This window comes from Pinus tabuliformis, chromosome 2_2 (assembly GCF_031772625.1).
Source record: "Pinus tabuliformis cultivar Carrire ecotype Pingquan chromosome 2_2, CPIR1, whole genome shotgun sequence".
Lineage (NCBI taxonomy): Eukaryota > Viridiplantae > Streptophyta > Pinopsida > Pinales > Pinaceae > Pinus > Pinus tabuliformis.
Window position 1 is genome coordinate 290,712,941 of NC_142300.1, and position 144,179 is coordinate 290,857,119.

The 144,179-nt window shown below is 37.7% G+C and overlaps 1 protein-coding gene across 7 annotated transcripts; it reads left to right on the plus strand.

Moving 5' to 3' along the window:
* Positions 1–6,205: 6,205 nt before the first annotated feature.
* On the plus strand, positions 6,206–99,733 carry LOC149192465 (protein METABOLIC NETWORK MODULATOR 1-like). 7 transcript variants are annotated; one of them, XM_089404613.1, is made up of 5 exons: positions 6,206–6,359; positions 6,584–7,049; positions 7,164–7,256; positions 7,545–7,597; positions 98,434–99,733. In XM_089404613.1, the coding sequence occupies exon 5, from the start codon at positions 98,498–98,500 to the stop codon at positions 99,107–99,109; it is 612 nt and encodes a 203-aa protein (XP_089260739.1). In that variant the 5' UTR covers positions 6,206–6,359; positions 6,584–7,049; positions 7,164–7,256; positions 7,545–7,597; positions 98,434–98,497; the 3' UTR covers positions 99,110–99,733. The 7 variants fall into 7 exon arrangements, with proteins under 7 accessions (XP_089260739.1, XP_089260738.1, XP_089260741.1 ...); XM_089404612.1 differs by having other exon boundaries at positions 6,208–6,401; XM_089404615.1 differs by lacking the exon at positions 6,206–6,359 and adding an exon at positions 25,097–25,361 and having other exon boundaries at positions 6,442–7,049.
* The last annotated feature ends 44,446 nt before the right edge of the window (positions 99,734–144,179 follow it).

Here is a 144,179-nt window from a genome sequence, read left to right on the forward strand (position 1 = left end):
AAATCAATCTTCACAATTGTTAAAATAGCAGAGAAGCATCCATGCCCATAATTAGTCGTTTCGAACCAACTAATGTGCTTCATTCTCAGGACAAAGATGAAAAAATCAATCTTCACAATCGTTAAAATAACATAGAAGCCTCCATGCAATCTTCACAATCGTTAAAATAACATAGAAGCCTCCATGCCCAGAATTAGCAGTTATGAAATAGTTGTTGTAAACTAACTGTTATTTCATCCTTATTCTATCTGGAATTAATTATTTTACATTCTCTTAGTAAATAAAATTTATTAACAATTTAATTAATAAATCATTAATACTTTTTATATTTAGTTTATAACCATAAAAAATATTTAATAAATAAATATTATAACTTTAATGTATTATTATATTATATTATAATCATTCTCATTTTAATATGTTTTAATATTTAAATAAAAATTTAATAAACTAATTAATTTATATTCTATTAACAAATTTCTTAACAACTTTTCCCAATGGCTAAATGGCTATCTTATAACAGCTAGTTTACAACAGATAATTTTGGGCATGGATGTTTCTCTTTTATTTAAACAATTGGGAATATCGATTTTTTCACCTTTATCCTGCCAATAAACCACTTATTTAAACAATTGAAAATATTGCTTTTTTCACTTTTATTATGAGGATAAACCACATTAATTGGTTCGAAACCTCGATCAAAATCTCAACAATATGATTAATCCAAAAAACAAACAATACTATTATCAATATAGATCACAAAAATCTAAAATCTAACATTAATTAATATTATAATAACATATTTTCAAAAGTATTAAATACACTATAAAAAATCATTAAAATGTTATGAAAATTGATTATAAAATTTTATTTTAATTAATAACATTAATAAATTATAATAAATATTAATTTTGATTATAATAATTTTTTATTGCGTATCAACTTCCTCTTCTCATGTGTTGGGGAGAGTGAACTCTTACCACTTCCTTTTCTCACGTGCTGGGAGAGTGGACAGAGAGGAGTCTTAAGTTGAATTCATCTCGTACAACTTTTTTTCCAATTTGATCTACAAGCGAATCCAATAAATACAAGCATTGATGGCCAAGTATTTGTTACATTCACACGACATTATCTATCTGGGAGGGTTTAACTTCATTCCGCAAGGACAAATAACCAATCAATAATTATAATAAATACAAATATTGATGACCAAACATTTGTTACATTCACACTACATTATCTCATGGGGAGGGTTCAACTTCATTTGCGTGGACAAATAACCAATCAATAATTATATTTTTTTCCCTTCCATTATTTTAATTACTATTTAAAATATTATGTTCAATTATTTTAATTACTATTTAAAATTTAGTTTATGGATTTTTTAAGGTGCTGAATTTATTATGTATTTTAAAATGTATTTTGAACAACAACAAAATCATATTCTTACTTGAAATTGTATCACAAGATTCTGGTGAAAAAAACTATTTCTTTTGTAAGTTAGAGTACACCATTTTTATGTCACCGTAAACATAATTCCAAAACCCATAAATAATATTCTTGGAGTTTAGGATTTAAACATAAAGTTTTTGAGAAATAATTTAAACACGAGTCCTTTGATATAGACTATTTTTTTTAAAGACATCTCCTTTGAGATATTGTTTTTAATTATTTGATTAGTTATTTTTGTTTATATTTAATTTTTTGAATTTAAGAAAAATGAAAATTCATTGTTAATTAGATTTGGTCAAATTCCAAATAACATTGTCTAAACATGATAAGTTTTTGAATTTTGGCCTGAATTTGGTGAGAGTTTTTGTGGTTAAATCTTAATTTTTGTTGTTTAAAATGGATTTTTGATAGTACTTTGAAAAACCCCTAGGGCACTTAGATTGTGGAGAGTTGTTGAGTGTAGATTTAACAATGTCCTACCTTTGAAGTGGTCTCACCACCCATCATAAGAAACAATTTAACCTGAAAAATATGCTAAAAAACCTTCCAAAACCTTTTTTTTTTCAGAGAGAAAATCATCATGGATTATATTAAGGGAATATAAAGATCTGAATACATGATCAAAATACATGAGAGTCGGCAAAGATATAGTCAAAACATAATTACAGCTGTATCAGATAGAATGACTGATGATCACACAACATAAACACAATAACACTTCACGGAAAAGAAGTGAAGCCAGCATCCGAATAGATTTAAAAGTGCTGGGACAGCATGAGCTGTATGAAATCCGCGAACAGAGAGAGCATATGAATCCAAACCATAACACAAATATTATTTAGTAAATGTAAAAAATTAATTTTCCTTTTTTTTCAAAGCCTTTATTTTGTTTTATTTTTTTACAAAAATTTAATTTACTTACAAAAAAATCAAAATCAATTAATTAAAAAAGATTATTTAAATATTTCATTTTTAAATATAAATTTTAATTTAATAAAAATTATAAAAAGATACTCAATTTAAAAATCAACTTCAAACTCCATACATAAAAATTAAAGCACTTGACTAGCCAAATTAAAAGTCCAAAATGTGTAGTAAAATTATAAATCCAAAATCTTGAACATGAAACTTAAAAACTTAATCATTAAATTACGAAAAAATATTTATATTTAAATGATTCTTTAAATACCGTGAATATTTATATTTAAATGATTCTTTAAATACCGTGAAGGAATATTGTTTAAATTTCAATTTTAAAATATTTATATTTAAATATTTTAATTAAAAAAATCAATTATTTAAATTTTTTCTTTTAAAATATAAAAAATACTCAATTGTAAAAATCAACTTTGAAACTCCACACATAAAAATTAAAGCACTTAATGCACTTAACTAGGCGAATTAGAAGTCTAAAATGAGTAGTAAAATTATAAGTCCAGAATCTTGGATATCAAACATAAAAACTTAATCATTAAATTATAAAAAATATTTTTATTTAAATGATCCTTTAAATACCGTTTAAATACCGCGAAGGAATATTTTTTAAGTTTCAATTTTAAAATTTAAAAGTCCAAAATGTGTAGTAAAATTATAAGTCCAAAATCTTGGACAGAAAGTTAAAAACTTAATCATTAAATTATAAAAAATATTTATATTCAAATGATCCTTTAAATACGGTGAAGGAATATTTTTTAAATTTCAATTTTAAAATTTAAATAAAGTGAAGTAATATTTTTAAATTTCAATTTTAAAATTTAAATACTCTGAAGGAATATTTTTTAAATTTAATTTTTAAAATAATTATATTTAAATATTTTGTTTTTTAATTTTGATTTAAATTAAAGAATAAATTAAATTTATAATATAAATATTAATGAAAATTATTCATTAAGACTAATGTGGCCCATCCTACCTTAAAGAGATTAATTATGGTTCTTTAATATTTTATTTTTATGATTAAAAGGAAGAGAAAGAAGATTATTGTAGTTTTGCTGACGTAACAAGTCAAGAAGGTCAATGGTGTGGGTAATGTTTTGGAAATGAGAACATATGAGAGTAAGACCTCAGGGGTCCAAGAGAAAGTGCTTTTCATCTTTAACCCTTATAGAGGTGACAAATTCTTTCATCCTAGGGCGTTTTAGGAATATACCAAGTCTCCCTTTCACTCTGAAGCTCATGAGAATTAGTTCTTATCTTTGCAATGTTCATTTTCTTCTTAGCATTGGTCTTTAGCAAGAGTGGGGTTGATCACCTCCTTATAAGTTCTTTTTCCCCTCTAGCTCCTTATCATTCCACAACTTATCCTTAAATTTGGAGGTAATAATAATTTTAATATTATCCTTATTCTCCAAGATGATTTCCTCATTTATCCCTCATTGGTTGGGTTGGCCAAGACTGGGCATCCTTATTTCATCTTGAGTGGAAGGTAGAGTTAGAAGCAAATTTGGGGAACCTATTGGCTTCCATGTTGGAAAGCTTCTTCTTCTACATCAGATACCTAAACATAGCCATGCTTTCAATGGGGGAAAACTAGCTTCAATCAAGATAATAAGATATTGAGATTTTCCTTTAATCTTGAGATATACTGCAACCCTAAACCTCATAGCCATATAAAATAACAAGGTGGGGAGAGTCTTAAAGAGGATTTTTTGTTTTTCTTTTTGATAATATTGTTGTATCTTAAAAATATAATAAATAGATTATAATATAAAATTTGTTAATAACAAAATATTAGAATCTATCATTTTTTTTAAAATTAAAATTCAAAATAAAATAAATTAAAATTCAAAATTAACTAATTTGACTTTGGTCCTTTAATGTTCATTTTTATAAAACTTTTAATTTTTATTCTTTGACCGTTGGGAATTTATCGTTGCATCTCTCAGATTTATAGTCCTTTGATGTTCATTTTTATAAAACTTTTAATTTTTATTCTTTAACCGTTGGGAATTTACCGTTGCATCTCTCAGATTTATATTTTATTCTTTAATCGTTGGGAATTTATCGTTACATCTTTGAGATTTATATAATATTGGTGAGTTGATCTTGCTCCCCATCGCCGTCCTGATGATGCATCTCGAGATTTATATATTATTGGTTAGTTGATCTTGCTCCTCATCCTGATCTTGATGATGCATCTCTGAGATTTATATATTATTGGTCAGTTGATCTTGCTCCTCATCCTGGTCCTCATCCTGGTCAGTTGATCTTGTTCTCTATGTGATTTCTCCGCAAAATCTGAGCGTTATATATCATGAATCACAGAAACATAAAATCTGAGACTTACAATTGTTGCATCTATGAAATTTATATATTATTGGTCAATTGATCTTGCTCCTCATCCTGGTCTTGATGATGAATCTAGATCTAGATTGGATATGCGTGGACCCTTTGTTCTCTATGTGATTTCTCCGGAAAATCTGAGCATTATATCATGAATCACAGAAACATAAAATCTAAGACTTACAATTGTTTTCAAGCTCATAATAAGTTTTCCAGCCACCAATAATCATTTTCTCAATTCTATAATTCTAGTTAAGCTGATGAATGAGTGTCAATACCTAAATATTTATATGAAGAAACCTGCTCTAAGTAATTGTTATAGTAGATGAAATTATCATGGTTGATATTTTTGGATTTAGTTATTATGACTGTCAATACCTAAATATTTGTATGTAGAAACCTGCTCCAAGTAATTGTTATCGTAGATGAAACTATCATGGTTGATATTTTTGGATTTAGTTATCATGACTTTAGTCTTGTCAGTATTAACAATTGTACTTATCTTTGTACTTATCTTGGAGCAGTAATCATGGCGGATTTTAATCTTATTGATATATTGTCCAAATTTTCATAAAAAGTATATTTTTTTTAATCTAATTGTTAATTTTGTTTAAAATTTAACCCCATTTTGTTAAAATTATGAATTTGAGTTGTAAAATCTTCTTTTTAATGTTTTTTAATATATCTTTCTATTAAAAATTTCTTATAATCATGAATTTGAACTATGAAATTTTCTTCCTAATTTAAATAATTTTTTTAATTCTAAAATCTAAAACAAATTTTTTGAAATCATAAATTTAAATTGTAAAATCTTTTTCAAGGTTATTTTTTTTTTTCAATATATTTTTTAGTAATTTTAGTCCAAATCTCACCTAAATCTATTGAAATCACAAAATTAAATTATAAATATTTTTAATGATTTAAACGACTTATAATTTTTTACCATTATAATTTATTTACATATTAAAAATATATTTTAAATAATTAAAAAATATAAAACATAAATTAATTATACTAATTAATTAAATTTCCCACCATCTCTTCATGAACTTCGAAACCTTATACCATCCAAAACCGTGTATGCATTTGAAAAAAGAGATCCATTGAGATTCCAAATTAACCAGACTTTTGAATCGATCCATTGAGATTCCAAATTAGTTAAAAATCTAAATCGTTAAATCACCAAAATCCAACTAGAAAGGACAGAATTCTACATAAATAAATAAACTGCTCCCTAAATAAAGGCTTAAAATATTTTCTGCTTAAGGTTCACATTCCAAAACCACTTGTCTTCTCCCACGTCGCGAGAATCATAGCAGCCGTCGGATAGCGAAACACATGAAATGTTACCCGTAAAATGGCGGTCAAAACACACACACGTGCATTAACGATAAATATTCCTATGTCGTGATGAAATCCCGGGTAATGAACTATTAAGCCCCGTAATTAAACTTCAAAGCTTCCCCCCGGAACATAATGCTCCGTATATGAGCCTCGCGATTACAAATCAGTAGCTCCAGATATCCTGGAAATGCATGGCTCTGGTTCCTAGAATTACCCCATTCCATGGTGATTTGTGCAAACGAGTGAAGTGAAGATGATCGGAAGGACCAGAAATGACTACGGTAAGATGTTGAAAATACGGGGTTAAACGGCTCCGTTTAAAGGTATTGACTTCGTATTTTGATGTTAATGGCAAATGATTTGCTCAGAATTCTGTATTATGTTTGAGTTCTTAGCATCGACAGCGAAGTTTCGACGGATAGTAGTAGTACTAGCAGTAGGCTGTTAGGTAGTTTTGGTTTTGCCAGAAAAAGGAATCTGAAAAATCTTTTACGGCAAAAAACAGATGATGTGATACGAGCCTCAAATCTTGACCATAGCTTCGTCTGGAGAACAGAAAAAAGAGATCAAAAAGAAATTTCACAGAGCGACAGGCACGGGCTGTGCAGAAAACTGTGCAAAACTCCACAGTATCATCAAAGTTTCTGCAGTACGGTGCCAATTCGCAGGCCTTTTTGCACCTAATTTAACCAGATCGCTTCAAAGTCGCTGTGATCAACTGACATTTTCCGTTTGCCGACGAGCGCGTAGCCGATCGCCGCGGTTTACCGTCATTTTACGATTATTTTTAACGGCGGGCGCCGTTTTCGAATCCTTGGACTTCTCGCGGGACTCTATTTACAGCTCCTTTTTGGTTCGTTTGCCCGGTCTTCGACAACAGGCTCGGTCTTTGGAGGATTTATTTATGTTTTTTTCCAGTGCGTTCTTTAAAGAGTTGTGGAGTGTCGGAATGACTTTGTCTTAGGTTCAAGGTTTGTAAGTTCCTGTTATTTTACCCTTATTTTTCTGTTTCCAGTCGAGATATCTTCATTTTAGCACTGTCACACGTTTTTGACGTGCTTACCTCATTTGATGTTTTCGGGCAGTGAAAAAGGCTCCATAGTCGAGGGATGCGCTGTTGTCAATCTTCTTATATTCCTCTAGAGGGCTTTGCAGCTTCGGCTTCTCAATAATTGCCGGTAAACGTATACTCTCTAAATATTACCTCGATCGTCCGAAAGCTGAAAATCTCTGCTATCTAAGTTGTGTCTTTATGCGTTTTACCAAAGCATTTGAAATCGTTTTTTCACGGACATTCGCCGTTTGACGCTAAAATTTGAGCTCTGTTCATTTTTTTAGCGTTTTTTTCCTGTGTATTCTCTCCGGTTATTTAACTGAAATCGATCCGTTCAAAGTTATTTTTTCCGTCTCTTTTGTTGCGGTTAATATCGTAATTTGACGGGTCGCAGAATTGGATATGGTTGCAGTTTCGAAGTTCCAGGCCGTCCGTTGGATATTTTCACGGAGCTAGGACGCCCAGGTAGCGCTCCCCTTTCTCTGACATTATAATTAAAATGTGTGGTGCATGTGGTAGGTTTGAGATACCGAACGACTTAGAAGCTTCCCCGCCTTTAAAACGGACTTGTCTTTTATGAACTCCGATTTTACCGTCGGACTTTTGCTGCTGTGGGGAAAATATTAGTTCAAAGTAGTATAAAGCAGACTTTAGGGCTTTATGCCAGATATTTGAAGAATGCAGTGCTCTTATACATTGATTTCTTTTGATCTCACTTAACGCTGCAGCAGGTCAAGCAAACGTAGAAATTTAACTTGTTTTCAAAACAGAATCTTATAGGGCAAGGGACGTTTAAGCGTTTGCCATTGCTAGGGATGTATATTCTGTCCGATGTTTTGAAATGTTCCTTATTCATAGTATGATGTTTACTGTAGTTGCACTTTTGATTGCGCCAATGTACTAATTTTGGCGACTGTTTGTACCCTGCTGTAAAGTGTTTCTGATACCTCCGGCCTCCCGTTTGTTATAAATCTTTTGAGGGTTTGTCTATTCCCGCAAAATCTACCATGCATACGAATGATATCGCATAGCTTCAAAAACTCATTGGGGATTAAAACTCTCGTCCTTGAATTCAAGTAATTTATCTTTATGTTTCAGAACATTTTTGTTTATGAATTTGATTTCAATTTACAACATTCAAAAGAAGCTTCTTTTACTGAAATAAAGGATAAGCTTGCAGGATTAAATCTCCATAATCACTCTGCACACTCGGCGAGGTCAGTCTATAGAAAATAATTTTGAGTAGATGGTTACAGCTTATAAACCCCACGAGTTCGGTCAATTAAACATCTTTGAAGGTTTTCGGGGTTATATTTGATCAGCTTTAAATTAATTTGGAATAACGCTATCGTAGCTTATACAATATCGGGTTTTCCTATATGCTGCCCATCATATGCATTCAACAATCTGGTTCAATGCGAGCTGTATGTACATTCTTCTTGTAGAATAGATCAATGATCTTGTAAGTAATCAGTATTTCCTTTTAACTATTTGTTTAGGGTTCAACTCTAATGCTAGTTAGAGAGTTTTCAAAAGAAGATGAGAGAAGCCTAGTCAACAAATCATAATCCTACGATTTTGCTTCATTTTTTAGGAACATGATTATGATGTTACCATGAGAGAGAGATTACGTTATTAAAATAGTCTTCTGTTTCAGGGGCATGCTTATAATGTTAGAGAGGGGGAGAGAGTTTATGTTAACCAAACACAATACTCTTTTTTGTTACCATGCTTTCATTTCGAGGAGCATGCTTATGATGCTGAAGAGAGAATAGGATATCATTTTCTAATGGAACATAACAACTTACATCTCATTGCAACATTTTTGTCTACGAATGATGGGAGAAGAAATATACGTGTGGAAGAGACTATATCCCATATGTCAATTTTTGGTAGTGTTGTAGCACTCATTTGAATTTGACCCTCAAAGGCACTTCAATTGCTTTGGTTGGGTTGGTTCTTAGCAACTTGTCTTTGATGTACATCATCCTTGTCTCACTCTTTGTCGTGTCCTCTACATGATTCTCCTAAAATGTCTCTTCCCAATTGGTGCATTCTGATGCCTATCCTTTCATGATGTGGTTAGATGGTTCACAATGGAGTAATAAGCATTGCTTGGTTGCCACCTCTTCCTTACCACATATTTGGCATGTCTTGCTCTCCCATTCCTCCTTGGGTTCCTTCCATCTTCTTGTCTCATGTCTTAACCATGTGCGCTAGTTCTTATTAAGCATTGCTTGGTTGCCACCTCTTCCTTACCACATATTTGGCATGTCTTGCTCTCCCATTCCTCCTTGGGTTCCTTCCATCTTGTCTCATGTCTTAACCATGTGCACTAGTTCTTATTTGGGCCAATCCTTGTTTTCCTTTCCATGGAATCCTTAATTTAATGTATCCTTGTACTATGATCGTTGATTTCTCCTTCTACATTGAAGTTGTCTATGTAATTACAAAATCGGTGTTAGTTTTAGTTGCTCGAAACTTGTTTTCCATTCTCCTTTCATTGTATGAGCACGTAGTGTGTGAGGAGCACTTTGTTTGCACTGTGGAGGGTGAACACTTCATGGAAGAGAGTCTCAATGGTGGATGTTTTGTCTCATAGCCCAATTTTCATCTATGTTGTCACTTGGACTAGGAAGGTGCACTTGTTGCATAAAAACATGTAGTGTTGCATAAAAATATGTGGGGAAAGTGGGTTGGCACTTTTGGGTGCATACCAATATGTGGTGTTGCATAAAAATATGTGGAGTAGGTGAGTCGGCAATTCATACTTGGCACATGTAGATTGCTACACTTGTGGATCTAGTCTAGGGTTAGGGTTTTTCTTTACTTGTAACTCACGATTTCTCTTACCCTGAAAAAGGGAGGAGCACATTACCTCATTATTGTTAGCAACAAGATAGAGGAGAAAAATATAGAGAGAATGTAACCCCTTGGTATGTGATTCTTCATTTGGGTTGATATAGCTTTGAGAAATGAAGTGAAGCTAGTGTTTGCAAGTGGTTAGCAATGATGGATGTTTTGTCGCATAGCTCATTTTTCATCTATGTTCTCACTTGGACTAGGAAGGTGCACTTATTGGATAAAAACATATAGTGTTGGATAAAAATACGTGGAGTGGGTAAGTTGGCACTTTAGGGTGTATAGCAAAATGTGATGTTGTAAAAAAATATGTGAAGTAGGTGAGTTGGCAGTTATGGGCATGTGCCAACCTACTTGGCACATGTAGAATGCTCCACTTGTGGATCTAGTCTAGGGTTATGGTCTTTCTTTACTTGTAAGTCATGACTTCTCTTACTCTATAATAGGAAGGAGAAGCACATTACTTCATTATTGATAACACCAAGATAGAGGAGAAAAATGTATAGAGAATGTAGCCCCTTGTGTTGATGTAGCTTTTGGAAATGAAGTGAAGCTAGTGTTTGCTAGTGATTAGCATGTGGTACCCTAGCTAGGTCTTTGTTATTAGCAACTACTTTGTATATTAGAGATTGATAATGGATGTGATGTTAGTTGTTTGGAGAATTTTGGAATATCATGTGTTTTAATAGTAGGTTTGATGCTAGTTATTTGGAGAATCTTGCGATATAATGTATTATTCTTGTAAAAATGATTCATGCTTGTGGGATGCTGGCAATAGGGTTACTCGCTTTGTGAGGCACAAGTGTTTAATATTGTACCTTATGGGATGCAAGTGGGAAAATCTCTTGATAGCTTGTGTGTTACAGATGGAAGATCTTGTTGTTGATAAGTGTAGCTTGGGAGGTACTCCCACAACTCTTGGGGTACTGGGTTTGTGAGGAGTTGACCCACGAAAATGGTCTTTTGTAGGCAATGTACCCAAGTGGTGGGCTTTGGGCACAAATTGATGGGCTAAAAACCCAAAGTAAATTAACTGTTTAGTCTAATTGATGTAAGAGGGCACCTTGAATGGAGTTAAGGGCTCCCATTTCAATCAATTAGAAAGATATAAATAGAAGAGACCTAGAAGAGGTCTCACACATCGATTGCACATCATCTAAAGAAGAACAACAAGCCAAGAAGACTGCAGACTTTCAAGGAGGCCGAGCTGAAGTAGATCGAAGGAGGAAAATATTATTTCTTTCTATATTTTGTAGCAGACCGAGTTGTGGAGAGCTGATGTGTTTGTATTTGTATGGTTTTGTGCATAAGGGAGATATGTTAGGGCATCTTTGAAAGGGGTTGGGCTATTCTGTGTTATTGAAGAGGGCCAAGACCCTTTTGGTAAATAGAGAGGCCACAAGGCTTGTGAGGTTACTAGAAGGAGGGCCGAGCTCCCTCAAGGTCATGCGCAAGAGTTTAAGGGTGGAAATGCGTAGTGACCACAGAGATATGAAGTCTGAGGTGGCCGCAGGAGCCTATAATAGGGCTGAGAAGTCTCATAGATTGTGTGTACAGAGAAGCTTATTAGATTGTGTATAGGGTCGAGACTCTTCAAGATTGAGTAGAGACCATTGAAGAGGTATTTAGGTTTGTTTTCTATGTAGATGATGTTGGAAAATCAAGAATCTGTATATTATGTTTGACTTTCCTTACTTGATAATTACTAGTGATGTTAGTTGGCCTTTTATTACTTCTTTACTTGTTGTTCATCAAGAAATTACCAAAACAATGAAGATCACAAAGAGACAAAGTACACCAGATATAGGCTCCATGCCAGGGCAAAACCCCTCCAAGGGGAAAACCCAGAAAGAATACTTCTCTTCTTATAGAATTTGTTCAAAATGAGACTTCCAAGACCCAAGGACCAAAGCCCAGAACCCTCCCAAGCACCAAGTCAGCTCACCAGTAAGATCTCTTAAAGGCAGCTTCAAAACTTCAATCTTCTGCAGCTTCGCTCTAGAATTTTGGTCCTGCAACTTCACTTCAGAATTTTAGCCTCCTGCAACTGGTAGCTACATAGAAAACCTTAGCAGCTTAACATGCGTGGACATAAAGAGATAGTCTCTAAGAAATTTCAACTTCTTCTTTTCTTTGTCCTCCTTCGCTATTGTAGATCGAACTTGAGATGAGATGGTGCTACAAATGAGTCGAGCTCCTTCTATTTATGGCCTTCTTGAGGGGTTGAATAACCCTCCTTTAGGTCGACTTCACCTTGACTGGGCCGACTTGGTCTTGGAGGAATAAATGGCTTTTCTTGTCTCAAAATAAATTTTTTCTATTACAATGAGTCAAAATGGGACTAAAATACCTGGCATAATTTCTTTTTGACCAAGAAAGACCTAGAAGCATGAAGAACATGCTTTTGACCTAAACTAGAGCATGAAACCCATGCTTTAAAGAAATAAAATTTATTTTCTTTCTTTATATACAAAAGATAGGATGTCATGATAACAAAGGTCATTATGAAGACCGAACCTAGTTACAATTTCCAACACTCCTTCTTAACTAGGGAGGTATTCATAATCCCATCATAAAGTACAAGGAATCTCAAACTTGAAGTATTCTCATAAGAAGAGTTGGATTGATAAGCCATCTGTTTAAGCAGCTATATCAAAACCAACATTGTAAATAAGGCCTTAACTTGACAAGCTCAACTTATATGAGAGCATCATGATGGGAGGCTTTATGTGAGTGTTATGGGCAAATTTAGTGTTTCTTCAAACGCCTAACCCTCTAGACCTAGTAGCTAGTCTAGAAACAACAGACAAAGTAATTCATCGCTCTTCCTATAGTTAACAGATAAGAGATAGAAGAACAAAGGTACCAACCTGTAACTTTCGCTTGCTCCCTCTCTCCTTTGACCGATTTCACCGCTCCTCTCCGTACTTAACTTGCTTGGAAACAGAGTTGCGGGGGAGCGCCCCCCTGAACTCGCTTCCGAAGCACGCTCCGGGCGGGAGTGGCTTGGGAGCGCTCTTGATAAAAAAATTTGCACTCCCTGCCATTTTCGGGAGTGATCGCTCCGTCGCTCCCGGAGCGAAATTTTAAGCCCAGGAGCGATCGCTCCCGAGCATTAAAAAATCGCTCCGGGAGCGTTTCAGGCGGCGCCGGGAGCGATCCGGCGGAAAAAAATTCTGCGGACCCGAAAAAAAAATTAAATTTTAATTTTTTTTTTTAAAGCCCAATGGGCCTAAAAAAATTCATTATCACTTCATTGAGTTGAGTTTCTTGGAGAGCAAGAGCAAAGGAGCAAGGAGAAGCGAGGAGCAAACGTCGAGGAGCGAGGAGCAAGCCTGCAAAGAGGTAAGTAACTTAGTAATTTAGTTAGTTTAATTTAGTTAATTTATTTTAAAAATCATGAATTTAAATTAAATTAATTAATCCCAATAAATTAAATTAATTTGCAGATTCAAAACCCTACAAACATCAAACACCATGGACCTGGCTATATTTCTTGGCATTTTCCTCTTCTTGGTCCCTTTTATGGTTATTATGGTGCTGGAGAGTAGGAAACGGCGGGGCCAAACTGAAGAGGGGGATGAAGAAGTTGGAGAAAGTCGAATTGATGAAAACCCCGGTGAGGAGGAGCTAGAGGAGGGTGAACATGACCCTCAAAAAACTAAACAAGACCAAACCCCATTGTGGAAATATGTTAACAGGGCTAAAACAGGGAGAGGGGGTGGAACCACTAAATTTCATTGCCCCCATTGCAACAATGATTACACAGGTTCATACACCCGTGCTAGAAGACACCTCTGCGGGAAAAGGCCATGGGATGGAGACAAACAAATAGGAATCAAAACTTGTCCAGTGGTGTCAACAGCGGATAGAGCCAAATACATAAGGGAAGAGGAGGAAGCCCAATACAAATCAAAAAAATCAAGGGGTTTCTTTGAACCAAGCTCACAATCACAAAGAACTCCTTCAGCATCCTCCCAAGGCAGTGGATATGGAGGCACAAGGTCATCAGGTTTAAGGCGTAGAACCATATCAGATTTCCTTGATGAGGGGTGTAGGAATGATGTGGATTCAAAGGTTTATAGGTTTCTCTATGCATGTGGGATACCATTCAATTTTCTTCGCTCACCTTATTGGCACGAAATGGTTTCTGCCATAAATGATGCCCCTAAAGGATACAAGAGCCTGGGTATGACAAGGCAAGAACCGTTGGCCTTGATCATGAAAAAGAAAAAATATCACATTCTTTGAATAGAATGACAAGTTCTTGGACTGACCATGGGGTGTCCATTGTATCTGATGGATGGACAAATGTAAAAGGTAAGCGATTGATAAGTGTTCTTGCTGTGTTTGTTAGTGGTCCCATCTTTCTAACTGCACATGATTACTTTTGACAAGTTGAGGACCGCCATCAACATTGCAGAAGCATTACTTGAAACAATTGACTGTATTGGGCCATACAATGTCATCCAAGTCATCACTGATAATGCTCCTAATTGTAAGGCAGCGGGAGCAATTATTGAGGATAAATACCCCAACATATTTTGGTCTGCATGTTTGGTTCACACATTGAACCTTCTGATGCATGATGTTGTCAAAAACAAAAATGCACAATACCAATGGATTGGTGATTTGTACAAGAAAGGCAAACAAATGATAAAATTTATTACAAATCATAGCAATACCCATGGCCTTTTCCGCAGTCACTCGAGATTGGAGTTGTTGAAGATTGCGAAGACCAGATTTGGTAGCTATTACCTCACCTTCAGGCGCCTTTTGAAGGTAAGAGAGTCATTGGCTAGCATAGTATCAAGTCCACATTGGCAGGTATTAAAGGAAAGGGCTACAAATGCAGCTGACACGCGAGGTTTTGAACTGGTGGAGGAGGCTGCTCTTGATGGTCAGTTTTGGACAAGTGTGAGGCAAGTATTGGATTTCACCAAGCCCATTTATCACATGATTCGGTTTGCAGATATAGACAAACCAGTGATTGGCGAGGTGTATGAGCAGATGGATACCATGTTGGGGGAAATAAAAGATATTGTTCATAACAGAGATCCTGACTTGTACAATCTGATTCACGATTGTGTGTGTGAACGGTGGAATAGACTTAATCTTCCACTACATTGCTTGGCGTATATCCTTACGCCAAAATACTACTCTACATCTTGGTTGGGCCAACCTGCACCAGGGGGTGGGATTAGGACCAAACACCATTTAGATGCAGATGTAACTAGAGGATATTTGGAAGCATTAGAAAAGTTGGTACTTGACAGGGAGGAATGTGCAACTGTGCGCCTTGAAATAGGCAAATACTTCAGTGGCACTGGTTTGTATGGTAACTTCCATGCAATGGACGACAGAGATAGATTTGATACTCTCACATGGTGGGAAACAAATGGTGGCCAGGGACTTTTGCCAAAATTGGCAAAAAAAGTTCTTTCACAGGTTGTAAATACTTCTTCTGCAAAGAGGTGTTGGAGCACCTACAGCTACATACATAATGTGAAAAGAAACAGACTCAATGAAAACCGAGCAGAAAGCTTGGTTTATGTGCACTACAACTTGAGGTTGTTGAGTCATTACTGTGATCGGGCTTATGAGGATCCCACATATAAAATTTGGGACAATCACCCAGAGGATGACAATTTGGAGGATGGCATTGTACATCTTGAAGAACTGGAAGAGGAATTTGTAAGGGATGAAGATGAAGCAGCTGCAGCAGCCATGCCACCTCCACCTCCACCATCCAATAGCAGTGCTCGAGGTCCGAGTCTTGTTTCTTTGCTGTTGCCACCTCCATCTACACCCTCACGTGGAGGTTCTAGTTTTGGTTGTCGGTCTGTGCGAGAGACTCCTAGAAGACCACCACGACCAGCTTATACTCCTGGAGACTCTCGTGGCAAGGGCCACATGTAGATTTACAGTTTACTTGTCTTTTTTAGTTTCTATTAGACTTTAGTTTTCATAATTGTTGAGTTTTGAGTCCTTGACTCTTGACTCTTGACTCTTTCATATCATAATGATATTTTTTGTAAACAATATATCACTGTGACAATGAAAATTTGAAGTTTGAAGTTGGGCCTTGGCAATTATAACTCATTGGTAATGATTGTGAATTATGAATATGATGCTTCGTGAAAGACTAAAGTTGTTTCATTTCATTTCATTATTCATGTTTCATTTCATAAATTTATAACATTTCATATCATGTTAACAGTTAGAAGTTAGGACTTAGAAATATCTAAGATATTACTTCTTGTAATGGTTAAAGTTTAAACTTAGCTTACAAGTACAACTTTGGTGATCAATGATGATAAATGTTATTGAATTTTCAATTTTGAAAGCTTGAAGTTGAAACTTTAAGATTGAATTTGATGAATCATGATTCACGAGACTCAATATGTTGCAGTTGTAATATGTATTTTACTAACTTGTGGACATAGTTGATGAACTTGATGACGATTATAATTTCTAGATGATTGATGTGATATGGTTCAATGATGTGATACGGTTCAATGATCAATCTATGGTTTTTTTTTGTTTGTTTGTTATGTCTAATTCATCATTCTACATGTTTTTGTTGACATATATGTATCAAAAATTAAAAAATATAAAAATATATATATTTTTAAAAAATCGCTCCCGGATTCGCTCCCAAATCGGGAGCTTCTGAAAATGGTCGCTCCCGCTCCCGTTTTCGCTCCCGCTCCCAAGCAACATTGCTTGGAAAGTACCTGCGCACAAGCTGAGACAGAAACCCATCAAAGCATACAATAATGACGATCTATTAACTAAACATATCATTGAATCAAGAATACGATATACATCATATAAACACATGGATGGAAAAAGCTTAGAATTCTTTATTGATAGAAGGAAAGATTACAACCCATGTAGATGCATGCTTGATTTAGTGTCATCCTTCCAGCTTCAAACCCTTCTCTCCTCATGAAGCAACAATTTGACATCATCACAATACTCTTGCAAATCTCACTCAAACAACATTTCCTTAGCTCAAGAAGTTCCAATGTCCCCAAGCCTTTAATGGAGGAGGTTAAGCCATTAATGGCCCTCATGAATGCTTTGCCATAATTGGGAAGTGGTTCCATGGAGGAAGGGATAATGGATTAAGGTTCATTCATCTCCTTCCTCATCCAAAAGCGAGCCCAATCCATCTGGAAAATTCTAGAAGGATCCATTGGATGAGGAATCCAATGGATTCATTTCAAAAATTCGATGAATCTTGCTTAGCGCAGGCAGAACAAAGGCTAGGTGCGATGCATAACACCTAGAGAGTGCAGTTCTTGCAATGCATTGCAGCTTGATAAAGAGCCATATGCGTTGATTTCTCTAGGGGCATTTTTTGGATGAATGGTGACATGAAACTCTTGGGAGGCAAGCATGATGTAGGTTAACTTCATTAGGGAATGAAAACAACTGAATTAGGGGTTGATGTGCCCAAATTTTCCTGTAACAGTTGCCCCCTAAAGCATGAAGTCGAAAATAACCATGTCGATTGAGATGCTTTACCACTTGGAGAGAAGGTTTCGAAGCGGAAGGTGACCTGCATCAGTTACAATACATAATCATGATACTTTGATTTTTTCTCATAATCTAACTGAGGGAAGGCATACCCATGCTCAACTTTATAAACTTTCATTACATGTACAAATATAGTCGTCTACAGATGTAGACCCATGAATGGATGACCATGAATGTAAGGCCATTGTACAACTGATATAGTACTCTTGAAAAATATATCGCAGCCCGGATGGATGAAACTAGATCCAGGGTCTTCAATCTCATCCAATCTTTCACTCAATGTACAAGTTTAACCATGTGAATAGATGATCTGAGGTCGAACATGGAGAGACATTGTCTGATTACCAGCTAATGATGTAAGCCGTTAACAGACGCGAGAGGAATCACCGATAATGATAATGACCCTCAAGGTACTACAGTACATTCCGCATGGTGTGAATAAATGATTTCATGTTGAACACCATGTGAAGTCTTTCTGTTGAAGGCCATTGACGTCAGAAACCTGCCATTGATGTATGCAAGCCTCAAGGTATTGAAGGGGTGTTTCTAAGTCAACTTCTTGGATGATGTGCCAATTTCGACAAGAAGAAACTCATCGCAGGAGGGCCTTGATGTATCCCACATCAATGACACGAAACGAGGTAAATGATTTTGGAGATGAAACATCGACTGATGACACAAGGTTTAGGAATGGCGGGCATGAAAATGAAGGTTTACTGTATTGTAAAGGATGAAGTTTTGAACTGAATGACTTCTCTTGAACATATCGACGACACTGAAGTGAATTGGTAGCATTGACCCAAAACAAAGTGATGGATGGTATGATAGACCAACGGTGTGATAACCATCAAGTTGAATGACCCAACCCACAGTGACGGTAATGAGGTGAAAGTGTCATGTTCAAGAGCGACCTGCTACCAAAAGTGTTCCCAGTGTTTTCCCATTTTCCCCAGTCATTTTTGACCAGTACCTCTTTATTTTTTATCAAGCTTGAGGAGGATAACATATGCTTGTTGTATAATTCCACCCTTCAGGTGAATCCATCGCTATTTGATGTTTTAACGAGTCTAGCAAAGGTGAAACTCGGTCTTGTCTAGATGGACAAGTTTGTCGCTATTTGATGCTTTTAACGAGTTTAACGACAAAGATAACTCGGTCCTTTTCACATTTAGAGAGTCTGAAAAGGGACTAAAAGGAAACTCCACAAGTTCTTTTTCGTAAATTTGTCTCTCAAGTCCGAAAAAGCATAAAACAATACAAGAGAGAACCTATTGATCATGTTTGATCAACGAGTACCTTTTTCGTAGTTAATCTATCTCAGCCCGAAGAAGGGGTAAAACTATACTAAGTAGATATCGATTCTAATCCATTAACGAGCTAGAAACGACAAGTGCTTGGCAATCTTTTCATATTTAGAGAGTCTAAAAAGAGCTTAAAGAGGACTCCGCTTTGAGGAACGAGTGGTGTCTAGGGTAGCAACTGGTTCTGGTGATGTTGGAACTTCTCAAAACATGTTGATTTATGTGAAGAGTCTGACTAATAAGACCACTCATTACAGTTGTTCCTCAAAAAAGGTAAAACAACCAAGTGAAAGCATATGATCGGCCAAAGGGATGGTGGCGATGGGATGAAAACAACCAAGGCTTATCTAATGAAAACACTGATAGAATGGCAATCACAAGGGTTAAAAATGGAAATGGGTTCATTTTTAGACAAGCTTGAACCATAGGGAACTATGCTTGGATTTAGTTTCATGTTTACACAAGCTCGAAACTAAAAACTATGCTTGGATTCAATTTCATTTTTACACAAGCTTAAAACGAAAAACTTATGCTTGAATTGGTTTACACGCCCCCAGCATGATGAAAAGGAGAGTCTCCGGTAACTAGATGGAAGTCACTGCGGTGAAGCAGGACGATTATCCAACACCTTTTTGGCTTCGTCTAGATAGACAAAGGTGAATGGGGTGATTCCCTTCACATAACCTACAGGGAAACTTAACTTTACCATTAGGCGTTTGAAGAAACACTAAATTTGCCCATAACAAAATGGCGACTCTCTAGACCTAGTAGCTAGTCTAGAAACAACAGACAAAGTAATTCATCGCTTTTCCTATAGTTAACAGATAAGAGAAAGAAGAACAAAGGTGCCAACCTATAACTTCCGCTTGCTCCCTCTCTCCTTTGACCAATTTCGCCACTCCTCTCCGTACTTAACTCGCTTGGAAAGTACCTGCACACAAGCCAAGACAGAAACCCATCAAAGCATACAATAATGACGATCTGTTAACTAAACATATCATTGAATCAAGAATACGATATACATCATATAAACACATGGATGGAAAAAGCTTAGAATTCTTTATTGGTAGAAGGAAAGATTACAACCCATGTAGATGCATGCTCAATTCAGTGTCATCCTTCCAACTTCAAAACCTTCTCTCCTCATGAAGCAACATATTGACATCATCACAATACTCTTGCAAATCTCACCCAAACAACATTTCCTTAGCTCAAGAAGTTCCAACCTCCCCAAGCCTTTGAATGCTTGGTCCATTTATAGCTGAATGGAGGACGTTAAGCCATTAATGGCCCTCATGAATGCTTTGCCATAATTGGGAATTGGTTCCATGGAGGAAGGGATAATGGATTAAGGCTCATTCATCTCTTCCTCATCCAAAAGCGAGCCCAATCCATTTGGAAACTTCTAGAAGGATCCATTGGATGAGGAATCCAATGGATTCATTTCAAAAATTCGATGAATCTTGCTTAGCGCAGGCAGAACAAAGGCTAGGTGCGATGCATAGCACCCAGACAGTGCAGTTCTTGCAATGCATTGCAGCCTGATAAAGAGCCATCTGCGCTGATCTCTCTAGGGGCATTTTTTGGATGAATGGTGACATGAAACTCTTGGGAGGCAAGCATGATGTAGGTTAACTTCATTAGGGAATGAAAACAACTGAATTAGGGGTTGATGGACCCTAATAATATGGATCTGGAAGTCGGGGTTGATGTGCCCAAATTTTTCTATAACAGTGAGATACCACACTACCTCTAAAGGCACATACCCCATCCGGATGGTCATCAGGTATGTCCTTTTAGGACTATTCTTATCTTGGATTGACAATCCTCAAAGAATATCGTTCCTCTTCGACTACTCTTCTCTGGGATGCCCTATCTCATCCTCAAAGAGTATCGGTCTATAGGTTCACTTCTATCTTGGATTTTATGATCCTCAAGAAGTTTCAACCTCAGATGCTTATCTAATCTTTTGGACCCCATTCTTTCTTTATGGCCTTCACTAAGACTTACAGCTGTTAGTCCTGGTCAATCAGAAAAGAGATATCCACCAAACCAAGTTTACCTCTTAGGTACTCAAGCTTCTTGTTTGGTAATGCTTTTTTCAGAATATCAACTACCTGTTCATCTGTAGGAACATAATGTAGCTTCACGACCCCATCTCGTACTAGACTTCTGATATAGTGGTACTTATTATTTATATGCTTTGTCCTAGCATGGAACACCGGGTCTTCTGTTAATTTTATTTAGCTTTCATTATCACAATGTATACATGTAGGGCTAAGTGATCTTTCAAACAAATCAGATAGCAATTTCCTGAGTCAAACAACTTCTCTGCAAACTTCACTTGCAACAATGTACTTAGATTCAACACTACTCAAAGCAACAATATCCTGCTTCTTGTGCATCCATGAGACCATAGAAGATCCCAAACTAAAGCATCCACCTGTAGTGCTTCTACCATTTGTCTCACTGCCACCACGATTAGAATCTGTATATCCTACGAGTTAGATTTCATTACCAACTTATCGAAGGCAACGATGTATGGTCCCACGTAGATATCTCAGGATATGTTTGGTTGCTATCCAATGGTCATCCCTTGGCTCCATCTAAAATTGACTCAAAACATTTACTGCAAAACAAATGTCAGGTCTAGTATTTACCAAATACATTAAGGAGCCAATCAACTGTTTGTAACAAGAAGGATCCACCGAACTAGAATCTGAACTCCTCAACTTCTTTATATTGGTAATCATGGGAGTTGTCATTGGTTTGCTATCTATCATGCCAAATTTCTGTAGAATCTTGATCACATATTTTCCTTGACCAAGATATATCTCACTTGGTTTTTGCCAAATTTCTAGTCCCAAATAGTAATGCATGATCCCAAGATCCTTCATGTCGAATTTGGTTGCTAACTACTTCTTGCATTCCCATAGTTGATGCTCACAGTAACAAGTAGATCATCCACATATAAAAGTATGCTGATTGGTTCACCCTTGACCACTTTGATATGGAGGTTAGGGTCTGCGGTACTCTTGACAAATTCAAGTCTTAGTAAGTATGCATCCATTCTAGCATACCATGCCCTAGGTGCTTGCTTTACGCTGTATAGGGCCTTCTTCAATTCTACAAACATGTGTCTCCCTCTGATTGACTTAGGTTGTTCATTGTAAACCTCTTCATGAATATTCCCATTCAGAAATGTTGTTTTAACATCCATTTGATGGATGTTCCATCCCATAGTAGTAGCCAAATAATCAAGTGATCTAATTGTTGTATATCTAGCTGTAGGAGCAAAGGTTTCTTCAGAATCGATACCTTCTTTCTATGAGAAGCTTCTAGCTACAAATATGGCTTTGTACCTATCATTGCTCCCATCCACAACATGCTTTATCTTGAATATCCATTTAGAAGTGACTATGGATTTGTCACTTGGTCTAGGAACAATTTCCCAGACATCATTCTTCATAATTGACTAGTATTCCTCCTGCATTGCATTCCTCCACTCTTGATGTTTAGCTGCATATTCATAGGAGGAAGGTTCAACTTCTATGAGCTTTGTCATATAAGCTGCATAACCAGAATAGCTCTTAGGTCTTTTACTTTCTCTAAAGGTCCATTTTGTTGTGTGTCCTTCTGCTTCTCATAGAGTAGTTCTCAACCAAGCAGGCCTTTTTTGATTTTCAGGAATAATTATTTGTTGCACAGGCTCACTGGGACTTTCAACATCCTCTTGTGTTGAGGTGGGATCTTGACCATCATTGTCTTTCGAGATATCCTCAAAGATGGGTATCTCTTCTTCATCAGAATCGACTGGAATATCCTTGGATCTCTTGTAAGCCACATTTTCATCAAATATCACGTCTCTGCTTACTTCAATATGATGATGCCTTTCATACTGGTAGGATCCAACTTCTTCCTCTTGTCCTTTGGAATGTGTATATAAACAGGACATCAAAATATTCGAAGATGATCCACACTAGGCTTCTTTCCTATAAATGCTTCTTCCAGAGTCATGTTTTTGAGAATCTTATGAGGACTTCAATTTTGCAAGTAAACCACTGTTACACATGCTTCTCCCCATAAGAATTGAGGTAGGTCTTGATCATGTAGCTTGGTCATGACACATTCTTCAATTGTTCTATCCTTCCTTTCGGCCACACCACTTTGCTCATGATTATAAGGAACAATAAGCTCTCTCTTAATCCTTGCTTCCTTGCAAAATGCTATGAGCTCTTTGGAGGTATATTCTCCACCATTGTCAGACCTTAGGGTCTTGATCTTTCTTTCAGTCAAATTTTCTACTTCATTCTTGAATTCTTGAAACTTATCGAATACCTCATCCTTGTTCTTGAGGAGGTATAACCATGTCTTTCTTGAGAAATCATCGATGAATGTCACATAATTTTGATGATTTCCAAGAGACTTTACTGCCATAGGACCACACACATAAGAATGTATGAGTTCTAATATTTCCTTTGATCCGGTATCACTTCTTGCAAAGGGTTTCTTTATGTTTTTGCCTAGAGCACACCCCTTACAAATTCCTTCATGTTCTTCAATTCGGGGATTCCATTGACCATTTGATTTAGAGATGGCGAAACCTTGTAGTGAAGGTGTCCATACCTTCTATGTCATAGTTCAGAAGGGCTCACCAAGTGAACTAGGGCTTGAGGGAGAGGAGTAAGTAACCTAGACAAATTTCCCTCACGAATCCCAATTATCCTAGCACGATCAATACTAGAATCCCTTCCCCAAACCAAAACTTTGCCATCAACAAAAGCAATTCTATCACCTTTATCTTCTAGACAAGAAATAGAGAACAGATTTTTCTTCAAACCTGGAACATATAGAATATTATTGAGATGAATGCTCCCACCAGTCTCTAGCTCCAACGAGGTAGATCCAATTCCCTTCACTGGATAGCTCTTCTTATCTCCAAGTTCGACTGAATGAGAAGAGGTTCCTTTTGGCAAAGTCTGAAGTTGACTACATTCACCTGTCATGTGTCTAGAGGCTCCACTCTCTATAACCCATACATTGTCATCCTTGAAAGTGCCAGAGAGAGTGGAGAAGAAACTTCCATCTATTACTCCTTTTGATAGCTTGGAGATGATTTTCAGAATCCTTTCTTTGATAGTCATAGCAAAGTTCCCAAGAAACTTAGAACCTTCCTCAAAGTGCCAACTAAGATGTGACCTCCAGTCTCCTTCTTGAACCTTAGCTTTGATACCATGTTGGAAAATCAAGAATCTGTATATTATGTTTGAATTTCCTTACTTGATAATTACTTGTGATGTTAGTTGGCCTTTTATTGCTTCTTTAGTTCTTGTTCATTAAGCAATTACCAAAACAATGAAGATCACAAAGAGACAAAGTACACCAAATATAAGCTCCAAGCCAAGGCAAAACCCCTCCAAGGGGAAAACCTAAAATAATACTTTTCAAAATGAGACTAACAAGACCCAAAGACCAAAGCCCAGAATCCTCCCAAGCACCAAATCAGCCCACTAGCAAGATCTCTTCAAGGCAACTGCAAAACTTCGACCTTCTGTAGCTTCGCTCTAGAATTTCGGCTGTGCAATTTCACCTCAGAATTTCGGCCTCCTGCAATTGGCAGCGACAAAGAAAACCCTAGCAGCTTCACACGTGTCGATAGAAAGAGATAGTCTCCAAGAAACTTCAACTTCTTCTCTTCATCGTCTAGCTCTTTCTCCTCCTTCACTATTGCAGATCAAACTTGAGATGAGATGGTGCTACAAATGAGTCAAGCTCCTTCTATTTATAGCCTTCTTGAGGGGTTGAATAGCCCTCCTTTAGGCTGATTTCACCTTGACAGGGCCAACTTTGTCGTGGAGGAATAAATGGCTTTTCTTGACTTAAAATAAATATTTTTCTTGGTTACGATGAGTCTAGATGAGACTAAAATACATGGCATAATTTCTTCCTTGACCAAGAAAGACCTAGAAGCATGAAGAACATGCTTTTGACCTAGACTAGAGCATGAAACCCATGCTTTAAATAAATAAAATTTCCTTTTTCTTTCTTTATATACAAAATATACATTGTCATGATTACAAAGGTCATTATGATGACCAAACCTAGTTACAGTTTCCAACAAATGATTTCAAAGATTAAATGGTGAAAGTCTGTCCTTGAATGTGGGATAGGACAGTATGTTACAAGGCTAATTATACAGTGGTTTGGAAGGGGTAAACCACTGTGAGAAGGCTGACTGGTTAGGGTTGTCATACAGTGATTTGAAGGAAGGCAAATCAGTGTGAGAAAGCTATTGGTTGAGCCTATGTACAGTGATTTTGGAGTAGCATAGTCATTGTGAGAAGGCAGATTGTTTGAGCTGATGCATGCAAGGCTTTTGGAGCAGCATAAGACCCTTGTGAGCAGCTGATGTGTAGAGGTATTGGAAAAACAGTAACTCTGTGAGTATAGGTGGCAAAGGACCTACCAAGTGTTCAAGACAAGTGGACTGAAAGGGCTGTAGTCAAGCGCTTCCTCAGCAAGTCAAGTTTGTTCTTGTTCTTGGGTAGATTGATAGTCAAATGTTGTTGACTTCAAGCCCTAGTTTTCCTTGTATCAGGGCTAATTGTAAGGGCCATGATCTCTGGTATGGGAGCCCTATGTTTGTTGTATTAAAGTTGTAATATAAACAAGTTTTTGGTCTGCAAAAATATTGTGTACTTTGTTGATTCACTGCTGTTACATTTCTGCTGTGCAAAGTGCTTGGAGTTGTGTGTATTTCAGTGTGTTTGTGATCGTGTTTTAGACATAAACCTGATTCTGAAGTACTAGGGAAAAACCAACACTTGGGGTTTGACAGTTAATGTGATGCTGGCATGTTTGGAAGTTCCAAGGATTGGCTTGTAAAGCTTGATGGGATGCCTTGGTTGACCTTGGTAACAGTGTGGTTCAAGTTGTATTGAAGAGTCCTTGCTTGGAATGAGTTGAAATGACTTGTTGCACTAGCTTGGGAAGAGCTAAGCTATTGTACTTTATCTTCATATTGATGTGATTAGGAGTTGTACCTTTGTTGTCATAAAGTCTCTTACATCTGATTTTTTGATCTGGTTTCATGTGTTTTGAGCAAGTTCCATGGTTGTTTTGATATGCTGATTTATTGGGTTGATAAGGCTGGAATGTTAAGTAATTGGACATGCCTTAGATGAAACTTTAGATCTGAAATGTGCTGCTATATTTCCACTATTAATGAATCTAATTTTAAGATCTGCTTACTTGATTAGATATGTCCTAAGTGCTGTTGTGTTGATTTAATGTTGCAATATTTTGTTGTGTTTTTCTACTTGAGTTTGTCTAGGCTAGTGGTGGACAGATTTGAGATATTTGCAGGTGTCTTTCTGAATATTTCAGTTCTTCCCTAGAGCTGAAAGTTCTATGTTAATAAATATGTGACCTCATTGAAGTGAGGTGGAAATTTCAGATTGGCCAGATTTTTGAAATATCTACAATCACTGCGTGTCCTTAGTGTTTCATTTTACCTATCCCTTCTTGATGCTGTTACATGCCTCATACTTGGGTGAGAAGTGTTGATCTCCACCTCTTCTTTACCCCAAACTTGGCATGTCCTATTTTGTATGTTGCTTTTTGATAGAGTTTCTTTTCCCCTACCCCTTCCTGATGTGGTTATATGCCTCACATTGGAGTAAGAAGTGCTGCTTGGTCTCCAGCTCCATTTTTACCACATATGTGGCATGTCCTCTCCCATTTCCTTGGGTTCCTTCCAGGTTCATGACTCTTATCTTATCTTATGTGAACTAATTCTTTTGTGTGCCAACACCAGAACTTTCTACTCCATTGGATGTTTAATTTTAGGTTTTCTTGTACTATGTTTTCTTCTTTTGGATTGAAGTTGTCTCTATGATTTTGCTGTTTTTTTTAAGTGTTTCTTTTCTATTTGTCTTTCTTGTAGCATTCTTCTTGTACGTTGATTTCCAATACCTTTTTATCTACTCGGCAACTTTCTTCTGCAAAGTTTTTAAAACACTTTTTGCATTGCAGTTACATGAATTTTTCTTCTTTTAAGACCTCTTGGCTTATGGCTATTTTTTTCTTGTCTATTTTCATTGTTTATTTGTATAATACTAGCCTAGATCCATTTTAACTCCGGATCTACCAAGCGCCGAGAGGGATAAAATCTCTTCACACGCAATATTTATAATTATTAATTTTAGTTTTTTTGTATTTTTATTTTTATATTTTATTAAATTTTTTAATTATATTTTAATTGTTATGTAATTTGACTGAGTCAAAATGTTTACATAACATCACATAACATAACATAACCTTACAACATCTCTTCCATACTGGGATGGAGAGCGCCTCTCGATGCAATCAACTTAGCCTTAATTCTACTTGATAGAAAAGCTATTTTGAACTATCTCATATGGAATGCTTGTCTTTAATATGACCAAGATTATTTATATATTCTTTCCATGCGATTCCATCTATTTCTAGTTATGGTTGGCTCTCATATCTCACATTTGTATGGCCACATTGAAGTTATGAGTGTTTGGAAGAAGGAGAGTATCAATATCCAATCCCAAATCTTTATTTTCTTGCATTTGTAATTTAGTAATAAAGTTGCCTTCCACTCACCTTGTAATCTTTCCCTTGTGCATGCCTCCCAATTTAACTTTTCACATGCCACTTTCTTTTGTGCTCCTTGATGATGGGTAACAAGTTCACTTGAACATTGGGCACCAATAATAATTTGATGGAATGTAATCTAAAAATTGAATGGACAAATCAATTAACCACAAAAGCCCACACAATTCAATCCATCCCTAGGTTTTATAATTTTGGGTGATATCTAGGCATTATTTTTTTTAAGCTAAGTTGGTTCTAATTGGTTTCCTTCTGTAGTGAAAATAGTGCAAGCTTAATCTTGTATGTTGTACACATTGTTCTTCACTTCCAAACGAAAGTCCTCAATGTTGAGACTTATTGTTTAGATGTGGGTTGATCATGTTAACAAAATATCTAAAAATGTAATGATTGCAATTTTGAGGACTAGGGGTGTAATGTTAGCAAGTGTGTGTGTGTGATAGATAAGATAAGATAAATATGCTAATGTCCAACAAATGACCACAAAATTTGGTCAATGGGATTGCTGAGTACAATGATGTCAATACCAAGTATGAGTACTAAGCAGTCACCTATATAAAGAATAAGACAAAGTAAAAACATGAAGTTTATATGTGAAAGCAAGAGAAAAATGTGAGAAAACCCTTGGATCCAAGTGTGGGCTGTTGCAACGAGAGGGAGATATGCAAAGCAAAAGGATCTAGGGATTGGGTCATGATCCACTAAGTCTACTAACCCTAACATTCAATGCCGAATGAAGAAAACTCAAGATAAGATGATGCCCAAAAGAAGAGTTTGTGAAAGGACTGGACCTCTTGTATGATCGTTTGGTTGTTGTAACTTGCCACTGATGTCTGGGCAATCTGCTCTGCTTGTTGATAAGGGATCTAGTTTGGCAACATCTTAGAGGTCTCTGGGGAAGTAGAATGGCCCCTTTGGTCTGTACTAATTTGAAGCTAGAAGTAATGCTATCATTAGCATGTCTCTTAGTGCCCCTATTTGATGGGAGCACCATAAAGAAGGAGGTGATCCACTGCAAAGGATCTAGCCTAGGAGGAGGCAAGAGAGCGTGGGTAAGAAGCTTGAGGGCCTCCTGCATGGAAGGAGCTAGACATCTCTGGTTTGAGTACTAGAAGAAATTGGAAAGAGTCTAGATGCCTTTGGACATGAAATGAAATTTCCCATGGATCTCATAATAAATGGGGCAACAAAAAATGAAGTGCTCCTTTGACTCTCTCTTAGAGATGGCATAGATGACAAATTTTGTTTGAACGATTTATTTGGTGGTCTGTCTAAATTTGTAGTTGATGAGAACCAACTTTGAATTGTCCTAAGGGAATCTAGAGGGTGTGCATCCAATGGCGAAGCGTGTAATGGGGATTGAAAATGAGTTCATTCCTCAAAATCAAGAAATGCTCAACATAGAAGTCCATCTTCAAACATAACCCGCCCTAAGGGTTAATCCAAGTAACCTATACATATTTCCTGTAATCCTTGTGATTGATTGTGTTCATCTCTTACTTGGTTGGAAAGAGGTGGTCCGGTGCACATAGGGAATAACTAAATGGAGGAAGCTAATCTAGTGTCATACAAACCCCAAGTAAGGAGATTCAAAACTCCGATATACTAGCATCAAGATTAAGCCGAAGGACTAGCTGATGAAATGGACTCTAATGAATGGTAGGAAGTAGGCCAACGATAGTTAAATTGATTTTATTAAACAACCACGAGACCAATTGGTGCATGAGAAAAAATATTACATCTTTGCCAAGCAATCCTTCAACCATTACAAAGGAAAGAAAGGAAAAACTAATAAACCAAAAGAACAAGAGCTTGGTTCATTTCAATTAAATTACAATCTATGGGAGGAAAGATTTTAGCCCCTCATATGGAACTCATCTAGGTTACCCTTATGGAGTGTGTTAATCTTCTTTGTTTGGTGGCTTCCAACACCTTGGTTTTGTGAAACATCATCCTTGCCATTGTCTTTGTAGTGTCTTCACTTGGTTGTTTTGAGATGCTTTTGTCCAAGTGGCTCTCTCAAGGGGTGACGACCTTTTAAACTGGTTATATGCCTCAAATGAAAAAGGAAGTGTATCTTTGTGACCTCCCCTAATTTGTAGATTTTACTTATGCCAATTTAGCCTTATGGTCAGAGGTCTTGATTTGTTAATTTTGCATTTCCTTTCATTCCACCCTTCTTTGGGCTTTTCCTTCAATTACACACTTTAAATGATGCGAGCTTATTTAAGTTGGGCCAAAGCATGTTTCTCCTTCCATGGAATTTAAGTTTGAGGTAGCTCTATATCTTAATTTCTTCTTTGAGGTTTATATGTTTGACATAATATTGTTGTTTTCTTTTTTGGTGCTTTTCTCTACTATTTCCCTTCCTATAGTTACCCTGAATGTAGTATCTCTTCTATTTTTAATATGTGGGGCCTTCTGTTATATCCCTAGTTTCCATCCATTTTCTCCATTCCAGTTCCTAATTATTCTTTCTTCGTTGCATTGTTTCCCTTCTATTGATTAAGTATCCTCCTGTTTCCTATTCTTGTAGCCTTTTTCCTAAATAACAACAACCTCCTTATTACTTCTAGCTTCGAAGGTTAAAGCCTTGTTTCAACTAGCATGGTTTCATAAGATTTGGATGCTTTAATTCTCAAGAAAGAGGTCACCATGTGTTTTGGAATTATCTCTATTTTGTTCCATATAAGATGCATTTGGACCCCAAACTTTTCAACCATACAAATACAATTGGTGAAATGAATGTTAGACTAAGGATCAAACTATTTTCCAGTCCCATATTTTAGTTGGTCTGCACCTATTCTATAAGAGGAATGTTCCCTTCCAACCCCCATTGTAGCATCTTTCTCAAACATTGTTCCCTATTGAGCTTTTTGTTGAACTCAATGCCCAAGTATTTGTAGCCCACTCTTGGAAGATTTTTTGGCTTGAAACCTCGACTGCAATTACACTAGCAAACTTCGCTGACTGTAACTTGACTTTCTTAGATCAATTCTTGAATTTCTGGGTGCAATTTTTGGTCTCCAAGATTTATGCCCTTCTCTAGTTGATTATAACTTGATAAAAGCAATTCAACATCCATATTTCGGCTACCTCAGTCCTAGAACAATTTGGCCCTCTTTCAATGATGCAAATCGACCCTCCAATTGCTACCAAAATTCAACCTATATTCAAGGTAATTCATCCCTCCAAATACTGCTACAATTTGACCTTCCTTTAATGGCAATTTGACCCTTTAGATGACGCTAGAATGCGGCCTCCCTGCTAAAGTGATTTCAACACACCTCAAGGATGCACTTTGGCTTGAGAATTCAACGCCTTCCTAATGGTGCAAGTTACGGAAATATTGTCTCACTGTACTCCTGTATATTGTTTTTCTTTGAACTTCCTTTCTCCGCTAAGTGCCATTGGAGAACTTGGATTGATTCTCCCTCTAGACTAGCTAGGGTGGATGTTTCACTATTGAAATTAATCACCACCAACTAGGGGTGGATAGATCCACCAGCGAAATTGGGTTTTATAGAAGGGTTTCCCCATACATAGGAAGCTACTCGAGCTCCAAGTTCAATTCTCAAATCATCAACTCATGTTTTCCTTGAGCTCCCTTCTTTCTTTTTCATAATCATTTCCTCCTCTTGGAATACCATGGGTTGTTGGAAATACCATGGGTCACTTTATTTTTACCATCTTATTTAATTATTTAATATTATTAAAATGATTCCTTTTAACTATAATGTAATCCAACAATTAAACCAATTGATTCCCTTTTTCTCTGATTATAGCCTACAAGAATAGGATAGGCTATTAAGTCAATCCCTTCTGCTATTATTGTTAAGAAAGGGGTATTACAGTCCTCCGTTCTTGAAATTGCTTGTCCTCAAGCAACTGCAAGCTGGGATGTTGTAACGCATGTTCTCCGTCCCATGTGGCATCTTCTATTGGCAACCCTTTCCTGGGAAATAGGTACTCCTTGATGGTTCTGCTCCTTAGCCTCTTCTCCCTAATATCCATGATTTCTGCAGGAGTTAAAATCAGTTGCCCTTCTTCGTCCAATGAAGGTAATTCTATGGAAGTTGTGACCTGCTACCCTTGCACCTTCCTGAGGCACGTTACGTGAAACATATTGTGGATCCTGCTCTCCTCAGGTAGTTCTAGCTCATAAGCCACCTCTCCAATCTTCTATATGACTCCATAGGATCCATAAAATCAAGGCTTCAACTTTTCTACTTCGCTCCTCTTTAGAGAGGACTGCCTGTATGGTTGTAAGTGATGGTAAACTAAATCCCCCTCCTGGAAACTGCACTTGATCCTATTATGGTTTGTGTACATCTTTTGTTGATTCTGTGCACTTTGCAAGTTTTCTTTAAGGATTTTGAGTATGTCCTGGCTTTCTTGCAACTAATCCTTGGCCTTTGGTGCCTTGCTGTCCCCAAAAGCCATCTCAATAAATGGAGCATCATACCCATATAGTGCTTGGAATGTTGTCATATCGTTGGACATATGATAAGTAGTGTTGCAGCAGTATTCCTTCAAGTGCAACCACTGGATCCATGTCTTTTGTTGCCCTGCCACATACTTCTGCAAATAACCTTCCACCCGTTTGTTTACGATTTTTGTCTGGCCATCTATCTGTGAATGATGTCTAGTGCTCGAGGTCAACTTTTTCCTTGCCAATATAAACAATTATTTCTAGAAGGCGTTGAGAAATCGACTATTCCTATCCCCGACAATATGTCTGGGTAGTCCATGTAGCCTAAAATTCTCCTTGAAATTAATTTTGCTACTTGTCTCGTTGTGTAGTGTGATGGGATGCCCATGAAGTGCACAAACTTAGTCAATTGGTCAACTACCACCAGGATGCAATCTCTGCCTTATGCTATTGGAAGCCCTATAATGAAGTCCATGGAAATACTCTGCCATTTTTGATCTTTGATGGGCAATGGCTGTAACAATCTTGTGGGATGATTATGTGTTAAATTTGGCAACTAGGGCTAAACTCCACCTTGGACAACTCATATGATGCAACTGATATTTTATTGGATTCCTCTTTCCGAGAGGTGTAGGATTGATCTAAAGATTTTCTCATTCTGACATGTACAAATGGAATTATGAATTTATATTGTTTGTGGACAAATTGTCAAGGTCGACCAGCAATCTAATGTAGGCTCAGAAGCCCAAAAGACACGTCTATTCATCATCAATGTTGCATATAAATAGGAGCCTCTTCCTCATTTGCTCACTCATCTTCTCACACATCTCTCTCTCCTCATCTGATTGGGTACGGATTTCTGGGCAGCCTCTCTCTCCACATGTGCGAAGAAGAAGACTGTAATTTTCTGTTTGGGCGTTGATCGAATTGCAGGAGGGTTTGACCAGCGTTGACCGGGCAGTTGTTGACTTGATTTGACCGTGTTTTTCTTTAGGATATTTCTGTTTGGGCAAACTACATTTATGGGCACAGAAATCGAGGCAATCCAAGCTGTTTGACCAGCGTTGACTGCAGGAGGGTTTGACCGCAGGTTTGACTCTGCGTTGACCAAGTTTGACTGAGTTTTTCGAGACTGTTTTGGGCTGATTCAGATGACTGTTGGAGGCCAAGTTGACTGGGTTTGACCGAGCTGTTTTGGAGGATAAATTCTGCCCTGTTGACCAGTGTTGACTTTCTGGTTAGGGCTTCCTGTGGCTGCTGTTTGTCTGGACAGATTTGACTTTGATTGGGCAAGTGAATTTTGCATATTGTACTCTCTCTGTGTTGAACTTTTGAAGAATAATAAGAAGACTTGATCAAAGGGTTTCCCCACATTGGGGTTTTTTTCCTTGGCATCCATTAAATATTGTCTTCTTGTCTCGACTTGTCTTCTACTGTTTTTATTTATGTTCTATCTGCATTTACTGTCATGTCCATGTGGTTGCTAATCTCGAAATTGATATTGGGCTAATAAGAAAATTGAAGTAAATTGCTCTTAAGCATAGAACATATCATTGTTAACTAAAATTAACATGGTATCGGAGCTGAGGTGAAGACAAAGCCCAAGCAAGAGTGAAAAGAGCAATCACTGAGAAGAGCAATTATCAAGAATTGTTGGACAAGGACAAGAGTCAATAGCCTCCGCATCTTACTTCAAGCCCAATGACAAGCTTCCACTGGAAGGATGCCCCAACGCCCTGTTTTCATCAGCAGTCAGCTGAATGGATGCCCCAACATCCAAGTGAGCCATAACTCACCCTAGCACCACCCTACCACCCTGAAGTGTTTACAAGCCCCAACCTATAGGTGACTTCATTCACTTGCCTAGCACCACCCTACCACCCTATAAAGACAAAAATTAAAAACAAAAGTGTGGACTCCTGTACTAGGGATAATGATCCACGTTACAATGATTTCCAATGATTATTCTTTGACAACAAAAATAAGATGTAAACCCAAGTCCCAACAACCAAGAACTCTTGACTCAAACAAAATGCCCTCTTCAACTCTGGGCAGTGTTACTGACTTTCCAAATTACAATGATATACAAGACTTGACTTTAATTTACAAAAGGATTCTCTTGTCAAGAGATACAAGACTTAATACTGCTGGTACTACAGAAGTGATGATGGACTGCTTCTTCAAGGTTCAACTGCTTGAGGTTCTTTAACTTGTCCTTCAACGATGCTTCCCTTCTTTGATGATGAATTGCTCTTAATGATCTTAAATGCTTGGCTGTTTGTCTTTCAAGTTGTTGCCTTGTTGGTTTGTACCTGTAACACACACAAGCAAATCTCTCTTTCCCAAACAAAACTGATAATGGTCACCCAAATAATCACACCTTACCTTGTATACTCCTGCAAGTCAGTAAACATTAATAAAAGAAATCAATGACCAAACTTACCTTGTCTTACCTGGTGATGTTGATGTGTTGCCTTATTTGGAATTTTGCAGTATGCTTGATCAACCTGGTGTCAACATCTGATGACAGACTTTGAACACAACAACAAACCTCCCTTTTGACCTAACAGTTCAAGCTCTAGACAGACTTAACACAGACCTAGACTCAATGCTTGACACAAACTTAGACTCAATGCTCTCCCTAACTAGACACAAAACTACGTAGAGCTAGACTTAACTAGACAACGCTTGACACAAACACAGACAAACTTAGACAGTTCAAGCGCTAGACAGACTTAACTAGACTAAACACTAGCCTTGACGTAGGCTCTAATACAGTCCTGACTAGACACTGTTCTCGACCCAAGGACAACCACAAAGGACTTTGATGTATAACCCGGAACGAAACAGATCTCAAGACAAATGTAACTACAACATTACCTGGATTTTTAATGTCATTGCTGTAGGTTAAAACTTTAAATGTTGCTGAGGTGAAGCTGCATAGAAGACTGTAATAGATGCCAAATTCTTTTGCTGCTTGAATTTCCTTTGTTAGCTGGGGTATGGTGCTCAAATTACAGTCCTGTATTGACCAACGAATCACCCAAGGCAAGCCACAACCTTCACAAATTCTGAGTTGACTTGGCTGGAGTAATCTCGCTCAAATTACAGACTAATGAATCACCCAAGGCAGACCACAACCTTCACAAATTCTGCGTTGACTTGGCTGGAGTAATTTCGCTCAAATTGCAGACCTAACCCTAACCACTAGAATCGTGCGTTAACAAATCATAAGGGCGGCCCAAATTGTTTTAGAGCAATTTCCTAATAATCTTTCATTAGGAGCACACCCGTTGAGGGGATAATGGGTCTCCTTTTATAGAGCAAGGAGGGGCTTCATAATATGAACGTTAGAGAACTTTATGAGGTTGACGTTAGGGAGGCATGTTAGGAATTTAAGATATTAAAAATTTATTTTAAATGTGCCATGTAATCCAAAGGTTTCATACTTTAATAATTTAGTGATTATTAATAAATATCCTTAATTTAATTAATTACTACCCCTTATTAATATTTGTCTAGAAATATTTTCAATTCCACTAAAATTTTGAAATCAATGATTGGCTTAGTGCATATGTTCCTACCTAAATTGTGAAGTCAGTGATTGGTTTATTGTCTTTGGTTCTTGAAGTTATGTAACTTATACATGGTGAGATTACGGTGATAAACAATGTCATATATTGACAATAGTAGGTGTCATGTCACTACCCCTTGGGGTTTTAGCCCACAAAACTGGGTTTTCAATTTCAAACTCAATTTTCTCTCAAACCAGAGGGAACCACGGGGCGTACGATATATCAACAGAAACATCTCATCGAGGAGAATCTATCTAGAATTATCAAACATGAGATTTCATGAATTTCCATGTCAATTTTGCCGACAAAAATCAGGGTGGCTTCTGGTACTACTTGGGTTGACATCAATGACAACCACTTATCAATAGAATTATCACATATAGAGTGCTTATCTTCATAGAAGTGATCCGAAATGGATCTTAACCAATGAATAGGTGAAGGTCAATGCTTGCAAGCCAAGTCAATAGTTAAAGAAGGTTAAGCAAGCAATGTAAAACAATGTAATCGTAATAGGATGAATGAGGCAAAAATGAATGTGAGAGAAAAAAAAATTAATTGAAAAGAAAAAACTAGGAGAGAAGGCTGAGGAATTGGAAGTGAAGGGACATGGCTGTTGGCCCTTCCCCTATCCCCAGCTCTCCCTATTTTCTCCCTCTCTCATTCTCAAGCAGCATTTTTTTTTTGGCCAAGAAGATCTCTCATTCTCAAGCAGCATTTTTTAGTTTATCCAAGAAGAGGAGGATGAATGGCATTGTATCCAAAGATTGCTGAATAAATCACTATGCTCCATTCAAAGCTGGTTTTTGGGTTTCTAGGGTAAAATTCTTGTGTTCATTTATTGATTGTTGTGTTAAATGCTATTTTTTTTATGCTAAATAGATACCTGGTAATTCAATGATGTCTGAATGTTTTCTCTGTTACAAATGAAGAACCTCAACTACTTCAGAATGTCTCCTGTCCACTTCCCTTCAAAGTCTAAGACCTGTGGCTATCAAAACTTGTCTGTTCTTAGCTAAGTTTCCATTTTGAGTGCTCGATTTTAGAAATTCAGATTTGCTAAGTTGACTTTCCTCTTTCTTGGGTTTATTTTCTCTCTCCCTTCAGACCATTGAGCATTCCCACAACTGAGTGCACTGTAATTCTTTCTCCCCTGGTTGACTGCTGAATCCTTATCAGGTTGGGTCAAATTATCTTTGGCTTTGGTCGAATTCATTTTTTCTAGGGCATTTTCTGCCTCCCATACTCCATACGGTTGCTTCTTTCAACTTTGCATTGGAAAGACAGTATGTGGCTGTATGGACCACACACAGCACTGAGACACTCTTCCTCTCTGCATTTAAATTAGTTGTTTGGCATTTAACATTGCATGGTCAAATTTTCCCTTAAGCTAGTTGATTTTCATTGCTTGGGTCAATTGCTCTCTTGCATGGGCCGGTTCCATCATTTATGGCAACACATTGAAGTTGTTTGGCATTTCCATGGGCTGTATAAACCTTTGGAGGTCTGCACATAGCATTGACATGCTATATGCATCTCTATTGGGCTACATGCTGTCCTGGTGGTTTGAGTGGATCACTTTATTGATCTGTTGATTGAATGAGTTGAATAGCAGATGCCATAAGTGTCATATCAGCAAAACAAATGTGGGACAGACCATTGTTAATGCAATGTTTGCCTAGTCAACTTGTTGGCACTTGATGCTCTTGTCTCAGTCTATCATTTATTGCATCAAATCCACCACAGGAATCAGGACTCCGTGATTCTAGTCAGTTCACAGATGGAAGAGCACAAAATAGGAAGGGAAAGGCTGCTTATCTGTGAGTTCATGCTTCACATGCATTATGTACAGCTATAACCAACTGCAACCCTAAGCTTTGATTAGTGCAATGCACATGAAGGTTTAATTGAACTATCATTAAATTCTCAATATTATGAGAACCACCTTCAAAATCCTCATGTGCCTTTGAGTGTGTTGAGTTGTGCCAGAGAGGGTCTATTATAGCAGCTCGTGAAACACCAACATCATTATATGGTTTCCGTATGTGGTGTAATAATTGGGCTGCAAGTGTTGCTTGCTTCTTGGTGAAATTTTAGAGAGTACAACTTTCATACGTAATGGCATGAAGAGAGCTTTAAGTCCCTATGAGTTTACCAGTTCTTTTCATATAGGCGACTTAGATGTTTTCTATAGTGTGGCAGATAAGTATTCAATGTTTCTTTAGAAAAACTATTCACATTTCATCCACAAAGTGAAAGGTGGATTGTAGGTTGCACTCATGAGTGTTAAGAACCAGAACACACAGTTCTTCCATCATCTTGTTGCAATCAAGAGACCTTAGAGCCAACATCCCCGTGGAGCAATTCCTTGACACCAAAGGCCCAACTAGTTGAATCATTCTTTTGTATCTCACGAGGAGGAACGAGAAGGGAAATTGCATTTCGATTTGGATTGAACACAAGCTAAAATACATAGACCTGGTTGTCATATTGGACAGCATGCTACATAGAGTTCTCAGGCACAAAGTGGTTGCAAAGCCTTGATTTCATTGCCTGATTGTTGTTACTTTTCAGGTGGTTGTATTGTGTGTAGGCTGCATTGAGAGAATGCCTCACCAGCCAGGACAAGAAGAGAGGACCTTGTACAGGGCATAGGATAGAGGCCTAGTGGTCTGTCTAAGAACGGAGCACTCTTATCAAGACTGAGACAGAGCAGAAAGTAAATTCCACATAGTATTTGTGTTGGTGAAGCAAATGGGCTATAAGTCGCTCATTTCCAGATCAGATGGTGTTAGAGCAGTTGCATCCTTGACCTTGACAGTTGCCATAACTTTGAACAAAACATTGTAGGCCTCAACGTGGGTAACTCAAGCAAAGGGAAGTTGGAAGACATAAGGGTCAGCAATGCTCAGCTTCAAGAAAAAAATGAGCACTTGAAGGAGCAAGTCTAGATGTTGAACAAGAAGGTGGCAGAGATGGAGCAGAACCTTGAGACCTCTACCAAATGGTTTTTTCTTAGTACGGTGGTGGAATCGACAACTTGTTTGTGTTCGTACTTGCTTGACACAGGGTCAATTCCAACCACTACCACTATAACCTCTAGGCATACCAACGCGGACCATCATTAGGCACACAGGGCTAATTGGGTATTTGAACCAGCAACGTTGCAAGGAGTGCCTTAACAGTACACTCGATTGCCAATTGATATACACCTTGGGGTAAGACCTCTTAACCCTGCCAAGTCTTTCACTGCAGTTAAGACATTGTGACAAGCAAAGAATGCACCTTTTACACCTTGGTGAGAAGTTCAAACTGTTGGATAGCTGGTAGGAAGATAGATTCACAGGGATGATGGTATAGCTGCAACAAGAGTTGGAGAAGAAGGCAACCACGACAAAGCTCCAAGTGGTTGTCAAAGTAGCATCGAGAAGCAAGGCCACTATCCATTGCCACTACATCAGCCAACACCATGATGGACAAGACCACTTTGATAAGCTCACCTTCCTTGGATTTCTCAAGAACATTTATGTGATTTTGAAAAGCATACTAGAGGTATTGGTTCCAAGCTCCTAAGGAAGATGGGCTATGATGGACAAGGGTTGGGCAAAGAGAAGACAAGGCATCTTGAGCTCCATTGTAGCTACACTATGGGTCAAACATGAAGGCTTAGGCTTCAATGGCACAAGTTTAAAGCCCATGACCATGAAAACTAAGAAAAGTTTTATGAAGGCTGTAGACATGCTAGATTTGGTCTGCTCATGACAAACACCTACACTTGCACTCAAAGAAAGTAGCAAAAAGAAGAAAAAGACTAGGACGCTGTTGAAATATGTAACTAGGTTCATTCTTCATAATGACATATATAATCATGATTTTATGTATTTATTGAAAAAGAGAAAAATAAAATTATTATTGTTATCCTTGAGGCATGGGTTTCATGCTCAAGGGAGATTTATTTTTAGGTTAAGCACCCATTGAGTGCTTCTAGGGCTTGTCATTGAGTCTACAAGTCAATTGAGTCATTGTCATGTATGAAAGACCCTTTTGGGCATGTTACATATTGTAAAGAAAATTTATTTTAGTCAAATGAAAGTCAAAAGGCCCTCCAAGACCTTGTCATGGTGCAAAGATCAAGTCGACCTACATGAAGGGACAAGACAACCTAAAGATAACAATTCGTACCCCTCAAAAACCTATAAATAAGAAGGAACTCGACCTCATTTGAACACACTCTCAAGCAAGTTCGATCTCCACGAGATAGAAGCTGGAAAAGAACGAAAAAGGAGAAGAAGAGCAAGATCGAAGTTTTGGGCCTCTCTCTCTCCCGTGTTAGGGTTTCTACAGTTACTGGGCAAGACAAAATTCTGCAAATGCATCGAAGCTGTGAAGTTGCATTGAAGCTATGAAGTTGCAGCTAGGTCGAAGTTGCAGAAGAATTTGTTGGGGATCGAAATTGCAGAAGTTGTTGGAAAGCAGGGAAGATTTGACTTGGTCTTGGAGGGTCTTTGTCAAGGGTCATAGGTCTTGGAATTCATCAATTGTAAGATTCTATAAGAGAAGTATTCTTGTGGGTTTTCCTCTCAAGTGGAGAGGTTTTGGCCTTGGCTGATCGCCTATATCTTGTGTCCTTTTGTCTCACTGTTCTTTATGGTTTGGTAGTTGTTTGATGAAAAGAACACAATAATAATTAAGGTGAAAAAGAATGTAATCAAGATAAGCAAATATACATCACAAGCAATTATCAAAGTAAGAGAAATCATATAATTTAGTTGCCCCTAGATTTCTCAACAGAGACCTGCCTCAAACAAGAGATTCCTTGTTTGTCATTGCTACAACAAGAGACGCCATAATGTTGCCAATTGTTGATTCATAAAGGCATGCTCATTTTTTGGGAAGAAGGGTTATCTTGAGGCCTCTTGTTTGGAGAAGTAGGAAAAATGCCACAAGCTTGAATGTTTTTAAGGAAAGAAGGACAAGAAGACTTCTACCATAGAACAAGAAACTCAGAAGAATGGGAAAAAGGGACTATCTAAAGTACTCCATACCACAATACCAAGAACTTTTTCCACCACTACAAGTTGAGTGGACATTGTGAAGCAAAGTGTTGGTGGCTTCATCCATACCTTCACCCCAGAAACTTCACAATTAGGAGAAGGGTGTGGACAATGAAGATTGCGGAGGATGAAGAGCTGCCTCCATCTCCAGTCCAAGGGGCAGAAGTTGTCTAAGAGAGATAGAAATGTAGGAGGTTTGTATCACCAACAAGACGGGCAACATATTGATGCCAATGACAACCACATTCCAATGGTTGTTTTGACCTCGGATCAGAAGAAACCATTCTTTAAGATGTGCTAGAGTTTAGTCAATAGAGGTCAATGACCTTGGAGGAGTTCTTGCGAATGCCATGATGTTCTTGCAATCATGTGCAAGTATTGAAGAGTTGTATCCATGCCATGAAGCAATTGATCCTAGCAAATGAAGGCCTCCACACTTCCCATGAGGAGTTGTTGCATGATGCCAATGTACTGGGATCATATTGAACGAGAATACCAACAATCTACTTGGCTTCATGACTATCGAGATGGACTGTCTCCAAGATAGAAAAAGAGATGGTAATGAATGTTGAGTCCAAAGTTCAGATTTGGAGATTGCTAAGAGTTGAGAGTTAGTGAGCAAACTTCTACATTATGGAAACAAGCCGAAACTAGAGCTAGAGCCATAGTCAGGGAGTAGAGCTAGAGCCAAAGCTATAGTCGGAGTTGTTGTCAAGAGCCAATGTCAAAGGCATGTTCTAGAGGAGTAGATAGAAGGAACATTGATCCAACTTGGTTTCCTTCAAGCTTTTGGAGACTAAATCTCTTAGTGGGGAGTTGTGACCTGAAATGGACCCGAACCAATAAATGGGCAAGACTCAATGCAACAATCAAAGAAGGTTAAGGAAGCTATGGAAAACAATGCAAATGGAATAAGATGAATGAGATAAAAGTTAATGTGAGAAAAATTAAATGAAAAAGGAAAAATAATAGGAGAGAAGGCTATGGAATGGGAAGTTAAGGGGGTATGGTTGATGGCATCACCCCTACCCTTCAATTCTCCCAATTTCCTCATGCACTCTCATTCTCAAGGGGTATTTTTTGGTCCAAGAAGAGAAGGATGAATGGTGTTGTATCTAGAGATTGTTGAATGAATAACTAAGCCACATTGACCCAACTTGGTTTCCTTCAAGCTTTTGGAGACTAAACCTCTTAGTGGGGAGTTGTGATCTGAAATGGACCCGAACCAATAAATGGGTAAGACTTAATGCCTGCCTGCAAGCCAATTCAAAAACAAAGAAGGTTAAGAAAGCTATGGAAAACAATGCAAATGTAATAAGATGAATGAGATAAAAGTTAATGTGATAAAAATTAAATGAAAAAGGAAAAATAATAGGAGAGAAGGCTATGGATTGGGAAGTTAAGGGGCATGGTTGCTTGCTTGCCCCTTACCCCTCAATTCTGCCAATTTCCTCATGCACTCTTATTCTCAAGGGGTATTTTTTTGTCCAAGAAGAGGAGGATGAATGGTGTTGTATCTAGAGATTGTTGAAAGAATCACTAAGTCACATTCGAATTTGGTTTTCCTGGTTGGGTTTCTAGGGCAAAATCATAGTATCTAAAATTGGAATCGGTGATTGACCCAGTCCACCTATCAAACTGGTTTTTGAACTAGAACTGGAAAAAACAGATTGGTTAGATCTCAATGAAGTAGTCTTTAAAAAAATACATGAAATTATTAATTTTTAATGAGAAAAAACTATTTTTAAGATTTAAAACCATGAACCCAAACCAATAGAGACAAAATATGCAAAGTTTGCTCAGCTATATACCATGTAAAGGTGAATATATCAAAATGGTATCAAGTGCAATACATATCAACAACAAAATACATAATCAATGAGGCTCTAGATGGCCTTTAGAGTCCAAAAACAACTTTACAAGCTATGGGGAAATTGGTGTACTACAAGTCTACATATCAGTGATCAACATGATCACTCCTCAATCAAACTCATCACCACTAGGAGACATGGGATCATCAATAGGAGCTACATAAACATCATTTGGGTTACAGTCTAAGGGTTCCTCAGACTCTGCAACCTAAATAGTAGTAGCAACATCAAAACTAGACATGAAAACTACAAATCATTGATCAACATGATCACTCATCAAACTCATCATTGATTCAACACTACTAGAAATGGGATCATCAACAAGAGCTACATAAACATCATCTAGCTCAAAGTCTTTAGACTTGGATTGCTCAACCTTATAATATGGTAGAAATTGAAAAAGTTTAACATGCCTAACCAATGATTTTGGTTTGAGTGAAGGGTTCATCTCCTCAACCTTATAATATGGTAGAAAAAGCTTAGCATGCCTAACCAATTATTTTCCTTTGAGTGAAGGGTACATTTTTGTTAAGGCCATGGTAGAGGAGTTCAACAATCAATGCCACCAACATCAACAAAGTTCAACAATCAATGCCATCAACATCAAGGTACTTAAATGGCTTCATGCTCTTGATCAAGTGCCAATCTCATACCATCACGCATGACAAAATCAAATGGAAACGTTGCAATCCTCCAAATCTTGAAATCCCAAAAACCATTAAGTCCGTTGGATTTTGAGTGAGATCGAAAATTCTAGTTTCCCCACATCAAATCCAATGAGGTCGAAACCACTCTCAAACATCCTGAGTCATTTCATGGTAATGTTAAAAATTTAGGTAAAAGGATGATAATCAAAGATAAAATAAATGTCACTTTTACGTCAATAATTTAATATTACCATTGATTGCCAACATTGCTATGGTTGAGTTAGGTTTTTTGTTTAGGTTTAGGGTTTAATAGGGGGGTTGGTTTTATGGGCAAGAGGGGTGGTTTTGGAAGGAAAACCACCCTAGGTTTCTGCCAAAACCACCTAGAAAACTACCATCCATGGTTTCGGACTCCCCCACAAATGTGAGATCTAAATGCGCTAGTAATGACACAACTGATTTATGATGAAACTAGATGGTTTATAGCCGAACTGACTAGTTGGTATCAAACCGGGATGTCCCTGCGCCCGAATTGGGTTCATTGGCTGGGTTGACCTCTGAGCATAATGAACAGACTAGTTTGATCAATTAGCGGTTTGACTTGATTGGTTTTGAATACTATGGGTAGGAAGATATATTCATAGAGATGATGGTATAATTGCAACAAGAGTTGGAGAAGAAGACGACCTTGGCAAAGCTCCAAGTAGTTGTCCAAGAGCATCGAGAAACAAGGACACTATCCATTGCCACTACATCAACCGACACCATGATGGAGAAGACCAGTTTGGGAAGCTCACTTTCCTTGGACTTCTCTCAAGAACATTTTTGTGATTTTGAAAAGCATACTAGAGGTATTGGTTCTAAGCTCCTAGGTCATATGGCTATGATAGACAAGGGTTAGGCAAGAGAAGACAAGGTATCTTGAGCCCCATTGTAGCCATAGTATGGGTCAAACAGAAGGCCTAGGCTTCAATGGCAGAAGTGAAAAACCCATGGCCATGAAAAAACTAAGAAAAGTTTTATGAAGGCTATAGACATGTTAAATTTGTGTTAGACTTTCTGAACTGAACACCCGGTATTCAGCTGTTGAAATTTGGCAGCTCAAAGAGAAATTATCTCCATTGGGAAGCCTTCCTTATCCATAGAAGCCCCTACTAGCCCTTGGAGGAATTTAATTTGGTCAATGAAAAAATATTATTTTTGATGTGAAACCCACATGTGCACAAAAGTACAAGTTGGCTTGGACAAGGAAAAGCCACTTCATCAACCACATATAAATACACATCATGTCACGTCACTTGGAAGTTGGAGGCATCATCACGCATCATCATCTTCTCTCTCTTGATTCAATTGGTTCGTACAGGTTTGAAATAGGAGCTCTGAGCTCACATGTGTGAAGGGAAGGAGGATATTTCTGTTTTATGTGTTGACTTTTTGTTGGGACAAGTTTGACCAACCTTTGACATGGTTTGACTTGGATCATTTTGACTTGGAAACTTGGAATTTATCATTGTTTTGGAAGGTTGGATTGATTGGGCAAGAGACCAAATTTTCTGAGCAGTTTGACTAGTGTTGACTGCAGTCTTGCAGCTAGGGTTTCTGCAGGTCAAACATTGACTTTGATCGAATTCTTGTGGGCAAAATTATGACTATTTTGATTGATTTTGAATAAGAGGAGGCAGAATATTCTAGTTGGTTGACCGAATCTTTTGGAGTCACTTTGAGTTTTGAATGTTGACTAGTTAGGGTTGTTTCTGCTACTATTGACTTTGACCAGAATTGCGAATTTGACTTGTTGACCAGGGTTGCTTTTCGGGCTCATCTTTGATTGGATATTGGATTGGTATTTGGGATAGTCAAGGCTTTGACCTTTGACTCTCCCAAGCCCAAGGAGATAAGAGACAAGCCCAAGGAGACAAAAGACAAGCAATCACCTTTGGAAAGATTTGAAGAAAGCTTATTTGAGTTGGTCAAGATGTCTACCTCATACTTTAAGGAGGGAGAGAAACTGAATGACTCATCAAATTTTGCTACTGGGAAAATCAGGTTGGAAGTGACCTTGGATGAGAATGATGTCTTGGAATATGTGGAAGGAAAAGTACCTGAGCCTCTGGAGAATGCTTCTATTGCTATTAAGGCCAAGTACAAGGAAGGTGAGATCAAAGCCAGGAAAATAATTATTGATTCTTTGAGAGATCGTTTGCTTACTTATATTTCTCGGTTGAAGGAGTCCAAGGAAATCTATGATAAGTTGGTTGGGATGTATGAGGTCAACACTTTGAACCATATTCTCTCGTTGGAAAATTAACTCAAGCACATCAAAATGAACAAGGGAGAGACTATCAAGTCATACTTCATGAGGTTATCCCAACTCAAAGATCAACTACTGACTGCCAAAGAACTTATGTCTGATAGAGAGTATTGCTCGTTGCACTTGGAGGCCTTCCTCTAATTTGGGAAACATTTATTACTACTATAAGCAACAATGATAAGTTCCCAACATTTGATGAGCTCGCTGGTGAGTGCACTCAAGAAGAAACCTCGATGATTTCTAGAGGAAGGATTCAAAAGCATGTAGAAGGAGAACCCTTTGCATTTGTTGCTCAAGATAAGAAGAGGAAAGGAAGAGGAAGACCATCTTCTTCAAGGAAGCCTTCTCCATCATCCAGGGATTCTAATAGAAGATCAGGAAGGGATAGGGACACGTCAAAAGTTGAATGTTATAATTGTCCCAAGTATGGTCACTATGCTCAAGACTGTTCGGAAAGAGAAGAGCTCCAAGGGCCAACTACAACAACAACCGTGGCATCAACAACAATAGGTTCTATGATAGAAGAAGAAGAGATGCTCCTGATGATCGTGAAGATGGCCATCACCCTCAAAAGAGATCAAGGAACTCAAGGTATGGAAATAATGCAGCTGTTGCTCAATCTGAATATTTTCTTATTTCTGCACTTTCTAGTTCATCTCCTCTGGACTCGTTTGATAGCTGGTTGGTAGATAGTGGGGCCTCTAGACACTTCATTAGGTATCATGAAGTCCTCTCAAACTTGGTTGAGAAGGAGACTAATTTGAAAATCATTCTTGGGGTCAACTCTACTTAGCTTATCTTGTGAAGGGCTTTGGTTCTGTTTCATTTCATTTGGACTATGGTGAATTCGTACATCTACATGATGCTATGTACGTATCGAGATTGAAGAAAATTCTTGTATCTATATCTGCCTTGGAAGACAAAGGGATGAGAGTTGCCTTCATAAAAGGAAAGGTCCTGACTTGGCCTATGGAATATCACATGAGGGATGCATTTACTTTGCGATCTAGAATTGAAGTGTTAATTTTTCTTAGGGCTAGATTGTTCTTTGTCGTAGATAATTGCATTTTAAACTTTTCATAATTTAGATATCACATTCATCCCATAACATCTTAACATCATTAGCAATTATGTAGAAAGAACAATAACATCAACATTTGCAACAAAACATAAAGGAACAAGAAAAGAAAAGCATGCACAAAAATGGACACAGAGATTTTGGTCAGAGACCAACGAAAAACCCCACAAGGGCGAAAATCCATCCAAATCCTTCTTCTATTAGATATACATCAATTGTTCAGTTGGGATACACAGTACAATGAGAATGAGATACAACAAACATATCCAACCTCCCTTGGGCCAACCCAAGTCAATTCACAACTTTGTTTGTGAACTGAATGAAACAAGTTTAGGGTTCAGGGTTTAGGGTTTACTGTCACTATGCAAGGTCATAGTTATGTTGTAGCTATGAGCTCCATCATATAGGCTAAACTACCACCTTTGAAGAAGCAATGAAAGAGCAAGTATGGAAGGATGCTATGGTCGAAGAATATGAATCTATAATGAAGAATGATGGTGGGAAGTAGTTTTGAGGCCTAAGGGGAAGTCTGTTGTGACAAGATATACAAGATCAAGCATGGAGCAGATGGAAGTATTGAGAAATATAAGGCAAGTTTCGTGGCTACAGTTTTCTCCCAAAAAGAGGGAGAAGATTATGATGACATCTTTGCACTGGTTGTCCGCTACACTACTATTCGATCTATTGTTGCCCTTGCTAGTAGTCAGAGATGGACTCTTCACCAAATGGATGTGAAGACCACATTTCTTCATGGCATACTCTAGGAAGAAGTATATGTTGAGCAACCACAAGGATTTGAAGTACAAGACAGGAAGACTCATGTGTGCAGGCTGAAGAAGGCTCTCTATGGATTGAAGCAAGCCCCTAGGGCTTGGTATGCCTATATTGATAGCTACCTGATGAAGCTTGGTTTTACAAGAAGCAATGCTGACCTGAACCTCTACTTCAAAGTTGTACAAGGTATGCCCCTGATTTTGGTTTTATATGTTGATGACTTATTCTTGACAGGTGGTGAGCCTTTGATGCTCAAGTGCAAGAGGGAGTTGGTCTCTGAATTTGAAATGAAGGGCCTTGGATTGATGCACTACTTCCTAGGCTTAAAAATGTGGCAGAGCCTGGTGAGATTTCCCTTTCACAAGGGAAATATGTTGTGAAATTGCTTGAAAGATTTGGAATGGTGGAATGTAAGTTTATGGCCACACAGATGGAGATGAACTTCAAGAATCTATGTGGAGAAGTTGCAGGACCTAACTTAGCAAATCCCTCCAAGTATCAACATTTGATTGGGGCATTGATGTTCCTTGTGAACACTCAACCAAACATATGTTTTGCAGTGAACATTTTGAGTCAATATATGACTAAGCCTCTACATGCACACTGGGTTACTGCTAATTATGTGCTGAGATATTTACATGGGACGAATAATCTTGGAATAAGATATTTTGTCGGAGATGTGAGGCTACATGGACGCACTGATGCTGAATAGGTCGGGAATGTTATTGACGGGAAGAGCACATTAGGGTGTTGTTTTAGCTTGGGATCTACCATGGTATCTTGGATGAGCGGGAAACAAAAGTCCGTTTCCCTTAGCATGGCTGAGGTTGAGTATATTGCTGTTAGCATGGCTAGTTGTGAGGCAATATGGTTGAGGAAGCTCTTTAGAGAGCTATTTAAGCAGGTTCTGGATATGATTGTGATATATTGCGACAATAAGACTGGGATCCAATTGGCAGAGAACCCTATGTTCCATGACAAAACCAAGCATATTGAGATCAAGTATCATTATATTTGATACATGGTGCAGAGAGGAGTGGTAAGACTCCATCACATTTCGACTGATGAGTAGATAACATATATTCTTACCAAGGCTTTGCCGAAAGGGAAGTTCTTGGTCTTTAAAGAGCAGCTTGGACTGATGGATGTGACCCTCCCGGTAAAGGGTCCTAGCTGATCAAGGACACTGAGCTATGCTCTTCCTCCCTGTTTGAGCTCCCAGGGTGGGAATGGAGACAAAGAGCTCTTGGGGTTGAGAGAAATCTGGACAATAGGATGGTTGTGATCCTTACCATTAATGGTAAGTTGTATCTTCCTTATTGGCGCTATAGGGTGTGTGTGATCCTTGTCATTTCTGGCAAGTTGGGTATCTCCCCCTATCTAGTATGAGACTTGACAGAGTATACCCCAGTGTGCATCCTACTCGCAAGCTGGGATTGTTGGTATTGCCAACCATCTGGACAATGGGTGAGGTTACTTGAGATGGTTGTGATCCTTACCTCTCATGGCAAGTGGTATCTCGCTCAAGTGATGGGATGCAGGTGTTATACCACTTGGTTCTTGAGGATCAAGGTGGGAAGATCAACAAACGATAGGATGGATGTGATCCTTACCTCTCATGGCAACTTGTATCTCGTCTACTATCATTAGACAATGGCAAGTTGTATCTCACCTATTGTCATTAGATATAGGGTGGTAGATTTATCTCCCCTATGATGATTCTTCTTCTTTAGATTTGAGAATGTTCAACAGATGAGCAAAGATGAGTAGGGACTAGACATGATATGTTACAACGATGATGATGACATGACATTTGAGATGAGATTTATGATGCTATCGGAAATTCCTCCCTATCTGAGAGGGAGTGTTGAAATTTGGCAGCCCAGGGAAAAATTCCTTCCATTGGGAAGCCTTCCTCATCCAGAGAAGCCCCTACTAGCACTTGGAAAAATTTAATTTGGTCAAGGAAAAGTATTATTTTTGATGTGAAACCCACATGTGCACAAAAGTACAAGTCTACCTGGGCAAGGAAAAGCCACTTCATCAACCACATATAAATACACATCATGTCACATCACTTCGAGGCATCATCACACATCATCATCTTCTCTCTCTTGATTTGATTGGTCCATACAAGTCTGAAATTGGATGTTCGAGCTCACACGTGTGAATGGAAGGAGGAGATTTTTGTTTTGTGCGTTGACTTTTCGTTGTGATAGCTTTGACTTGGATCATTTTGACTTGGAAACTTGGAATTTATCTCTATTTTGGAAGGTCGAATTGATTGGGCAAGAGACCAAATTCCTTTGAGCAGTTTGACTAGCGTTGACCGCAGTCATGCAGCTAGGGTTTTTGCAGGTCAAACATTGACTTTGGATTCTTGTGGGTAGAATTTATGATTGTTTTGACTAATTTTGACTAATTTTGACTAAGAGGAGGCTGAATATTCTGGTTGGTTGATCGAATCTTTTGGAGGCACTTTGACTTTTTAAAGTTGACTAGTTAGGGCTATTGTTATTGTTGTTGACTTTCACCAGAATTGTAGATTTGACTTGTTGACCAAGGTTGAATTTTTGGGCTCATCTTTGATTGGATATTGGATTGGTATTTGGGATAGTCAAGGCTTTGACCTTTGACTCTTTATTGATGAACTTGAACATTGTATCTCTATGTTGAACATTTGATGACAATCTAATAGAAAAATTTGGAAAGGATTTTCTCACTTGTGCAGTTTTCCCTTGGACTTTGACCAAATATTTTGTCTCTGTTGTTCTTGTCTGTCTTCTATTATGTATTGGTTTATTGTTCTATCTTCAATTGCTTATTGTTGTTGGAAGATTGAATTATATTGGATAACTTGATTGCTAATTGATGAAGAATTGATACAAGTCATTAAGCATAGAACACTGAAAAATTAACATTGGTTCCCAACAATTATTAATTGAATGAATACACGACCAAATTCCTAACACAAAAAATATAGCGAGAGAAAAAACTCAATTTGGATCACATACACAAACAATTTTTTGCCCAACCAATAGTTCTTCATTAATAAATTAATCACGTAGCTTACTTCAGCTCTCGTACTAGTGATAATGGCCCAGCCGAGAAAATACAAAGTTGATCACCAGTGTCACTGCACTCTCTCAAACCCAACAAATGCTCATTGAGAAGCCTCTGTCAATCTTGTGTTGCTGTTGTGTCTAAGAAAATCACATTAGGCTCAATTTATAACTTTCCTAAGCTAAGATTGACAACCAAAATTAGCTCATCAAGTTAACTAAAGATAAGTGACATTACTTTAGTTAACTATCCTATCTTTAGCTTTCTCTACTTTAACTCAAGTACAAGTCATAAATTTAGCTTGCCTTACATGCACATCTCATGCATGTCACACGCAACACATCAACATGTGTGCAACTCACTTGCACACTCTGCATGTCGAATGCAAGCTCCTAATGAGGCAAATCAAGGTCCTTCTAGTCAAGACACAAGACTAGATGTACCTTCTGAGCTACAGAGCTCAATACTTCCTCTTAGAGTGGGAGGTACTTTTGGAAGAGCCTCATCCACTTAGATTTCTCTCCTAGCCCATCTCAGTATCTATCGTTGCTCTCTTTGACACTGGAGCTTGTCTTGCCACTTGATCTGAAACTTGAGCTTAGAACTTGTCACATGCAACCATGCTCCGAGGATCCTGCTCTTGAGCATCCATCAATGTCATATCATACCAGCTGAGGCTTTTGGCAGTACCTGAAGAATCACTCTTCCTCCCCACCTGCACCCTCTCAGCAACTGACACTGATCATGTATCTAAGATCCCCTTGGATATACCCACAGGTTGTCCAAACAACCTGTATGACTGCCCCTGTCTGATGCCAATCACTACAGCTGCATACAAGGCTGCTCCCTCTGAATATAGAAGCACTTGTCCATCCTAAAACAAAAATCTATATCCAACATCCTCCAAGGCTGATATTGAGAGCACGTGTAATATCAACCCTGGAACAAATAACATCCCTGTCACCTCCAGAAATCCTCCCAACTCTAGCTGGAATCTGACACATCCAACCCCTTCACTGCATATGTGGTATTAGCTCCACTAAACACACTGCAGTCTAAACTTGTCTATGAATTATTGCGGAACACTGACCTCATCCTAGACGTGACTGGACGCTCTACTATCCAATAGCCATAATGCACTGTCCTCATACACAACAATACTACTATAAAAAATACAGGCAACTAGAGAAAATTCCTTCTTGAATGAATGATTGTTCTTGCCACAATGTTGACAAGGACGGGGATCAAAATGCTGACCTTCCATGTAACCAATTCTTTGACAATGCTAGCACTAAAGTTTTTCTTCGATATGTTGGTCATCAACTATATCATTAATTTCTAATATCTTTTTATCAAGAAATCCTCTACTCACAAATTTAATCAGTTTGGAGTATTATGGGATATGAAAGCTGTTACCTTTGTCATATCCTAAACTATGTTGATTTTTGTTGGATTCTAACTCTTCTGAAGGCTTGATACTGCGGTTGGAAATATCATGTTGAACTTTATCATGCACAACTTCATCCTCATTCGCTGTTGAAGTTGCTTTGCTGAGTTGCTCATGAGTGCATTGTTGATCAAAATCATCATCATCATCAAAATGAGGGTTTTTATGAACAGGGACTAGATCAAAATGCTTTGGTGACCCTAGAGTTTTGAGATCCCTTAACTCATCATTCAAGAGTTGGGATTGAGTTTAGAGAAGTCAAACTTTAGTTTTCATTGGTTACAAACAACTTAGCATTGATTTGAGAGTATCTTTGTTGATTGAGACTGTGTTGTCTTAAACAATGATTGCTAGAGTATTTAGTAACTCTAATAATTTGAAACTTTGCTCCATTTAAAAAAATAAGAAAATAAATGAAACCTCCTTGTGTGGGTAAGTCTAGATTACAATTGATTTGAAAACAGAAAAGGTTTCTTGCAATTACACCCTAAATACATTTCAATATAGACTTAAAATTCTAACGCCTCCAATATAGGTGTCAGGTTTAACCAAGAAAGCACCCAACAATGTCAAATTCAATATGATAAGTAAACTTACAAAATAACACTTTTTGCAAGTTTTAATTGATCTTCAAATTTAAATGCATGAGAATGCTTTCAGCTTATAACATTATCCTTTTCTTAGCTCGAATTGTCCATGGCCGATAAGATTTACAATACGATTGCTTGAATACGATTTGCAGCTGTTTGATTACATGTGCTTTGATTGTGTGCCTTGAATCAATATTACATTTACCATTATCAAAAATTTATTGCATGAGGTCCAAAATTTAAATTATCGACAATATTGGGGAAATATTGGAAATTATCGGGAAACTTAAAAAATACAAAAATAATATTTTTTACAAATTTTTATTTATTTATTTTTAGAATTTTAAAACAACATCAACATCAAGCAAACACATTGCTACATAAATATGAAAATAAAATCGATATAAAAGATGTCAAGTGGTACAATAGATATTAAAATATGATATTTGTCCTAAGTCATAAAACTCTAATAAGGTGATGCAAAATCTTATCAAAACAAAAATAAATGTATGTCATGTGATGAATCATGGCAATGTTAACAATGTATTTCCCCTTGTTTGCTTGATGGAAAAAACGGTCACCTCATCTTCAACAATGTTATGAGAACTGGACCAAAAGATTTGTCAACCAAAAAATACATAAAATATTTAAAATTTGAAAAGAACATATAATTCATGTGCATCCATATGAATCCAAATTATTATACACAAATATGCAAAATTTCTCATGTGTATAGCAAGGGTGCATATAACCAAAATATCATTAAGTGCAATCCATCTCTGAATCAAAATAGATCAATAGAGACTGAGAGGCTCTAAATGGCCTCCGAAATCCAAAGAAAATCATGCTACAACAAATAGCTACATAACATCAAAATCATTGCCTATATTAGGATCCTACTCATCAAGATCACCCACTAAACATTAAAATAAGATAGAAAAAGCTTAACATCCTAATCAATGATTTTGCTTGAGTGAAGTGTACATTTTTACTAGGGTCATGAAGGAGGAGCTCAATAGTCAATGCCACCAACATCAAGGTACATAGAGGGCTTGGTGATCTTGATTAAATGTTAGTTCCATACCCTCGTACATCACAAAATCCAGTAGAAATGTTGCAATCCCGCCAATCCTGAAATCCTAAAAATTGTTGAGTCATGTTGGATTTGAGTGGGATCTAAAATTCTACTTTCTCCATATGAAATCCAATGAGGTTGGCACCACTCTCAAACATAAGTCAATTAAAGGTAATGTTAAAAATTTAAGTAAAAGTGACATTTTCCTTTATCTATCATGAGATGAATCTTGAGAAATGAAAATAATAGATGTCCCCTTGTTTGCTTCATGGAAATAGGCATAGTATCCTCACAACTGAATCCCCAAATTCAATTTTAAAAAATTAGGGTTAAAAGAAAAAATATTTGGTAATAAGGTAAAATTGACAGACAAGGCAATAATTTCGAAATTATTGCGATAATTACCTAAATTATCACGACAAATTCAAAACAGGGAAATTTACGCGATAAGTTATGGCAATAATATCAACGAGGGCTAAAATGTTCTTTGGTGTAGATAATTGTATTTTAAACTTTTCATCATTTACATATCCCATTCACCCCACTACATCTTAACATCATTAGCAATTATGTAGAAAGAACAATAACATCAAATATACAATGGAACAATAAAGGACAGTAGAAGAAAATCATATAGAACTAGAGACGCCAAGAGTTTGGTCAGAGACCAGGGAAAAACCCCACAAGGGGGAAAACCGAACCAAATTCTTTTTCTATTAGATATTCATCAATTGTTCATCTAAGATACAAAGTCCAATATTCATGATACATCATAAAAAATCACATCAGACCTCCTAGGGCCTACCCAAGTTAGTTCACAACTTGATTTGTGAGATGAACGATCTGATCTTTAGAGAGATGTTGCCATATCATTGTTTAATATAATCATTACTATCACCATGTATCATAATAACAATGTCACGAACATCAAGGTCATTGCCATCAAGTTTCTTGTCATCATATATCTCATTGACATCATTTAACATATTGTCACATATACATCATCAAGTATCATCACTATCATGATTGCTATCTCACTGTCAAGGGTACTGTAATAAGGTTTCTACCTTACTATTAATGAGGGAAAGGCATTACGGTTACTGTCAATCACTGTCACAAATATGCTACCACATATATATACCAGACATATGAAAATTACGGCAAAGTCAACCATCAGGGCCCACAGATAGCTCAAACATAAAGCCATATCAATCAATATTATCTAAGTCCATATAGATATTATTGTGAACCACACAACGATGTGAACGAGCCATTGAATCTATGCGAGTGATGCCACTATGTATATTGAAATTATGATGCCCCTATATATGTATAGATACAAATATTATGTGCAGATAATTGAGCAATACGAAATTAAGACATAGAGTAGAGTCACTACATTAATGCACAGTCAAGAAAGGCTTCTAGAATGCAATGCCACTGATAGAGATACTATGCGACCACAGAAATTCAACCATAGGTTATATGTGATGATGCCACTAAATATAATATATAATACGATGTCACAATGAATATCTCAGAGCCAATAGAGCAATATCGTATGCGATTACTATAGCGGACATCAAATGCAACGAGCCATCAAATACGATCATGTGAACTTGGACCCTAAAAAATACTAGCCACATGGATATATATATATATAGACGAGCCATTGTTGTGAGCCAAAGCAAGCCATGTCAGAGATATGTAATGCAAGCTCAGAAAGGAATGAGGGGCTGTCCTGTAATGTAACAGGGCATACGAACTTTAGGAGAATGCGAGCCACAGATCCTCAAAAGAATGTGTGCTTATCAAAACCATTTTCCAATCATTGAGATACGAGTGATCCCTTTTTGTGTATATATCGAGCCATCACAAAAAGTCAAGCAAAGTGAGCCACAATAGAGCATTATTAGCGAGCCTCTTAAGAATCTTAATTCAATTATATTAAATGTGCTTCCATGAGCCTTTATTTATAATGTCGATCTAACCCTTGTATTAGGTAAAGCCGACTTTGAAGAGACCCCTTTTTAATTCGATCTTTATATCACTGAAGTATATTTAGGCTTGCCTAGATAAATTTAATACATCCAATTGAATTCAACATTGGGCTTCTTTTGGGGCTATGGGGAAATTTGTCCCATAGCTGCCCAAATTCCAACAACCCAAGCTACTAACATCGACAATGTAATGCCTTGTGAAGACACATTCTTTGTCCATCTCATCTAATTGAGAATAAGCTGTGTTGGTCGGATTAGAGAGTGGCCTTTGCAAGGACTTGGACTGGTTAAGATCTTAGATGGTTGAAAGAGAAAGTTGTCTACTCATATAACATGGCTTTATTAAATTGCTTGAGCATCTTTTCATGGCCTTTTATGAATTTTGACTAGATGAACTAGAGTTCCAATGAGTCATTCCTTCTAAATTTGTTAGGGCTGTTGAGGCCCTGATGCAATCCAAGGTTAGTCTAGACCATAGTTTTAAAAACTCGAATAGTTTTAAAAACTTGAATCGGTGACCAGACTGGTCCACCTTATCAACCGGGTTTCAAACCAGTACTGGTCAAATCGGGACTGGTTAGATCTCAATGAATCGGTTTCAAAAAAACACATGAAATCATTATTTTTTAAAGATTTAAAACCATGATTCCAAACCAATAGACACAAAATATGCGAAGTTTGCTCATATATGTACCTTGTAAAGGTGAAAATATCAAAATGGCACCAAGTGCAATACATATCAACAACAAAATTTATAATCAATGAGACTCTAAATGGCCTCCAGAGTCCAAAAACAAAGCCTACAAGTTATGGGGCCACTGGGCTACTACAAGTTGACACATATGATATTAGTAATCAACATTATCACCTCAAACTTTGAAAGTTGAAACTTGTCATCATGATCAAACTTGGTTGAGTTTCGACTCCCAAACTTTGCAACTGCTTGAGTCACAAACTTCTCTGTTGGTTCAATGAACTGAGTCTCAAACTTCTGAAGGTATTTTGCCCTAATATGCCCTATTACGTCGTTTGGTGCTCCACATGGCTTTACATGGCCTCCTAATCTAGCCAAGTGTTGCTTGTGCCTTTCAATACCCCCTCTTTCAATAGATTTTTGACAATATTTGCAGATCATTTTGCCATCAATCATATCACAATTAGTCCATGTAGTATCCTTGGCTTTTGGAGGCATGGTGGCTACTACTTAGCTCAAACTTCTTGTTGTTCCACTACTCCAGCAAAAATCCAACACTCTCCAAGCTCCAATGAAACTCCCAAAATATGCAAATGAGATGTGTGAGGCAAATGAGGGGGGTGAGCTCATTTTAAAGGCTTGGAGAGGGTGTTTTTGGAGGGAAACAACCCTACTTTCCCTCCAAAACACCCAGGAAGCTTCCAAAAAGAGTCTGTGTTGGGTCTGTTGTGGCCTTGGCAATGAATTGGCTGGTTTGACTAGTTTTTGTGATTTTTTTGGTGAAGTTAGCCCTTAAACCGGGTTTTTTGCCCGGTTCGACCCGATTGCCTAATGAAGTGGCCAATTTTTAAAACTATGGTCTAGACCCCTTTTTCCATATTCCAAAGCCATATTGGTAATAATTTAACAAGCCTTGGTTATCCTTGAAAACAATTTTCAAATTGAAATCAACTATTTAATCAAATTTTTAAGATTTTCCAAGGAAAATCTTGTAGAGAACCCTTTGAATACTTCCCCATGATCTGTGGATGATTGACAGGGTAAACCATCAACCCTAATTATAGAACCTAACCTTGAGGGGATCAAGAGAGCTGAAACTGTGACCTCCCCAACTTAGGGGAAAAATCTCACTTCTAGCTCATGACCTCTTAAGCTAACTCTTGGAGCTAACTATTTTATCTTGTAAAACACAAGATATCAATGTCTTGAAATGAACATCGAGTTATTTTTATTGAATGTTTTGGTAATTGTCAATGAGCCCTGTTGATCACTAGAGTGGCACCTGAAGATTTTTTGAAGACTCTATGCCCAAGAATGTACCAAAGGCCGCTTGTACCATCAGAGACCATCATATCAACATAGGTTTTCAACTCTAATTCTTCTTATCATCTTCTTCTATTGTATCCAAATTCCAATAGCCCTACGTAGATGATGTAAAGTGATGCTAGTATGATGAATTTGAGTCATGTAACAAGCCTAGGTAACTTGGGACCTTGTCATCAAGTGAGTCTATTCTAGGAAGTTTTTTTCACTTGGTTAATTATCATTTTTCTCCATGAAGTTAATAATTAATTGAGTATTTTCCTCCAAGCATACACACAAAGCCGGAGTACAACTTGAGTCCTAGTTTCTAGAGTCATTGTATATTACCATACTAGATCACTCGTAAAGTTTCGTGGAATTTGGTTAGGTCTAAGAGGTCATTTTTTAATTTTTTAAATTTCCTGCAGGGTGGAAATTGGAATAAATTCTGAATGTAATATGTAATAAGTGATGTATAGAGAAGTTGTATGGGTATGTGTGCTCAAAATTATACCTCTCACCCTCAACTTTATATTATAACACACTTTGAGAGGCAAAAAATGTGTCATAAATTCTCAAAACTCACTTTTCCTAAGTTTAGTGGAAAATGTGGCAATAAATTAAGCCAACAATTAAATAAATGGAGAAAAATAAATATCCACACATGCTAAATGATGTGGAAATAAGGTGGAAAATCATTGAGAAGTTGAAGTTCCAAGGTGATGTGGAGTCCTAAATTTAAAGAAAAGACATGTGCTCCAAGAAAATCGAATTTTGTGGAGGGGATCACAAATTTCTCAAGGAAAAACACATTTAATGAGGAGAGAAATTTGAATTGGCTTGATGAGTCAATTTTTGGTGGGATTTGGACTTGGAGTTTCACTAGAGATGAGTGGAGAGTGGTCTCCCGCCACTCCACTCCCACAAACACTTGTCCCTTCTTCAACAATGAGTTGTCCTCCTCAAGGATTACGTGGGCCTCTCTGGAGGAATTCAAATGGCACTTGGGGAAAATCGAATTGCATGGAGGAGCCTTGGGATTGCCATCATCACACTTGGCACATGGCTTTTCATTGGGATTTGCTCCCATTCTCTTATATAATAGATCTTTGAGCTCTCATTTTGTATCTTTTGTTACTATTGTGCTTGCCGAAGCGTTGCTATTTTGTACACTTTTCAAGAGCCTTAATAAAAAGACTTTGGGGGTTCATTCATGGGTGTTTTTCCTTTGGAGCATGGTGCATTGTGAGCTATTGGTATAATATTTTCTATGCTTTGAATTATTTCATTTCCCATATATTCTTGTAAACTTGCTAGTGCAAAGTTATCTTGTATTAGCATTTGATTTAAGAGTAGACTCTGGATGTTGAAAGTTTTAGCTTATTTTAAAATAAACTTCTAGAAATTTCAATTCTTTGTTTGTTAATCTAAATCTATATGGACTAGTGTTTGATTTGAGTATTGTAGAAGAATGTTTGTTTGATCAAGTGTGAGGGGAAGTCTTTGGGAGACCAACCCACTCTTAAAACACGTTCAAAGGAACTCCCATTTGTTATTTGGATTTTCATAGTTTATCTTACAAAAAGTGTCTTGCAGGGATTCGTTTGGGTTTAACTTGTATACAAGCAATCATTTTAAAATTTAAATCTTTTGAAAAAGTGCTTAATTGATTTATATTAGTTACTTGAGAGCTTTTCTACACTAAACCAAGTGAGGGGTTCACTCCCATCACTTGATTTGGTCTCTTGTATACTACTTGTATTTTGTTTAGTTGTTTTACATATTCTATCTACACTAATTTGTCTCTTGATTTTGCATCCCATAAGTAGAGTGTTGGTGATAAGGGGATTGAAAAAAGATTATTCAACTCTAACCTCTCCCTTGATGAGGCTGTGGACAAAGAGGAGGGCTGCTATTTGGCAAGGTTGTGGGCATTTGAAGAGGATTGGCTCCTTGTCTGTGCAACAGTTCATTAATCATTGGAGGCAAAGCTTTGGGACATCAAGGGACACTTATTCAATCTTGAGAACATTCTCATTGTACTTACCTCATTTTTTGAATTTGACTTTCAAGAAGGAAATCTAGAGCTTGAGAAGCCTCATACATTGTAAAGATTCCTCTTGAAATTTTGCTTGAGACTTCTTGGAAGGTTCCTCATCTTGTAGCATCTAATAAAAGCTTAGTTTTTCTTGTGGGAGCTTGGGTTTTCACCCAAGGCATCATTTTCTCTTTGTTCAAAAGGAGAAACATGTGGGTGGTTTGATCTTGCAATTGTTTCTTAGTTTTTCATCTTGCATGTCTTAAAATTAACACAACCTCACCTTCACAATCTAATTTTCTGAATTTGCTTTTGTTACTTATTTCCATCTTATGCTTTGCCACTTCAAGTTTTGCTTTAAAGTACAATTTTGAATTTTACTTTTGGAGCAATTTATTTTATTTTATGCAAAACATCTCATTTCAAGTAGCAAAGTTGATTTAGTTAGTTTAACAATTTGCTTCATGTTGGCCTCACAATAGGCTCATTGTTTACATGCTCATTTATTTTAAGTTATTTGCTCATTTTGGAAGCATATAAATTGAAACCTTCATTTCATTGCTTTAGTTGGTTATTGGTTTATCATTTGTTAAAGCACTTACTTTGAGAAACTTACAATCTTATAAGTTTATGAAGGTTATGTGTCTTGCATTGTTGTGAGCAACTATTCAAGTTATTTTGTTGAGCATATTTCCATTACGTGAAGCATTTTCATTCTTGCAAAGCATTTGTAATCCTACTTGCATAACATATTAGACATTTTAGAATAGTTACATTTTAACTTAATTTACCTCCAAGCATAAGTTTAGTTGAAAGATATTTCTTAGAGACCCCTTTCTTTCATCAACTTGAGGGACATCGACCCTCTTATGTGGCTAACACGGTGACCTTGCAGTTGTTAGAGCCACAGTGTTTGCAGCACCAGAGGCATCAAGTGTGTTGGGTAATCCAATGAAGGTATCATTAATATAGCCTTCACTGTCTTTCTTTGGACCCCTTCCACAACTCACATACGAGACTTGTTTCAAAACAGTGGAAAGAAAGGTCACATCTAGAGTAGGCATTTAGATTAAAATTTACCAAGATAATTGCATTCAATCTTAGTTTAAGTGCATTTCATGCTAACACATCTTGCTATTTCACTTGCAAATTATTTTATGTACTTGTCATTGATGCAAATATCTTGAGTTGACTATTTTATTTAGGAAAGTCACTCTATTGCTTCCACCCCATTTATTAATGAAATGCCTAAAATTATTAAGATGAGCTTTAACAATTATCGCATTATTGCCTTGAAAATAAGGCAATTTATCCAATCCTTTATCAAGAAGGTTGTGCAGATAACCTTGAATGTTAGCGAAATTACAAGGAAGACACATGTCATCCATGAAGTCTTGCTGAACGAGATCAAGGAAAAGCGAATGGATATTAGAGAGAGCTTCCCGCTCGAGACTAATAAGAAGTGTATGGGAAAAGTGCTTGTGTAATCGAACTCTAAGAACCTTTTCAGGATCCGGAGTAGGATTAACCAAGCTACTTGGGTTCCTTCTAGTACACGCCCCTATAGAAGATGAAGGAAGTGGAGTCGCTAGTCGAATAGAAATCTAACTTGAGATACCCAAGATGCAAGGAAGGAAGTTAGTGAAGGGAACCAAGGACATGGAATTTATCTTGGTGAATAATGTCAGAAAATGAAAGATGAGAGATGAATATGATTAAGATGAATGTCGCAAAGCCAAGGTCCAATAAATTGGTCCCCGACAACGGCGCCAAAAAATGTTGTCACTCAAATTGTACAGGCACCACGACAATGATTCAGGTCGGGGGCTGTCACCCTTGTCCCCAACCTCTTCGTTCTAGCTGTCTCCCAACAACAGGCTATGGGGGGTAGACCCTATGGAAATGAGATCATGAAGGACAAGTTGGGGACCAACAAGTCCGGGAGACACAATTGAGTGACCTAGCGCTTGGTTAAATCTAACAAGATTTTAAGGATTAGATTGAATTTATATATTTGAGACCAGTTCCTTATGGAGTCAATTCTCTTGCTTTATGAAATTGAGACCAAGTACCAGGTGGACAACTGTTGCGTTAATGTGCTACTATCCTATATGAAATGCAAAGACCTTGGTTAATTTTAATTAAATGCCTAGTCTAAGTATGCCCCTTTATCCTTATCTATAGAGTCTAAACTTTGTAGTAGGTGGCAGAGAGAAGTAAAGGTGAAGCACACAAAGGTGTGATTAACGTTCCCTTTCCTTGAAATCTAACATACCCGGTCCGGTGCCTTTGGCATTGCAGACACTGTGACTCTGACAACTGCAAGGTCACCGTTTTAAATACTAGAAAGGCTAGACTTCTCAAGCAAAGATGAAAGGGTGTTCCTATCTCTCTATCAACCAAGCTTATGCTTGGAGGTAAGTTTCGAGATGCAATACTAACTTAAGATGATATGCAAGGAGAGATTAGAGAATGGTTCGTAAGATGAGATTGTTAATGTTTTAAGTACTCTATTTATGGTCAATCTTGAGTTATATCGACAAGTACTTGTTAACGATATTCAATAGACAATCTCAACCATAAGAATAAATGCCAAAGTGCTAACAATCACCAAAATGTAATGAGGATGAAAAATGCTTAATCAATCTCTTAGGAACAATCACCAATATGAGAGATATTAACAAATAACCAAAAGTACTTAGATAGATCTAATGCTCTTCCAATGGCTTACTTATCCAATTTCAAACAAGAAAAACCATGAACAATTAAATCACCCACTTAATGAGATTACTACAAATATTCTCAATATTGCATTCACTAATCCCCAAGCCAAATTTTAGATGCCAAATGTCTATTTCTAATTAGCTAAGATCCACGATATGTTTTAACCAAATGGCAAGAAAGGAAATTAGAGCACTTATTTACTTTCAATAATTGCCCAATCTTTCAAATGATATGCCCAATGCTATGCTTAGCTTCTTAATAAACTATATTATCAATGAAGACCATTAAATCTCAAAGACAAACGAGGAAAACAAGTTGCCCAACAATGTATTTCTTAATCAATGCTAATACTGAAACCACTTGTGTACTCAAATTCCGAATGACACAAATGAGCAAGTTGGGCAACAAATGAGTTTATGACTTCAACAAATGAGTTTAGGACAACAAAGAGTAATTTTTATTTGTTTGTTAAGAAACCAAGTTTATTAGAGCATGAATATCCAGTGATTTAGATTATGACATCAACAAGTAAAATAATAATGAGCATTGTGTTGAAGCTTCAAAACATTCCAGATTTGCCTAATTCCTTTTCTTTGTTTAGATCAGATACAAAACAAGGAGAAATGCCTACTGCAAACAATTATACCAAACATCTGAAAACCCTTATGGCAATCCAAGCAAAGATGTCCAAATTATGCTCAAGTAATTTATTAACGTGCTAGGAGATTTGTCAGCTAGTTATATCACTTGTATGATGACTTTAGCATTGCTATTAGAATTTTTTAAGTGACTGTAATAAAATGAGAGATTGAGGGTTAGGAGAAACAAACCAAAAGGCCTCTTGGCCTAGTTGATGGATGAAGGACCTACCCAAAAAATTCTCTGAAGAGCTAGCCACCTACAAGAGCAAACCTTACCCCAGTTCACTGTAAAAATTAATGCTAACTTCAAAAAATTGCAGAGGACAATTGAGGTGAGGCTAGGGCAGAGACAGAGAAGGAGGATAGGATATAGAGAAGAAATGAGGGTCTGCGTTCAGGGATGAGGAGCTTTAGAGGGCAACGCAGTCTAAAATGGGGACTATATTAGGTTGGAGAGAGGGATAAAAGTTGTCGTGAGGTCACAATAGATAGATCTGAGGGTAGCAAGGGAGAGGATCTATGGCAGTGAGAAATAAAGGGGAAGAAAGGCAGGGAAAGGCATTGCGGCCAAGGAAAAGGATGCCTGGAAGATACGACAGGCTTGAAGGAGGATTGAAAGGGCGCCACAGAGGGGATTAAGGGAAAGCGTTGGAGAAATAAAGGCAGGGAGGCTACAACAGGGTTGCTGCAGGGAAATGGAGAAGGGAAGAAGGGAAAGGAGGCCTTTGAGAGGCCTCTTAGGCCTGCGGCCCACTAGAGAACTAGACAACAGGGATAAAGGAGCTCACGACTATTTTGTCCAGCGAACCCAAAAATCACAAAACCCTTAACCAAAATTTCAAATTTGCTTCAAATTTAGAATTCATTTTCAAATGATCACAAAATATCCTGAAGCTTGATATTTTTATTCTAGATCTTGAACGTTGAGCCTGGGGATGAAAATTAGAGGTTGGATCTTGCCTTGCTAGGCCTAGATCCACCTCTAGAAACCATTGAATTTCTTTTTTAAGAACTGAAACCCTTGAAACCCTTGATAATTCTTGAGATCTGGTTTAAATCTCACCTACAAAATTCAAATTTCAAAAGCCCAAATCCAAATATATACAAAAATAAAAATTAAATGCTTAAAACCCCAAACTCCCTAGCTGCAAACAAGGATTAGAAACTAAAATTATTTACAAAATTATCAGATCTAATAGATTTATACAAAATATTTACAAAAATACATAGATCTACTATATCTGAGGAATATGAGTACAACTCTGCTTCCAACTCAGTAGAAACAAACTCTTATTAGCCAGATCTATTGAATAAGCAGAATATAATTGGAGATCAATGAGTAATTAAGAATTTTTTTAATTTTGACCCATGATCAAGATCTCCGCAAAACAAACAATCATCACATAGATCTCATAAATTTCGCAATGAACTCTTAAGTCCCTGCACTTGGAAGTTGGCTGGTCCAACCGTAAACTTCCCCTCATGCCCAAGATCTGAATCCTGATTAGATCTCTTGACACTTAAAATTAAATCTTTAGTTTCAAAAGGGGTCAGATACACGTTAAAATCCTCAATATCTAGAGATACCTGCTAGATCTATCAAGTTAGAACGCTTTTCTAAACCCAGTACTTAATGCAAGATACCTGTGCAAATAGATAATCCGTCTGATGGCTAATGAAACGAAAAATCTATAAAATTTACTTCAATAGAGCATTTAGGCACATGATTCAGAAAAATATTACCAGTAAACAAAAGAGGAACTCCACCATGAATAAACCCCATAGTCTTTTTTATTAATTATAGAAAAATATTACAATAACAGAGCTTGACTCAGAGCTTTCTCAAAAAATTTCGATCACTTGAGAAGCAAATGACTCCTAATTTATAGATAAATTCCCCAAACGCTAGTTGGCTTGATTCCCTTTAAAATAATCTCGACCATTGATAGATGTTTGATTATTTTTTAATTTCCATCGTCAAAAATCTTTATTTTTGAAGAATTTTCGAATTGCTCAATAAAACCATTTCTTATTAGTTCAAAAACAATTATTTTTGAGCTAATTTCCTCAAAATTTTGACTTTGACTTAACCACCAAGGCCCAAGGGTCCATTTTTTTTTTTGAAATTTCCAATATTCCCTTGGTGGGGGACCTCCAAAAATTAATTTTTTTAGGACCAATGAATTTTCCACTTGGAGAATTTAATTTCTCTAGGATTATAATTTGACTTTAATTAATTAAATTTTTGGCTTAGGATTTTAATTTTTTTTGCCAGAAAATTTAGTTAATTGACACATGAGGGGATTAATAATTTTTTCCACTCTTTAGTATTTCAGCCATGGTGTTAAATTTTTTTTACATAAGATAATTACATTTCAACCCTCAAAGGGGGAAACCTGTTCGTTATAGACTCTCAATTTATTACCCAATTCTGCGACTAAATATGATCTAGTAGATCAAGTGATTTGTAATAAAATAATTTGGCCAATTAGCTTAAATTATTTCCAAATCACTTTTACAAAAGACTCGACTAAAACACTAGGACTCACCTAAGACATTGACAATAAATTCCACCTTAGTTTTGGGGTGAGGCTGGAGGGAAAACACAATTGAATAAGTGAGACGAAAAACCTCCTAAGATGAAATTCGTCGCCAAAATAATAGGCTTACCTAAGTTGTTACATACATACATGGTTTTACTAGTATCATTTACATTAACATTTTGCAGAATCGGTTTATAACTTTGATAGACTGATGACTGATGATGATGAATCTAGGATGATCTGAATGCTCGAACATGATGGAATCCCTTTGCGAAAAAGTGTACTGCTATAGGGTAATTGACACGGAGTGGTCAAGACTGCATCACATGTCAAGAATTTCAATGTTTGCATTTTCAAGTGGTGTAACACTACTAACTATGCGGATGTGAAGATGAGACTTTTTGTTCTCTCTTTAGAAGAGGATGCTCTTGAATGGCTCACTGAGAACCCATTAACTCTTATGTTTCCTTATAGGCGATCATCAATGCTTTCATAGGAAAATTTGGAGAGAAGAAAGAGAATAGGCACTTGATCAATGCCATTAGCTTTCTGAAGAAGAATGAAAATGAAACCATGGAGGAATTCAATAAGAGATTCAATGATTTGGTAAAAGGCATGCCACTATTCTCAAGCCTCTTGATAAGTTTCTTTTGTGCTCATATTTAGATGCTTTTGGTATTTTAGCGTCGTTGTCGGGACAAGTCCTCTTGTACCTGGGAAATCGACTAACTTTTAGTTTTGGCATATTTGACTTTTAGGATTAGATTCATGCTCAGGTGGCGACGCCACTTAATTCAAATTCTGCAAGAGTTTCTACTAGGAGGCATCCAAGTAATCTAGTTAGTTCCACTCTTGAGCTTGAAAGGGTTTTTAGCAAGAGGTTCAAGAGACTCTCTCATAGTAGACTTCTTGCTAATCTTGGGAAAGAGGCTATTTCTGATATCCATTTGCTTTTTCAAGAACAAGTTGAGCCAAACATTATGAAGATCTTTTTGCTCCTTATTTTTTCACTAACAGAAATGGCTATCCTCACAATATCCCTGACAAGGCTATTGAAAAGTTGCCTTCCTTTCAAGGTAACTAATGCCATTAGTGCTGCTAACTATGAGGAGGTGAAGTTGAGACTTTTTATTCTCTCTTTAGAAGATGATGCTCTTGATTGGTTCACTGAGCAACCCGCTAACTCTTATGACTCCTTACAAGCAATCATCAATATTTTAATAGGAAAATTTGGAGAGAAGAAAGAGAATAGACACTTGATCAATGCCATTAGCTTTATGAAGAAGAATGAAAATGAAACCATGGAGGAATTCAATAGAGATTCAGCGATTTGGTAAAAAGCGTGCCTGCTACTGTCAAGCCTCCCGATGAGTTTCTTTGGTGCTCATATTTAGATGCTTTTGGTGCTAATACTGCCTACAAGTTAAGAAGGAAAGAGCCTGCAAATTTGGGTGTAGCTCAATTTGAAGCCTTAAAGATGGAAAGGGCTAGAAGGGAATCAGGGAAGTTTGAAATTCCTGGTTTCAATAGAGGGCCATCAAAATCTCATGATTCTAAGGGGAAGGCAAAGGAAGAAAGTGCACATGATCCTATTAAAGAATTAACCCAACTTATTAAGACAATGGAAGCAAATCACACTACTCAAATGAATGCCATCCAAAATAGATTGGTGGCCATGGAGAGGAATCAAGCTGGGAGATTCCAAAATCGAGGTAATGATAGATGGCAAAAGAAGGGACCTCCAAATGAGCATAGGCCACCAAACCCACTTGAGTCTACTAATTTAGTTGATGATTCAATCCCTTATTGTAGACCTTGTGATGAGATGCATGATGAAGCCACTTGCCCTTATGCAATAAGGATTTTAGAAGGAGGAATGGCTAGGACAAGTGAGCAAATCAATGTGGTTGGGAAAGAGCATCCTTTGTACATGGAAAATTGGATGGGAGTTATGGAGAATAGCCAAAAGATAAATAAGAAGTCCCCATCTTTCCATAGTGTGAATAACTTTGAAGAGATGGATAGGATCATTGAATTATATGGAGAAAATCCTTCACCAAAGCACATATTAGAAATGGCCAAAGATAGAGAAAGGGCAAGAAATAGGGAAAACAATTAAAATGCCCATAAGACTTTCATTCCACCTACATCTGGTTTAAATATTTATTTGGGAGGATGGATAAACAATGCAAAGATTTTAGTACATGTGACTGAAATCCTAAAGATTCCCTTCCAAAAGTTTAAGTTGTTGAAAGCCGTTGATGCACCTCATGTGAAGGAAATGTCAAATTTTGCTAAGGATGGATGTGAGGATGCCCCTATCATTTTTCAAAGTAGTGATATGTGTAGAGGTAACAAGGATCATCAACCTTTCTTTATTACATTGTTGGTTAATGGGTTACTTTTGCATAATTGTATGTTTGGTTCTAGGGCACATCTTGTGTCATGACCAAAGGTTATGAATCAGTTGAACTTGAGGATTTTTAGAATTACCACAACATTTGTGCTATGGATTGAAAAATTATTGAAACTTGTGGTTTGATAAAGGATGTTCAAGTCCACTTGGCAGTGCATTCTGATATTATGATCACCATGGACATTGTGGTGATTGATGTGCTGGATGCTTCGGGGTGTTATTGTCTAGAAATTGGGGAGCTGATATACAGGGTAGTTTGCAAATGGATCTAAGTTATGCTACCATCCCTAATAGTGAGGGCATGATGTTAGACTAGATCGAGAATTGGAGAGAACGTTTCATGTGGAGAATCCCAAGAAGCCTTATAATGAAATTGTGTATGAATTTGATGACTTGGGAAATTATGCTATCTTGGCTAACTTTATTGCTCCTTTGGAGAAGGAAGTGGAAAGTAAGAAAGATTGGATTTGGCATATGAATTTTGATGGTGCCCATTCAAAGTTTGGTAAGGGTGCTGGAATTGTCCTTACCTCCCCTCTTGGTCATATATTCAAGTTTGCCTATAGACTGGAATTTGATGCAACTAACAATGTAGCAGAATATGAAGCTTTATTGTTAGGTCTAGAGTTGGCAAAGGACTTGAAAATTAAAATGCTTAGTATCAAGGGGGATTCTGATTTAGTCATTCTTCAAATAAAGAGTCAATTTGCATGCAAGAATGATAGATTGAAGAAGTATCGTAATGTTGTTTGGGATAATATGGAGTACTTTGATGCATTAGATCTTCAAAGAATTCCAAGAGAAGGAAATAAACAAGCTGATGAGCTGGTTGTTGCTACATATACCTTACAGCTTGGAGAGAACTTGATGGATGATAAGATTAAGATGGAAATTATTTTTAGACCATCAGTTCCTGATAATATTGAGCATTGGCAAGTCTTTAATGATGAAAGCCAAGTGATTCGATTTTTGAATAATATGGAGGAATTTTCTAATTTCAAGGTTGGCTACAAAGAAGAGGGTTGCAAGTATGAGTATTGTAACGCTATGTCAAATCCCACTCCCAGGGATCTTGTAGCCATGGAGCAAATGTTTGATAGACATGATGCTGTGAAGAGAAAAGAGGATAAGAAAATTGACCTAGGGTAATTCATTGAAGTAAACATTGGCACCCCTCATGATCCAAAGATGATTAAAATAGGGAAGGGTACCATTGAGGAGGAAAAGAAGAAATTGATAAATTTACTTAAAGAATATCATAATTTTAAAAACCGGCCAGTCTGAACTGGAAACTGGTCAAACCCGCCAGTTCATTGGCCAAACCAACTGAACCGGTCAAAAAACTCGGTTCGGTGCATCATTCGCCCTTATTTAGACAAACTGGGCATAAATTGACTAGTTTATGATGGAACCGACCGATTTTCCCATAAACCAGCCAGTTTCGTCATAAATCGGTCGGTTCATTCCCAGGCTAGTTGCAGATTGACCAGAGGCATTCTTGGAGGCTTCTGAGGTGATTTGGAGGGAAAATAATGGTTGTTTCCATCCAGAAACGATCCCTCCAAACCAATAAAAGGAGGTCTCCCCTCTCATTTGCCTCACACATCTCATTTAGAGTTTTTGTGAGCTTCATTGTGAGCTTGGAGAGTGTTGAGTTTTTGCTGAAGTAGTGGAACAACAGAGAGTTTGAGCTAAGTAGTAGCCACCATGCCTCCAAAAGCCAAGGATATTGCATGGGCTCATTGTGATATGATTGATGGCAAAATGATCTGCAAATATTGCCAAAAATCTATTCAAGGAGGGGTATTAACAGGTTCAAGCGACACTTGGCTGAGATAGGAGGCCATGCAAAGCCATGTGGATCACCAACTGAAGTAATAAGGCATATTAGGGCAAAATACCTTTAGAAGTTTGAGACTCAAGTCACTGAAGCAACAAAGAAGTTTGTGCCTCAAGCAATTGCAAAGTTTGGGAGTCAAGACTCAACCAACTGAGTTTGATTGTGATGAGAAGTTTCAAGTGATGATGTTGATCACTAATATCATATATGTAGACTTGTAGTAGGCCAGTGACCCCATAGCTTGTAGGCTTTGTTTTTGGACTCTAGAGGCCATTTAGAGCCTCATTGGTTATATGTTTTGTTGCTGATATGTATTGCACTTGGTGCCATTTTGATATATTCACCTTTACATGGTATATATATGAGCAAAATTTGCATATTTTGTGTCTATTGGTTTGGAATCATGGTTTTAAATCTTAAAAATAGTTTTTTCATTAAAAAATTAATTATTTCCTGTGTTTTTTTAAAATCGGTTCTGTTGGCATTTTGGCACAGGTGTGGTGCTACGGTACAGGTGTTGTCCTTGATGGCAACTCTCTTTGATGACAGATCTCTGTCCAGACTACAAGAATGAAGAGAAATTTCATATACGCAGGTTCATTAAGCCCAAGTTGCGTATACACGCAGGTACTCTATATACTAAGCAGCGGATACGCAGTTTCGCTGTATACGAAGTCGCGTATACACGCAGTTTCATGAACAGAAAAGAGCGTACATGTCGAGAAGCTTCCCTTGGTACGTGGTAGTTAGTCCTCGGTACTTGAGCCTATGATTTTGGACCAAAGTATCTCGACAGTCGTGTTGATCCCGAGTTTTGAAGTTGATGGTATTGTATTACTATGGTTTTGGCCTGTGGTATTGAGAAGGGCCTAAGGCTATATAAGGAGAAGAAGATCATTAGGCATGTGTACTGAAAAAGACTTGAATATCTGATAAAGAAAGAGATCTCGTATGCAGGTTCTGGGTTGCTTGATCTAAGCTAAGGAGAGATCACACCGGTTGATGGAAGACTAGATCTAAGGATAGATCGGGATCAAATGGTTTGAAATTAACTATCGGTATATGGTTGATTACGCATATTTTTAGATCTGCATACTGACGCAATGTTATGTTCTGAAGTATGACTGATGTCTGGTACAGCTGCAAGTTATGAAAAATTATTTTTAGATCTGTACTCAGGTTGTCTTTGGTAAAAGCGCGTGTATACGCGGGTTGGTTTCATTGAAGTAGCGTATATCTTTTGAAGCTTAATTTTTGGGGTTGCAGTTGGGTCTGACAGTTATTGCAGAGGTTCTGTAGTTTGCTCTGTGTTCTGTGACTGGGTGTTGACAGGGTTTCAGTGTTTCAGTGATTCAAAGATTGATGATGCTAGTATTGGTTGTTTTGTGCTTCAATGATTTGTGAATGATTCGTGGTCTTCAGATTGTAATGATGTGCTTCAGGAGTATCCAGTCTGAAAATTGATGAAAAGTGGTACCTGAAGGAAAGAAGATTGTAGGGCTGCACCTATGTACTAGTATCTTAGCTAGTACAAGAGCAAAGGGGTTTGGAGCTCCCTTCCAAGAGAGTTTGGAAAACGAGAGAAGGTTGTAGCCTTCTGCAGGTTGTAGCCTGCGTACTGGTATAAGGCTGCACCAGTACAAAAGATTGTAAACTGAAGTTTCTTATTAAAGAAAGATAGAGACGACTTGCAGCAGGTGGTTTTCACCCACATTGGGTTTCCACCTTATATCATGGTGTTCATGTGTGTGGCTTTTGTGTGATGATCTGTTCTGTTATACTGCATCTGTTTACCTTTAATATGGTTAATAATGTCCTGATGCATTTACTGAAGATAAACTAACTGAATCATAAGATTTCTGGTTATACGCTGGTTTCTTTAGACACAGTAGCGTGTACACGCAGGTTCACTTAACTGAAGTAGCGTATATGTTTCTGAGTATTGAAAAAGTTTTATTGATCTGATAATACTGATTCACTCCCCCCTCTCAGTATTATTTCCAACAATTGGTATCAGAGCAGGTCCTTCAGAGAAGCTTGATCGCTTGAAGGTAGATCGTTCATCATGAGCAACTACGAGAGAGAAGCATCAATCAGGCCACCAGTTTTTGATGGGACAAACTTCAATTATTGGAAGGTAAGAGTTACTGCCTATCTTCAATCTCTTGGTACAGAAGTTTGGGACATCGTAGAGACAGGCTACACTTTTCCTTCAGCTACTCCTACAGATGCAGCCGAGAAAAAGAAGTATGAAACAAATGCGAAAGCAGTCAGTACCCTATTAGGATGTATATCCCAATCGGAATTCATGAAGGTAATGCACTATAAATCCGCAAAAGAAATATGGGACAAAATTGTCACGAGCTATGAAGGAGACGAACAGGTAAAGCGTGCTAAACTTCAAACTCTCAGGATTAAGTATGAGACTCTCAGAATGTATAATGATGAAAGTGTGGCTAACTATTTCCTTAGGGTAGATGAGATTGTTAATTGCATGAAAAACTTGGGTGAAGAAATAAAGGAGGCTATTGTGGTTGAAAAGGTTCTAAGATCATTATCCCCCAAATTTGAATCTAAAGTGTCTGCAATAGAAGAAAAAGAAAATCTACGAATTCTTACTATGTCTCAGCTTCACGGAATTCTAACTGCTTATGAAATGAGAAAAGGAGGTCCATCAGACAGAAGAGAAGCTGCTTTCAAGGCTTCAGGCAAAGAAGATTATTATGAAGCAAGTCACGTGCCAGAAGATGAAGAAGAAGAATCAAATTTTGTCAGAAATCTTCAAAGGGGTTCTGGAAGGTTCAGAGGTAAGTTACCTTTTAAATGCTTTGCTTGTGGAAGAGTAGGTCATTATGCTGCCAAATGTCCTCACAAAGATAAGAATGACAAGGGAAAGGAACCTGTTAAATGGAACAAGAAACAGAATGAAAAGAAGAAAAGCTATTACACTCATGAAGATAGTGATGGTCTTTCAAATAGTGACGAATATGAACAGGGTTATAGATATAAACTTTTAATGGCTTTTGAAGATGATGACTACATGGATGCTATAGATGTAGAAGGCTTTTATGAAGAAATGAATAATCTCAAAGTTTGCTTAGAAGAGAAAAGTGCTATTATTGATTCTCTACAATGTCAACTGGCAGAAAAGGAAAAACATCTTGAAAAATTGGAATGTGAGATTGTTTGTCTTAGAAAGGAGATTGAGAAAACAAAAGCAATTAATCTTAAATTTGTTAAAGGATCTGAAACCTTGGATGAGATTATCAATGTGCAGCGTTCTCCTCTGATCAAGACAGGTCTGGGATATAATGGAGAAACATCTCAAGCTTCTACCTCTAAAAGTTATCTTGATGCAACAAGAAGGAGCGAACAAAGACCAAATAAAAGTCATCAGGTGAATCAGGGACAGTTTACCTCAAGAACAAATAAAGACTATCAAGAAGTTCGGGGACAAGCGGCCTTAAGGACAAACAGAAGCTACAATCAGCCACAGGTAAAATCTTCCCAATTTGCCCCAAGAATGGATGTCAATAGAAGCTACAATCGGTTGGATGATAGATCTGATTATCGGAGAAATTTCTTTAATGGCCAATGCTTTTCTTGCCATAACTTCGGTCACAAAGCAGCTCAATGTGTTGCCTACAAGACAATCATGACTAGAGAAGCTCAAAAGCAAAGAAGTATGACTGGAACCATGAAAAGGACTTATAACAACTTTTAGGTTCTTGAAAATGAAGTTGAATGCTCTATTTGTAATAACTTTGGTCATGAAGACTCTGAATGCAGGAGCAGGTTCTGGAAGACAACTCAGAAGGAACAAACCTCAAATGTCAGAACGTGGAAAATAAAGGAACCGCAACCAGAAAGATGTGGGATAGCCTTTTATGCAGAAGGTCAAGAAAGTCTATGGTACATTGACAGCGGATGTTCGAAGCATATGACAGGGGACAAAGAAAAACTTGAATCATATACCGCATTAGAAAAGGGAAAGAAAGTTTCTTTTGGAAACGATATCTCTGCAGCCATAAAAGGAAAAGGCGTTGCTCCGTTGAAAGAGAAGGTCAAAGCTGGAAATGTTCTGTATGTTGATGGATTGAAGCATAATCTTCTGAGTGTCAGTCAGATGTGCGATCAAGGAACAGAGGTAATATTTAGATCAAATGGATGTTGTGTTCGTGATCTTGATACAGGTGAAACAGTGATCAAAGGAAGAAGGACTCCAAATAATCTATACATATTTGAAGAAAGACAACAACAATGTTATTTGAGCAAGAATGATGAACACTGGCTATGGCATCGGAGGTTGGGGCATCTAAGCTTTCCACAAATAAGGAAAGCATGCAAATATCAGGCAGTTCGTGATCTTCCAGATATCAAAATTCCAGACAACACCATATGCAAATCATGTCAGTTTGGAAAGCAAACCAGAACTAATTTTCCTGAGAAGGAAGGATCAGCTAGCATGCCTCTTGAGCTAGTACATACAGATACATGTGGTCCATTCAGAAAAAGAACACCTCGAGGAGAAGAATATTTGATATTATTCATTGACGATTTCTCCAGGTTTGTCTGGTTAGGACTTATGAAGCACAAAGATGAAGCATTCGAAAAATTCAAATCCTTCAAAGCCTTGGCTGAAAATGAATCAGGACACAAGATTAAGTGCCTCAGATTTGACAGAGGTGGGGAGTTTACCTCAAATGAATTTTTCGATTTCTGTGAAGAACATGGGATAAGAAGAGAATTCTCTACAGCTAGAACTCCTCAGCAAAATGGAGTTGTGGAAAGAATGAACAGAACAATCCAACAAATGGCTCGTGCTATGCTTGATGAATCAGGTACTCCCGCAACTTTCTGGGGTGAATCTGCACATGCTGCAGTTATTATTCTCAACAAAGCAAATGTCCGAGTAAACAACACTCAAACTCCTCATGAGCTCTGGTGTGGTAAGACTCCTTCGGTGAAGCACTTCAAAATCTTTGGGAGCAAATGTTATATTAAGAATACTGATGAGCAACTTGGCAAACTTGAACCAAGAGCAGACGAAGGCATTCTTCTTGGTTATTCTCCACATAGCAAAGCATACAAGTGCTACAATAAAAGACTTGGCAGAATTGTTGACAGCATTGATGTTGTGGTTGATGAGAAGGGATACATTCCTAGGCAAGTTCATCATGAAGACATCGAAGAAGATGAAGGCTACCCTCAAAGACAGAATGATGAAGAAGAACCTCAAGAAGAACCAGAGGAGCAGACAAGAATAGAAGAGAAGACTCCATCCAGATATGTCCAGAAGAATCATCCAGAATCTCAGATTGTGGGACAGAAAGAAGCAGGAGTACAAACAAGAAGAACAATTGTAGAAGCTTCAAGCTATTTGGCATTACTCTCTTCCACTGAACCACAAAATGTGAAAGAGGCATGCAAAGATGAATGTTGGGTCAAAGCAATGGATGAAGAACTTGAGCAGATCGAAAAGAACAACACTTGGGAATTGGTTCCTAGACCAAAAGATAAGAATGTCATAGGGACAAAATGGGTCTTCAAAAATAAATTGAATGAAAATGGAGAAGTAATTAGAAACAAGGCCAGACTTGTTTGTAAAGGGTATGCACAGCAAGAAGGAATAGATTTTGAAGAGACCTTTGCTCCTGTCGCAAGACTTGAGGCCATCCGAATGTTCCTTGCTCTCTCAAGTTTTCAAAACTTCAAGGTATTTCAAATGGACGTGAAATCAGCCTTTCTGAATGGAGACTTAGAAGAAGAAGTATACATTGAGCAGCTAGATGGTTTCATTCTTGGGAATGATCCAAACCTTGTATGCAGATTGAAAAAGGCTCTCTATGGTCTCAAACAAGCTCCAAGGGCTTGGTACTATCGGTTGGACAAATATCTTCACCAACAAGGCTTTTCAAAAGGATCAGCAGATAGCAATCTCTATATGAAAGTTGAAAATAACAAATTGCTAATACTTGTTGTGTATGTAGATGATATTATCTTTGGCAGCAATGAAGAGGCTATGAGTCAAAACTTTGCCTTGGTTATGCAGAAAGAATTTGAAATGTCATTACTTGGAGAATTGACATACTTTCTTGGATTGCAAATCCAACAAAATGAAGGAGGTATTTTCTTGTCTCAAACCAAGTACCTCAAGCAGATCTTGAAGAAGTATGGCATGGAAGATTCAAAACCAGTATATACCCCCATGGTTACAGGATGCAGCCTCAGTACAAATGATGAATCAGCAGCAGTTCATCAACCAACTTATAGATCCATGATTGGGAGTTTGCTTTATTTGACAGGTACCCGACCAGACATTATGCATGCAGTAGGAATTGTTGGAAGATTTCAAGCCAACCCAAAGGAAACTCATCTCCAGGCAGTCAAAAGAATCTTCAAGTATCTTCAAGGGACTCAAAACTATGGCCTATGGTATCCTAGAGATACAGATCTCACTCTTCATGCTTACACAGATGCAGATTGGGCCGGAAGTGTGGATGACAGGAAAAGCACAAGTGGTGGTGCTTTCTTCATGGGTTCCAGATTAGTATCTTGGTTCAGCAAGAAACAGAGTTCGATTGCTTTATCTACAGCTGAAGCAGAATATGTGGCTGCGGCATCTTGTTGCACACAACTTCTTTGGATGATGCAGACCTTGCAGGATTTTCAAATCACTTGCACTCCACCTGTCTCTATCTTATGTGATAATACAAGTGCAATCAGCATTTCAAAGAATCCAGTCATGCATTCAAAGACCAAGCACATACCAATCAAGTATCACTTCCTCCGGGAACAAGTGCTTGAACAAAAGGTCAAGTTGGAGTATGTTCCTTCTAAAGAACAAGTTGCTGATATTCTCACAAAACCACTGCCCAGGGAGACTTTTGAATATCTCAGACAGAAGCTGGGAGTAGTTGATGCTTCATCCTGCTGTTGAAGCTTGTCTGTTCTAAAGAAAAGTTGGTGTACGCGTGTTGTATAAGGGATATCCGCGTACATACGCTGATTTATGCAGGTGAAGTCGCGTATATGGAGTTCTGAACAGCAAGGGCAGATTTTGATTGGAGAAGGTCTGAGATGGGTATGACAGAGTCCTTCAGGCACAGTTTCAGGGGGAGCAGCTTAAAGTCTAATAAAGCATTGTTGGCATTTAGATGCTTTTGGTCCTAGTTCACAACTATTGTTGAAGAAGGGGCACAGAAGGAATTCTTGGTTGCTGATCTAAAAAGATGATTATCAGATGCTACTGGTGACTTTCATAAGTCTTGGTCTAGTTCTTTCGTCTCTATGTCATGTATCTCTTTTGTGATATCTCTTCTATGGTGTCAAGGTCATGTAACGGCCTATGTTGGTTTCCCCACTATGCCTGGGATGAATGATGTAATGTAATTGGTTGTCATATGTAAATTTCTGATGTATCCCCTCTTGGTTGGGAGTATGGATGTATGTATTGAGTCTTTTGGTGATAGGAAGGTCCTTTATGATGTATAAGTCTTGGTTCTTTTTGAAGAACATCTTTTGCAGATCTTGCCTACAGTCAGGGGGAGCATGTTTCAACACAGCAGAGCAGAGATATCAACACATTCACAGCAGAGCATAGCCCTTTGCCCTTGATGACAAAGGGGGAGAATGATTCTAAGGATCTTGGGGTTGCCATCAAGTCCAAAGGGGGAGATTGTTGGCATTTTGGCACAGGTGTGGCGCTACGGTACAGGTGTTGTCCTTGATGGCAACTCTCTTTGATGACAGATCTCTGTCCAGACTACAAGAATGAAGAGAAATTTCATATACGCAGGTTCATTAAGCCCAAGTTGCGTATACACGCAGGTACTCTATATACTAAGCAGCGGATACGCAGTTTCGCTGTATACGAAGTCGCGTATACACGCAGTTTCATGAACAGAAAAGAGCGTACATGTCGAGAAGCTTCCCTTGGTCCGTGGTAGTTAGTCCTCGGTACTTGAGCCTATGATTTTGGACCAAAGTATCTCGACAGTCGTGTTGATCTCGAGTTTTGAAGTTGATGGTATTGTATTACTATGGTTTTGGCCTGTGGTATTGAGAAGGGCCTAAGGCTATATAAGGAGAAGAAGATCATTAGGCATGTGTACTGAAAAAGACTTGAATATCTGATAAAGAAAGAGATCTCGTATGCAGGTTCTGGGTTGCTTGATCTAAGCTAAGGAGAGATCACACCGGTTGATGGAAGACTAGATCTAAGGATAGATCGGGATCAAATGGTTTGAAATTAACTATCGGTATATGGTTGATTACGCATATTTTTAGATCTGCATACTGACGCAATGTTATGTTTTGAAGTATGACTGATGTCTGGTACAGCTGCAAGTTATGAAAAATTATTTTTAGATCTGTACGCAGGTTGTCTTTGGTAAAAGCGCGTGTATGCGCGGGTTGGTTTCATTGAAGTAGCGTATATCTTTTGAAGCTTAATTTTTGGGGTTGCAGTTGGGTCTGACAGTTATTGCAGAGGTTCTGTAGTCTGCTCTGTGTTCTGTGACTGGGTGTTGACAGGGTTTCAGTGATTCAAAGATTGATGATGCTAGTATTGGTTGTTTTGTGCTTCAATGATTTGTGAATGATTCGTGGTCTTCAGATTGTAATGATGTGCTTCAGGAGTATCCAGTCTGAAAATTGATGAAAACTGGTACCTGAAGGAAAGAAGATTGTAGGACTGCACCTACGTACTAGTATCTTAGCTAGTACAAGAGCAAAGGGGGTTGGAGCTCCCTTCCAAGAGAGTTTGGAAAACGAGAGAAGGTTGTAGCCTTCTGCAGGTTGTAGCCTGCGTACTGGTATAAGGCTGCACCAGTACAAAAGATTGTAAACTGAAGTTTCTTATTAAAGAAAGATAGAGACGACTTGCAGCAGGTGGTTTTCACCCACATTGGGTTTCCACCTTATATCATGGTGTTCATGTGTGTGGCTTTTGTGTGATGATCTGTTCTGTTATACTGCATCTGTTTACCTTTAATATGGTTAATAATGTCCTGATGCATTTACTGAAGATAAACTAACTGAATCATAAGATTTCTGGTTATACGCTGGTTTCTTTAGACACAGTAGCGTGTACACGCAGGTTCACTTAACTGAAGTAGCGTATATGTTTCTGAGTATTGAAAAAGTTTTATTGATCTGATAATGCTGATTCACCCCCCCTCTCAGTATTATTTCCAACAGGTTCATTAAGATCTAACCAGTCCCGGTTTGATCGATTTTGGTTTGAAACCCGGTTTATTAGGGGGACCGATCGGTCACCGGCTTTAGTTTTTAAAACTATGAAGAATATAGGGATGTTTTGGCTTTTTCATATGAGGAGTTAAAAGGATATAGGGAGGATGTTATGGAACATACTATCCCTCTTAAGGATGAGAATGGCAAACCCTTTAGGCAGAAGCTTAGGCAAATAAATCGTAAGTTAGCCCCCTTGGTGCAAAAGGAGTTGCATATTAGGGCAAAATACCTTCAGAAGTTTGAGACTCAAGTCACTGAACCGAGAGAGAAGTTTGTGACTCAAGCAGTTGCAAAGTTTGGGAGTCGAGACTCAACCAATTGAGTTTGATTGTGATGAGAAGTTTCAAGTGATGATGTTGATCACTAATATCATATATGTAGACTTGTAGTAGGCCAGTGACCCCATAGCTTGTAGGCTTTGTTTTTGGACTCTAGAGGCCATTTAGAGCCTCATTGATTATATATTTTGTTGCTGATATGTATTGCACTTGGTGCCATTTTGATATATTCACCTTTACATGGTATATATATGAGCAAACTTTGCATATTTTGTGTCTATTGGTTTGGAATCATGGTTTTAAATCTTAAAAGTAGTTTTTTTCATTAAAAATTAATTATTTCACGTGTTTTTTAAAACTAGTTCATTGAGATCCAACTAGTCCCAGTTTGAAACCTGGTTTATTAAGTGGACTGTTCGGTCACCGGCGTCAGTTTTTAAAACTATGAAGAATACAGGGATGTTTTGGCCTTTTCATTTGAGGAGTTAAAAGGTTATAGGGAGGATGTTATGGAACATACTATCCCTCTTAAGCATGAGAATGCCAAACCCTTTAGGTAGAAGATTAGGCAAATAAATCCTAAGTTAGCCCCCTTGGTGCAAAAGGAGTTGCAAAATTTGTTCCAAGTTGGAATCATAGCTCACACTAGGCATTGCACATGGTGTTCAAAATTGGTTATTGTGAGAAAGAAGAATGGATCAATCAATCTATGTGTGGATTTTCGAAATCTTAATTTAGCTTGTAAAAAGGTTAATTACCCTTTACCTAACATGGAGACATTGTTGCAAAGGGTAATAGGATCTGGAATGATGTCTCTATTAGATGGATTTTCAGGTTATAACCAAGTTATGGTGAAGAAGGAAGATAGACATAAGACAACATTCACCACACCATGGGGTACTTTTGAATATTTGAGAATGCCTTTTGGACTAACAAATGTTGGAGCAACTTTTCAAAGCAATATGGACTATGCCTTTAAGGGTCTAATTGGGAAATTCATTGAAATTTATCAAGATGACCTAACTGTTTTCTCAAAAGATGGAATTTCTCAAATAGACCATCTAAGGCAAATTTTTGATAGGTGTAGAGAGTATGGGATATCCTTAAATCCTGCTGAATCTATTTTTGGAGTGAGTGAAGGGAAATTGCTTGGTCACATCATTTCAAAGGATAGGATCAAGATTGACATTGAGAGAGTTGAGGCAATTCAAAAGATTCCTTTGCCTCACAATGTTAAGTCCCTTCAATCCTTTCTAGGAAAGATCAACTTCCAAGCCATTTTAAAGAAAAATGCTAAGTTCGTTTGGCGAAATGAAGGAAGAAAAGGTTTTCAGGAAATTAAGGTTTCTATTGTTAAAGCACTTGTTCTTGTGAGCCCTAATTATTCAAAGGAGTTTTTGATTTTCCGTTTTGCATATGAAGATACTATTGTTGGAGTGGTTGCTTCAAAAGAACAATGAAGGGCATGAGCAAGTGTCTGAGTTGAAGTATAGTACCATGGAAAAGTAGGCTTATGCCTTAGTCAAGTCTCTTAAGCAATTTAGAGTTTCTGTGGGATATTCTAGAATAATTGCATTTGTTCACCACTCTGTTGTGAAAAATATTTTAACTCAAATTGATTGCTTGGGAACTAAAGCAAGGTGGGTCTCAAAGATTCAAGAGTATGATTTAGATATTAGACCCACCAAGCTGGTAAAGGGCCAAGGATTGGCCCAAATCTTGATTGAGGGGAATGAGAGGGCATTAGGATTGATTTGTCAAAATGATTTGGAACTAACTTCATCAGAACTGCAAAGATTAAGCCAACTTGAATGGTGTAAAGACATTATTTATTACTTGCAAAATTTGTCATGTCTTAACCATTTAGTTGGCCATAAAATAAGAGCATTAAGGCTTAGAGCAACTAAGTATTGCATTATGAAGGATGATCTAGGTTGGAGAAATCCAAAGGGGGTGATACTTAGATGTGTTGATGAAGTTGAATCCAAAAAACTGCTCACTGAGTTTCATTCAAGATTTTGTGGAGGAGAGTATGTTGCTAAAACTACTACCATTAAAATCCTTAGAGCTTACTATTATTGGCCTTCCATTTTTGCTGATGTGCGCAAGTATGTTAGAGGTTTCCAAGCTTATCAACTATTCATTGGGAAGTAAAAGTTAGATTCTTTGCGTCTTTAGCCTGTGGTCGTGGAAGCTCTCTTCCAACATTGGGGGCTTGACTTTGTAGGGAAATTTAATGAAAATCCGTAATGGCTACTCATGGATTTTGATTACTACTGATTATTTTACTAAATGGGTAGAAGCCATCCCTACAATACACACCACCGACAAAGTAGTGATGGATTTCCTTGAAGATAAGATTATCACCCGTTATGGTGTCCCTGCCAACATCACAACTGACAATGCCAAGGCTTTTAGCTCTGCTGAATTTTCATCATTTTTCTTTAAGTATGGTATTGCCTTATCCCATTCTTCAAACTACTATCCTTAGGGTAATGGCTTAGCTGAGTCTAGCATAAAAAAATGGTCACCATCATCAAGAAGATAGTAGGGTATAAAAAAAGGGCATGGGATAGCAAAATTAAATATGCTTTGTGGGTTGGTAGATTTACAATGAAGAGTTCAATAAGAAAGAGTCCCTTTGAGTTAGTTTATCATTTGGATGTCACCCTTCCCGTGCACTCGAAGCTACCAGCTTACCAACTTCTAGAAAGCTTTACATCTGATAATCGGGTGCTTATACTTGTTTGTTTTGGGGATTTAATATGGACAAAGGGGTGATTTGGAAGATTCACTGATCTTGACTATAAATCTATTCTCACACCTTACCAGGGGGGTTAATCCTTAGCCCTAGTCCAGTGGGACCTCCCTTAAGACCTTAGGGTCATAGGAGGGGCATTGCTTGGAAAACCCAGATTGAGATAACGTGTTCATTGCCCTCTACAACATAATTGACACTTTCCATGACACATTACAAGCCCCATATGCCACCTCCATTCTTCGGGTCTAACTTGCCATTTTTTCACTGGGATTTGGCACCCTCATGTCTACACCCCTTGAGTAGGGTTGGAATACATTGCCCTGGAGGTTGATGCAGTTGAAAGAATGGAAAAGCATGTCACGACCACAATAAGAGGAAAAGAAGAAAATCAAAATGCAAAATATGGTTGGGACATAAGTTAGCACGTGGGTAAAATCTTACCCTGAGCTCTACCCTCCTCATTGGCCATCACTCAGTTCTTGAGCACATGATGCTCCTTTACAGCAAAAGGAACCCTTGCATGTCCTAACCTTGATGAGAGATGACTTGTCTCATCTTAAGGGGTAATATAAAATGCTACATCATAAAGAGAAAACTCTAACCCTTGAGCTATGCATCATAGATTCATAATGCAAAGCATTATCAAGAAAAACTAAAAGGCACACTAAAGGGGTGGAAAAAGCAGGCCGAGTAGGGTAACTCATGCCTCCACGATTTCTCCCTCCTTACATTCATACACTAAGGATGTGGACTCTCCATCATGGGGTCCCTTTGACCATGGCATTAGGCCATGACGCCTTTTCCCCTCCATTGCCATGCATTTACACTAACACCTATTGATTGAGGGGTTGACCTTGGAAACGCCACTTCCCATTGAGGGCTGGAAGCACCTATTAGGGTTGATAAGTAGCCACCTCTACCAAGGTAGGGAACACCTTTATGGGACATGGTCTAGTTAGATATCAGAAGATGATCCTTGTTTGAAGTATTAATATGCCCTTAACATTCAAGTTTGGTCCGCTTAGATGCTCATCTGATCTTAGTTTCTGATGGATGGTTGCTTTCACTTGAGTTCATGTTAGTCTTGTCAGGTGGTCCACAACAACCCGGGCCTTGAGGGCACCCACTCCACAGGTACCTAAGCCTTTTTAGGGAGGTAGATGACAGTCCAGTTGCAGCATTGAGAGCATTGTGCCTCACGATGACTTGAGCAGATATTACATGTCCTAGAGCAACCTCAAGACCTAGGACATTGGTCTTCTTTGACCCAGCATAGAGGATTCTTGATGATGGCATAACTAGACCCATCATGCTCCTAGGCTGGTCCTAAACACTACCTGGTGGGTAGGCCATGATTTAGAGCTCAGATGACAATGGTCTTCCATTGAGAGATTTGGGAGGGCTTGTTGCACCTAAAGAAGCTCTAATACTAGAGAGAGGAGGCCTTGTTTTGACAGTTGGAGACCCATAGCGATGACATGGTGACACCCTAGCTAGATTTGGGACCTCGTAGGATGACTTGAGATGGATTTGAGGGACACTCAAATTATGGATGATCCTGACATTGACACTTTTTCAGACCTCATCACACCATGGCATGGCATTTGGAGCCCTAAAAGGGCATGATGTCAGCATTTTTGACGATACTGCTTACATGTGTGGCAAGTATGGCTTGTTTTATCATTAAGCTAGTGGGTTGGCTTGTAACCCAAGGTCTAATTCATGTCAAACTTGTTTTAGGGGATTCATTAGTTAGAATTTATTGAGGTAGACTGAAATAACATCCTTCACTAATCTGCTTAGAAAATTTTCCCTTTTTCTGCTGATGCTTTTTTAAACCTTGGTTGAGGAATTTTGGCAAACATTATGCTACTTAATTTCTGGGTTTGCTGATTTGGCATTTGTGGTTTCCATGTATATTGTATTGATAGACGGAAAATAGAAAACATACCAAACTAATATGTAAATTAACAGCAGACAGATAATGCTTCAAAGAGAGTTTTACTTCATTAAATTCAAGAACATTCACCCAGCTCAGAATATTAGTGCTATCAAAACATTAGCATACATAACAACAGTATAAAAGAACATTTAGGAAACGGAATGATTGACAAGTGTATGACTCCTTCCTTTGATAAGATGATTTCCAGAAATGCAAATGAAGCAACCACTAGAAGATAGCTTCTTTAATTACGCCAACAGCACTGGAAATCTAATCCTCTCCTTGAATTGACCTCTGGTAATGGACAGCAAGGTATGTCACTTAGTGCATTGCTGTAACAGCTCCAAATCCCTCTTGCAATACTAGCTTTGTTGATTCTCTGCAGTGGATAGACTTCCTATATGGTTTCCAGCAGACGATGACTTTCCCAGATGGTGCACTCTCCTTCCACACTGCCAACAACAAGGGAAATCGACCCTCTATATAATGAGCAGCTCCCAGGTGAGTACTTCGGCCCCGTAGCAAACTTGACCTCCCTCAGCAAATAATACCTCACCAACAGGAAAGAACTCGGCCCTTTAGTATGACTGTGCCCTTCACTAATGGTTCAACAGAGATGGAACCCTTCCTCAGCCAGAAACGAAGAATGTGTACTCTCCCAGCCTTCAACTCTTTGGGGAAACTTCCAAACTCAAACAATCAGTTCAACAACTTGAATCTTGATTCTTCAAGGTTTCTAGCTAGGGTGAAATCTTTCATCACTGAAACTAGGGCAGAAATGAGATTTCTCTGAAAATAACATGAATGAGGGAAATCCCTCATTTTCCCGTTTTTAACTATTCACCACTTTTCCCCTTTTTAATCAAGTCACTTTTTAGATAGTCTTGCTTTATAATTTTAAAGTGACTTTTATCCCCTTTTCATGACTAGGGACCCATGTCACCCCTATTTCTAATTAGTAATTTCACTTTATGTTATAAAGTGACTTAGGCCCCTTTTTATTTCCCCTTTTAATTTCCCACTCTAGTGTAGTACAGTGATATGGGGTTTAACGGTAAGTTTCGTTGGGTGAAACCCACGAGACGGAGGTTCAAATCTCGTTGAGTACATGGCCTGTTGTGTCTTGGCTAGAAGAGTAGGCGACCCCAGAGTGGACGTCTCGGCTCTTGTTGAGGCATAAGATCTTGCTATGTGTGGCTTGCAGGTTGCTGCACCTAGCCTAGGTTTATAGTGGCAGCCAGTTGGATTTGATCCTGGGCCTGCCCAGGATAACTCTCACCAGTTACCGATTGTCCTAGTGTTAAAAAAAAAAAAAATTTCCCACTCTAGTGTAGGTGAAACTGCTGGGCTAGCGGACTGGCCTTCTTTGGGCCTAAGTGGATGGGGACATTACAATCCTCCCTGCCTGAGATCTTCTTGACCTTAAGCGACTGCAATCTTGGATGTTGTAGAACTTGCTCACCCTCCCAAGTGGCATCTTCAAGTGGCAAATCCTTCCACCTGACCGAATATTCTTTGAAGACCCTAACACCTGTTCCTCAACTTCCTTTCTCTCACCTCTAGATTGACCTCTGGAACCAATACTAGCTGACCCTCTTCATCTAGAGGAGGAAGCTCTGCAGAGATTGTCACCTGCTTCCCAACTGCCTTTTTGAGGCAAGAAACATGAAACACAGTTTGTATCTTGCTCGCTTCAGGGAGCTCCAACTTGTAAGCCACTTCTCCCACTCTTCATATAATCTTGTAGGGCCCATAAAAGTGAGGCTTTAACTTTGCTGCTCCCTTCTTTTTTAGTGTCAACTGCTTATAAGGCTACAACCATAGAAATACGAAGTTCGATGTTGGTTTGCATATATCTTCCGCTGATTTTGTGCCACCTGCAGATTGTCTTTAAGAGTCTTCGAGATATCTTGGCTTTCCTGAATCCAATCTGGAACCTTAGGTTCTTGACTGTCTCCAAAGACCCAGTCAACAAAAGTCGAAGCATCATAACCATATAATGCCTTAAATAGAGGCATACCTCTAGACATGTGATAGGAAGTATTGTAGTAGTGCTCACCCAAGTGTAGACATTTAATCCATGCTTGTTGTTGTCCCACTGCATAATTCCTTAGATATCCCTCCAACCACTTATTCACTATCTCCGTTTGCCCATCTCTCTGCAGGGGATAACCCGTGCTGAATGTGATCTATGTACCCACTAGATGGAACAACTCCTACTAGAAGGCACTTGTAAATCTGCTATCTCTGTCACTGATCATGTTCTTCGACAGACCATGCAAACTGAATACCTCTTGAAAGAAGAGTTCATCCACCTGTGTTGTTGTGTAATCAGATGGGATGACAAAGAAGTGGGCGAATTTTGTGAGCCTATCCACGACCACGTAGATAAAATCCCAGCCACTTTTCCCCTTTATAATCAAGTTAGTTTTTAAATAGTCTTACTTTATAATTTTAAAGTGAATTTTATCCCCTTTTAATGACTAGGGACCCATGCCACCCCTTTTTCTAATTTCACTTTATGTTATAAAGTGACTTAGGCCCCTTTTTATTTCCCGCTCTAGCCTCGGGGAAACTGCTAGGCTAGCGGAATGGCCTGCTTTGGGACTAAGTGGACGGGGGACATAGACCTCATATAAATAGAGTTCACCTCACTTTCATTTCTCATTGCCACTTGTGGATCAATTCGACCTCTCTAAAAGTTTTCGACCTAGGTGAAATATACTTGTATCTTATGGAGATGTGATTTTTTGTGGAGTATTTGCTTGTGGAGACATTCTCTTGATTTGGAGACATTATTTTGGGATAATAAAGGATTGATTCATGCATTTTCTTGCAAGTATTCTATATTGTTGAATATCTTTATGGCTATTGCATGGAATGGTTATTGTTAGGGTTTCTCTGTACTAGTTTTTATTGAATATTTTTTAATGAAATGTTGGCAAAGTATACTATGCATTACCCTTAAGAGTGTATGACAATCCCTTGAGTGCTCCTTCATGTTAAGCTCTCCTCAATGATTTTATTCCCCTCAAAAAGTGATAGCCAAGGTTTTGGAACCTAGGGTTTTTCAATATCCCTTAGTCCATTCTACTGCTTGATGTTTCCATAAGTAGATATCCCTCTAGACTCCATCACCCAAGATCAAGAACTAGCCTTTCCACAGAGATGATCACACCATAAAAGCCCATAATGAGCAGACGCAAAGCTAGGGTTAGGGCCGAATTCAGTTGGGGAAATTACATTTTACTTTTGGAAGGGTTCTACATGTGGTTTTTCACTCATTGCCTCAAAATCACCCCCTTTCCATGGTGAATTCTTCCATTTTAGGGTTGACATCACTGACCCTAGGCACTTTTTCCCTAGAATAAACCCTAATCTCGCATTAGGGTTCAACTTTGGGCTTTGAAGGCCTGTTATCCGAAATATTGACCATATTCATGTTGTGAAGCCTTTTCTTGGCCTTGTGTACCTTGGTAAGGTTGTTATTGCTTTATTCACTAAACCCTAGGTCACTTGTGTCCTAGATATGTTGTTGGAGGGCACACTTTGCCTTGTCTAATTTGGGACTTGTTCTTAAGTTGAGTGTCTTTCCTTAGCCTATCCTTGACACCTTTGAGCCTTAGGCTTTGAATATCCATTAAGTGACCTACATAGGGAACCCTCCCTTGTGGTGAAAATCCACTAAAGAGCAGGGGGTGGTGATAGTGGGCCCCGACCTGTAGTGTTTTTCCTTGGTCTAGTCTTTGTCTTGTGAGGCCTCTCACAAGCCCTACTAGATTTTGAGGCAACAGGGCCTAAACCTGATTTTTACTTGTCTCACTTGAGAAAATATATCACTATTGATATTATCTTTAAGATGCTAATTGTACCCGTTGTCGCAAAATCTAGCAGGCATTGTGTAAAACCCCATTATGCGGAACCAAACCTTGTGGCAACAAGAGAAAGGGTTGCCACTGTCACCTCAACAACCTTTCTCCTCCTCTTTAGTGGTATTTGACCATAAGGGAGGCTTCCCTAAATCACTTGGAGGATACCTACTATGGCTCAAGGTGATAGATAATAGGTCTAATAAATGGTATAAAGTACCAAAAAAACCTATAAAGGCCTAGATATTTTTTTCCAATATTCAAGTACTCTACTTCTAGACCCAAGATATGGCTGTTATAAGATAGGTTGGTTGATTTACAATGCTAGGGTGCACAATGTCATATAACAGCCTAAGAAAAGGTTTTCCAATGATAATCAACAAAAAGGGAACATGCCTTCCAACAGACACCAGGATTAGGGTTAGGGAATGGATTTTATGGCTGGAAAATAATGCATAAACAGAAAAAAGGGATGATGTCAAGCCCTAACAAGGAAGGATTAACCATGCACAATGCTAGATTTTGCTTTAATATGATTTATTCATGCAATTCCTGCGTAATGAACCATAAACATCAAACAAAATTTCACTTTACCTACAAATCCTAGCCACTAACGATAGATGTCTAGGAAAAAGATAATAGAAGGAGAAAATTATAAAGGAAGAGGGTTGATCAATACAACAATGATTAGTAGCTTGTTCAAAATGGGTTAATGGAGTCTTTTAGGGCTAAATCTCCGAGAATGACTTTCATGGAGTAAGGGGGGATGATTAGGGCATCCATTTTTAAAACCCTAACTATTTTCCTTGTGAGGGTAGAAATTAAGTATAAGGAGTGGACAATCAGAGTTTCCGTATAGGTTTCAAAGAGAACCATTTTGCATTGTATAATGGAGCAAGATTCTTGTTAGCACTTAGTAATTTTCTAAAGTTGCAGAAGAAAATCACCAAGGTAATCGCAAACTAACTTTGGAAGATGGGATCTAGCCCTGCCAGCTTTAGAGAGGGCTCTCTCTGTAAGATTTAACTTTGTTTGATTGAATATTAGGCTAGTTATTAAGTTTGGGGTTTGATTTGTATTTGAGTGGTTGGTTGATAACTTAGATTTCCATTGGGCTATGGAGTCTGTTACATAAAATACAGATTAACTAGAGTATCTATAGATAGATCTCACAAGGCAAGGTAGCCAAACCGACTGGATTCTTTAAAGTCTGTGAAATGGAGAAGAAGAACAAAATAAGGTTCACTTTAAAATATAGAGCATTGTTACCTGAATTCTATATTCAAAGATCAGAAGAAAACATAGAAATTATTCGTAGCCAGGTGCAGAGTGTAGATTTAAACAAATTCTACCCTTTATTTATCTATTGAATAATTCAGATTTAGAAAACAATCATGTGCTATAAACAGAGAGATATAAACACATAAAACAGATAGATGTACTTCACCAACAACTTGACACATGAATCCTATGAAAGAGCTTCTGTATTACTTTGGAAAATTTGTTGATGCTTCAGAAAAAGATATACAATAGTGTTTCTTCGTACAAAAACCAACCTGTACTACTTCAACAATTGAAGTATTTATAACTAATTTACAAAAAATATCCTGTCAGGATGATGAGGATGTATCTACAAAATAATAGGACTGAATTAAGCTAACTTATTACAATGAAATGAGGAAAATTGAACTGTCTGAAGTGGTGGCACTAAAATGAAGGAACAACTGGTTGTTTGGCGTTGAAAAACTGGATGCGCTGTAACTTTCGAGCTATCTCTTGCTTTGTTCATAATTTGTGCATTGTAATCTGGCCACGTGCTGAGCTTGTCATTAATCACTAATAGGTTTGGAATTCCTTTCTTGTAAAGAGGCTCCAGCTTGGCAAAGAATCTCTGTATACATGTGTTCATGTTTTGACCCTTATCCTCAAGCTGTTGCATCAGGTTCATTTTAGTCAACACTTTCCCGACTTCCAAAATTGTTTCAGTCCTGTCTTCAATTTCTAATTCTTCCAATTCTTTTCTGTTCTTGGAATTTAGAAATTTAATAAGCTTAGTGGCATCGTTTGGTTTATCTCCTAGCTGCTTTCTAACCTGCTCAATGGCTTCATTCGACCTTTCAAAAAGCTCCTTCTGTTCAAAAATGATTTGGATTGAAGGCCAAATTTCTCCCATGTCTTCATTAATCCTTTTCCAGATATTTTCTTTCACCTGTGCTAATGTATTGCCCATGGCACAGTATTTTTTCCATTTTCTGTAATATTTGGGACAATGTCTAGGTCTTTTGTGTTTCTGTCAAGTAAGCATTTTCAAACCTTAGACTTTGCTCCTATAAAACCTTTATCTCCAGTTTCAGTTTCTTTAGCTCTTCTTCCTGTATAGACATATTTTCCATAGATTGAGCTAATTTCACTAAGTCATCCACCACTGATGTGGGAAGCATTGTTGAGGATGATGTTCCTGCTGTAGGGACACCTCGCTGTAGCAGAGATGCAATAGGAACTGCATCAAGAGGAACAACTACAAGCTGTGAATTATGTTCCTTTTCCTTTATTAGCTTATCCATTTCTGCTTCCATTGCTTTAATCTGGGCACCTTGTTCTACTAGAAGCTTGAGCATCTCTTCCTTTTGTAGCTCTGTCTCTCCAAGTTCCTTGGCTTGGGGGTCTTCTGTTGCTGGCAGCTTCAATTGCTTCTTTAATGTTGCAATATCAACATTCTTCTTTCTGATTATTTCTTCTGTAGATTTGGAATTGTCTAGATCAAGGCCAACTTTGACCACCATTTCCTCCAAGTATTTGATTTTGGTATCTTTGGCAAGTGAGGAGATTTTTTCCAATTTGAGTTGAGATTGCACATTATTTAGAGTAAGTTGTAATTTTGAGGCAGTGATAGCAGTCTGAGTGAAAGTCGAATACACCATCTCTCCTGCCTGCCTGTGCATATCTATTTGATCCAAAGGATGGACATCCTTTGCCTCAAATTCAAAAGTGGTTTGTTTGAAATCTACTGCTGACTTTGGTTGAGAGACATGGGCCTGCAAGAATACCATATGCATCCTTCCTTTTTCTTTATCATATGCTGAGATGCATCTGTGCTGAATGGAGGATTGCTTTTAGAACTGAGGTGACATGTTATCATGAATGGCCTCATTCCTTTGCTTGATTTCCTTATATCTTTGAAAAATGTCTAACTGCCTCTGCTCTGTAGACGTTTCTGGTGTCTGAGGGACAATAGTTGGAATAACTTTTGTAATTGAGGAAGATGATGGAGATTTTGTAGTACAACTTTCCAACTTGAAAGTCTTCAAACCTGGGAGCACAATAGTGCCTTCTGTGTCCTTCAGTGGTGGAAATTCTATTTTAGAACTGGAGCCTGATTTAAGTTTCTTAGTATATATTTTAAATTCCTTAGCTGAGACTTCGGTGACTGGAGAATCATCCTCTCTTGCTCTCTTATCTGTTTTCTCTTTGGGTATGGGAGTCTCTAAAGCTGTCCTTGAAAGTACTTGCTCCTCGGCCTCCTGCAACGTGTTTTCCACCCAAGTGTGCTGGTTCATATACTTTTCTATTTCAGGCCTCTGAGTGTGCACATATGGTGTAGTTTTTTGTTCTACTCTCAACTTGGAAATTACCCCAAAGGGGTCATAAGACCAAGTGAAACTAAGAGGAAAGTTCATTTGTTTCAGCAGGAGGTCTGCTTCCTCTCCTGCTGCTCTACTGTTGCAGATGAAGGGTCCGACTTGTGTCTTGATCCTGAACTGGGATTTCTTCTTGGCTGCCACAAAATGAATATTGTCAAAATGAATTATCTGCCTGATATATTCCAAGGCAAATATCCTCATTGGAAAATATTTGGGCAGTTTGTATGGTGGCAACTCTGAACCATACACTCTAATCTCTGTGAATGATTGGTAAAGGTACCAATCCCCTGTTTTGACCTGTTCACTGAGCTGCAGAACCTTCTAAATTTCTTCACTAATCCTTGGAACCTGCTGGCCACTTAACACACAAGTGGCTGGATATACAAATTGGTCTATGAACTCTGAAAAGATGTATTCCTGTGATTGTTTTCTGACTAAGGAAGTCTAGAAAACAATTGACTGTGGCTCTCCTTGCTGATCCAGTTTCTGCACTGAGAATGGAAACTTATCTGTTTGGAAAAATATAAACATATACATAAGAATGGATGAATATCTGAACATTCCTTTAGTTAAAAACTGAAGGAATTGTTCATGAATTACATTTGATAAGAAGTGACCATAGTCAAAGGTCACTGCTGTTCCTTCTGAAGAAAGCGTGGACAGAAAGCCTAGAATAGGCTCATCTACCCACTCATTTGAGTAGTAACCAAGAATGGAAGACAACATAAAAAATCTGTCTTGTCTTTTGAGGGAACATAGAAGAGGGATATGGGGGATTTTTCTTAGGGAGTTGAGAGTCTTCAAGGAGGAAGATTTCAAAGATGGCAGCTCTCTGGGGGAAAGTTAACTTCTAGTAAATTTCTCTGAGAGCTTCAATGGAGAAAGGGGAGAGGGAATCATAGTGGGGAACCTGCAACATTTGATTAATGCTGTCAGCTGTGATGGTGAAGAGAATTTCACCATTTGGGGAGATAATTGCCCTCTTGCTTGCAAGGTAAGAGGCTTGGCATCTTAGGAAGAATTCTGGAAAATGATAGGATTGGGGAACAACAAACAGAGGGAGTCTGGATTGCCAAAGGTGTATCTCATCAGATTGGTCAAGGAAATTGTTTTGAAACCAACGACGCAATTCGAACAAGTTGAATTCACACTGTGTTCGGCGATTTTGTAATCTCGGTCTGTAAGTGGGGTATGGTGTAAATCAATAGGGGGATTGAGCATTGGATTGATTACAGGGGCAATTTTAGGTGCCATGGTGGTTGCCTGATGGAGCACTGAAGATTGTAACAGTAGGAAATTGTTGTGCGTCCAATAATTGGCGGGAATTCAGAGTGGCAGACCTTTGTCAATTGATGAATAATAGGCAAGGGAAATGCTGCGGCAAGATTACAGCATAGAGGGGCGGGAGCACTATTGAATGAGTGAGGAAAGAAAAGTGTAATCAGAGTGGTAAATTTCATATTTATCTGCAGCGAAATGGCCTTAACCGTTGGATTAACAGTCTGTTTGGGGCATTAAATCTTGTAATGGTGCGGGCAAACGGATAGGAGATTAATGGAGGTTGAAACAGTCTTAGACGTGGCAGTTGGGGTTGGGGGATGAGTGGAGTGGGATCGTTGGCGGGAGTGACAGAATGTAGGGTGAGGTGGCGCGATAGGAGTGGCAGTTGCGATGGGACGTGGAGGCAATTGTTGGCGGGAAGGCGAGTTAGGTGGGAAGGCAATACCACTTTCGGAGGGGGGTGCAGTGGCATTCAGTTTATGGAGGGGGGTTGTGGTGGTATTCGGTTTATGGAGGGTGGGGTTCGAAAACACCTGGTGGCGACACGTAGGTGGGTGGTAAACTGCTTTTCGGACCCCCTTCCTGTCGTTAAATGTTGTCACTTCAGGGGTGGGGGTCCAAAACTTACCGTGGGTCGTCGGATCTATGCAGGGAATGATCGGGGATGGGTGAGTAAGGGGAAGTTTAACACCGGAGGGCCCCGCCATATCTTTTCGGGTGTATGTAACATAACCCAAGGTCCAAAACTTTGGATAAGGGAATACTTCAGACTTTATTACATAAAAATCTTTATTTACCTATTCTAATGCTATCTAAAAGTGAATGTGGGTGCATTTAAGTATGCAAACCCCTTTAGTTGGAATACTTCAGACTTTATTACATAAAAATCTTTATTTACCTATTCTAATGCTATCTAAAAGTGAATGTGGGTGCATTTAAGTATGCAAACCCCTTCAATTTTATTCTAAGAGATAAAGACTATTTATTTCAAACACTAGACTAATCTAATTAGCTAAATTAATCCAGATTAAACAGTTGGATTAACATTATTCACCTATTTCTACCTATCTAATCTTAACCAAGATTAAACTGTTTGGTTAAGTTATTCACTCTAACCTGATTGACATAAATTGAAAACAGCTTGAGCATGATTAAACTGTATGTCTCAAGCAGAAAGGGATTGTGGCATTTTAAACAAGCTGCACACAATTTCATCTATTTATTCTTTTACAAAGCCAGAAGGCTAGTAGTGGCACTTAAGCTAGCATCACTTTTAGGTTTATTCATTTTTTTGTGGGGTTCATTTATCATTTTTTTCTTCTATTTTTGTATTTATACCCTCTTTTCATTTTTTATTTTCATTTTTCTATCTTTTTTTTTGGAAATCATTTGCAGAAAGCTATATTATTTACAATCTGAAATATTGAAAGCAAATACTCAATGATCATTGATCCTATAAATTATAGGACCCTAACAATTCCAACATAGGTTTAGCATTTATTCATGGCACAAAACAGAAACCCTACTACACAAATACAATATGCAAAATATAGAAGATAAAGCATGAAACTTACCAAATTCTCCAAAGAACTATGCCTCAATCCTTAGGAACATCTACAACTACTACAGCCATATAAAAAACCTTCTTTGTATTAGCAACTAACCTAACATGTAATCTTTTCTTAACCCAATGAATTCAACTTGTCTATAATCCAGACACCAAGGTTCCGATCTGATCTATAAAATGTAACCCTAAGGCCCTCATCACATTAACTGACATGACATCACTAGTAGCCCCAAAGTCAAGCATGCAATTATGGAGGATACCATTAACCAGCAAGGAGATATAGAAAGGAGTAGTACTCCTAGTATGAGGATCACCCCAAGTAAATCTTGGGACTATCGTCAGCCATGTATATGGTATCATTCTATTCAAATAAGTTTCATTAATTTTCTTTTATGTTAAGGTATTGGAATTAGTTCAGTTAATGGCATCAAGATTTTTCACTTTTGCCAATTTTTATGAAAGATCAAACGTATATTCTTAAGGCGGCAAAATGACTGGTTTCTGATTTACAACTGGACTACTCATAGACATCTTTGGTTGGTTTACACAAGTTGCATTGCTTAAATCTTGGGACTACCATCTGCCATGTTTATGGTATCATTCAATTCAAACAAGTTCATTAATTTTCATTTATGTTAAGGTACTGGAATTAGTTCAGTTAAAATCATCAGGATTTTTCACTTTTGCCAATTTTTGTGAAGGATCAAACTTATATGCATAAGAAAGCAAAGTGACTGGTTTCTGATTTACAACTGGACTAGTAGATGTCTTTGGTTGGTCTACAAAAGCTGCATTGATTTGTCGTTTACTTCCATTTATTGGTGTTTTCTTTGAGGTATATGGGGAAACCTTTCGTATTTTTGATTTCATACGATAAACCTTAACAGTTTCTGCAACCATTATATCCTGTACTACTTTTTTTCCTCTCTATAAGGTAACATTGTTTGCTGATTTAAAATTGACGTTTGAATCATACCTTCTCTTAATTTCATAATGCAATTCTGAGAAAGAGGTAGTACCTTCCTGCCGAGAACATCAATCTGTAAGATATGAACATCTTATCCATCTGAATTCTATGATGTCTCCCAACAAGTATTTATTGACTTATCTTGCTTCCTGAGCAACTTGATAAACAAAATCAGCAAATACAGGACAACTCTCCAAGGATCTGAACAAAAATATTTATGGTGTCAAATATAGTTCCTATGGGGTAAGCATGACCTCAAATTATTAAATAATGGTTGCTGTTCTGCACTAATTAAATCAGAAATCTGCAAGTGCATTTTTAGGATAGCATGCCAAAAGGCCCAAATAGCTATTATACATGATCAAATCAACATGGGAAGTCACAAATAGGTGATGATTGCCCCCTTGTTTCTGCAAATAAAATTGTAGATTGGAAAGGCAAAACTTGCTGAAATTGGTAGGAAAACACAATAAAATTCCAAAATTTGACTAAATATGATAGATTAACTTAATGCCAATCAAAATTTCGTTATAGTTATTCCCATTTCTGCAATAAAAATTGCACATTGAGCTAACTTAGCCCAAAACTGCATTGAACACTCGAATTCAACCTTGTTCAGTTGACACCAGTTACCCCTGTTACTAATTAGCTATTTAACTCATTGTTTGCAAAGTTTTCCAATGCTTTTGCATTTTGATTTTTCTTGAGATCACCTACTTACAAGATTCACCAGCACCTTGTCTTTGTAAATGAAGTTATGTGGTGTGACTGGAAAGAAAACATGACAAGCAAAGTTATTGAATCTCTAATTCAAAAGCCAACTGTGTTTTTATACTGTGTTCGATTCTAGTGCTGTTACTGAATGTCTAATGTATCATTTTAGTCCATCAATCTATTGGAGCAATTGATATTTCATTGGCATATTAGAAATAATTGTAAGTAGATCTTCCATTTTAATACCATATTCTCGGCCAATTCTAATTTGTTTGGTAACTTTCCAATGATGGAACATTCTTGCTTTGTTATGGGGAAATCAGAAGTTGTTTTTATCATAGCAGTTATATGTCACCCCAATTTTTAAGGATGTTAGAGGTTTTGGCATCTTACTGTTTTCCTTTACCTTTTATTTAGCTGTGCCTTTAAAGTGTAACCGTACTATATGTATGTTTCATTTTATCATTGTCACTAGCATCAAACAACTTAGCCGTGCCAAGTAGGTTGTTCGACTCGCTTTTCCATCTAGTTTGGAACTGTTACCTTTTTGGACTTTTGCTTTTGGATTTGTTTGATGGGGATTGGATTTTTCTTTCCCCAAGAATAAACATGTGATATGTTAGAGTTCTGTCCTTGAAACTAGTTTCCTATTTCAACAGTAAGGCATTTTGTAGTTAGGGCATCATTCATAATTGCATTGGATGGTCTAAGTTATTTGTACAGGTTAGGCATTGCAATGGCCCAAATGCATTTAGTTCTTTTTTGCTCCCCAGTCTCGAAGATGTTCTCCTGACCTTAGCTGTTTTGTTTTTGGCAAGGGGATGGAGAAGGTGTGAGGTTAAAAAAAGGGTTAGCATATAAATGCACCTACTCAATCACTACAGTGATAGTGATGATCAACCATCCTACTAGACCCTTGAGTGAAGCGATAGGCTATAGCCATCAACAAAATTCCCATGATGGGCATTTATGGTTGTTTTCCTATTCAGACTTGGGCCCACTAATTTGGGTTTCTTGTTCCGGCTTATTGATATCTATAAAGCATAGGAGAATCCTGGATCGAAGTATCTCACCGAAACAAAATAGATATAATATCCCTTGTAAATCCCAATTTACCCTCATAATTACACACATAAAAGCAAAGACATTGGAAACTCTGAAAGAGACAACCAACTTAGCATTTAAGCACCAAATTAGGGTCAAGAACTAAAGCTTACAAGGGTATATGTATAATGTGCAATTAAAAGAAAATAAATACATAAATAAATGACTTCTTATAAGCTATATTAATGCTTACAAAACCCTATTATGGTAAGAAAATACCTTTCACAAGGTGTCCCTCAAGAAAAGGATGATGATACAATCACTTCTTATTTGCAACATGTCATAAATGACAAAAGTTGTAGTAAGAGAGGAATTCAAAGTTGGAAGTGAGCTATAGGGAATGAGGCACAACTTTTGAGAAGAATTAGTATCATTAGAAATTGGCACCTAAATCTGGGGCTTATATACTAATAAAATCCTCGACAATGTTTTGTTCCAGGTAGGCCTGGCAGCCCCTGTATAGGCACCAGTACTGTCCACTTATCATTTCTAATGCAAATTGGCTCAGCTATCTAGGTTCTGTGCTGCTTCTCTGGGTTCAAGACAGCCTACATTAGCATTAACTGCAGCATTATCATGGGGTTAAGTGAGCTTGTTTTCAACGACTTTGATCGCAATTCTAGCGGAATTGCTTTGGATGTTATGCTTTTCTGCTAAGAAGATGTCTTTCTTACACAAATACTGTTTCTTGTTTGAGGAATTAGGCTGTCCTGTATTACTTAGAAATAGCAGAATGCCAGTTTAGTTCGACTGGACATCTATAAATGTTTTTGCAGCTCTTTTGGATCAAAACTGGATATTTTCTCCTTGTCTAATTTCCTGTAATTGATTCAAGTTTGTGTGTGTGTGTGTGAGTGAGTGATAGAGAGAGAAGGGGAAAATCTATGCTAGAAAGGTAGTAATCGCAAGTATTGCCAGAGTGTAGTATTTTTTATGCTTGATTCTAGTGTCTTTGAATCCATTTCAAATCTTAGATGTACCGATGTTTTTCTTCATTTAGAGATTGGGAAGCATGTCAAATAAATCTCTCAAAATAGCTTGGCCTGTAAGCTTTCATTTTTTACCATGCTTCGGAGTGTAGTTTCCTTACTCTCACTCTCACATGATAGACACGGCATCTCAAAGAGTTTCAAAGCTTAGAACATTCTGCAATCAGAAATGCACAAGTCCATAACATTATATTTTCTGAAGAAGTGATCATCGTATCTAGCATCTAATATGGTTGTATGAAAAAAATATTTTGGAGTCTAGACATGGTTGGTAAATCTGAGGTCTGCAACAAGTTCATAAATCATTTTACATTTCACGTTAAAGCATAGCTTTCAAAATAGAATTGAGAAGGTCTTGTTTTTGTTTGAAGTTTCACAGGGAAGAGGTTTGATAAAGAAATTTGGAAAGTTTGGTTGCAACATATTAATTTCTTTAAACCTTTGTTAAATTGAATACTGTTGTTTTGTTGCAGAAAGTCTGGAGTCGCATTGAGTGACCATTATATCTAAAAGTTAGTTGTTGTTGAAGTTCAAATTATGGAGAGCAATGCTGATCATAATGCTGATGTGATGGGGTCGTCTGCTAAAAAGAAAAGAGGAAGGCCGAGAAAATCAGACACAGTTCTACTTCCTGGAGAAATTACAGCACTCGGTGTTACAACACCTTATGATGGAAAATCTAAAAAACACAGGCCTGCAGACACTGATGGTTCACATTCAGCTCATGGAAATGGTTCTCTTGTAGGCCAGCCTGTCCATGGAGTGCTTGATGGGTCATTTGATGCTGGGTATCTGATTACTGTGAGAGTTGGAGATACTGACACAATTTTCCATGGAGTAGTGTTTGGACCAGGCTTATCAATACCTCCATCCAAAATAACAGACATTGCACCAAAAGTAAAAGGTACAAAGAGAGAAGAGAATACCAGTTTTCCTTCAATATATTCTCCTCCGGCAACTACACCAATGGCCTTATCAGAAATCTATGAACCTGCTCCTGTCACTGATTACACACCTACAGAATCTGGATTTACACCTGAAAATGGGATAGAGGATCAACAAAATTACGCAAACTTTGAGGTTCCAGTTCAACAGATGGAAGATGCTAATGTGGCGTCAATTCATGCTCGAGCAAATAACCAACTGTAATTTGCACAATAAGGTGCTCCCTTCACACACAGCAAGAGTAAATTTAAATACAGCAGATGCAAAAGCATATGGCAGTTTGTAGGTCCTTTTGCTTTGTATTTGGTATGGACTGCAAGGCACTTCTGATGGTAAAGGGGAATAATGCTCCATATCCCTTGCCTAGCAAATTGATTGAAATTTTAACAATGTTTCTTTTCTGGTTCTCTATTTTCATTATTATTAACTCTTCAGAGCTCCTGTAGACCTTGGTTATGTGCTTCTCCCAGTTCAAACTGGTAGTAATTTGTTGCAGAAGAATTGTCTACAATGACTCTACTCTATTGACTGTATTTTGTGCTTCTGCAACAGTAGTTTTAAACAATGATATTTACATAAAGTGGTCAAAGAATATTTCTGAGCAGGCCACAGAGCTTACATCTATCAATACAGAAGCCATTACTGAAGGTTTCTGACGGGAAAACTAAAATGCTTCTTTAGTTTTCATAAACTGTGTCAGGAGCCAAATATAGTCAACTGTGAAATGAAGGACATAATTTGTGAAAGGCATTGGGATTCTTAATCAATATGGAAAACTGCTCTTTGGATACGAAAGTGTTTGGTGCAATTGAGAGTTTTCAGTTTCTATCCTCTGCATGCCTCTTTTCTTTTGCTGGAATTCCTGAAGTGCTAAAATTGAAGTTGAAAATCATTGCTTTTAAGACTGTAGATGTGATTGCCTTTCAGTTGGGAAGAGTTATTTTCTCTAAAAATTTCATTTTAAAATGAGGCTCATTTGACTGTAAAGTCAAGAGACTGAACCTTTTTGAATTTTAGAGGTAATCATAGAAACAACTATTTTTGCTCCTAATTATCATTTTGGTAATTACTTTAACTAGTTGTAAATAAAGCCATGTCTCCCTCAAAGCCTGATGATAGTTTTCATTGCGTTTCTCAAATTAGTTGTGTAAGAGTCCAGACATGTAGGTTTTAACTCTGTACAGTTAATTGCTGCAAACAAACTCTAAATAAAAACAGAGAAGAGGCAATGACACACACACACACATTACAAAAGAGATTTTACCATGGAAACCCAAACTGAGAAAACCAGTAAGATTTTTTAGTGTATTCTCTTTTAGTGTTACAATACATGTATATCGTGTAGCATCCATAAACCGCCAATTCATTTACCCTGTATTAAAATACAACTGTAGTTCCTTAACTGGAATTACAAAACCATGGTTTGAACCACTGTGCCCCACAAAACCACTAGGAGCGAAAATTGTGAGCCGAAAACCACAAAAAATGGATGCAAAAAACTGCCCTTTTTTTATTTTATATTATTTTCTTTAAGAAGCCTGCTGCCTGTGACCCCCTTGCTGTGCGTGGTGCAATATACAATGCGTGGTGATAGTTGTGCAAAGAATATAACACACCCAACAAGATTTTCATGTCCTTCTTGGCCAATGAATGATCATTGCCATATCCTAACTTGACAAAGCTAAAAGCTCTAACAACCTTTTTCTGATCACTAATAAATAGGCTTTGTGGATTTGATTTGAATTCAGGTGCTGTAGAAATTGTGAGCTAAACCAGAAATTGTCTTTGTGAAGGACTTTAACTTTTCATTGGTTGATAAATTAGAAAAAGAATGGATGCTGAACAACATAACAAGCATTGACGGAAGTTCCGAAATAATTGTGGAATGTTAATACGAGTGTTTGATTTTTTTATTTTTCACAATTTATAAGAATCTTCATCTGCTAGGAAAACATTGATTAGGAGAGAGTTCGTCCTCCACCTAGAACTATAGTCTCATTGATATATTCATGGTTGATATATTGGTCATTTTAGATATAATTATTTCATCTTGTAGATTTTCTTGGTTCTATATTTGTCATTTTAGATATAATTATTTTATCTTTTAGATTGGTTCATACTAGTGTTAGTAATTATAAGCATTTGTTTGTAAGACTGGTTTTTAAAGGTTTTGATAAACGTGTTTACAAGACTGGTTTTTAAAGGTTTTGATTACTTTTTTTGGGGATATAATTGTAAACTTATGCACTAGATAAAATATTTTAAATCCTAGATCTTAGATTCTGCATTGCAACCTAGATCTTAGATTCTGCATTGCTTGCAATGCATTCTTAACATTAGAGATGTTGAGCAAGCACAATTCTCTTCTTTTTTTTTCTTCTGTTGAAGTCTTGAGGTAGCCAAAAGAGCTATAGTCTCATTGATATATTCATTGTTAGAGTTTTGCTCATTTTAGATATAATTATTTTATCTTGTAGATTGTCTGGATTCATACTTATCTTGGTAATTATAAGCATTTATTTCTAGGATTGCCTTTTTAAGGCTTTGATTGATTTCTACGAGGATATAATTGTAAACGATAAAATATGTTAAATCCTGGATCATAAATTCTGCATTTTCATTTTGCAAAGCCTCCTTAACATTAGAGATGCAAGTACAATTCATTTTTTTCCTTTCAAGTTTTAAGGTAGACAAAAGATGGGTCTTGCCACTAGTGACATATTGGGATATCATAGAGTGAGATTTATTTATTGGGGGCAAGTCAGCCTCACAGATAAATGTTCTTCTAGCATCCTAGAATATTTTAGTAGTCTTAGAAAAATACAAAAATTTAGGAATGTCATTGGTTGCATTTGCATTTATAATCTAACATAGGAAACTACTTAATCAATGATACAAGTTGACTTATTCTATAATATCATACATGCAAAGACATTTCAAAAATATAGTGGAGAGAGAGTAAAAGCCAAAGGAGTCGGATTGGAAAATTGTTCATTGCAAATGTCCATATTCAAGTGATGTCTCACACTACCACTGGTATGGTTATGACGAAAAAACTCCGAACTGCAAGAGTTTGAGTATTCTATACAAGAATAAGTATTTAGTGCTCTTTTCAGGTGGGTATGACAACAATTTCTATCGCTCCAAGATACATTGAATCAACTTCTAAGGTAGATTATGAAGAACAAAAGGATCATGCAAAAGCAATCATGACGTATTATTTACCATATTGACGTTGCTAAAAAAGAGACCAACAAAGAAAGTCACTGCCCCTTGAAGTAAAAGATAGAAATACACAAACTTAAGAAGAAGAGAGGGTGAAGAACTAGACCAATATGCAATAAATAGGATGATGGTACAATTAGATGTGCAAATTTAGAATAGGAAGAGGCTTAGATGAAAGTGAGTGGTAGCTTAAGTGAAGAAAAATATGGTTAAAAAACAAAGACTTCAGTGCCTAAGAACACAAATAACTCATAATTGATATGATTTGGCTACAACTTAAGATTTTTTTTGATGAATTTTGTAGATTTTCCTTAAAATCCTACAATTAACAAATCTGAAACTAATTTGTTGCACCAAGACACAAGATTTCTCTAAGATAAATTTGCAATGGAATAGAAGCATAATTAGAAACATAGTTGCATGATACAATAACAAAATATTTTCTAGGGAACCCAACTGGGAAAACCCTTTGCTAGTTGTAGAATTTTATTGACAAAAAATAGAGCAATTGATCTTTTTATAGGGCAATTTTTTCAACAGAGAATACACTCATCTCTCTGCTTGAACGAAGCTAGAAAACTCCCTACTACAACTCGACCTTTACTCCCTATTTCCTTGCTCTGTCTTGCTCCTCTTTCCTAGCGCTAAACAACCCTTATTATTTAGGAATTAATTCCTAAATCTTGGTGCACTTTCTGCAAGGAAATTCTCTAAGATTTGCCTATAGGTTGCTCCTAAGTATGTTCTTCTCACAACCAACTTTCACACAAAACTTGTTCTCAACAATAATGTTTAATGATATGCCTTCGTGCTCCTTATAAGCTTTTCTAACATGCTAAATCTGGTAAGTGTAAATTTGGAATACGAATTGAGTTCGACTTGTTAACTGAGTTGAACTGACTCTTCAACTCATCCTACCTCAAAGAGAACTTGAAGTAACTCGTCTCTTTCCAAATATATCTCACACTTGGAGATAAATAGAACTAAGTGTCCAACTCTTGCGCATGAGTTAACTGCTTCATGACTCGTCCTAATTCTTGGGAACTCATGCGTCCTAAAGGAAGATTGAGGGAGGTTTGTCTTAACGAAGGCACAATTGAAGAAAACCTTTCTCGCTACTATTTTCAACACTCCCTCTTAGTGAGGAAGGGATTCTATATGATTCCCAACTTATCTTCGAAATGAACATAACTGCTTCTTGCCAATGCCTTGGTCAAGATATTTGTTGTATGCTCCCGTTGAAATGTACAGTAGCTTCGCTATCACTTTCTACACACAATCTTCGCTATCACTTTCTACACACAATCTCTAAGATGTTGATACCTTATCTCGATATGCTTTGAGTGATCATGAAACACTGGGTTCTCATAGAGCTTGATGCAACTCTGATTATCACAGTGTATCACAATAGGATCCATCCTCTATCTAAAAATCCCACAAGCAACTTCCTCATCCAAATAGCCTTGCATGTTGCCAAACTGACGGCCATGTACTCGACCTCTATTGATATGAGTGCAACTGATCTCTACTTCTTATTGTACTAAGAAAAATTTGTTGACCCAATGTTGAAGATGCCACCTGAAGTACACTTTCGATCTGTGGAACTCCTTGCCCAACCTGTATTTGTGAAGCCCTCCAGCCTCACTCCATCAACTTGTCTATACAATAATCCATAATTTGTTGTGCCTATGAGATACCTCAAAACATGTTTCACAGCAACCCGATGAACTCTGGTCGGTTCCATCATGAACTCACTCAATTGGTTGACTGCAAAACAAATACCATTTCATGTGTTGACCAAATGCATCAACTTCTCGATGAGTTGCATGTATACTGTAGCATACACTCGCTTTGCTCTACTAGCATCCACCTTCCTCTAATTTGTGACTAGAGGCGTGGCCATGGGCCTGTAATCCTGCATATGAAGTCTTTGGAGAATCTTTGTAGTGTACTTCCCCTGTCCCATGAAGATCTCACCATCACCCTGCCAAACCTCCAATCCAAGAAAATAATGCATAAGCCCCATATCCTTCATATCAAACTCCCTTGCAAGGTCCTCCTTGCAATCCTGCATCAAGTTGTCTTCTCCAGTCAATATAAGGGCGTTAATTTAGAGCACTAGAATGAGTGAAAGCCCTCCAACCATGATGCAATACAAGTTGGCATCTGCCTCACTCTTAGGGAAGCCCCACGGAGGTAGCTGTCAATATGAGTGTACCATGCTCTCTTCAGCCTACTTGAGCCCATAAAAAGCTCTCTTCAGCCTGCACACGTGTGTCTCTACTAAACTACTCAAACCCCTTTGGCTGCTTCATATAAATCTCTTCCTCAACCACTCCATTGAGGAATGTTGTCTTCACTTCCATCTAGTGGATCTACTCCATTTGTGTTGCAAGTGCTAGAATAGTCCTTATGGATGGACACTGTGCTATTGGGACAAAGGTCTCACCATAGTCTATGCCTTTAATTTGTGAGAATCCCTTGGCCACAAACCTGGCCTTGTACTTCTCCACACTCCCATCTACTCCATGCTTCACCTTGTACACCCATCGCGAGCCAACTACTGATTTTCCCTCAGGTTGTGGCGCAATCTCCTAGACATCGTTCTTCATGATGGAGGAATAATCCTCCACCATGGCATCTTGCCAAACCTGTTGAGAAGTTGCCTCCTTATAACTAGAATGTTGAATGGTGTTGTCATTGATGTCAACCCTGGGCTTTGACTTTGACTAAACACCTGTCATTGATGTCAATATGTTAATGAATACTCTAATATTTGTTTGAATTACATCAAGTTGGAAGCTCCATTGTTGGATGGTTGAAAACCCTAGTTCTAGGGTTTGGGTTTACCTTGGATATCCTCATCAGTGGATTCTCCTCGTCAATATGTTTCCAGTGGTATGTGGCATGCCTCGAGAGGCCTCCTAGTTTGAGAGATATTCGAGTTTGAAGATAAAAATCCCAGTTTATGGGCTAAAACCCCAAGACATGGCACCTCATCATTGAATTAAGGGTCTCTCATCATTATATGAAGGGTCTCAAAAGATGTTTCCATCTATAACCAAGTCCCTCATCAAAACTAACCCCAACTCCATAAGGGTAGCATTTTTCCCTCCTAAACTTATTCCAACAGTCATAAAAACCCCTTGGTCAAGTCAAAGCATGAGGCTTTCACCACGAATCAATTAAATAACATAATAGGTTACCTATAGACACTCATCTTAAATTTAGGGCGTGAGGGGTTTCAATCACAAAGGAACTTTGACTCCAACAAATAAGATAATTGCAAAATCACTCTTGAAAGGAAGTTAGGGCTTTTTAGGGCTAAAAAGAAAATCAAATTCAAAAGTCTAAAATCAAAAGTTTAAAAGGAAAATTAAATTGAAATCTTTAGTTTAGAACCTTCCTAAAAATAATGAGTTTGTTGCATTCATTTAGAGCCCTTTTTAAAACTATAAATTAAAACCTTAACTCTTATCCAATGTATGTATCTTTGAATATCTATCCTCTGAAATTCGACCCTATGACATCTAAAGGAAAGGAAGACAACAAAGGCTTTCCTTTTGGTTCTTTGTAATTTGTTTTGGTTCTTCTACTATGGCTCTTTGAAGAGCACCTTCTGTAGCACCTCAAAAGCACTATCAACAAGAGCCTAAAAGCCCTCCCTCTCTGCGGTTTTCTAACTCGAAGCAAGGGCATTCTTCCATACAAGACCAACAAAGTTCTATGACTGTTTGGGAGATTCTTTGGTACAACTCAACCTCATCTAGGCCACCACTTTCCATATGCCTAGGGCTTCCACAGAAGGCGACGAAGACGTGTAAGTTTATTTATGTCTCTCTTGTTTGTTTTAGGTTCAAAGTTTTGTTTCACATTGTTTATTGACAATTTTTTTGGGACTCAATGAGTGAGTATCCCTAGCCACAGTTAGGAAGATCATATTTGTTGTTTCTGAGACCTCTCTCTTGCTAGTGGTTGTGGTATTTACATCTTCATGATCCCTATCTAAGTTCTCCTCTTGAACAAACCTAGCCAAAATCCCTGCGACTTTAGGTTTGTTTAGCAGAGTTTTCTTACCTCGGTGGTGTGGACTTGTCTACCAGTGCAAACCTTTAGATGCCATATTGTGGAGGATTTCTTCAAGGCAACGAATTCTTGAGAATTTAAAGTTGTCCTCATCCACCTTGTAGTTCAGTAGGCATCACCTTTGAATCAATTCTCTGCGATTAGAGTTTGAGATAGTGACATTTGAAATGCTCGTCCTAGGTATGTAAATGTACTTGCTTCAATACTAATATGAGACAACCTACAACAACCATTCAAGTGAAGAAGATGACATTTATTAGCTATACATTGAAGATAAATTACTAAACCCGTAGGATTGATGAAAGCTCCTAATCTGAAGTTACAATTATAGTAATTGACAATGGATATGTTTTAGCATGGTTATTGCAATAAGTAAACAATGTTTTGACAATATCTTTCTTGGTGATAATCTCATGTGATGTGACAGTAATAATAGTGACTTGACATTTAGACTTAACAATGACTTGAGATATAGACTTGATAGTGACTTGACATATAAACTTGACATAGAGACTTGACATATATACAAGTGACCTCATTGCAAACCTCATATATAACATGGTAATGTTCAACACCTTGATAGGATCAAATGCACTAAGCCAATCATTGAATTTGAATTTTGTTGTGTTTTGGTTCAAAGGTATGTTGCGATTATTGTACTTGCAAACATCATTGGTTATACATCTGTTGAGTATTCATGCTCAATTACTGAAGCCTTAATTTATCTACAATATTGAAAATAATAGTGAGATTTGAAAATACATTGTGTCATTGGCTTATAACCTGGTATAAAGTTCTTGATATATATAAGACTATAACTATTGCAAGGCAAAAATCATTCATAAGCATTCAAAGCATTTGACAACATAGCATTTAGCAAACATAGTCTCATCATAGTCTTGCAAATAAAAGAACAAAGGACATAAGTTGAGTATTGTAAGGGAATCAATAGTTAGACCTTCATCACTACGAATTGCTTCATCAAAGGATTGATTTATTTGCTTGAAGAGCGCATTGATACTCGCCTACAAGTGCACTATGACAATTGATGATGTTGGCATGAGCAATGAAGTTTTATTACAACAAATTGGTTTTGCATCCTATGATCCCAAACTTGTCAAGGAAAAAATTGAAACAACCTAAGTTTGCACACAAGACATATTGGAGACATCTAGGACTAAGACTAAGTACCAAAAGCATATTGATTGATATAACTCTTTGTACAGGTACAACAATATTGATCTTGAGGGCATCAATAATTTCCATTTAGTGACATTGACGATTGCAAGACTAATTAATTGTTTATTGCATAATGATGAATTTATTATGGTTTTGGTACAACTAGGGTTTACAACTAATGCATAAGTAGATTCTCAGTTTGATGTGTAGATTGAGCAGTGGTTTGGTTTGGCATTAAGTAGATGTAGGTTTGGTGAACGATGTTTGAAGTATGACAATGCAGTGGTCAGATTGAACAACATTTTGCAATGAGGTTGCCAGGACTTGACAGTGATATACATATTGAGTAGAGAAATTGAACCTTCATTACAGTTTCTTTGTATTGATTTTGAGTACAGGGGGATCCAGTTTGAAAATTATGAAACATGGTCCGCTTGTTGATTAGTGTGGTAGGGTGGTGTGAGGCATGTGATTGGATTCACCTTCAGGTTGGAGCATGAGAACACTTCAGGGTGGTAGGGTGATGCTAGGGTAGGTCAGAGCTTGCACATGGCATTGGAGCGTATGTCTAGTTGCAGTTGGTACACAAGGTGTTGGAGCATCTGTCAAGTTGGAGCCTGAGATCTAGGGCGTTGGAGCGTCTTCCTAGTTTTAGTTAGTAAATAGGGTGTTGGAACATCCTACAGATTGGAGCCTCCTTCAGTTGCATTTGAAAACTTGATGTAATTTTTTTTTTTTGAAGAAGACAAATATTAAGAAGAATTCGATGGTTTTTGACCCAGAAGGGGTTTTCCACCTAAAAATATTTGTGTCCACTATCTTTCTTATTGTGCATTGTTGAATGGTGTTGTTTATTGCTTTTTTCTATCTAATTAAATACTGTTGAAGATTAACTAATGCTCTGAAAAGATTAATAAATTTCCAATTGCTAAGAAATATTGATTCACCCCCTATCAATATTTCCAACATAGAAGGCTCAATGTCCACTACCTTTTTCATTAGTGCCATATCTCCTGTGTACCTTTGTGGCTACTTGCTCTGCCTGAACATGGTGCTAGGAGCTTCAACCTGATCCTGGGCCTCTTAAATCAGCTTGTCAGCCCACTTGGATTTCTTCCTCCCTGTGCTAGGAGTCTCTAACTCAGTGGTTGCATGCTCTTATCTTGGTCTCTTCTCCTCATCATCCTGCTCAACATCTTGCTATGGATCCTGCTGTGCAAGCCTCTTTCCACCTGGCTAAGACTCAATCTGTGATCTTGGCTGAGGCTCCTCCTTGGGAGCGAGTAGCTTCTCCATCTTAGGTACTCCAACTTGCTCTCCCTCTAAGGACTCCCTCAGAGCTCTAGACTCCTCAAACCTCACATCCTGCCTAAGAACCATCTTCTTGAGTCCTAGTAGATACACCCTGTATGTTTGTGCTATCTCACTTTATCCCATGAAAATACTCTTTTCTATTGTAGGATCGAACTTCTTCCTACTACCTTTGGATACATGGTTGTAAAAATTTGTGCCAAAGATACAAAAGTGTGAAACATAAGGCTTATTGCCTGTGAAAGCCTCCTCCGGTGTAACTCGTCCAAGAACCCTATGTGGACTCTTGTTCTGCAGGAATATTGCAGTGTTGCATGCCTCCACCCACAAGAACATAGGCAATCCTTGACCATGCAACATGGCCTTGGTCGCTCCAATATTGTGGTTCTTCCTCTTAACCAACCCATTCAATTGAGCATTATGGGGTGTTATCAACTCTCTCTTAATGCCCTCCTTTGCACACAACTCCTTGAAAGGCATTGGAGACATATTCTCCATTGTCACTCCTCACTAGCTTATCCTCTTCCTGGTCTGGTTTTCTACCAAGGCCTTAAACTCCATGAACTTGGTTAAGGTCTCATCTTTCTTCATTAAAAAATATCCAAGTTTTCCAAGAATAGTCATCAATGAAAGTAACATAATACATGTGTCTCATAAGAGACAGAGAAGAGAAGGGCCCACATACATCTTAATGCACCAGCTCCAAAATCCCTTTGGATTTGTTTTCTCGACCCTGAAAAGAAGTCTTAGCATACTTCCGAAGTGTGTACCCCTTACACATATCATGCTGGTAATCTTGTGGCTATCTACTAAAGAATCTTCAACGCTCCATGATGCAAGTGTCCCATGTGCCTGTGCCAAAGTTCTCCAACATCACTACTCTGCTCACCACTTGCCTTGCTGCTCAAGGTTGCAAATGTCTCAACCCGCAACCTGTAAAGGTTCTTAACCCTCACACCTATCTGCTTCACTGCTCCAGAAGCTAAGTGCTTGAGGTATGCCTTACCTTTGATGAATATGACATCATATCCCTTGTCCTCAAGGGTATCTACTGAAACAAGGTTCTTCTTTAGTTCTGGAACATAGACGACATCTCTGAAATGGAGAGGGATCTTGAAGTCCCTCTCAAAGATGACAGTACCAACCCCCCTGGATGTGTACTTGCCATCTTCTCCTAGCTTGATTTGAAGTTGCATGGCCTTCTCCTTTAGCTGGCTAAAATATTACCTGTTCCCGGTCATGTGGAAGGAGGCTTCAAAATGAATATACCACATGTTTCTTCGTACTCAACTTGCCATGCAAGTTATCAATGAGAAATCTTTCTCAAACTGAGAAGAAAACCCGTCTACCTCAGCTAATGCAGTTGCGTGATTCTTACTTAGGACCTCTTATTCCGATTTGGACACTTAGTAGCATAGTGCCCAAACTCATGGCAATTGAAGCACTTGATCTTACTTAGATCCTTCTTCTTCTTCTCGCCCTTTTGACTATACTCAACCTTCCCTTTTCCTTTCTTGCCTTTGCCCTTGCCTACAAGAGAAAATCTCTCCGTGTCCTCTATCTTTGCTAATCTACCATGTTGGGTTCCTCTCGAGATCTCCTCCTGAACACAACCATTCCATAACCTTTCCCAATTGGGAAAGTTTTCTCTGCCACTGACAACATCCTAGAAGCCATACTAAGACTTGTGAAGTTCCAGTAGGGAAAAAATGACAAGGTCATGCTCAAGTACAATGACACCCACACCACCTAGCACATCTTGAACCTAAGTGAACTTCGTAAGATATGTGACGATGGGCTCTCCTGGTCTCATCTAAATACTCCTTAGCTTCTCCTTACGAGCAAGCTTCCTGGTATCACTGGAACTTTGATATAGATCTAAAATAGATTTGAACATCTCAAAAGTTGACTTCTCCTTGTGGATATGAGAAACTATATGATCTTTGACCCCTTCTAGAATAATCCTCCTAGGCTTGACATCATTCTTAGTATGTTGGGCCAATTGGTGGAGATCTTGAGGTGGTGTTCTTGACAAACTCTCCCACCCCATTATCCTCCAATACTATCGTGATCCTCCCTTTCCAAGAGACTAATTTAGAGAATTCCTCTAAACAATGGTTAACTCTTAGTCCTTGGTACACCATCCTCCTTGTCCAAGGAACTACTCTTCACAAGTCAGAGCTCTATTCTTCACAAATCTAAACTTACTGGTGTCGGTCTTTATTATGTTCCTTGCTCTGATACCATGTAGATTTTCCTTAAAATCATGCAACTGCTTGAATGAACAAATATGAAACTTCGTTGCACCAATACACATGATTTCTCTATGATAAACGTGTAGTGCAATAGAAACAAAATTAAAAACATAGTTACACGATACAATAACAAAATATTTTCTAGGGAACCCAACTGGGAAAACCCTCTGCTAGCTGTAGAATTTTATTGACAAAAAATAGAGAAATTTATCTATTTACAAGGAAACTGTTTCAACAGAGAATACACTTCCCTTGGCTTGAACTAAGCAAAAAACATCCCTGCTAGAACTCGGCCTCTTCTCCCTATTTCTTTGTGTTGTCTCGCTCTTATTTCTTAGCGTTGGACAACCCCTATTATTTAGGAATTAATTCCTAAATCTTAACGCACTTTCTGCAAGGAAATTCTTTCTCAAAGATCTGCATATAGGATGCTCCTAAGTGTGCTCTTCTCACAACCATCTCTCACATAAAACTCATTTTGAACAATAATGTACAATGATGTGAATTTGTCCTCCTTATAAGCTTTTTTATCATGCTAAATCTGGAAGTGTAAATTTGGAATATGAGTTGAGTTCGACTTGTTAACTGAGTTGAACCGACTCTTCAAATCATCCTGCCTCAAATAGAACTTGAAACTCTCTAACTCGCCTCTTTCCAAATATAACTTTCACTTCGAGACAAACATAATAGAGCCTCCAACTCATGTGGATGAGTTAACTACTTCATGACTTGTCCTAATTCATAGGACCTCGTGCATGCTAAAGGAAGACTGAGCGAGGTCTATCTTGACTAAGGCACAAGTCAAGAAGAACTTTCTTGCTACTATTCTCAACAAATTCAACAAGAAAGTAGTGGAACAAACAAAGAAGTGGATTGCAAGGCAAAGGAAAAGAAAAAAACTTATGAAAGAAAATGGGTGCCTTTATGACAATATGGAAAGAGACAATGTTGAGAAAACAAACAAAAGATCAAAATAAGTAGGAATATATAGATCAGGTATAAGCAAAGATGAAGTGAAAAGAGAATAAAAGAAAGAAGCGAAAAGAAAAGGGAGCAAGAAAAGTAGAAGATTTATGAAATAAAATGGGGGCCTTTAACAAGAAGATAAAAAGGAGCAATGTTGAGAAAATAAGCAAAATAAATAGGGGCCATAAATTGGATATAAGCAAAGAGGAGGCAATAAGAAAATAAAAAAAGAAGTTGGAAGACTAAAAGAAAGTGAAAACTAAAGAGAAAGAAAACAAGGAAAATGAGTTGAGTCAGCCGAAAATAAGATATTGAAGGAAAAGAGGGAGACATAATGTAACCCACAAATTGAGAGACTTCAAAAAATAAAGATGACACTAAAGAGGAAAAATAGAAGAGATCAAAGCAAGAAAAATATAGAAAGGAAATAGAAGAAACATATAGAAAAATGGAATTCCAAGACCAGCTCAAGTAGATGCAACATAAAATTAAATTGCATGAAGAAGAATTGCTCATAAGTCAAATTGAAGAGATACAAATCAAAATGAAAAAGGAATGAAAAAGGAAAAGTGAAGTGTGATATAAAATGAAAGTGAAACAAGGTAAGGAAAAATGTAAAGAGAACAAAGAAAAAGTAGACATTTCATTGATAACCATGAACAATGCTAATTAGCAATTTTTCAAGACAAGAGAACAAATCCAAGTAACCATTAGTGATCGACAAAGCTAGGGAAACATTAATGCGACAAAACAATGAAGGGAGGATGAGAATATGGGAAATCAATGGAGGATTAGTTCATCATATCATCTAAACAACAGAGCTTGGGTACCATTAACACAACATGACAATTGAGGATTGAAATATAGGAAATCAATGGAGGATAAATTCATCATATCAGTGTGAAAAAACACATAACATAATTCATCTCAACAAAATATGTTACCTACATAATACCTTACCTAACTAGAGGATATATTTTCCACAATCAACAACACAATTCACTAATTATAGAGAAAATATCAACACAGTAACATTTCAATGCAAATACATAAGAATAACATAAATACAAGCCAAGCATGCAAGAACAACACAAATACAACTTAGACATAGAGGAACAATATCAACACATTTTAGGCACATTCGAACAACATAAGCATAGAAGACTAGAAACACATCACAAGGCAACAAGGCACTCCACAATAGAGATACATGCCATCATCTTTCAATATGAATCACGACTTTTTTCCATTGCAATACCTTGAGTTGAAACTCAACATGAAATTAGTGAGCAACATCAATTGTTGGATTCAACTTGGGTGAAAACATGTAAGGGAAAATTAGTTGAGATATAATTTTAAGAGACCTAAACCATGAGTTTAACTTTTTAAGTCATTGGATGCATACATCTTTCTTTAACATAACTTGGAAAGTAAAATATTTTTTCAAGAGTTATTCCAGCCTATTAGTATATCAAAGTTTATTGGACTTATACATACACAACCTACCCCAATAATTATTTTGACTTTTGTCAATATTATTAATTGTTTGTCATACTAAGTATAAACCTAGCTAATACAATGACAACCAACATATATTATATAACTAGACTAGAGATGGGCATAATAATGTTGTCCAAAAGGATAACTAGGAATGTCAATATCTTAGGGAAGCTCTTTTTAAATACTTCTCCCATAGATTACTTTAGAAAGAATCTATTGCATTGAGAAACATCAAGATTTTTGAGGTGGACGAGAGGTGGAGTAAAGTGGCTTTAGAACATGAGCATACTATAAATTTTAAACTTTTGAAGTGAAACAATGCAAACGAATTCTTAAACAAAATAGAAAGATCTACAATGGCATAAACAAAATACACAAAGATTTACCCTAGAAATCCTTAACCAGGAACTCTAGCAAAACTTAGAGCTATACCTCTATTTTCTTAATTGTATTAACTAACTACACGTGATACAATACTTAGGCATTTTGCAACATTGAAATACCTAATTTGTTAACTTGGATTACATTACAACCCTTGTCCATTAACCAAGATTAGATTATAATGTGTTGAAAATCCATTGGTCAAAAAACCCAAAATAGGTCCAAAACAAACTAAAATAGCCCAAATGTTTTTTGGGGGCTACACCCTCAAGGAAGGGAAGCTTGGTTGCCCCTTTGGCATACTCAAAGCATATGAAAAATAACAATTCAAAGAATATAACATATTCCCAACACATACAATCTCCTAGCAACAAATGGTACTCTTAGAACTAAAGGAGAAGAGTGAAGATGTAGACTTGGCAATTCAGATAACCCGTTACACAAATGTAAATAATTGGTTTAATATTGGTTAATAATTCCAAATATCTTTGAGAAGAGAATGAAAACTTATTAAGAGATAAGGATCAAAAAACATATGAATTATAAGAACTAAGCCGAGACAAATACAAGCCAAATAAGGATAAAGAAAATAACTTGTGAGACATAGCTTACGTTTAAAAATAATTGGATAAAGCTCTCGTGCTAACTGTGACCTACAAATTATTTTTGGGCTTGGAATTTTAAGCCATATTTGTTAAATAATGTTTGCAATCTTTTGTGCATTCAAAATATGATTTCCACCCTAGACTAATTTCATATCCAAACCTGTAGCAATTTGCTAATCTAAGGCTTCCATACCATTTCATGTTTTCACTTTCCATCTGTTATTTCATGTATAAAATGTCACACTCTACTATTATTTTCCCAAATAAAATATTTTGTTATATTCATTTGTTTCACTTTCCATTTATTATTGACATTTTTTTGAACCTGAGACTAATGTGACTTGTCACTAAGATGAATATGAACAGCAGGGAATTGATACTTGACTGATGTTGATGCATGGAAAGGCAAGAAGTATATATGGAATAAATAAGAAATTTAGGCTTATGTGATTTCTTCATGAAAATTTTCATGTATCATGTCCCTTTAATGATTAATGTTTGTATTGTGATCCGAGCCATGCTTAAGATATTTAACAAAACTAGTAATGTGTTTACTGCATTTATTATGATGCTTTCTATTTATTCGATCTTTACATAGATGTATAGATGAGTTTCCTTAGTAGGGAGGAAACATAAGAGGAAGATGTAGAAGGCAAAACATGGCTTGGAAATAAGTTCAAAACAAGATAATTAAGTTATTTATTCATGTTGACATGAATTTCGAGGACTTTAATCAGATTCTATGAACTCAGCAAATAGACCTTGGTGACCAAGTTGTTTTACCTCCTCCACTTGCTCAACTTGATTACCATTTGCAAGATCACCCAAACATTATGGAGATTCTTGAGCCTCCTTAATATTCCGTGAATATGGTTGGAACAATAACTTGGTTCAAACTCCCTTTGGTGTCATACCTTGGTTGTAACACCCCCCCTTCCTAATCCCTTACATCACAAGTTGGGAGGAGGTTAGTTACTATGCTGACCCAAGATCCAAAGAGTCGTTATGGAAATGGGGTCTAAAAATTTTGATCCTTTCAACTCACTTAAATCCTCAAGTAGACATCACTGTTATATATGTCTCGTCGAGAAGATTCCGACGATATAAATTCTACCTCAATCCGACCTCTAGACCAAGAGATATCACCATTTGAATTTTGACACATCAGAATGCACCACATCATCAACCCCACCATGTGATGCCCTTGTGGCACCCAAAAAACTATTCTCATCATCCGCATAGTGCCTCGTGGCAATGATGTGTTGCCTATCGATCCGCTCATGGCATGGATCTTCACAATTAATGCGTATCTATATTTATATATATTTAACCCCGCCTATGCACTCTAGATTTGCATTTATTATATATATATATATATGTATATATATATATATATACATATACATATATATATATATATATATTATATATATATATATATATATATATATATATATATATCTATATATATATATATATATATATATCTATATCTATATATATATATATATATATATATATATATATATGTATATATATATATATATATATATATATATATATATATATATATAGATATATATATATATATATATATATATATATATATATATATATATATATATATATATATATATATATATATATATATATATATATAGACCGTTAACTATTGGCAAATTTTCTATTACCTAGGTTCGTTATCCTGGCCCCTCTTAACTTGCACCTTCACAAGCGGCTCCGGGGAAGGTTTTCCGAGATGACATGTCTATGGATCCACCTTGTGCTAATGAAAAAACCATTGGGTTCACGTGTATGCCATCGTGTCACAGCTTGAGTCGCTCTGCAACATTCTAAATTCATTTCGTTGTTGAATTGTTGGGGTCCGATCTCTGGACTTACGTGTCTTGGCGGGTCCACGCCTCTGCATGGTCAACACTCTCGGTTGGTCCACAGGCTCTCACTCTTAATAGCTCCAACAACCTTTCTACTGCCACGAGAACCCGATGTTGAGTCATCTCGACTCTCCCTTGAGCACTGCGCATTGATACCCCCGAGAGACAGACTTCGGGACATAAAATTTCTCGTCAACTTCTGCAATATTCCCTGTATAAATGGGTCCCGCCTTAGACTTCCTAATGTTGTGATAAGCCTTTCACATGGGGATTGGCTTCTCTGACCACCAATGCACTAGATCCAACTCATCCCGTCCTACTCCATGTTACTGGCCCTACTACACTTGCCATGCCCTCGTCAGCTCATAATTTCCCTTGCACGACCTCTTGTGGGCTTTCAGGAATGTAAACTCCAGGACATGTCATATTGGGCTTCCTATCAGCCATTTATTTATCTCACTTACTCTCAGTCGTCCATCAAGCTGACTTTCACTCTTGGTCTTGCGTTGCGGTCTTATGGGCTAGTAGTCTGGCCTTCGAGCCACCCATCAATCAACCCAATAAATTCAACCAAGATCAAGGATAAGGTTATGGTATAAGATTTCTTCCAGTTTTAAATTATGAGCCTATTGTAGTGGCTACAACCCCCTCCAAAATTTTTCCTATATTCAAATTTTGGAGCCTCCTTTCGGTCTTGTGAACTATCCTTTTGAGTTGTTTAAATCATCCCTGGTCTTACTTTTCTAAGTGTCAAGTCATCTTCTAGTAATCTCAAGTTTCACAATTTCCTGTTCTCACATGCATAACTTGTGTTTCTCTCAATTGCATACTTCATGATGACAATTACTCCTAGTCACCCACAACTTCGCACTCCTTGATGACAATGATTAAGCATGCATTTACAATAGGGATTGTGCAATACTTTGTGGCAGTGAACTATGCAACTCCTTGTGATAGGCAATTGTGGCATCTCCTATGCCAGTTAATTGCGCAGTCTCCTATGCCAATGAATTGTGCAGTTCCCAGAGACAGTCAATTGCACACTTCTTGATGACAAGAACTACACACTCCTTGTGGTTAGCCAATGTGCATCACTTTTTGACAGTATGGGAACACTTTCTAAAGTTAGTGTTGTTGCAAGTGGCAGTTAAATAACTATAACTCCTATATTTCTAACATGCATGTGAAAACCCTAACCCTAGATCTATGAGTGCTCACCTATATAATAAGCTAGCCTAGAGCTCATTCTCACACTCATATTTGGAGCTATGTGCATTTCTTTGGCACAAGGAGTTTTAGGTTGCATGTGCACTGTTATTCCAGGTAAGTTTCGTAACTGTCGCTTTTATCTGATTTCACTTCTGCTTTTGTTGCTTTTACTTTCGTAAGTGTTGTTTTCTCTTCCGTTTTCATTACGAGTGTAGATTTTGTTATATTTAGTTGTTGCATGTGTCGTTTCTCTCTTGCATGCTTCGCTTCTAGTGTCGCTTCATATTCCAAGTCCTTTCACATACTAGTAATCATTGCTGATGAATGTATTTATGCATGTTAATCTTCTCACAATCCTCATTGCTTGTTGTTGATCAATACTTAGTTGAATTTTGAGTTGCAACTGTGCGTTGCTCCTTTCTTGGAAGCAAGTCTCAAGCCTTGTTCTCTACTGATCTAACATGCGAACCTCTCAAGACTTTCCTCCGCTCAACTACGCAATGCGCAACTCTAGTCAGTAGTGGTGTCATCCCTACTCACTATGATTGTGAACTGTGCAATCCCTAGCCTCAACTGTGCACTACACACTTTTAGCTAACAACATGCACCCTCTTGTCCACTATTGATGCAGACTGCACATTAGAGAATCCCTCTCTCTCAACAATTGTGCATTGCTCAATCCTAAGGCTCAAACCTTCAAATTTTCCTCTTGCTAAGCTATCATGCACAGTCTCTCCTCTCTATCATTACACACTTCTAGTGACTAGTCAGGTCACCCTTTCCTCAAGTTTTCCCTCTTGTGCTCAAAGCTTGCACAATCCTCCTTCTCATTGACTTCTTTTGTGTTTGATAGCTTGATAGTGATTTTATGTGGAGATGACTTTGTGTTTCCATGAGTGCATATCCACTTCCAAGTACTGCCACTCAAACTTATTAATATCACATTCTCCTCTGACATGATGCCTCTTGTTACAAGACAAACACCAGTTAAGGAGGCCACTAAAAGTAGTGTTGAAGGTGCTAGAGAAAGTTCTAAATTAGGAGCACCTCTCTTGGAGGATACCATGTGTTTTGTGGATAAGTCTACTACTTTATCATGGTTGATAATAAAAGATGATTTCAATAAGAAATATTTCCCATAGGATCTAGAAGATAGGGAAATTTACATCAATCTCAAGAAATCCAAGTTCCATAAAGTTGCTTGCAAATATTTGGTGCTACCATGTGAAAAAGGAATCATATGGATATTGCAGTGTCTAGACTCCAAGAACATGATTCTAAGTAGTATGAATGGGAAAGAGCTCGCAACATATCAGCCACATGATCTCCATTCATATTACAAATTGTCGAAGCCCGAAGAACATATGAATTTTAAGTATTATGCAGTTTGGTCTCATTTGAATACAAAGGATGTCATCAGATCATGGTGGAAGGAACAAACTAAGTTTCGCCAAAATCCAGAGGGGTTCTATAGGACAAAATAATTCAAGAAATTCTATTAGTACCTCATGGAAATGTGTTGCGGACTGTATGGACAGGAAATCACTGAGTTTTGTGAACAATGATGGATTTACATGCTTTACCCAATGGTTACATAAGGGAATATCTTCAACTGGTCGGATATACTTGCCCAAAGACTGCAAATTAATGTGTAAAGGTGAAGAAGGATACACAATGCAAGCAAACTCAGTTCTTTATGTCTGCAATATACCTTCTTGATGGAATTTTTGCTAGAAAGGAGTTTCCGAGTCTAAAGTGGAATTAGACTCGAAAACCACTCTTTGTCAACATATATTGCAAGCTACTTTCAAAATTCAGTTACAAGGGAGTTTATAACAAATTGGCTAAGAACTTCTTTGTTGTACTCTTTCATATGATATTTAAATTTTAGGCTCCCTGCATGAATGATCAAGCCAAAGTTTGTAGATTGGTTCGCTTCTTATCAGGGCACCTATATCAGAGTCTTTGAATCCCAAACATTGCCACACCTTTTACTCAAGTATGTGACTGATAAGGTGGTCATGCAAGAGATTGGATATCGAATTTACTCAGGACTATCACAACTATTATAGAAGAAGAAGAAGTAACCATGGCCTCTCCTTCCATTCAAAGTGGGGTCTTATGAGCTGAAGAGTCTGATGGCAGCAAACACATAAGTAGAACTCAGGTGCCTTAGTTTTAGTGAAATGAGTTTCCATAGATATGACCCTAGGGGAGTATGTAAACAACACTATACTAAGTTGCATTTTCCTTGGCCATATGTTTCTGTTTCTCTGGAAGATGAGGAGAAGAGGAAGATGGTACAATGCTCCTAGAGTAACCGGGTCAATTGATGAGGAGGGCCCTTCTAACATAGCTCATACTCCAGACATTATTTAAGAAGGGAACCAATAGGAAGTGCCTACGCAAGATAGTGTTTTTAAGCTAAAGAGGAAGATCATACATGAGCCTGAAGAAGAGAGGAGCATTTTTTTTAAAGCAAATCCAAACACCAAAGGTGCAATTGAAGCCGAGAGGAAAAAAAAGGAATTAGAAGAAGCCTGGAGGAAGCGGTAGGCAGAGAAGCAGAGTAGAAACAAAAAGAAGAACAACAAAGGGAGAAAAGATAATACATGCAAAGAAGAAAGGAAGAGTTGAGAAAGATAAAATAAGAAGCTAAGAAGAAACAACAACAAGAAGCTTTTCGAAAGCAAAGGGAAGAAGAAGAACGGCATAAGTTAATAGAGGAAGAAGAAAGAAACAAGAGACATGAAGAGGATTTGTCGGCAGGTGGATGACGAGAAAGAGGAGGATGATCAAGAAGCAAATATTATGCCAATTGCATAATAAACAAGATATCATACCCCACCTACTCTTACTGGTGGCCATCTCCCATTCAACGAAATGGGAATAGTTCATCCATTGGATGACAGGGTCATGGACATTTACAAATTTACCTTTGATGAAATGAAGAACATAATAGTACAAGAAAGAAGGTATTTTTTTAATGACCCTTTGTAACACACCCCCTCCCAAATCCTACCAATCATAGGTTCGAAATAGGTGGCTACTATGCTGACCCAAATTCAAGGTGTTGTTATGGAAATGGGGTCAAAATTTTCAATCTTTTCAACTCACTTAGAGCCTTGATTGACATCACCATTGTGCTCGGCTCGTCAAGATGATTTCGATGATATAAAAATTTACTTCAATCTGACTTTAGGATCAAAAGCTATGGCTAATTGAATTCTAACAAATTAGAAGGCGCCATGTCACCATTCTGCCACATGGCATCCATGAGACAGTCCTAATAAGTCTCTCAATGCCACTTGGATTGGGCTTATTAGTTTTCGAACCGTTCATAGCATTGGTCCTTGTAACCCACACTTATATTTATGTTCATATTGATTTCGCCACACACACACACACATTTATATTTATATAATGCAAATCAACGAACCATCATTTATTGGCAAACCTCCCATTATCTGGGCCCATTACCCCAACCCTTAAATCCTTGTGCTTTCAAATTTGTTCCAGGGGTAATTCTTCTAGGTTGACCTGCCCATTGTCAATTGACGAATTTGTTATTAACAATGAATTTTCCCATTTCTTTGCTATGAAGCGTGACTCTTCCTCCTATGTGCCCTTTTAAATACTCCATTATAGATCTTACAAGCTAGTTACCCCGACCCCATTACCCTAGATCCTAGTTAATGTGTGCCTCGCTTCAAGCATCCAAACAATAGTTTACAGGGAATAACATCCCGCTTCTACTCAAATATGTGTCTTGTTTTCACTCTTGGGGAATAACATATGGGGAGTAACATCTGGTGTTCTTACTTCATTCATCCCAGGGAATAGCCTTCGGTGCTCTCGCTTCATTCATTTGGGGAATAACCTCTGGTGCACCCACTTCATTCATCCAGGAACGAGACCTCTGGTGCTCTCGCTTCATTCGTCCCTGGGAATAACCTTTGGTGCACCTACTTCATTCATCTAGGAACGATACCTCTGGTGCTCTTGCATCATTCACCCCAGGGAATAAACTTTGATGCACCCACTTCATTCATTCGGGGAATAACCTATGGTGCACTTGCTTCATTCATCAAGGGAATAACCTACGAGATGACATCATCCTATGTCTCCCTTCGACCATCGATCTCTCCAAGTCAATCTCAATCATTAATCTCTCTTGCTAATTTTTTTCCAACCCTTATGTAAACTTTGTGCATGGTCATGTGTCACGATCATATGGCTTAGATATCCGACCTTGGAACCTGCCCATACTGAGCCCAATAAATTCCATCACGACCATGGATGAGGTTTGAAGGGGCCAAGGATAAGGCCATTTCTTGCGCTATTGCAAAGGAGATTCGAACATGGATCAACCACGGTGGTTTTATAAGAGTGTGGACCTACAATAGAGTCTGACTCTCACCCTTGGAATCTGATGAAGTGCACATGCCGCTATCCTTCTTGAGTTTCCGACAAGAATACCATCTTAGGGTTCTTTATGACAAAAATACAAGGAAAAGTATATGGGCTAGACCATACAAAATGGGACTTATCCATTCGGTATTTGGAGCCTTTTAGTCCTTTGGTCCTCAATTTCATGTCTAAAATAGATTGAGGGTGGCTTTGATATCTTTAGGTTTCCTTAGAGAAAAAAATAATGTAGTAAACTTATAAATACAGGCAGAAAAGATACGGTGCTAAGAAGGCCACCAGGAAATCAACATTCCACAAAGTGATAGGGAATCCCTCTTAATAATCTTATAATATGCATAAACCATATATATAGGTGCATAATCAACGTCGTTATCAACCTATAAGAATTTATTCTTAAGGACAAGATTCCAAGCATGAACCACATAGTTGCATGGCAAAGACTCATAAACAAAATCATAACAATATTCAAGCAATTTCATTAGCAAGAATCATGCAACAATATCATGCAAGACTTACAAAGAATTTTCTTTAAATTCGCAACTCTCAACTCAGATCTTTTTCATCTACAATTCAGAAAGAAAGGCAACTGAAAATGGGACTTCGATTTTCCACCCAACCATAAACCTATTGTAGCCAAGAATACTTACAATCGTCACCCCCGAGCCAAATCCACGATCTAAGGGGAATTTATTTCTCAATATCCTTTGCAGAAAGCCATCTTGAGGACATAGAGGTTGGGAAATTATGATGGTGGTTTATCAGCTAGTCAAGTATCCATAATAAGGGTGGTTTAACAACTATGTCAAGCACTATAAGAGTGGTTTATCAACCCACATCAAGCACCGATTTTGGATGTGGTTTATCAACCCTAACTAGCACCCTGAGTGGTTTATCAGCTGTGTCAAGCACTCCATGAGTGGTTTATAAGCTTGCAACAATCACTCCATCCCATTTCCTCTTATCCTTATGGTCACAATTCTTTCTCCCAGGGAGATTCCATTCCCTCACCTCGTATCTTATTCTAACTTTGCTCATGAGCTCCTCCAAGAAGAGGTCCAACTCCACATTATTGTGCATTCTATTTTTTTTATCATTTTCCCAGTGGTCTCTTCCTACTCCTCTTGGAATCTTCCTCTTATTTTTCTCATTATTTGCATCATAAAAATAATTTGAGGCACCAAATAACCCCACTTGGGTTCATCTTTCCTCTTCCCTCTTAAATCATGGATATGGTTCCATACTTCAAGCCATTACATTATTACATTACAAAAATCATGGGAGCAAATACCAAGGGTGTCACAAATCCCACCCCCTTAAAGGAAACATCATCTGTGGTGTTCTTATTCGTATAAACAAGACAAAACTGAGCTTTATATATATAACTCTTACATCCCTTTATTAAACAAACAAAACATGGGTATTGCACTCTTATTTGCTCAGTTATCTCCCACGTGAATTCATCAGGTTCAAAGTGCTTCCATTGCACCTTGATGTGCTATATTGTTCTATTCTGGAGTGTGATATGCCTCTGGGAAATGATGCATAGTGGTTCTAGTTGGAACTCTCCCTCTAGTTCCACCTTGAATAGATTCCTAGAACACCCCCATTGTGCTTCTGATTCCAATCATCCATGCTCATGACCCTTTAAAAACCAATATCATTTTCTGGCATCCCCTTCTTTTCTTCCCAGTACCTCAAGCGATTTGATCCCCCTTCCGTGCTGTCACTCACCTTCCAAGTTCATGCATCCCCCTCTATACTTCTCAGTCCCTGAGGCAATCCATTCCTTAGTAAGGATTCCTCGCATCAAAAGAGTCTCATAACCAAGGCATATCCCTACATTAACATTTTCATACAGGTCATAGCATGCTTCATGGAAATCAGTAGACACCATTGGGTGCTAGTGTCCCACAATGGCCCTGTTAATGAAATATTTAATCAACATGTTGTTGTGCCCTATGATATATTCAAGTTGTTGTTCGTATTTCATCCAAGTCCATTCACCCAAACCAGGCAATTCCATGCTTTCCTACATCCTAGCAGATAAATCTCCATGAGTTTCATCATAAGGAAATTGCAATCATTTAAATCATACCTCATTAACAAATTTTTCATGATGTGAACCTTGCAATTCCATTTTGCTTCCTATCATAGCAAATCAAGTTAGCTCAACCAAATTTCATAAATCAGAATATCAATTATTGTTCATAATTTGGAAATTAATAAAAATCAGTGAAATGATGATACTTATCTTTGGATTTCTCTTTACTTTACACACTGGGTTGGTTTCCAAATTTAGAAAGCACTCAGTGGTCTTCTTTCCTCTCGTACACACACCAGATTTATTTCCCAAATCTGGCAAGCATCCATTTCCTTCTCTTCTCGTCAACCAAATCCAACTCACATGAGAATCTTATAGATAAACAAGTGCTCTTAGTGGCATGGAAACTATATTCCCACACAATGGATCGATTTCCCTACTCTGACAAGCATCTAGTAGTATATTTATATGGAATATAGGGATATATACACCCATTCTCCACCCCATGAATATTGGCATTACCAACCTAAGTATTATTTTGTCAACAAGAATACACGTGTATCCTGCACCTTCATAGGCCCAGGAAACCGCCATTCCAGACGGTTTACCTATCTTAATCAACACAGTCTCCGACAGTCCCATACCTGCCTGTCCTAAACACATTACACATTTCACAGGCCCAAACAATTCCAAACCTGCCTGTCCCAACACATTACACATTTACACAATGTACAACATAACAAATTTACATATACATGTGATACAATGCAATTAATACACATGTTACAACATTGCACATACACAATACACATGGCACAATACAACATATACACAACAATATTGCACATCCAAAGACCACGCTATATATACCAGGAAACCTTGCCTCAAATATCTTTATGATGCCTTACTTTGTGCATCCAAATACCATCTCTATCCACAGACACTAGGAAACTTTGTCTCTAGTTTCTTTCCCACGCCTTACTGAGCGCATCTAGAGACCAACTGTCTCTATCCATAGACACATTGGAATATTACCTCTGGTGTCTTTCCCATGCCTTATTGTGTGCATCCAAAGGCCAACTATCCCTATCCACAAACACCAGGCAATGCTGCCTCTAGTATCTTCCCACAACTAAAATCCCAGGTTCGTGATTTCTTCCACTATCCATGTTTGTCCCAACATGCCACAATCACACTACTTTCATTCTACTGATGTACCATTCAACATTCCTTATTGATAGCATAAACATGGGCATAATTATAATCACACGGTATCAAAATCATAAATCAACAAGGGCTGCCTCTTTCCCAATTGATTCATCATACATCGGGGAATCGTTTCATGCCATCTATACCATCATTCTCCCAGAGGAATGATCCTTGAAAAAAACCTATCAATCACAATGGCTTAACATAACTTAAGTAACAAATCATGTTCATGAATATAAATCATATTAATATACATATCAATTAAGGTCAAAGTTTAGAGAACCTCCTTTGTGCCATTTTCATTACATGTGGTTTATCAGCCTCCTCAGCAAGCATCTCGTGGCAACTTCGCGCAATCTTTTCCATGACAGGTGGTTTATTAGCTATGAAAAGCACTCTATGAGAGGTTTTTCAGCCCATAACCATCACCTTGGGTGGTTTATCAACCTCCTCAGCGGGCACCCCATGGAAGCTTCACACAACTTTTTCCAGAACAGGTGGTTTATCAGTTACAGTAAGCACCCTGTGAGTGGTTTATCAACCCACAACAAACACCTTGGGTGGTTTATCAGCTAGTCAAGAACAACATAATTTCATACTAATGGGTGGTTTATTAACTGTGTCAAGCACTCTATGAGTGATTTACTATCCCAAATCAAGCACCTTGGGTGGTTTATCAGCTAGTCAAGCACAAAAAAAATTCATAGTAATGGGTGGTTTATCTATTGTGTCAAGCACTCTATGAGTGGTTTATCAACCCAAATCAAGCACCCTTCTGCATGTGGTTTATCATCCCTAGAAAGCACCCTTCTACATGTGGTTTCTCAACCTTAGCAAGTACCCTGTACACACATCTCAAATTCCTATTAGCCACATGTTCCAAGAATTCAGAAAAACAAGTTAGCATGGCTATTAGTTTTTGTAATCAGCGTTCTACCAGACTAGCATCATGTAATTAAAATTAGTATTTTACCAAGACTATCAACCATGACATAGTTTAAAATCAACTCATAGTTATCAACCATAGTGCTACATCTAGTATCCAGTTCTACAAGAGAGCCATGGATATATAACCAATAACTATGGTGTTACAACCAACACCCACTTACACTCATGTGTGTATCAGTTGTCTCAGAACAGATTCTGTTAGTACAATTGTCTTAAAACAAGATCATTTCTTCATGCAATATCATAAGCACATACTCATATTGTGCATTTAATCAAGCATTCAAACAATACTTTAAGGGTGCATAAGTTCAAGAGTCATAATCAATAGTTCTTAGAACACATATATGGAGAAAACCACTAACTAGTAGCAATCTTCTCATTAATGCACTCACAACTTTGTCACAATATTCATACCAACAAGCATAGGTGCCACTTGTGATATTCTCTCATCAACACCTTGTTTTCCATAGCCTTGGTTCCACAAGGTTGCATACACTACTCTCATTGGTTTCCCAATTGTGTTGTCAACCCACTCATGGTCATCATCTCATCATTAACCACTCGTAGTCATCTGAATCATGTTATAACAATAGACAAAGAATATTTATGTATGCACATTCATTACCGTATGCACTTAACATAACTTCATGCATCTAGCATATCATTATTTAATATTTATTTGATGGATATGCATCTATAAAATAATTCATATCTAGCATTTCGTTATGCATATGCTATTATTCATCAAATTATGACAACTTCTCAAAACATCAAATAAAATTATAAACAAGTAGGAGTTAAGTTGAGAGATTCCCCCTCATAATTTTGATTGCATCATTCAGTCATGAACTTTTTCAATCCCTGTTGGGCTACTCTAGGGAATCTAGTCAACATTCTACATGTTTATCTTGTTGCATCAACTCAAATCAATCTTTAAGTAACATCAGTATATTCATATATAAAAAATAATAATTTTCACACAACCACATATGGAAGTAGTAAATAATTATTAGTGAAATTCAACAAACAGTGACCACTTGCACCCAACAAGTAATCATTCTCAAAATAAGACAAATATCCAAATTTTTAATCTCCAAAGGTCTAGTGTAGAACCTTTTCTATTTATTTCATCTATGATAGAGCCCATCCAGTCCAAGTGTTTGAACCTGGAAGCTCTGATACCACTTTGTAAGTCACCCCCTCCCAAATCATACCATTCATAGGTTCGAAGGAGGTGGTTACTATGCTAACCCAAAATCCAAGGTGTCATTATGGAAATGGGATCAACAAAATTCAACCTTTTCAACTAACTTAGAGCCTTGGTTGACATCACCATTGTGATTGACTTATCAAGATGATTATGATGATATAAAAATTTACCTCAGTCCAACCTCTGGATCAAAATTTATGGACATTTGAATTCTAACATATCAGAAGGTGCCATGTCACCATTCCACCACGTGGCATCCACGTGACAGTCCTAAAGAGTCTCTCAATGCCACTTGGATTGGGCTTATTAGGTGTTGACCTATTCATAACATTGGTCCTTGTAACCCATACTTATATTTATGTTCATATAGATTATGCCACACTCACACACACACATATATTTATATAATGTAGATCAACGTGTCATCATCTATTGGAAAACCTCTCGTTACCCGGACCCACTACCCCATCCCATTACCTCGATCCTTAAAGCCTTATGCTTTCAAATTTTCTCTGGGGGTAATTTTTCCAGGCTAACCCGCCCGTGGTAATTTTACGAATTTCTTATTGACGAAGACTTTTCCCAATTTTCGGCTCTAAATCCAAACTCTTCCTCCTATGTGCCCTTTATAAATACTCCGAGATAGATCTTATGTGCTGGTTACCTCGGCTCCATTACCCTGAATCCTTGTTAATGTGTGCCCCGCTTCAAGCATCTGAGGAATAGTCTCCGGGGAATAACATCCCACTTTTTCACAAATATGCATCCCGCTTTCACTCCTGGGGAATAACATCTGGGGAGTAACATCTTGTGCTCTCGCTTCATTCATCCCGGGGAATAACCTCAGGTGCTCTCACTTCATTCATCTAGGAAACAATATTCAGTGCACCCACTTCATTCATCTGAGAATGAGACCTCTGATGCTTCTACTTCATTCATCCCAAGGAATAACCTTTGGTGCACCCGCTTCATTCATCCGGGAATGGGACCTTCGGTGCTCCCACTTCATTCATCCCAGGGAATAACCTTCGGTACACCCGCTTCATTCATCTGGGGAATTACCTCTGGTGCACCCATTTCATTCATCTGAGGAATAACCTCTAGGATGATGTCATCTCGGGTCTCCCTTCAACCATCTATCTCTCTCGATCAATTTTGCCCATTGATCTCTCTTGTTAATTTTCTTACAACCCTTATGAAAACTTCACTCATGGTTATGTGTTGCTGTCGTATGGCTTAGCGATCCGGCCTTGGAACCTGCCCATACTCCGTCTGATAAATTCCAACATTACCATGGATGAGCTTTAAATGGGCTAAGGATAATGCCTCCATTTATGCCATTGCAAAGCAGATTCGAAAACAACTCAGCTATGGTGGTTCTATAAGAGTGTAGACCTACAACAAAGTTTGATTCTTGCCCTTGGAATCCTATGAAGTGTGCATGGTGCTATCCTTCCTTAGCTTCTAGCAAGAATACCATCTTAGGGTTTTTGATGACATAAATACAAGGCAAGGTCCAGGGACTAGACCATATAGTCCAAGGACTTATTCATTTAATCTCTTGGAGCCTTTCAGTCCCTCAGTCCTCAATGTCATGTCTAGAATAGATTGAGCTTGGATTTGAGATCTTCAAGTTTCCATAGATAAATAAACAACATAACAAACTTATAAATACAGGTAGAAAACATATGCTACCAAGAAGGCCACCATGAAATCAACATTCCACGAAGTGAAAGGGAATCCCTTTTAACAATCCTATAACATGCATAAACCATATGTGCGGGTGCATAATAAACATCATTATAAGCCTACAAACATTTTTGCTTAAGGACAATATTCCAAGCATGAACCACACAATTGCATGGCAAAGACTCATAAACAAAATCATAACAATATTCAAGCAATTTCATTAGCAAGAATCATGCAAGACCTACAAATCATTTTCTTTAAATTCACAACTTTCAACTCAGAGATTTTTCATCTACAATTCATAAAATAAAAGCAACTGAAAATGGAACTTTGATTTTATGCCCAACCATAGACCTATTGTAGCCAAAAATACTTTAAACAATCACCTCCAAGCTAGATCCACGATTTAAGGGGAATTTATTTCTCAGTAGCCTTTGCAGAAAGACATCTTTAGGACACATAGGTTGGGAAATTGTGAGAGTGGGTGGTTTATCTAGTCAAGTACAATAGAATCCATAGTAAGGGTGGTTTAACAATTATGTCAAGAACTCTAAGAGTGGTTTATCAACCCACATGCATCACTGATTCTGGATGTGGTTTATCAACCCTAGTTAGCACCTCGAGTGGTTTATCAGTTGTGTCAAGCACTCCATCCCATTTCCTCTTACTCTTCTAGTCACAATTCTTTCTTTCAGGGAAATCTCATTCCCTTAGCTCATATATTATTCTAGTTTTTCTCATGAGCTCCTCTAAGAAGAGGTCCAACCCCATATTGTTGTGCTTTCTACTTTTTGTCATTTTCCCATGAGTCTCTTCATATTCCTTTTGGAATATTCCTCTTCTTTTAATTATTATTTGCACCATAAAAATAATTTAAGGTTCCAAATAACCCCACTTGGGTTCATCTTTCCTCTTCCCTCTTAGATCATGGATTTTTGGTCCCATACTTCAAGCCATTACATTATTACATTAGAAAAATTATGGGAACAAGTACCATGGGTGTCACACCCTCATAACCCTTTTTCCATCAACGCAGAAAGGGTGTGTGTGCCGAATACTAGGAAGAATCCAAGAGCAGTCACAGCAGCGAATGCAGCCTTTGTGGAAGCCACTAAGAATAACATTGATTTATTGATGCGATAAAATGAACAATTACCAAAGGATTTGGATTTTTCAAGGCAACAAATTTATCACCTCATATTCGAGAATCATAGGTTGTCTTCCACTAGTGCAAGCAAAAAGGAATTGAAGGCAACAATACTAGCAGAAAGCAAGTCGTTGGAAGACACTATGAAGCAATTATATGATGAGATGTTCACTCTTCATGAGGTAATGGTGCTCTTGCATCAGGTATATAAAGGATCACAAAATATGGTGAAGGTATTGAAAATAACTTACATGTCCATATACATGATCTAGGACTAGGGCACTAGATATTTGAATACACCAGTAGTGTTGGTGAGGAAAAGAAGACAAAATGTTGAATTGGATAGGGGAGAAATCAGGATGTTTCTACGGATTTAAGAACAACTCCATACTTTTGTTACCAAAACCATAACAACATATTCATGACTGTGTCATCGATTAGGTGCCATGGTAAGGATGCACATGATACCTTTTGTTGGCACATTTAAAAAAGTAAAGGGCAAGAGCAATTATCAAGCAAGAGATAAAATATTTCTTGAATAATATCAAACAAATGACCACTCCAGATGAGCTCGAGGGGACCAAAGAATCTATTCTGCAGTAAGTGACGAAGGTAGATAAGATACACGTGAAGTTAATCATGTTGTTGATCAACATTCAAATAGATTCCAATACCATATATCCAAATGCACTTGAGGGTAAAATCAGATATAACCCTGATACACGACTGAAGGTTGAACACATAACAATAGAGCACAAAGCTTGGAACCAATATATTACTAAAGAGTTACATGCCACCATCGTTGAGTAAAAATTTCAATCAGTTTAATCATGATGTATTATTTTGTCTTATGTCTGTAGCCACATTTTTGTCATATTCTAATTTTGTATTTTGAAAATAATGAGAAAATGTAAAATGTGTAAGTGGAAGTCCAAGAGTCACATAGGGAATATGAAGAATCATTAGGTAGCTCAAAGGTCAAAGAGGAGCTCAAAAATCAAATGGAAGCTCAAGAGTCATGAGGGAGCTTAAGAGTCACAAGGGGAGGGGAAAGGTCACCTCACTTGTTTTCCGCATAACTCAAGCAAAGGGCTTCAAATTTTGGAGAGCTAGCCTTAGCGTCTCGTTTAGCATAGGAGAGAAGATCATTATTTGGAGAAGCAAGTGGTAGCTTCATGTTCCATTGTTGGGGATAGTGTTTCACCATTGTAATTGTGTACTTGGAGCTTTCACATAACCATCAGAAGCTCTCCGAGACAATGCACTTTCATGCATGTATCGTGAATGTTGTAAGACTATTCTTTTAATGTTTGTGGTATATGTATATGTTCATACATACTAAAGGAAATGAACTAATTCATTAGCTTTGGTATATATCTTGTTGAATGTGTGTTTTTATTTGCTTTCATGATCGTTTTTATCTTGTGAACTATTTTGCAAGTTAACTAACGAGTCTTTCATTTCTCTTGTATGTCTATTTTAGGATGGTACTATTAATTTTATACTAGAGGATCACTCTTTCTTTCCCTTCCATGGAAGTTCCTTTTATACATTGCAATCAGTGTCTCACAAAGCTTACTCACTTGATTAATTCAAAAATATGTGTATGATATCTTGTGTTGTTTATTGCATCCAAGGCATATCCTTACGATCACTATAATGGCGGGCGGGCCCATATTCTGGATGGGGCTCCTATCCCAAATGGTGTGAGATCTAATTGGGACTTTTTACTGGGGAGGCCCCCTTTATTGTTGGCAACTTCCATCACTATCAATAGAGCCATTTGTGAAAGGTTTCGACCATGGCTCCACTATGGTCATTCTGTAATCACTTGGAATTGCGACAAAACTCCACCATTGCCCTTATAGTTTTATGACGCACACTTGGGTGTTATCCTTCCTGAGCTTACAACATGATTTCCTTTCCTAGGTTTCCAATGGTGAAAATGGAATGTGCTGAACAAGGACTTTTCCATCCAAACCAGAGCCTTGCCCATTTAACCTCTTAGAGGCTTACGGTCCCTTCATCCTTATTGGTTTACAGGAAAAAAAATTCTCTCGTTCCAGAGACTTACAAGTCTCCTCAAGGAACAAATAAGCATAACAAAGCTTATAATAACAACTAGAAAGCATATAATTCCAAAATAGGCTATAAGGATATCAACATTCCATCGACACCAAAAGTTCCCTTCCCAACTAAATTACAGGCACAAGTTGTGCAGTTTGAATTTCAAATGATCATGCCCACATATAATAGTGATGCTCAGTGCACACAACACTCACACAAATAATTTTATATATATGTGGTCATGCACAAAGAACATTAGTGGAATACCACAACAACGAAGCACACATTCATCAGAGTTTTTACCATTCCATTCACAATGAATCCTTGAACCATTCACACAATGAATATAACACTGATTTAACAACTCAGCGAGAACTAAATAAAAGGGAACACATTTGTAATAACTTATCTTGAAGTAATTCTAGAATGGAAAACTAAGTCTGAGACAACAAATCTCCACCCAAGCATAGATAAACTGCAACCAGTTCTCACTTGCAACTGTCACCCCTGAGCTAGAGTCTATAGATTGAGGTAGTTTTTCTCTAGGGATTGACCACCAATTTTTAGTTGATACAGGGGCTCCAAAGGTTCTTCCACATCCACCCACCAATCAAATAGCAATCACAACTTCGCAGGGAATCGAGAGGCCTACTGCCTCCACCCTTCAGTTGTTCAACAACAAATGAACTCCTTGGACTCCAAAGGCTTAACCTCCACCCTTAGACATAAATCATAGTGGTTCCAACCACTAAAGGGAATCCAGAACCCATTTTTACACAATCAAAACAAGGAAGGCTCCATAAGTACTCTCTCTCTAAGAATCTATAGAACAATCCCTCCACCCCAGCCTTTAAGGGGCTCTAGAGAAAACTATCTCCACCCTCTAGCCAGTGGAGGACCGAGAGGCCATTGTCCTCACTTGAAAGATCTTCTCATGCCATTATTTCCAACCAAATTATCCATACCAGGTGCTACTTCTTGGCCTTGAACTTCAATGTCTCTCCATGTAACTAATATTCACTACTTTTCCCCGAATGTGATTTCTTTTGTCTCTTTCTCCCATCCACAATGATTCATTTTTCCTCTTCCACCCAATTTTAATCTTTCATGGTTGACTTCCTCATTTTTCCAGTTGTTTGTATAACTCCCATACTCCATTAATTTGTTTGGTCCTTGTTTCTTACCACATATTTCCAAAGCAACATTACCTACATACCTTGTCTTTAAATTTTATTAAATTCAGGAACCATTCTATTTAACACAAAACAACCATCCTTTAATCACTTTCCTAACAATTCAAAGTTTCATTCCTTAAGGAAACTTACACTATCCCAAGCAAGCAACCTCCCCAATCTCTGGAGTTTGTGTCCCTTACTTAACCCTTTCTAATTTAGAAATCCAATTACATGGAAATGTTTACATGGAATTCATAAGTAAAATATATTCGAGATTGTAAAAAAACCACCCCCTTAGGGGAACATCATCCTCAGTTTTCTACGTCTATAAACAACACAAAAGACATGATGAAAGACAAACATATTTCTTCATGGAGCTTCATATAAACAACTCTATATAGTATTTATATACACATTTTCTTTGACCAACAAACAAAAATGGATATGATGTTCACATTGTATCATCCATTTCCCAAGTGTCTTCCTTAGGTCCAAAGTTCCTCCACTGCAACTCGACTTGCTCTATTTCTTGATTCCGGAGGATGAGGCTCCTCCGGTCTAGAATGCATAATGGTTCTGGCTAGAACTCTCCATCTAGTTCCACATGTAGCACAGACCAATCACTCACATGATTATAATCTTGTACTATATTTTAAGCAAAGAAATATGGAAAACATCATGGAATCTAACTAATGGAGGTAAGGCTAGTTTATAGGCCACTAACCCTATTCTTTGAAGTATCTCAAAAGGCCCACAAAATCGTGTGCCAACTTGGCACATGAACCAATCTTCAAGGAACTTTTCTTGAGTCTGACTCTTAAGTAAACATGTTCCCCAACTTGGAACTCCTTATGCACCCTATGCTAACATGCATAACTCTTCTACCTATCTTGTGCCACCTTTAGATTCTCTTTGATAATTTTCATTTTCTTCTTCGTTTCTTTCAGCATATCAGGTTTAATGAGGACCCTATTAACTAGATTTCTCTAGCTAATAGGAGTATTGCAAATCCTTCTATAAAGTGCCTCAATTGAGCTCATCTTTATAGATTTTTGATGCCCATTGTTATACGTGAAATCCACAAGTGGACTATACTCTTCCCACTTCCATGGCTAGTGCATCACATACATCCTCAACATGTCTTCAAGGATTTTTTTTGTCCTCTCTGTTTTCCCATCCGTCTATGGATGATAAACTGTACTGAAGGCTAATTCTATTCCCAAGCCTGCAAATAGTTCTTCCAAAGTTTTGAAGTGAACTTGGCATCTCTATATGAAATAATCTTCTTGGGAACTCCATGCAACCACAATTTCCTTTATGAATATCTGTTCCACTTCACTTGTCGAGTTGGTGGATTTGATTTCCACAAAATGAGCCACCTTTCTCAACTTGTCAATGAACACCATAATAGCATCGTGTTTCCTCGATGTTCTTGGAAACCCGGTAATAAAATCCATGGATATCATGTCCCACTTCCATTCTAGAATAGGAATGGGCTACAATAAACCTGTTGGATGTTTATATTCGACCTTCACCTCCTAGAACTCCAAGCATCTAACAACATACCCAACTACTTTTTCAAATTAGGCTAATAATAGAACTTCTTAATGGCCATGATAGTCTTCTGGTATCCCAAGTGACCGAAATATGGTTTGTCATGAAACTCTCACATTATGAGCCTCTTCAATTAAACATTGTTTGGTATGTAGATTCTATTATTGAATCTAAGTAAACCCTCATCTGTGAGATGATATCCCTCATTGGTACCATCCTTTCTAGTTGAATCCTCTCTTTTATTTGATGATATTTATTGTCATGTTGTCTTACATTTGTGACCCACTCTTTTAGGTTTATCCCATAAGAGCTTATGGATGCCATTTGGTTTACTTGAATCCTTCTACTGAGTGCATTCAGAACTCTGTTTTCCTTGCCCTTGATGTATTTGATCTTAAATTCAAACTCACTAAGTATAGCCATCCGCTTAGCTTTCCTTGCGTTCAACTTAGGTTGATCAAACAAGTATTTTAATACGCCATGATCTATCATGAGTGTAAATATCCTACTGAGGAGGTAATGCCTCCACATTTTTAATGCATGAATATTGCAAACTAACTCCAAATCAAGAGTTACATAGTTTGCCTCATGCTTATTTAATTTTTGTGACTCACCACTGAGCCCTTCCTTGCATAATTTGTACACACCACAAAATATTTTTCTGGATCTGCAACCCTCAACACTGGCGCATCAGTGAGAAACTTATTTAGCTACTCAAAGGTTGTTGCAAATTCAATTGTCCATTCGAACTTTTTTCCCTTCCTCTTCAAGGAAGTGATAAGATGTTATGTCTTGGAAAAGTTTCGAATGAACCTCCTGCAGTATCTTACCAACCCCTTGAATGATCTGATCTCATTCACATTCTTAAGTGGTGGCCACTCCATAATGGCTTTGATCTTTTTTGGATCAACTGATATCCTCTCCTTGGAGACAATGTGCCCCAAGTACTGTATCTATGACTAGAAAAATTCACATTTAGTAAGATTTGAATAGAGTTGGTGCTCCATTAACAATTGTAGCATTGCAACTCACTGATTTTCATGTTCTTCTTTAGTCCTCGAATATACCAATATACCATCAACAACAACAATTACAAACTTGTCCAGATCAACATGCAACACATTGTTCATTAAACACATGAAAGTGGCGAGAGTGTTAGTAAGCCTAAAGGGTACTACCATGAACTTGTAATGCTCGTATCTTGTTTGGAAAGTTGTCTTATGGATGTCCTCTTCCTTGATGGGCACTTGATGCTACCCTGACCTCAATTCAATCTTGGAGACGATAGTTTCTCCTCTTAATTGGTCAAATAAATCATTAACTTGTGGCAATGGATAACGTTTCTTGATGGTCACTTTGTTTAGTTACATGTAGTCAATACAGATTCTGAGGGTACCATCTTTTTTCTTCACAAACAAAATTGGTGCTCCCCACAGGGACACACTTGGCCTTATATAGCCTTTATCCAACATTTCCTTAAGCTGTAATTTCATTTCAATCAATTCTAGAGTGCTCATTCGATATGGTGCCTTAGATGTTGTAGTGGCTCCAAGCATTAACTCAATAGAGAAATCAACCTCTCCCGAATGAGGTAATACAAGAACATTTGTTGCAAATATATCCATGTATTGTTGTGGCACAAGATATCGTTTCATTATCTCACTCTCCTATTCCTCAATGCTGCTATTGACCTTGTCATCATTGGAAATTTACACAACATATAACTGACAACCTTTTCGGCAAAAACATTTAGCTTGCATGATAGTGATTAGCCTTGTTGAAGTAGGCTTTCTCTTTCCCTGTAACATTATCCTTTCTCCATGCTCATTCATGCACTCGATTGTATTTTTAAAGCAATCAACTTTGTTCATGTGTGCATATAGGAAATCCATGCCCAATAACATATTGTACTCACCCAAAGGCAACAATTTTAAATGCACAGTTGTTAGCATGCTATTAAGTTCAAATGCACATGATTCTACCCAGTAATTAACTCTTCTTTTTGTCCCTGTTTCTAATTGAACCAACCATGGATTTGCATGTGCTTTCTTAGCCAACTAGAATTTTTCCATGAGCTCTACGTTGACATAAGTTTAATGAGAACCAAAGTCAATTACAACAAGAATAATATGGTTGCATAACTTGCCTTCCATGTCAATTATGGATGCTTGGTGGTCTACCTGATGGTTATCCACCATTTCATAAATTATGGGTAGGCTCTATGCTACTTCTCCCACTGTTTGATCCCCCTCTGCACTACATATCTGAGTTCCAATTCTTTTCTGATGTGGAAAATCACCTTTTCGGTGATTCTCACCACATGTCCAACATTTCAATGGTTTTTTACTCTTAACTCCACAATTCTCTTTTACAAACTCGTGCACACAACCTTTCTCAACTGAACTAACTTTTTCTTGCACTTGGCCTGCACTAGCAGTGCATACACCTTCCTTCTTGTTTGGTATTTTCTTTGTCCATTTCTTCTTATCCTTATTGTTGTTCCTTGCTTTCCAATATTATTTGAAGTCTAGCCTTCTTTTATAGTGTTTGTAATAATGCTTCAAATATTTAATGGCATCATTTAATGTTTGAGGCTCGTGCATTTCAATTCAATCCCTAAATGAAAAGGGTAGCCCACTGATGAATCTTTTCACTTTTTCCTTCTCATGCTTCAGATATGGCTGTAGAAATTTACAGGGTAAGTTCCACAAAAAGAATACCAAAAGGACACCGCTCACAACCAGATCTCAAATCAATACACCAGTATTTTTGACGTGGTTAAAACCCTCAGAGTGCAAGGAGGGAAACAGTCCACGGCCTGTCCCAACGTGGGTACTACAGGCAATTTATTAATCAAAGAATGAAAATTTACATAAGCTTCTCTCATGCACGGATTACCCGAACAATGACCCTCCATGCGCTTTAAATAGAACTCATGGACCAATCGGGTCCCAAGCCACGGATCAAGTGTCGGTAATACCGAGGTGAGAGTGAACCGTCGGATCACTACATATCGTGACCGTCGGATTGTAAGTTACAAAATGTACAACGGTAAAGAAACACACTTTACCTAACTCTAACCTAACTCTATACTAGACCAAGTTGAACTTAACTATATCCTATGTGTCGGAATATCCTAACATCCCCCCTTAAGAACAACTTGGGATAGGATTGAAGGATTTACAAATATGACACAATAGGAGAAGGAAGGAGGCACTAGAGCCTATCCCCCCTTAGTGACAACTTCCTGAACTCCAAGCATATATCGAAGTTTAGTGAACTTCGCCTCTGTGAGAGCCTTTGTGAAGATGTCTGCAACCTGATCATCTGTTGGACAATATTGCACTTCAAGAACATGGTCATGAATGATCTTTCTGATGAAGTGCATGTGTAGTTCAATGTGTTTGCTGCGCTGATGCTGGACTGGATCTTTGCATAGCTGAATGGCACTTTGATTATCACACCAAAGTGTGGTTGGATGCTGCTGCTCAAAGCCAAACTCTGATAGGATCTGACGAAGCCACAAGGCTTCCTTACTAGCTTCCACGGCACCACGATACTCTGCTTCTGCTGACGAAAGAGAGATGGCGGCCTGTTTCTTACAAGCCCATGTAATAGGTCCTGAACCAAGAGTGAAGACATAACCGGCAGTAGACTTCCGATCATCAGGGTCACCAGCCCAATCAAAATCAGTGAAACCAACTAACAGAGGAGCTGCTTTGGCACTGTAATGAATCCCAAACTGTACTGTACCTCGAACATAACGAAGTATTCTTTTAGCTGCTTTCCAATGACTTTCACGGGGGTTTTGCATAAAACGAGCAACAAGGCCAACAACAAAGGAAAGATCAGGACGAGTATGGGTTAAATACAAGAGTTTTCCGACAAGTTGACGGTATAAGGTAGCATCAACTTCAGGAGAAGTACAAGAGACTGAAAGTTTGACTCCAGACTGAAAGGGAGAAGGGGCTGGCTTACAGTCTTCCATGTGAAAATGACGAAGAATATCACAAGCATACTTGGACTGGGAAAGGGAAATACCCTCCTTGGATTGCAAGACTTGAAGACCGAGAAAGTAGTGTAAGTGTCCTAAGTCTGTCATTTCAAATTTCCTTTTAAGGATAGACTTCACATGGTTTATAAGATTGGGATCACTACCAGTAAGGATAAGATCATCAACATAAAGAACAAGGATGATAAGAGAGTTGCCCACTTTCTTGGTGTAGACAGTATTGTCAGAATGACACCTAGAAAAGCCAGATTCTAGAAGAAAGCTATCCATTTTGGCATACCAAGCCCGAGGAGCTTGCTTGAGACCATAAAGGGATTTCTTAAGTCGACACACAAGGCTGGAGTCTGTTTGTATGAAGCCAACGGGTTGTTCCATATAGATTTCTTCCTGCAAGTCCCCATGCAAGAAGGCAGATTTAACATCCATTTGATGGACTTCCCATTTTAAAGAGGCAGCAAGGGAAAGAACAAGGCGGATAGAGTTCATTTTGGCAACAGGGGCGAAGGTTTCAGTGTAGTCAATGCCTTCAACCTGTGAAAAGCCCTTAGCAACAAGACGAGCTTTATGTTTATCAACTTTGCCATCTGGTCCATACTTAGTTCTGTAAACCCATTTACATCTTACAAGTTTTCGTCCCTTTGGTAGAGGAACAAGATCCCATGTATCATTTGTCATCAATGAATGATATTCTTCATTCATAGCTGCTTCCCAATGTGGATGGCCTGAAGCTTCTGCAAAAGTGTCAGGATCATGATTTACTGGAGCTTGAGCCAATAAAGAAGAGGCTCTTTCAAACTGAGAACGTGTACGTCGCTGATCTGTAGGATCACCGGCAAGATCACCTGCTGCATCCCGAGTAGCACGGACCCATCTTGGAAGTTGAGGATCCTGAGAAGGTGGGGGAGGATTATCATCCTCGCTTTCATCATCTGAAGAAGAAATGTTTTCAAAAGTAGAAGAGATAGGAAGAGGTGGCACATCCGCCGGACTAGGCTCGCAGGCCGATTTATTTTCATCAAATTTTACATCTCTTCTAATGATAACATTTTTAGACTTAAATGGAATAAGTCTATAACCTTTTACATCTTCAGAATATCCAACAAAAGTACATTTCTCACTCTTAGGTTCTAAAGCTTTATGCTTTTCATCTGGAATATGGGCCCATGCTTCACTTCCAAACACACGAAAGTGACTTACATCTGGTTTAATGGAACTCCAAGCTTCTTCTGGAGTGATATTCTCTAGAACCTTAGTAGGAGTGCGATTGATTATATAATTTGCACAATTAATTGCTTCGGCCCAAAAACTAAGACTGAGTCCTTTAGATTGCAGCATACAATTAGCCATTTCCTTTAAGGTGCGATTTTTCCTTTCAGCTACACCATTTTGTTGTGGAGTGTATGGAACAGTATGTTGCATTTGAATTCCATTTTCGGTGCAAAAGTTGATGAATGTGTTTTTAACATATTCTCCACCATTATCAGTTCTTAGCTTAAGAATTTGATGTCCAGATTGTTTTTCAACAAAGGCTTTGAAGGCCAAAAATGTGTTAAATACTTCGCTCTTGAGTTTTAAGAAGTATACCCAAGTGCGTCTGGAGAAATCATCAATGAAAGTTAAGAAGTACTTGCAGCCAGAGAATGAAGCAACAGGAAGAGGACCACATAAATCACTGTGCACAAGCTATAAAGGGGCTGAGGCGTGCCAAGAGGCACGTTTTTCAAAACTGTCCCGATGATGTTTTCCGAGTACACATCCGGAACAAACACCATCTCTGCAAGATACCATAGGAAGACCTGTCACCATATTTTCTTTACATAGATGCTGAAGGGAGCGATAGTTTAAGTGACCAAATCGCTCATGCCAAAGCTTGCTCACTTCATCATTATGAGCAACAAATACTGAGGGAAGATGTGATGACCCAAAGTTGTGAAACTTATACAACCTTGTGGAATCATCAGCAAGACCAGTAGCTAGAATCTGTTTAGGATCTTTTAGATCCTTGATTACAACATCATGAGGTGAAAATTCAACAATTTTACCTTCACCTGAATGAGTTATCTGATAGACAGATAGAAGGTTGCAGGATAAGGTTGGAACACATAATACATCATTAAACTGACCATTGTCTAGATGAACAGTTCCAGTCCCTACAACATTAAGAGATCTATCATCACCAACATATATATTTTTGGTGTTACAATCATTTAAAGAAGAAAACATGGCTTGGTTTTTGGCCATGTGATAAGAGGCTCCAGAATCAATGAGCCACTCATGAGAATGAGAAGAAGAAGAAGATACATTTAATGCATAACCAGACTGAGATGATTGACAACGACATGCAGAAAGTGCCATTCCGGAAGTTGAAGTTGAAGTAGGCTCCACATGGATGTTATGTTTCTTCATTGCGGCTTCCAAGGCTTCCATCTTCTTAAAGCATTTAGATTCTAAGTGGCCATCTCGATTACAAAAGTTACAATGTCTATCAGTCTTCTTCCATTTGTTTTTATTGGTCTTATCATTTTGCTGAAATGATCTTTCATTTTGAGGCTGAGATGGTTTAGGACCATTCTTTTGAGGATATGACTTCTTAGGATTCTTTGAATTTGGTTGCTGTTGGGCGGCTAACGCTTTCGTGGAAGAGTTTCCAAGATTAAGAAGACCAAGGTGTAAGAGTTTTTCTTGTTCTCTTATTAAGGAATCACAAAAGGAGTCAAAGGAAGGGGCCTTGTAGTCTTGTCCTTGACAAATGAAAGCTTCCCTTGTAGAATGGAAAGTGGAAACAAATACAGAGTAGGCTGGTCCCAACTTAGTAAGGATGGAATAAATAAGGTTACCATCTTCTTTCTTAACTTTAACACCTTCCAAGAGATATCTAAGGGTCTTGAATTTGGACAAGAAATCTTCAATGCAAGAAAAATTATTAGGATCCAAAGTAAGCAGCTCATTTTCAAGTTGATGGGCTCTAATTACATTTTTAATCCCAAAAACTTTAGCAAGTTTTTCTAATGCTTCATGAGGAGTCTCAAGTCCTGCAATGTGGAATCTAAGATCAGGAGAAATAGACATCCCTATCAAACCTCGTGCTTGATCTTGTCTATTTTCCCATTTTGCCGCCTTGTCTTCATCTTTTGGTTTCTTCTCTTGGTCTGTGGCTATTCTGAAGAGACCTTTACTTCTAAGTAAATCTTCCATGTAGTCTACCCATTGGAAGTAGTTAGTGCTGTCAAGAATGACTTGGCATGGACTTTCCATTTAAAAAAAAAAAAACTGAAGCTGAAGATGCTGAAAGTAAGTGTTCCAACGGATAGATCTCGAAAAAATAGGCGGTTTTAAAAAAAACGGCTCTGAAAAAGGCTTCCGGATGAAGAAATTATGGCTTTTTGAAAAAAAAATTGTTGACGTTGCCGGCAAAGTGCGCGAATGTGCGGGAATGAAAAAATCCGCCCCCACAAAATGGAGACTTGAACCCAAGACCTCTACTCTCTTAAAATAGCTTTGAACCAATTGATCTATACAAAAAATTTGAGAGAGAGAGAGAGAGAGAGAGAGGGGGGGGGGCCCTGGTTTGCGTGCTTGCCTTGAGAAAGCTCTTTTTCCCTACAAAACACAAAACACAAAACCCAACACGAACATGCAAAGAAAAACGAACCTTGTGGCTCGAAGTTAGCTTTAGCCAAAAAACTAGAAATTTTGAAAAAAAAATCTCAAAGTTAGCTTTAGCCGAAAAACTAAATATTTTTCTCAATGTTTCTGATTTTCCGAGATCACACTAAGGTGCAGGGAAAAGAGCATACGCATGAGAAAAATCCTTCCTTTCTGTTTCTGATTTGCCCAGATCACACAGAGTCGCAGGGCAAAGAGCATACGCAGAAATGAAAGGTATAGATCCGGTTAAAAAAAAGGCTAAATAAACTGAGACCGAAATAAGCAGAGAGAAAATAACAGTAAACTGCAAAAAAAAACACTATATACCTCCCGATCTGAAAAATGACGCAACTAGGGCTACCGGAAACCTTTTCGCGTGAAACGAAAGGGGTTCCTCACTGGAACAGATGCTCCGAACGCAACAAAGCAGTCCTCTCGGCCCGAAAGCAGTCAGAAACAGCAGATCTAGGAAACGACAGCCGCATGCAGTTCTACCGGCTTCAGATTTGGATCACCAACGGACGCGGCCCTCAAATAGCTATGATACCATGTAGAAATTTACAGGGTAAGTTCCACAGAAAGAATACCAAAAGGACACCGCTCACAACCAGATCTCAAATCAATACACCAGTATTTTTGACGTGGTTAAAACCCTCAGAGTGCAAGGAGGGAAACAGTCCACGGCCTGTCCCAACGTGGGTACTACAGGCAATTTATTAATCAAAGAATGAAAATTTACATAAGCTTCTCTCATGCACGGATTACTCGAACAATGACCCTCCATGCGCTTTAAATAGAACTCATGGACCAATCGGGTGTCAAGCCACGGATCAAGTGTCGGTAATACCGAGGTGAGAGTGAACCGTCGGATCACTACATATCGTGACCGTCGGATTGTAAGTTACAAAATGTACAACGGTAAAGAAACACACTTTACCTAACTCTATACTAGACCAAGTTGAACTTAACTATATCCTATGTGTCGGAATATCCTAACAATGGCACATATCTCAACAATTCTAGAAAACCAGTGGTGTATTCTTCATCCAAAATTTGTACTAGCTTAAGCTCATAAAACTTCTTCTCCTTGTTGTCATAATAACTATATGATAGATACTTATCCATAAAGAGGCCTTCAAATTCAGTCCATGTTAACCTCTCTTTGGTTATGGCATTCACATTTTTCAGATATTCACACCATATGTATGTTTTTCCTTTCATGCTATAGGTAGCCACATTTTCTTTTATATTCTCAAAATAATGATGGATTCTAAAGAACTTCTTCATTCTAAGAAACCATGCTTCAACATCTTCATATTTCTTTATTTCCCCATCAAAGGTGGGTGGGTTAGAATTCTTAAGTTCCTTCGACATATAATCCTTTTATCTCTTCCTATGGTGATGATGTTGATGATAATGATGGAAATTCCTTCTGGTAGTGGAACTAGAATGTCTACCAAAATGATCCTCCGAAGTGTGAGTTTTTATTTCTGGGATACCCAATGGTGCATTTCCTTTCACAGTTTCTTCA

Coding starts and splice junctions, on each gene's coding strand:
- LOC149192465 (XM_089404613.1), top strand. CDS start 98,498: ATGGAGAGCAATGCTGATCATAATGCTGATGTGATGGGGTCGTCTGCT.